General features: G+C 39.4%; 1 protein-coding gene across 1 annotated transcript; it reads right to left on the bottom strand.

Annotated features, from left to right (window-relative positions):
• Positions 1-68,816: 68,816 nt before the first annotated feature.
• LOC146001505 (uncharacterized) lies at positions 68,817-141,627 on the bottom strand. The gene is made up of 2 exons (XM_083138894.1): positions 141,411-141,627; positions 68,817-71,167 (listed from the first exon to the last, which is right to left on the bottom strand). Exons 1-2 carry the CDS (start codon positions 141,424-141,426, stop codon positions 70,392-70,394), a joined length of 792 nt encoding a protein of 263 aa, XP_082995020.1. The 5' UTR covers positions 141,427-141,627; the 3' UTR covers positions 68,817-70,391.
• Between the last annotated feature and the right edge of the window lie 2,552 nt (positions 141,628-144,179).

The following is a 144,179-nucleotide window of genomic DNA, read 5'->3' as shown; positions in this document are numbered from 1 at the left end:
GCCCATTTTTTGATGACTTTAGTCAGGGCCGGATTAAGAATAGTAGTAACTGTATAATAGTGACTGTATAATACGTAACGCTGTATCTAGGCGTCCGAAATTTGGGCTCCAAATTTCATTCTAAGATTTATTTTCAGGTTAATATGGCAAAAGAAAACTGTTCAGCTTTCGGAAAATTGTCGTCTGTTTTCATCTGGGCCTATTTCAGGAATGGGCCTAATGCTGCAGCATCAATAGCACCCACCTTAATCCTTCACTGACTTTAGTGCCTCCAATTTCCCATCTGCATGGAACACACCCGATTGCAGTGGTTGGTCACCGCCCAATATGGATAAAGAAGTCGTTACACCAACATACAATGCTCACAAAAGGCCGTGGTATTATTCCTCTGAAATCAACAATGGAGTGTCAATAGGTGCTTTCTCTTTGCAACTTGAAGTCGTCGGCACCTTTGTCTAGACAATCACAGCTGTTATGCATGCAAACAATATGTGTTATTCTGCTGATTATCTGAATAGCATTACTTCTGAGAAGATGGTGGGCGGAGAGTTGCTGGCAAAGAAACGTTTGCATAGTTTTGCACACCCTATGGATAGTGATTGATTGATTCAGTTGGTTTATTTTACTTCGCATTTCTGCCACTTTCTAATCGCGAAGATGAGGATGAGTATGATGAAATTGATGAAGAGACACTCAACAATAGGCATAGTTTCATCCGTCCACTTGGGGGGGGGGGGGTAAATGAAGCTAATATTTTCCGTGTTTTTATCCATTACGAAAATCATCATGGTCATTCTCCTTGGGAGACAGGTGATCCAAATATCATCTTATCCAAAAGAGATGAAATTGTGTTTATGTCGAGTGTTACCTTTATGAAAGGAATAGACTATTACAGATAGTTGCAAATTTATTAAAGAACATACTGCTTCTTTAGTATAAAGAAAGTATATTTTTAGTCTGTTATTGTTGGATAACCCAGTGTTCATGGTAATGAACAAATTATAATGCTGTATAAGCAAAATGAGAAGCACTTGCGAATGCGATTAGTTCAGAATTGCTTTCGATCCGCTACAATTTCCCTTTCTATGTTCAATGTTTCCCTTTCCTTAATTATTTTGTTTATATGCCGCATGTGTTTGGGAGGGGCTAATGTCAGGCTCGGGGGGGGGGGGCTAAGCCCTCCTAGCCACTACCTCACTACGCCAATGCATTCAACGAAGAACACCTATGCCCTGTGCGCAAGCACCCCCTCATACCTCCACAGGGGTCGTCTACGACTACGATTTACTGCAACATTGTGTCCTGTATTTTGATTAACTGAGTGATAACCTGAGTGTGCGAATTAACGAGGGGGGGGGGATTCCGAGGATCCCCTACACACACACACAAAAATATCGCCTGCAAAAGAAAATTATTGTCATCCATAGGCGTAGCTACGGGGTGTGCCGGGTGTGCCTAGGCACACCCTAATGGCCTGCTTTATCAAAGAGAATTAAATACAGATATTTCAATAAGAGAGAAAATAAGCGGCATTTTATAAGAAGTTGAAAATGTCATTACTTGGTACAAACGTGTGCATTATCGCTGATGAAACCAGTGTCTATAGATTTTCGATTTTTTGATGTCATTGGAGAAAGAAGATATTTACTGCATTCTACTCTGTACTGCACCGCCTTCCTTCTATACCTGTCACAAGCTGCACGTGTGAGAGAGAGTTTTCTCCAAGCTTACTTAAGTTAAAACTAAATTAAGAGCAACTCAGAAGCAGGATAGATTGGAAGCCCTGCTCTTGCTATTTGTGGAACAGGAAAAAGCTTAGTCTATTGATGTAAATAAAGTTACTGATGAGTTTAAGAACATTGTACCTTTTGACAGACGTCTCTTGTTATAGATGACGTGTATTTTGATGTATTTGTTTGTAACATTTATGAACATTTTGTGTGTGTGTAATTTCTATGCAATTTGATTTTTTTCTACTACATATATGCAGAAATTTTCAACACCATTTAGTAAATTTATATTCCTCTACAAACATCAGTGCAGTTAAAGAGCCAAGTGATTGTGTTGCAAAATATGCTATTAAAAAGGTACAAGACCTCATTTTTTTTCATTGTGCACACCCAAATATAAAGTTCTAGCTACGCTTATGTTGTCATCCCTGTATAACAAACAACGAAAAATCATTCGTGTCCAGTGATCAAACATTTGACTGCCGAAAAGTATGCAGCCTTGTGGATTAAGCAAGAACACCATTCTGAAACGGATCAACTTAACAGAGCCGAGACAGCAGCAGGCTGTTTTTTACTTACGTTTTCATGACATGGTGCTCATTTTTTACAATATTAAAGTGTTTACAAGAAACGTTAAGTTTAAATTTGACAATAAAAGTTCGGTCAAGTTGTCTGTGTTATTAGTTCGATAGCTCTTTTTGTGTATGAGTTTGGGTTTCCTTAGGATGTAAATATTGTATGTGTTTATAGATTACATGTAAATGCTGTTATAAGATTTGATGACCAATATTCTAAGCTACTTAGACAATGCTTTAGTTTACTGCTGGTAACATATACACAAATTTTCAATGTCAAAGAAAAAACCTATCTTCCAAAATTAAATCACAAAACGCCACTGAGTGACCCCCCCCCCCCCAGCAAAAAGCTTAATTCGCACAGTGGGTAACCCTACCAGTAGTTCACCTTTAAAGGGCCCTTTAGCTGTTGCTCAAGCAGAGGCCTGCGATGCTTCTTAATTACAAGGAATGCATGGAGTTCACCGAGGCTGTTGCGGCTTTTTCCTTTCTTTTATTTTCCATTGTGAATCTCAATCCACGTGCTAGTTGGCGAGCCTCTTCAGTCAAATGCATAAGTGGCTCCACCGCAGCTGCAACTCTTATGTTAAAGACCTCTGCGCCCCTTGATCTTGACGTACCACCGTAGCTAAGTGTTATGAAGGCAGAAACGTTACGATGTGCGCTGATTTGTTGCTCAGGAACCTTCTCTTAATCTCACCAAGGTTTATGGCCGATCCGCTCACATTATATCGCACTTGCATGATCTGTTAGCACTGGCAGCGGGAACTGATGGGGCTATAGCCCCTGCAGAAATTTTGAGAAAATTAAAATTTTCAAGTGAAAGCAGTAAAGAACTCTGGGAAAACCAAAATGATAACTACCACCTCAAAATAACCTTCGATTATTATTTTCTTCTTTGAACAATTTTTAAAACTAAGGTTAAAAATGGTAATTGTGAAATATTTTATTGTGTATTCTGTCGCTCCCCCAAGATGGCAGTTATATGTAATATTCATCTTTACAATTCGAGCACCCTCCGGTATAAAACCCTGGAATCCTGGGTTTCAATCACTGATAGGGCATGGATATTTGTGATTGTTATGTAGGTCACTGTAACCATAATTCATCTGATCTTGCAGTTTATGGGGAAACATTAAAATAAAAATGTATAAAACAAATTGGGTCCGAATACGAAGAGACCACGATTAATCACTTTATTGTCACCCGTTTGTCACTCAATCACTGATGTTTACCCATAAAAGCCCAAAATTATCTTAAAGCTGCCCCTGCCAAGAATTCCCACAACACCTACTAAGTTTTTCATAAATGCTCGATTTATGGTAATTTGATGTGAAATTTACATTGCGCACCACTATTATAACATCGTTCGTACACCCTTCAAGATTGAACATTCTGGTTAAATCCACTCAACAATCTTCAATAAACAACAATTAGTAGAACTCCTAATAGAATTTAGAATGCTGATGTGTTAGCAGTGTCGTATTTAAGAATTTCCAATGGTAGTTGGATAGATATTCGAGTAGTAAGCAACAGGTTATATTGATAAAGAGCGCTTCTTTCCTAAGGAAAAAAATAGAGGTACTCTTTCGTGCTTGACTTACTATACAAATGTGGTGTTTTTAAAAGTTACGAAAATTAACATAATCACAATTACTATACCTCATAGCAACTTCTAAATTGTTATTTCTGTAGTATTTTTTAAAACTTTTGTTGACAGAATATGTCTACCTTTCATAAATCAGGCCAGTTCTATTTAAATACGTATTTGATTTCATGGTGTCCCTGACATAATATATATATATATATATATATATTCGGGAAAGTTAGTGCAAACGAGAAAGACTGGTGCTCACTGAAACTAACGAGAACAAATAAGGTGCCAAAAATTAAAATAAATTAATCATCATAAAAACTGATATTTCTCAATTCATCTTTTAAAAAATTAATCAAGTTCACGTTTTCTTCGCTCGTGTCAGTGAAGTTCGGAAAGGTACGGGTCTCCTGCATAAAAAGATTAATTAATATGGGCATCAACTTGAACGTTGTTTGGTATACAGATATTAGTTTATAATTGATCACTGAGGTACACTTGCATTCTCTACTCAAGTTTAAAAAGAGTTTTCTTGTTTTCTCACAAATTATCTCAATATAACATACCCTTCTTTAAAAAATAATAAGATTCATTTATAAAACGTGAAGTCATCAGAAGTCAGATAGTATGGAATTATGTACAGTCATGAATTATGATTTCGATGGGAAATGAATGTTCATAAAGAAAAGTGACGGAAATAAAATACATTCATTATAAAATTTCAAGCGCACATTATGATGAAATGATTTGATATTAAAATCATTCAAAGTAACAAACAAAATAATAACATATCCTCCTCAGAAAATTCTGCTGAATAAAGAATGTGGAAATATAAGGAAAATGCAGTGAAAACAGGAACGTGCGATTCAGACACTACAAAATAACGCAGGCCACAGCAAGTGCACGAAGATTTCAACTCGCGCCCTTCTTACACCATTTCTCTAATCTCAAAACAACGTCAAATGATGCCCCAAATCATAGGTCATCATCATCACTGCTCACCGCCGTGTTAAGAAACCATTTTTTGTTCGTTCTTTCAGGCAGAGCTTAATCTGTGACATTCTGAATGGAAATATCAGCTCTATTGCAAGATTTGACCTCATGAACTTTCAACCCTTCGGATAGCATAAGGTCTTCGGATGAAGACACGTAAATCTACTTCGTCGGGCCTAAAACAAAACAAACAAATATAACTATAACTCTCTCTCTCTCTCTCTCTCTCTCTCTCTCTCTCTCTCTCTCTCTCTATGTAAGTATTGCATAACAACTAGCAGAATTCGTAATTAGGTTAAGTTTTGCCACTGTAAAGTAATTACCATGATATACGCTCTTTTATCGCATCAAATTTTGTAGAACTTTGGTTCGGAAACGTCGTCTTCTTTGTTCATCCTGCAACTTTTAAGCCAACTTGTGGTTCGTGTCACTTCCTGTAGCTCTTAATTCTGTCATGGGGCACCTTATCAGAGGTTCATGTTGACTTTCATTTAGGTTATCTAGCATGTAATCTGCTGGCGTGCTCCGATTTTTGACACCAGAGAAGGGGGAAAGATAGTAATGTGGACAGCGATAAGTTGGAAAGTTAAGACATTCTAACACATGAGACACGAAACAGAACTTTAAAATCTCAATGGAAATTAATGTTTATTCATAAGTACAGGTCCAATGTGCGATGTTTCGATTTTACATTAATGGAGTGTTCTATTTTCGTTTTTAACGATAAGAACTTGCATAGTGATCTGTATAAAATTGTATAATTGCTAGCATATGCACGTGATTCATATACCATAAAAAAATTACTATTTACCCCTCACATTGGCAACACGAATCTTGAGTATTTTCTTTGATTGATTTGCTTTATTTTACTTCCCTTTTTGTGCCACTTTTGGTTAATTTGCGAAGATGGGGATGAGTGATGATATGATGAAATTCATGAAAGGACACTCACAAACATCCATACCCAGGCCGGGATTCGAATCCGAGACCCCTGGCGTCATAGATATTTTATTCAAAAGTGTTTGTGTCTTTAAGCATCTTATTAGGAAGATGTATGGACGATCATAGAGAGTAAATGTAAGTGCATATGAACCAAACTATGTGTAAAATTAATTGATTTATTGATTGATTTGTCCTTTCAAGTCTACTTAATACTCAGAAAGGCTAATCGGGACTGGGCCTACAGTTTAAAGTGGGATCCGAACCACTCTGTGCCTTCACCGGGTATCGAACACGGGACCCCTTGATTACAAGACGACGACGTTTCCACTACGCCATTGGCACACACTAGGCCCGTGTGAAAACAACTTCGGCACAATAGCTCGCTTGAGGGGCAAGGGCTGCCAAGTGATTCGGGTTCTATCGACGCTCTGTTCGGACTTTCGAGGTGTGAATTCCCTACCATTGTTTTGAAGCAGCTCCCCAATAGTCCTCACGATGCTGTGGGTGGTCACTGAAATTGTGGAGCTTTCACCAGGGATAGTGCTAAAGTGGACTAAAAAACAAAAACTCGAACAAACAAACTCGGGATGCCGTGAATTATTCTCCAGACGGTTCCGTAACAAATATAGCTTCTTCGTGGTAACCTCGGAGGGTAAACGTTGATGATACTGATCACACCGCTTCAGTGGCGCAGGAACGTTTTTCATTTGGGGGGGTACAAAATTCAGCCTCCCATATATATACTTCACAGGTTATTAATTCCTAGGTATAATGTGAAGGCATGGGAAATATTTCATTATGGAAAACCATACGCTCGAAAGTTTCTTTCTTTTCAATCTTTGGTGGACAATATGAAGAGCCAGCCAAGGTTTCTATTCGTATGTAGTGGCATTAAATGTAGATACATGTGTGTGTTTTATGGTGACAAGTTAATTCCTCGTCCTCCGTGGCGGAGTGGTTAGCATAGCGCTCTACGATGACATAGGTCCCGGATTTGAATCCCGGCCTGGGCATGGGCATTATTTGTGAGTGTCCCTTCATCAATATCATCATATCATCACTTATCCTCATCTTCGCGATTAGCCCAAAGTGGCAGAAATGCGAAGTAAAATGAACTAAATCAATCAGTCGAGCATTCCCATCTCACTCCAAAGATCTTGTGAATTCAATCCAAAATCTACCAATATCTACAATTGAATGTGAAAGCGGGTTGAATGCAATAAACCTAACCTTCACTGATTAGAGAAATAATTTAGAAGTTTTAAACCTACTTTTTCTTTCAATAAATAGACCCCCAGTGCATTGTTTCCATGCAGAAAAATTTGCAAGAAATTGGATTAAGTATAAACATCACAGTGCTCTTCACAAGTCAACTGGCAAACCATAGAACCTGTAGAGAATCTCATTTATATCGTGCATTCATCTGATTTTCTTACAGTTTGAATTAAGGGTTTAACTTAAAATGGCGTTGTGTTTTTGTTTCATTCGATATGAAATTAGATTTTAAGCAATTAGTGTCTTAATTCTAAGTATACCTAATACATAGGTAAAAATAAGTTCTCCTCCCTCTGATAAAATCACAAATCGCACTCTGTTTTAATGACTAGGAAACATTTCATTTCACCTAGGAATGATATTGTGACGAGACGAGTCGAGAATTGTCACAGCCTCATATAGTCTCCTGTGTGGTGAAGTCCTTCTCGTTCTTGTTTGTGCTTATTCTTGTCTCGGTTTCGGATCAGAAGTTTTTAAAACTTTTTCTAAATTCACTTCATGCTCAGATAGGTTAATCGGACTCGATCTACAGTTTAAAGTGGAATCCAAAGCACTGTGCATGTGGGACCCCTCAATTACAAGGTGAGATATCTTGTCCTGATTGATTGATTGATTTGCTTTATTTTACTTCGCTTTTGTGCCACTTTTGGCTAATTTTGCAAAGATGTGGATGAGTGATGATATGATGAAACTGATAAATGGACACTCACTAACATCATGCCCAGGCCGTGATTCGAACCCGGGAACCTGGCGTCGTAGCGCGATGTGCTAACCACTCCACCACGGAGGCGGCATATCTCGTCCTGACCCACGAAATGTTTAGTATAAACAACATGTACATTGTGTCACCACTCTCACAACGTACAACATGTAATTAAAGCAAAAACTTTTATTAATAACGTTTGTCTGCTTTTCATCTTGTTTCGACACTGCGAACCGTCGAAATACGGAATTTTATCCTGAATAGATGAAATCGGGCAGTACAGGCTCGTAATTGTCACTACTGGATGTACTTTGCAATTACAATAAATAAAATATGCGGCTAATTTGAAAAGTCAATCAGATATATACTTGATATGTCTGAATAAGACATAGTATTTTAAATTTATTTTAAGCAATTTCTTCAAATATGATAACCAGAGTTTCCAACGAGATCGTCTCGAACATGAAGTATCGTCTCGCTTTGATTTTACAAAGATTTATTTCATTCTCGTCTTGAAATTTAAGAGGAGATACTTTTCTTGTCTTAGTAACATATCTATTTTCAACAAATCTCTTAATATAGCCTATAGGTTTAAGTATAGTTTTCCGAGGTGTATATTGTACTCCCCTCCCCCCCCCCAAGTTGGTCTGTCGTGTCTAGTCTCGTTTGCGTAAGTATTTCGTTTCGGAAAATTCAATTTGAAAAATTGAAAAGAAAAGGTCAGTCATATACTCTTCCGACGAAGATTTGTATCTTATCTTCGAATCGACGCGCGACCGTGTCTTAAGAAATGTGTACCCCCTTACGCGAAAGAGCATTCGCCTGAAGAATGATTTTCTGAGAGTAGACTAAACTTTACCTGATTCCACTGTTCTACACACATGTTGAACAATTGTCATTTCCTTAAAGAAGTTTCCAAGACACAGGTCAATGAACTAAATCGTAGCAAGCACAATATTGTAAAATACGATTACAACGGTTTGAATTTCTGTGGTAAGGAAGATGGCGCTTATTAGTTATAAACAATTTAAACTTTTTTATTGAGCTAATTGAAAAGAGGTTATTTTAACAGTAGCATCTTGCATCTGTCAAATTATCTAAGGGGGGGTACAGGGGGTACAATTAGATTTACGGATTTAGGGGGTACAATTAGATTTACGGATTTAGGGGTGTACAGTACCCCCTTCAAAAATTTGGGGGGGTACAATGTACCCCCCCGTTCCTGCGCCACTGCACCGCTTCCATCTCGGCCGAAATCAGAGATTCGTGTAATGACTAATGACATGTGCAGGGGTGATTTAAAAATCGTATAAACAGTCAAAATCTGTAATATGTGCTCGTTGTTTTGTTGGAGTTAGTGTAAAGGCAGTAGCTAGCTAGACGAGAAGTTTACTAGACAAAGATAGTCTCATGATCAATTAATATAAAATAACTGATGCAATATCACTTTGTAGTGTAGTTATTTTGCGTTTAAGCACATGCATAATTTTCCCAATGTCTTTCTAATAAAAATAATATTAACGGATTTCTGTATGGTGTACAACACTTTTGGGTTGTAACAAACCCACTGATTTTCAATGGAATCCCTACAACCTAGAAGTGTCGGTGACTGTACATAAAGTTGACTGAAGAAATTATGTTCTAAGGCAACTTTCAGACCAAAGCGACAAGCAAAACGGGGGTTTCACACAGATGAAACAAGCGACACGGGTATCTTCAGTATGTGCCTTGTAATCAAGGGGTCCCGGGTTCGATACCCGGTGGAGGCACATAGTGGTTCGGATTCCACTTTAAACTGTAGTCCAGTCTCGATTAGCCTTACTGTACATAAAGTGGACTCAAAACACCAAATCAATCAATCAATCAACTCTTCAGTATGTAGGCAAGCATCAGCCAACCGCGCATGCGCGAACAACAGACTGAGGCGACACCATGCTCGGTATTGAGAAAACCGCACGGTCCAAGTGACACGTGCAGCTTGTGTTGCTTTGGTTCGAAAGGTTGCATTGATTACAGAGTGTCAGCTTCCAAGAGACATGTGAGTGTCGCTTCGATAGCTTTCTTATGTGTTTAAACCTTGTATGCAACGCTACGGCGTAGGTACTGGCACCCTTATTTTAGGTGATCATCTATGAACATACCATAATGTTTTGATAGTTCTTAATTAATGTATGCGCCTGTGTTCACGTCACAAACATTTCCGTACATGGAGCAGGGCATGCCGAAATCGGTGCAATGGAGATCGAATTCTAAATCTCGCGGCAGTCGTAATGAAATCTCTAGCAATGGCTCTGAACGAACAACAAACAATCTTAAAACTGGTGAAAACTCCAACCTTGCGTCCGTCGTCGAAAACAAGCACTTGGCTTTAAAGTGGCCAATAATAATGATAAGATGTGCCGCTGAACTTTGACACTGAGATATGAAATCAGCAGCAGAAGGGCAATTATCAAATTGCTTATTTAATTTTCGTACTTAAAACTTGAAGGCCGTATTTCTGTTTCTACAAATACATGCATGAGTTGCTTTATGCATGGAACCGTATTCAGAAAGACTTAAGCTGTGTTTCTCTGACTAGATTCTTATTATACTGTTTTTGTTTTGTTTTGTTTTGTTTGTTTCTTTGGCCTTGAGGGAGGATACCAAATGTCAGGGAAAATTTTTATTTCCTATTTCTACTAACTTAACTAATATGTTATAACTACCGTGTTACTGATGATTCTCGCATGCCTTTTGTATAATGTTGTGCTATTTCCGCTCTAAATGAATACCTACAAATACGAGTACAAAAGCTCTTTTTTATACTTTCACCTCCCCTCCACCCGCATGTACACACACATGCATACATACTTGTAAGTATAGTCGCCGGCAATAAAAATGTGGCACCTAAATCCTGAAATACTCGCTTCCTTGCAAGGTGTTGTTATTGTATTGCCTTACTAATTGAGTTCGTGGGGAAAGGGGTAGGAGCGGATCAACGATGCAGAAGTTCTAGCTTAGCTGTAGCGGTTTCTCCCTCTGAATCACATTAAAAGCGAAGTTGTGACTTACCATCGGCGGTGAATGAAACGGGGAAGAAAGCACGTGACTGCTTACGCAGCTGTTGAAAGCTGCCTGTCATTGGACTAGGCTAGCCGACAGCAGAAATAGTCAGGCAAGTTTTTACGACTTAATTCAGTCTTTTCGACGTTCTATCCCTTCTACACTCATTGCTGCCGATAAATCGCTGAAGTACGTACATCTTATTCAAGATTTGAATGAAGCACAATTAGTTTCACAGCTGCATCGTTGATGTACAGGACAGGAAGGATAGAAGTTTTATCTTGAGCATTAAGGTTGAGAGCAATCAGCATAATTGTGTACTGGACTGATAATGAAAAGGATCAAGAAGGAAGGGCCGAAGTGCGTTTAGAATCATATATAATGTCAACGAGTAGACCTTGTAAGCAAGGAAACGACGGTGGATGCACGTTATTAAATGTATTTGACCGTGATCCTTCCTGCTGTCACTTGTAGCGATAAGCACTTCTCAATGTTACTTGCATCTGGCAAATCAGCTACGGTGTCGAAGGAAGAAGAAGCTGCTATTGTAACCAACTTGTATGAGGAGCTGAGATAATTCGCCTTCACGCTATGCTCGCAGATACTTCCCGTGTGTTACATAATGCTGAGTACTCGCTCTTCCTTGTTATCCTTTAGCGTACTCGCACTTGACAAGTAGCGACCTCCGAAGGCGCTATGGTGGCAGTTCGGGCTCCGGAAGATGCTGAAAACGGAAGACGTCTTACGTGTCTTATTTTCTGACACTAAACTTGAACCTTGGCGCCTCGTAAGAATCATGTGATAGTGAGTGGGTTACTAAAAGGGACGATGTTCACAATCTTTGCACTATATATGAACTGTTTGCGAGTTTATTTTCCATTCAGATAATGCCTTTCGATTCTCAAGACTGAAAGCCGACCTCACTAAGATTTCTGGAAAGAGTTAATGTAATTCGAATGGTGAAATTGTAGAGATATTTTATAACAAAAACGATTGTTTTCTGTGACTTACAGGCCGTAAGTTACAGCAACTATTATTAATACTATTTGAAATCACGGACCTTGATTTGAAATAGGGTTACATTTAGGCTTACAATCTATATTACTCTGATTATTATGTAACTATAAAAAAAACACCTTTTGTCCTACATGAATTAATGTTAAGTTACAGTTAGCAAATTGTATATAGATATTCAGAATTTGCAAATTACAAATGCATGGAATTGAAAATAAAACATAAGTATTAGTAGTAATAGTAATGTAATAATAATAAAAGTTTCTGCGACTCTGCCCCCCCCGAGAAAAAATCCTGCGGGCGTCCTTGTGTAGTATGTTCATTATGATTGTCCCTTCATAATGTCATCTAATCATCACTCATCCTCATCTTCGCGATTAGCCAAGTGGCCGAAAAGAGAATTAAAATAAACCAAATCAATCAATCAAAATTTTAAGATATCTTTAGCTTAATATAAATACAAAAATAGTTTACGAAAACAAGATATTTCCATAAAACCTGACAAGGGTACCATGGTACCCTCTGATCCATTAATAACGTCTCGTGTATTGTTTGTCGAAAAATCACACTGTTGTTATATCACTTACGATCGTGGGCTTCCGGAAAGGCGAGGGGGTCGAATCGGTCCGTCAACAGCCCCTCCCCTTGGAAATCGGCATAGCTCAAGTTATAAAAAAAGCTGAAAACTTGTTAGTTTTATTGTTAATAACATAAATAAAGATAAGTTAGTTTGGATTCGAACAGAATAACCAAAGTGAAAACAGCGTTAGCATGTTTTTTTCTTATTCTGTACCATTTAATCTATGAATACACAGTTTTCAAAATTCCAAAAACTGTTTCAATGTTAGAGGTCAAACAACATTAACTTTAATACTGAAAATTTCCCCCTAACATTTAAAGCTTTTTCCTGAACGAGGTACGTAAAAATTAATAACAATACAGAATAACTATGCATTTCATACACTAACTGCATGAAATGTAAGACGATAATGGATAATCAGTCATTTGATGCATCTAGTAGAAAAGTCTCCCCACTAATAGTAAACTTAGAATAAAATTGGATTATTTTTATTAGATTACAGTAGTATTTATATAATAGTAATAACTATAACCATGATGATAATAATAATTATTTTGTTATTATTTCTACTATCAAGTTTTATCAATAGCCTGGTAACCCCTTACAATTATTTTTGGCGATGGCAATGTTCACGATCTTATGTCTGTTAAAATTCAAAGTTACTATATGCGTAATACAATTATCAATACGGGCATGGATGCCGATACAAAAATAAAAAATAAAAAAAATCCAAATTTAGGGAGAGATCAAAATCGAAAAAATTGTGTCTTTAAGTAGAATATGTTGACATCATGTTTACGTACGGTATAGTCAGAAGAAAGGAAGACAAAGAAGAGATGAGAGAGAAGGGATAGGGAGCGAGAGATGAGATTAACGAGGAGAAATAAAAAGTCAGACAGTGGAGACGGTATATATCGAGAACGAGACGGTTTGGTTTGAGTTGCTGTTTTAAGTCCACTTTATGCACAGTAAGGCTAATCGGGACTGGACCTACAGTTTAAAGTGGGATCCGAACCACTTGTGGCTCCACCGGAACCCGAGACCCCTTGATTACAAGGCAATGACGCTACCACTGCGCCATGGGGGAGGCCCTAAGAGAACGAGACGGGATTAAGAACATGAAATGGAGACGATACCAAGATTTTGGTGGACGGAAGTCTCTCCCGCGTGAAGCTTTGCCTCTGCGGATGGGAACTCAGAGGGAAAGAAAGGACATTTTAAAACTTCGCTCGTTAATAACAGTAACAATGTACATGTTGTTTTGTAATATGACGTATTAATTAAGGTGGTTTCGATCTAAACTAGTCGTCCTGATCGCCACAATTTGGGTGGTATCGTTCGAAACCGGCCTTCCGCTAAAGGTTACACTCAAATAGAGCACCGGATGGATGGCATTCCTCAAAGGAAAAAATAATTAATTCTCACACTGTCCTTGAGCAAGATAAAGTTATTTCAGTCTAGCAAACGATCTTTAAAAAATAGAAAATCAATTCTTTGCTGATCATTCACGGAATATCTAATGAATGCCGCTCAGAATGGGTAAAGCTTAGTCGACATAACCAACAGCTCCACGCATATCTCTCTTAAGTAGTTCATATGGTACACTCATTTTGCAAGCGATAAAGATAGAAACTCGTTGGTTGTGTCCGACAAAGAATAGCGCGAACATAAAATATGTTGCATGCGTGTGCTGATAGATATACTGAGCAAGCCTTTATAACTTCATTTTTCTTTCATATTGCTTCTTTTATGCCACATTGTGGCTAATCGGGGCGAGATGAGGATGATTAAATGGAGAAAGAAAGATCACAGGCCGGGACTCGAAGCTGGAATCATCTGTATAGTGGGATGCAGAACTCAACGCACCATGCCTATCAAGAATAGAAGAAAACTTGAAAGATTTGAAATTGTACCTCTACGCTATCAACGAAAAATTTGACAGCAATTTCACACTTTACTGAAAGGTTGGTAGTGTGCATGGCATGAAAAGAAACAAATACGTAGATTACCGTAACAAAAATAATAATTTTCTTTCCAAAGGAAGATGTACCGTATATCAGAAATGTAATCTGAGACACGAGAGAAATTGTGTGATCACAATGAGAATGACGTAAAATCATTTCACAAAATATCATCTCTACAGATATATAGGTAGTTGTTTTTCAGTTTGTTTACTTAAACTAAAATTTAAGATCAACACAGAAATATTTATCGTATTTGACGGTTGGTTCTCGAATATAATTTATTAGTACATTACTGGCGTATCATTGCGAATAGATAAATAAAAATAAGAATATTCCACTGCTCGATGATCAAGCATGTGTGTGAGTCGCCTAGGATCTTTATGACTTAAAAATCACAAAAATATGCAAAATAAAATATGCTCTTATGACCTAGAATTTGAAAAATATGCCCTTATAACTGGACAGTTTCAAACATCAATATCTAACATATGCTAAAATATTTTCACAGACGTACATACTATTTTTAGTTTACTTTATGAGCCCTGAGTTGCAATGCACAATGAATACTTTATGCAAATTTTCAAATAAAAATTTTAAAAAAATTTGCTGCAGTAAAAAAAAAAAAACCTCGAGTGAACATGGGAGTAAGAACGATTCGACTTTGAAAATGACTGTATATTTCTTGAGAAAGTGAAAATATGCTGAATATGACCGAAAATCCATCAAAATATGCTCTATCACGTAGAAATGACCAAATATGCCAAAATATGCCCTTCAAAAGCACTTTAATGTAATTAGTTTCTTCTTAATATGAATTTCTATATGTTTAGGGAAAACATCACCCTTACAAAAAAAAATATATATGCTAAGTCTTGATAATCCTAGCCCTACTGATAATGCTCAAAGAACCGATCAGCTTATTCAAACAGTATATACTGTGACTAGTATTGCTCAGCAACTGAAAAAAAAATAACCACACTATTATCCAACATTCTTCACCGAAAATAAATAAAGTCACTAATAACCTCCAAGAAAAGAAACGACAGAGATCTGTTCGTTTCCTGCATGAAACGCCCCCCTCCCGAAACCACTGCATTAACATTGGCTACTTTCAGAAAAGTGCCTCATCCTGCATATAGTCCCGACTCGGCAAAGAAAAAAATTGCATATTACATTATTGGTATTTATGTTTCTCCTTTCATGTGGTGGTCTTTAAGGGAACAAAAGTATAGGCACACAGACAGAAGAGGACACACACCCGCGCACACACACAGACATGCACACTCATACAGAAAGTGAGAAAGAGATCGTGGCACTTTCTGGAAATACAGCTCTGATCATACTGGATACTCTCTAGCTAATATGTCTTCGTTAAAAATATCAGCACATTCTTAGAGTCTCAAATTACACCAACATCTTGTAAAAATATTGCAGAATACGCTTTTTCTGAGCAGATTTCTCACAGTCAGAACGCATGGTCTACGCGTGCTTTACCATTTGGAATTGTTTTCCGTCCTGAAGCAATGTTTTTATTTTTATAATGCGAGAACTCTCTTTCTTTTCCCCCTGGTTACCTACATTATGTGCAAATACCCTGCAATTACGGCCTCCTGGACGAAACAAAATTGTATGCTCACGTGTTTTACCGTTGCTCAAGACAAGCGCACAGTGTTGCTAACTGTGAATGCATAATTTATCTCTTCCAGGTGCAAAATTTCCCTTATTTGTCCACTTTTTCCCTCGTTTTAAGAAATTTAAATATGGGACCACGAAATAACTATTATTATTAATTCCGCCAACCTCCGTCGCGAAGTGTTTAACGTAGTCCTTGATTGGATTCTTGCCTAAGGCATGGAAGTTTCGATAGAGAGAGAGAGAGAAAAGTACCAAAACAACTAAAATATAAATTTTGTTATTATTGATTATTTCCGCTTCGCCATGTTCATGGGCGACGAGAGAAAAAATTAAGGGTGGAAGTATAGCACATGGGGGGGGGGGGCAGGCACGTATCCAGGAATTCCTTTCGGGGGGGCTGAACACAATTTTTTTAAGGGGTATAGATAGAACTTCACAATTATATGTTTAAGGTCAGTGGTGGCAATTTGGTTCCAAAACCGGGGGGGGGAGGGGGAGGGTGCAAGGAAAGTTTACTTTCTCTTGTTAGACTGGGCTTAGGATTAAGACGTCATAGTATGGAGGCAAAAAAATGGGGAGCAACGATCCTCTAAATCGTCCCCACTGTTTAAGGCTGTAATTTTAATCAGAACGTGAAATCGGAACATTTTTTTACCACTCGACTCCTCAGTTTCCATTAACCTTGTGTGCCGGAACCATCTTAGTATGTATGATCGTCCATTTCTTCTCATCAGACATCAAAACATCTGTGTACCAGGTAACCAAAAGTGTTTTTACGAAGCTGTTACACATACACGGGATGGACAATCAATCCACTCGACAACACGAGATTCAAACTGTGTGCTGCGAACTGGACGCAGACAGTTCTCCAATATTTCTCTGCCGCTCTTAAGAAGCCGAAACCCACCAAATTGTTCATATTCAGGCCTAAGCACTCGCAAGTGTTCAAATTGTCTGTCACAGCTTCCGCAGTCTTGTCATATATCGGCACGAAACAAAGGAAGTCCTCTATTATAGAATACAGCTGGATCGCGAAATAATTATTGCACAGTGAAAACCCTTCCGTTCCCAACACATCTAATGTTTCTTCTCCCAATATGATCAAATACTTTCTCATTTAGGTATCTCCAGTGACGTGCCCAAGGGAGGGTTGGTGGGGTCATAACCCCATTTGACACAGTCCTTAAAAAAAGAACGTCAAAAACTGGAAAATATGGCAAAATGAGGACTGACCACCAAAAATAGTATGCGTAACCCTTCTCCCTGCCGAAAATCGTTGGCACGCCACTCTTTATCTCGGACACATTTTTAAAAATCAACTCACCAGAAGTTTTTATAATTTCGTATTATAGACTGAAGTAAAGCACCTTTAACACGATCAAATAAATCATGAACAAGTCCTTGAATTGAACGCTTAAAAGGAAATGATGTCAGAGACAAGGCCATTTTTCTCATTGGATCCAAGGTTCGGTCAAAGAATTTCTATTTAGGAATGGTTCTAATTAACGCGTATTTATATCCTCAGTATATTCTAGAACGTTGCGCAGATAAACGATTTATAAATATTGCCAGTAGTTCGACTACACTTATTCAAGAACATTCCCTATCGCGCCTTCCAGAGATTAAAAATTACAACGAATCGCTCAACGTGTGGCGATACCTTTGCTGTGCAGCTTCCAAATGCTGACAAGTCTTTACATAGTGCTCAAGTTTGCTGCAACAATACTGAAAGCTCAAGTAAAGTTTACGTGCAATATTATCAACAACAGGGTTATAGAACATTCTCCATCTTGCCTTGATAAGTATTTCTACCCTTAAATTATCGTCACATTTTTCAAAAAGCAAAAATTCTAATTTTATCTAATGTAAACACAAATATTTCCTGAAGGTGTGTGTGTTTGGGAGGGGGGGGGGCGAGCACCCTTATTCCCACTTTGGATACGCACTAGTAAAATAACAGGGTTATAGAACATTCTCCGTCTTTTCTTGATAATTATTTCTCTCAAATTATCATCACATTATTCAAGAAGCCAAAATCCTAATTTTATTTAATGTAAACAGAAAAATTTCCTGAAAAGGGGGGGGAGGGCTAGAGCCCCCTGATTCCCACCTTGGATACGCGCTATTAATAATAAGAGGGTTATAGAACATTCTTCGTCTTGCCTCGACAATAATTTCTCCTTAAATTATCGTCATATTATTCAAAAAGACAAATAACTAATTTTATCTAGTGTAAACTTAAACATTTCCTGAAATGGGGGGGGGGGGAGGGTCGAGCCACATGATCCCCACCTTGGATACGCGCTAGTAACAATAATAGGGTTATAGAACATTCTCCGTCTTTCCTCGAAAATTATTTCTCTCAAATTATCATCACATTATTCAAGAAGTCTAAATCCTAATTTTATGTAGTGTAAACAGAAAAAAATCCTAAGGGGGAGGGGGTTCGAGCCCCCTGATTACCACCTTGGATACACACTATTAACAATAACAAGGATACAGAACATTCTCCGTATTGCCTCGATAATTATATCTCTCCTTAAATTATCGTCACATTATCTTATGTCACACCACAAGAAAACAAAAACCTCATTTTATCTAGTGTAAACCGAAAACTTTCGGGGGGGCTCGAGTACCCTAAGCTCCCTCCTTGGATACGTGCCTTGGGGGGCACAACAATTTTCAGAAGTTCAAAAGTTAATACAAAATAATGCGTATAATAATAATTACTGACACGAAAATTTTCATGATAAAACTTAAGTAATTAATATTTTAATGTCTGTCTTATTAAATTAATCCAGAGCCCTGCCGGTGGTGCAGTGGTAACGTCGTCGCCTTGTAATTAAGTGGCCCCGAGTTCGATACCCAGTGGAGGAACGTATAGTGCTTCGGATCTCATTTTAAACTGTTTACTTGAGTCCCGATTAGCCTATCTGTGCATAAACTGGACTTAAGCAACTCAACTAAATTAATTCTAAAAGTTCGACAGTTGTAAATTATAATTGCTGAAGTGAAAATTATAATTAATATTTGTTCGTAACTTAAAACACAGTTGATAATTAATTTCGTCACGATTGGGAGTGTATCAATGAAAGACTTGAAAAATCATTTTTATGCTTTCTTGTTATCTTAAGACTTTCCTGCAATTTTGATATTTTTCATTTTAAAAAATCCCTTTTCCCTCAAAATTCTAACCACATTTCTCTGAGCCGAGAGAAATTTCCCTTAACGTGGTAACACTGCATGTACAAACGATGACGTTGCGTAAAGTGGAAAACGTACAGAGATGGAAGCACCAGCGCTGAATTACGTAACAACACATCCGGTCTCAAGCGCATTCCACTACTGCTCTGCCTAACTTCGGTAGAGTAGGCACGAATGCATAGCGAGTGTATACCGAAAAGTTCACGTTCGCTTCGGGCGAGAGAAAGACACCGAAACAATGAATGAAACTTCAGAGGAGAGGATGTTACAACACTAATTTTGACGGCAGGGGTGTAAGGGGTAAGGGATAACCCTTTGTAAAGACAATCAGATATCAACCTCTCTTCCACGTGATACACCCTGGACTGCGTTTGACTGACTAACTAGGCTCTGGCGCCTCAATCTGTAGCGAGGGTAATCCTCGGGGAATTATCTTGTGTCGTCCATATGTGTTCGTCCCTGTCCTTCATCTTTCTCATCATAACTCCATCGTCGCGATTAGCCAAAAGTGGCAGAGAAGCAACATAAAATAATCTAATTCAATCTATCAATCAATCAATCAAAGAACGGAGGAGAGCAGTTACGCCCCAAACCACTTCCAAACTTATATGTGCTTATTTCCCCCACCTTTCCACGAAGCCAAACGTTATTGTGTTTGTTGTTGCTGTTTAGCTATGCTATCGAGACGAGATTTGACAGTGTTTCGATCTGAAAATGTCTCGTTCTCGGTGTCGAGTCTCGAAATGTATAGTATAGGCAACTCACTTTCTAGTAACAGTTAAAAAATGTATAATACTGTAATTACTTTGTACAGTATGTTATACATGAAAGTTAACATGTCAAATATATAAAAAAGAGTTATATTTGTCATGTACAGGGTTTACTAATTTGAACGTCAGAACTTTGAAAGATTGTTGTGGCAACACTGGCTGAAATGACGAGATTGGACTGTGACATCTGCGTGCAGTAGTCTGTGGCAAGTTATCATGGGGAGATACACAATGCAATAACGCATAGAAATTATTCGAATTTATTATCAAAGTTCGTGTTCAGTTCGACAGACATTGCGTGCATTGACAGAACGCCATATTAACTGTAGGATTTGGGCAGATGAAAATCAGCAAGCAATTCTGGACGTACAGTGGGATCCATGAGTAATACCGTGTAAATTGTCCATGACTATTTTCATTAATTTTTCACTCATCCTGTTTGTTTTTAAGGGGTGGATTTTTATGTATGCTGATGCAGAAGTTGTCAACAGCTTGTTTTGAGTTTTCTTTTAATTCTTGAAGCTCTTATTGGGTCAAATAAAGTGCACGGTGATGGACAATTTGCACGGTAATACTCATGGATCCCACTGTACACCTTCATCCTGAGAAAGTGACTGTGTAGTGTGGTTTTTGGGCCAATGGCGTGATGGGCCTTATTTCTTTCAGGACCAACATGGATATCACGTTACTGTCAATGGGGAGCGATACAGGAATATGGTGGTGCAGTTTTTGTGGCCTAAACTGGCAAATCTTGAATCAACAATGTGTTTTTTTTCAACAGGACGGTGCAACTTGCCACACAGCTCGCCAAACAATGGAATTATTGCAGGAAAAGTTCCCCGGACGAGTTCTATCCAGAAAGGGATTATGTGAAATGGCCACCAAGATTATGTGACCTAACCCCCCTGGATTTTCTATGGGGTTATGTCAAATCTAAGGTCTATGAGACTAAGCCGCGCACAGTTCGTGACCTGAAACGGAACATCGAACGAACAGAACCACTGAGGCTATACCGCTCGATGTGTGTGCAGACGTGCTGGAAAATTGGATACTCAGAATCCATTCCACCCACCGAAGCAGAGGAGGACATTTGAACCACATATGTTCAAAACTTAATGCCAGTGTTTTCTCTTCAAAATAATAAAAAAATATATGTTATTATCACTTGTGGTTTTCATTCTATCTAATTTTAAAATTCTGAAGTTGAAATTGGTAGACCCTTTATTTTTTGTCTTTCAAAAGTACAGTTTGTGTGCTTGACTTCCATTATTAGCTAATGCAGGGGTTCCCATCGTTTCACGACGCCCACTGTTTTAAGATTTTTCCGCAGCTCCCAAGTTCGAATGTAGGGCTATCTAACTCTTGGAACGTTCAGTTAGTGCGGTTAGGTTGCTTGCCTTAAGTTAAAAAATGAACACATATTTCAAAGTCAGAAACGTTTTATGTGTAAAATGTACTAAATAGGCACATATTTGGAACAATCATATCTAAAGCATTGTGTAGACTAACAAGTAAGTGTCCTCAGTAAAAATATTGGAACATTTCACGGCTCCCAGGGCGCCGCGGCGTCCACCCCAGTAGTGGTATTGATACTACGGACAGCGCCGGAAAGTACGAGCCCCCCTCAAGCAGCTTTGCTACACTTAAAACAGGCTCAACATGTCCATATGAGCTTTTTGAGCAAGTGTGGAGCTCTTATAATCCAAGATTTTTGTAAAAATGCCCTCTTCAGAAAGTACGAGCTCTTCAGATTGATTTGCACACACTTACAAAAGTTGCATCAGCCAGATTTTTGTCTATAAACTTGTCAATTTTTGACCATACCTGAAATTAAGCTTATCTGTCAAAATTCCTGGGATTTTGAATTGATATCTATTGGGTTCTGAGACCGAGTGGAGTGTGGTGTATTGCCTTGTAATCAAAAAGGTTCGGGTTTGAGTCCTCATAAAATCTGATGGCAAAATGTTAATATTGTTGTTTTGTAAATACGGGGCTTTGGGTTCGAGTCCTGAGAGATGTGGTATTCCATACGTGAGATTTTGCCCTGTTGATAGCTCCCAGATCTTAAATTTGGTAAAAAATTCTCTATTCTCTATTAAGAATCGCCAGAGTTTTGTTATCTGGGAGCTCAACAATATGGGGCAAAACTGCATAATCAATACATTAGAATGGAGGTCAGGTAAACATTGCATGCTTTTTCTAATCTTTTGATCAATCCCATGTTTCGGCCAACAATAAATTATTGCATGCCCGTGAGTTGTATGCCAACAGATATAATCTATACTGCGTCTTTTCAGAGAGTTATTTATTATTAAAGAGTAATTGCCTTCTTTCTGTATGCCTGAGTGATTATATCTGTTGGTATTACCTCTATTGTGTCTTTTCCGAGGGAAATTACATGTCATTTGTCATGGAACTCAAAGAGAAATTCTTATCTATACTATGTACTCTTTCAGGGGCCATCCATCATATTGAGGAATTGTCTTCTGGATATTGTCATTGCAAACTGAATTGCATTTAGGCTTGGTCTTGTTGTACATAAGTCTGTAACTTATAGAATATTTCTGTATTTCTTTTGTATTTTGGATAGGTATCTGCTACGAACAGAGGTGGTATAAAATGGGTAGGTAACTGACGGTAAAGTATTGTTTTATATCCAAAGGGTTTCTGTGTTTAAATCGTGTTTCTAGTTCGAGTTGCTGTTTTAAGTCTATTTTATGCACAGTAAGACTAATCGGGACTGGCCCTACAGTTTTAAAGTGGGATCCAAACTACTTGTGCCTCTACCGGGTATCGAACCCGGGACCTCTTGATTACGAGGCATGGGGGAAGCCATGGGGGAAGCCCTGAATCGTGCTTCTAGAACTGCTCTGTGACTCTCTCATTTCTCACATCATAAATATATGATTTTTCACCTATGAGAATGACACTGCATATGGTGTCTTCAGGTAATGCCTCGTGGAATTCACAGATAATTTTAATGTTTGTTCTGTCATTAACCACAACTTGTTTTCTTTTTGAAGTGTTGATGACAAACATGGGTCTCTGTGTTTTGAATTCATCTGGTGTGTAGTACAGGTCAGTATTGCCAGTAGTGACGCGCTTGAAGGAAGAAAAAGCTTCATATAATTTAAGAAAATCATCCTTGGAAATGTCTAAATTGTAATTTTCTCTAGGAAAGACCTCATTTCTACCATTTTTAAGATATATGTTCTTGATGTTGCAGTTATCAAATCTACTTGAATTTTTTTCCTGATTATTGTGTCTCCCGGTCTGAAACAGTACCACTACAAAATCGGGCATGTCAAATTGAATACTGGAGAATGAATTTGTTGCATCAAATTCATAATATGTGCCAGATGCGGGCTTCTGTACGCATTGATATGTGTAAAATTGCAGAGGAATCTGTGGATTTTTTACTATATCTGCTTTGTGTTTAAGAGCATAGCTGGCCTCATATTCAACAACAGGAATTCTTAGCTCCATAGTCTGAATAAGGCACTTGCCTGCATCAGGTAAGGTATTAGGCAAAGCTTCCCCTGTAGAGTTTAATGTGCTGTACCTCATCAAAGCATTATTATCATTTGCAGCTCTTCTAAATGTAATTCTTAACCCGCCTTTCCACATAATATCTTTGTAATCCGAGAAGAATCCTGGCAACAGGCGCATGGGGAACAGTACAGTGTGGCTCTTGGTTAATATCTTATCACCAGCCTCAAATCCACCTATTTTGTAGTAAGAAGCCTCGGTTTTGGATAATTTTAGAGTGGCCAAAGCCGTGGAGGTAATGCCGGGATAATCTATTCTGTTTATAACAACGCCATGCTTTCTGATCTCAATTTCAGAGAACAGATGCGGTACAAAATTGTCTACAAGTCTTATATTTGAATTTGCCGGATAATCTGTTCCATCGAGCTTTACAACATCAAACTTGATGTATAGATCTGCTCTGTGAGGGTGTATAAATCCATCCCCTACATCAAGATCAACCTCAATCTCTGTGTTGGGTTGATTTAAATTTGCAAATGTCCTCCTGTTTGGGGGGAATGATTGTAGCTCATAACTCTCAATATTTTCCATTGTATGTATTTTTATTTAAATGTTAATCTCTATGATAGCAGTTGTTGTGGCTCCAGCAAAATCAACTAATTCTTCTTTTTCATTAGTGACCATCAATTCAATGTAATCTATTCTGTTATGGCACACAGGAAAATATAATGTTGGGGATGGATTGTAGATGATTGGCTCCATGAATTCGGAATTAGGTTTGAATGTTGCAATGATGCCAGTTTGTTTGTGAGTGCCTATGCCATTTGATTTGGTGATCATACCCTCGGCCACATTACAGTGAATATTCAGAGTTTCTATGGCTAAGAATTTGGGTATATTCATAGCAGTGTGTTTGATGGCCGCTTCAAGTTTTGTGTTGTTCTCAAAGCCTAACAGCTCTCCTATAGTACCCAGATCCACTGTTTCTGTAGCAGATACAATCTCTACTCTGTGAGTGACAGAATTTTGACTTAACACTACACCTCTGGGTAATTGAGCATTTAGAGTTGACAGATTATATTGCCCTGGAGTGATGACAATTTTTTGATCCCCTACTGCAATTTTGTTGTTGTGGTGTGTAATATTAGGGATCAGGTACATGCCGTAAAATGCTCTGAGAGCTATTGTTTTGGGATACACTATGTCATCATGCAATTTGAGTTTCAATATTGAATTTTGGCTGGTGAGATGGAATACCCCCATGATGTTTCAGATACCACAAGGCCTTTTGAAAATCTTCAATTGATGGTTTATTTATTTGAGACATATATCTAAGAACAAATAGACACAGATGTCCGCAATTAACATCTTTGAAGTTTTGAAGACGGGCATTATTGTAATAAAGATTAGCTGATTTTAGATATTGTACTAAATTTTCAGGTGGATCACCTCCAAATGAATCAAACACAAATGCCTTATTTTTTAAATATTTAAGATAACAGATCCAGTGAGTGCCCTGATTTTTGTACTCATCCAAATTAACAATGCCACACTCTTTGTTGAGTGGTTGTTCCGGTAAAGAATCAGACATGTACACACCTCTAAAATGTTTGATGCCCAGTGGCTTGATTAAAGCTTCAATATCTTGGTTTGTAAGCGGCTCTTGTTTTTTTTAAACTTATTCATGGCTCTCTTAACACCTTTGCCTTTTTTCTCCATTGCCAGGTTATGGCGCTTCTGCTCATCTAATTCTGCCCTATTTTTCTTGGCATCTATTACTGTTTTTGCTATGGCAGCTGATCCCCCGGCCAAGCTCCCAACAGCCCCGAGAGCAGCTAAGATGGCAGGGATGGTAAATATGAAACCCCCCACATGTGATTTTTTTCTTGATTGCTGTAATTTTTTTAATTGGGGGGTACTAAGCAACAATTTCATACCATGTCCCTTGGCAATACAAGAGCTTTTTTTCTTGCGCTGCTTTTTGGTTAAAAGACTGTCAATAGTTTTAAGAGATTTGAGACCTGCATAAGGTATTTGATACATAACACCCTTGGCCTTCATTGTAGGTTTATTATTTACAGCCCCCACCCCAGTTTTTGTTTGGTGCTCATAGCTATGGTGGTTCCCAATGCTGATATTCTCTCACTTAAAGAAGCATCTTTGCTTACAAATCTGCCAAATGCAGCCTCTTCTAATTTCTTGTCTGCAACATGTCTCTTGTCAAGATCAGAATGTGTGTTGTATGCTATGTCATGGTCTCTACAAGCAGCATCTAAAGGATTTACACCAGGATCACCTCTGTTTAATCTATGATCCAATTTTGTGCCTGGACCACAATACTGATAGCCTGGAATGTGTAGTTCAAATGGCAACTTGTTTATAATATCATTAACCAAGCCCCGACCCTCAGAAATATTCCAAAATTTAGGTGGTAGAGTATTAATAATTTTTATGAGATATCCAATCCCTTTAGGGTCATTCACTATAAAATTAGACAATTTTGTGCTTATCATGTCCATAATTCCAACCTTTTCATTGTAAAAATTGTGGTTCCCAGCATTTTCCTCCCCAGCTATCACCAGCAACCTATCTACAAGTTTCCTGACATCATCAACCCAGACAAATTCTTTAGGCAGGGTGTTGTATTGTTTGATTCCACTACCTGTCTTGATTTGTGACCATATGGGCTTGATTAAATTATTGTATTTTGCTCCACTGCTCGACTTGACTCTTTTTTGTGTGGGATCATTGTTTTGGTATAGAGCATCTGATTTTATTAATATTTCTTTGTAGTGTTCATAATCTTGATCTGTATAGCTGCCAGGCCTTTTCCTAGTCATCAGTTCCCACAATCCAGGTGTTCCGGGGTACTTAACAAAACCACCTTTTTCTCCGAGACGAGATTCTGAATATACAATTATATCATCTCCCATAAATGTTACTCTGAAATTGCCAATTCTATGAATAATGCTGCCGTCAAGCTCTGTATCGGCATATAAGCCAAAAACCTCATCTTTGTTGTCTTTAGGTGTGGTTAAATATTTTTGAGCAAGAAGACCCAATTCAATAGGATCCTGAGTAGCTTCAATTCTTCTAGGAGCAACAGGACTAGGTGTATGAATACTGGAAAGTGGGGTGAATGGATAATCTAATATGTTCCTTGCAGCTACAGGTACGAGCTCTGTGATCAAATCTTGATTTTGCTCTGTAACAGTTTTGATATTCTTACCTAAATTATTAATAGCATCAATTACAGGCTGTTCTGTTTGTTTGTGTTTTTCATAAATTCCTCGGTTCTCTGATTTCCATCCCTTAAATCTTTTTACAAGATAATCTCTTAACTTAAGATCATCAATGATTGGCCTTTTCATGGTTATTTATATACGTCTCTACGTCTAGAAAATCGTTGATTTTATTTCTGTATTTGCCGCTACTGGGTTTTCTTGTCATATCAATTGTGACAAACCCATAACTGTCCTGGTTCCAGCACTTGCTGCAAAACTTGGAAAAATCATTGTAGCTCAAGTCCCCACCTACATATTCATCATGTATGTGTTTGAGGTTGGTATGATCTTGATGAAACACACATATAAAATTGCTGTTGTCTCGGATCAGCTGCTTCGGTATTTTAGAAAAAGTCTGTGCCAGGTAGAAGCAATCAATGTTTTTGTGCCGCCCCTGTGTAAAGAAATTTCTAACCTTGTTTTGATTATCCAGTATAACATCATCAAACACAACAACAGAATTATCGAGACATTCATGAAGTGGCTTAACATCTGGTTCAAAAGTAGCAATATCCAATCCATCATAAAGCTTCATCAGCTGCTGATATTTTAATTGTTCCAAGCTCTTAGAGAAGATATACAAGTGCCTGTTTTTCCAGTCTAACCAGTTGGGTGCCAATAAAAAATTATCAACTACTAGTGTAGTTTTGCCACAAGCAGATGGCCCAACAATAAGACACCTAATATTATCAGGCAGCAAGTTGCCATTTCTCTTATTATGCTGTTCAGGTTCTGGCAGCCTTTTTATAACATCCCAGGTGCTCATATTATCACTTTGTCTGCATCGATCCAGCTGTTTTCCGGATGACCCAGCCATTTGACAAATAACTTGTTGCCTTTTCTGCGGATGATTTTTTCTATGAGATATGTGTCAGGCTGCTTAGTTTTGCTGAGTTCTTGTTCATAGAACCTGCCTTTGAGAATTTCTCCTCGGTGATCTTTTATTATATATGTGTTAAGGGTCCCGGGTTTAACTTGAACTACTGTAAATAATTCAGTACTCCAGTTTCTTGTAAAGCCTCTTTTGAATAAGTGCTTATATTTGCTGATTCTTACTTGATCACCCACCCTGTATTTGGCCCTTCTTGTTGTTGGCTGGTATCTAGGATAATAAACAGTCCTGATCAATTTTTGCTCATCAGATGAAGTTACTTCAGAGGGTTTCATGTTGATTGTGGAATGGACAGAGTTGTTATATTTATGTAGAAGTTCTGGAAGGATTGTAAGCCATTTATAATTACCTTGAAGTGTAAATTGTTTATACATAAGATTTTTTAAGGTTCTGTTGAATCTCTCTACAATTGAGGCTTTGAGGTCACTGTAACTCGAATAATGTTTTATTGCCTGGCTTTTAATAAATTGTTGAAACACTGAATTATAAAATTCTTTGCCATTATCTGTTTGCAAATAGCGCGGTGATCTTCCTGAATGATTGATGATTGTCCTGAAGGCTTCTGTAACACATTTTCCAGTCTTGGATTTGAGTGGCACAGCCCAGGCAAATTTTGAAAATGTGTCTATTACAGTAAGTAGATACTTGTAGCCCTTGTTGATTTTGTCTAAGTTTTTCAACTGTCCAGTTGCCATTTCAATCAAGTCGCTCTGCCATAAATCATCTATGCCTTTTGTGACTACTGGGAGTCTCTTATAATTATGTCGGGCTTGTCTGTGTAATTCATCAACAATAATTTGTCTAGACATAATATGTAAACAAGAATATTGCAACTATGGGGTATTCAGCAGCTGAGACTGCAGGATTTTCTAAATATAATTTGTCCCCTATTTGTATTTTAAATTCCAGAGAGCCATCATCTTCAACATAAGATGTTTCTAATGTATTGGGGTCTGTAAAATCCTCTAACTCTACACTGGTGATTTTCACTTTGTTCTCAGCATTTGTTATTGATAAGGTGGGGTAGTGGTGTGCCTGTGGCTGATGCCAATATTTGATCTTGATTGGTCTCAATGTGCCCCCAACAAAAAACTGGTAATAAAATTGTGCAGGGGACAGCATATATATTTTGCCACCTGGTGTAAATGGTGAATCATATTCTTTGTTGGGGATGCTGTACAATTCAAGAATTACTGAATGTTTTGGATTCTCGATTATGCCTGTTATTTCTTTTTCTGCTGTAAGCAATCTGCTTGTTACAGATTCAAGGTGCTCATTGATGGTCCTAACAACATCATCATGGCCTGGCTTGATCTTTATGTCTACAGCAAGTCTCTTGTATTGTTGCACAATCTCTTGAAGCTGGGTGGCAAAAACAGACAGAGCATTTGCTTGATTGGATTCCATGGTCCCTAGCTGTTGCTTGATATTAGCTACAATTTGTTGCAAATTTTCAACAACTGCCAATTTTGAATTTTGAGCAGTAAGATCATGGACCTGTCTTCTGATATCCTCAAATAGGGCATGCAGTTCATTAATATGTTGATTGGTTGGAAGAGTGGCCACTGTCTGAGTGAGTTGTTTGATCTCTGTCTGGATATTCTTGATATCTTCTGATTTCAATATCCTATTCACTGCTCTCTTAATATTTTTAAGTTCCTGTGATGTGGGAAGATTTGATACTGTATTTTGCAAAGATTCAAGTGCCAATTTCACATTGTTTAATTCAGATGCATCAGCCACATTTTGCATAGCATTTTGGAGCAGGGCTATATCTGCCTGAGAGGGTGTGGATTGTTGTAAAATTTCAAGCTTTGTTTGGATATCATCGATCAAGTGATGAAAATGTGACAGCTCAGATTCAGTGTTGAGGTTTTCAAGCTTTGTGATTTGTTGCTGGACACTGACAAGTGTATCTACAATACCGGGCAGGCGAGTTTCTTGTACATTTGCCAAATCACTTTGCACTGCTGCTATGGTACCTTCAAGATGAGTTATGGTACTTTGAATTTTTCCAAAATCTTCATATGTTTCGAGTTGCAGCTTAATGTTTGCTACACTCCGAGTTATTGCATTCAAAGCATCAGAAGATGGCAAGTTGTTCATAAAATTTTCAAGTGTCTCAATTTTTTCTTTAACCTCGGCTATGGCATTGTGTAGAGGATCCAGGTTAGGTATCTGGAGTGATTGAATCTGTTCTTTCAGAGTGGAAATGACTAGATCAAAATCTTCTTCTGATTTTATGCTCTTGACAATTGTTTGGAGCTGTGTCTGGACATTATTTATTTGCTCTTCCAATTGCTGTTTCAATTGCTCGGAATTGGTGGCCTGGGTCTTAAATTTGGCTTGAAGAGCTGCTACAGCTTCTTCTAAACTTTGAAAATTATCTAATGTTGCCAAATCAGTATATTTCTGAAGCAGCACTTTGAGTTCAGAATCAATTTTGAGAAGAGGGTCCATGCATTGTGATTGTAAATTTGTAATTTCCAATTGAAGACTGGCATTGAGTGTGGTTTGTAAAGCTTGTAAATCACTTCTTAATTTCTTGACTCTGACATCAAGCATCAGAATCTCATCACTGTGATCTTCATGTCTTGTATGGCCAAATATATCATTAGGCATTTTGTTTTAGTGGTTATTTATTATAGAGTATCTGATTCTTAATTCTATAAAAAAAGGTATAAGCTTGTCATATGATCCAGGGACCTCAATATATAAGCAGTCACCAGCAGAAACAGTATAAACAGTGCCAGAAATCATGTTTGAGTGCTTAATTCTATAAATATTTCTCCCTACTGAAATCTTGACATCACCCTCAGGGGTTGTAATAAATTGCAATTGCCCACCTACAGGTAATTGGTAATGATTTAAATTATTGTTAAATATGTACAATGTTTTGCCTGTTTCTTCATCAACATCTGTAAATATGCTGTTCAGATGAATAATTAACAAGCCACTCAGTTTAGACATTACAGATTGTAAATCAGGAGAGGGTTGTGGTGTGGGCAGGTCCATAATTTTGAACCCAAATAAGTTCATAGGCATGTTTATTTATTTCAAATCATGCTCTGTAATTGGGCATTGATTCCCATTTTTCAAATCACAATGCCCCCAAGGTAAAGTATGCATGCCGCATGATAAAATGCATCTCTTGTCATCATGTGGGTCCAGAGCCACTTTTGTTACAATATTGCTAGTCAGCAAGTGATTCTCACTCTGAATTCTATTTTCTGATGTTCTAATTGAATTCTGTGATTTGATGCAATTTTTATAATCTTCAAATTCAAGATCTTTTTCCACAGTAACTCTGCCAATGCCCTTGGCCTTTTTGACAACAGCACTACATGTTTTAAAACTGTACATCTTGGCACTTAACCCAGCAAATTCCACAATAACATCGCCAAGTGTCTCATCTTTTAACTTGCCAGGCACCTTTTTGTTGTGGGGTTGAACTAATGTATGTTCACTGGTATCAAAGTATTGAAACAATTCAGGCTGTGACATATCTTGATAAACATCTTCTGTTTGAATTTCAAGAATAAAACTATCCGTGTCCATGTACAATAATTTTACACGATCACCATAAAAAGGTTTCAGCACATCATAATACAATATTAACATATGTAATTTGGACGATTCCAATATCACAGCCCCTTCATAAATAGGTTTATCAAACTTGATCTTTGTTTTCATCATGTTGAAAAGTGCCATGTGCTCATCATAAATTCTTCTGTAATTGAAGTTGGGCTTTGCAACCAATTTTTTGCTCCGGCTGGGGTCAGTAATTATTTTAACATCGGTATGTTTCCTGACATTTTCAATTGTTTTGCCATACACTGAATTCACCATCAATTTAAACAAGCTCTTATCAAATTGGCTCTTTGCAGATGTTCGAAGCTCCGTGTTTGTATCAATGTATGGTTTCAACCATTCTGAGTGCCTGAACCTCAAAACTTTGCCAACTTTGGTCACTTGAACACCATGTTTCATCAGGAACTGGAGGTTTTTGTAATATATGACATAACCTTCTTTTGGCTCCAGGGTCATCATGAGCTTCTTCTGTTTAGAGCCAGGTGGGCACCTAACCTCGGGAATTGGGGGCAGATCAGAAAATTTGTTGTGCAAATGATCTGGAATTATCAGACCAGCCTCTAAGAAGAGGCCATATTCACTGTCATCAAAATTCTGAAGATCTTCAATTTTGAAATCTTCAACCCACTCAAGCTCTGCATATGGCAGTTTTTGCTTCATGGCGTGACCATAGAGGTTGTTTGCATCCACATAAAGTATATAATTTGATGGCCGTGCTGGATCATAATCAGGCATATGCTTGTTATTTGCTCTGGCATATCTCTGGGAACATTGCACCATCCCTCCTCTTATACATTCCTCCATAAACAGATACTTATCTTGATCGTGGATCAGATCCAATTGCATTTTGGTATTCAAAAACGTTGCAGCCCATGCTAGACCAGGGGCACTGTAAAAATACACTGGGTCCAGTCCATAATTTTGCATGGAAGATTTTCTGAATGTTTGCAATATATCAACTGAGAGAGTGACATCAAGTTTCAAATAAGCCATGTGATAATCACCAAATGTCTTGCATTTAAAACTTTTCCACATCAATTTGGCATGGTGATAATCTTCATCAGTAATTCCAGATCCTCTGATTTTGCTATAAAATGCTTCTTGTGGTGGCAGGGAACACTCATCAAATTTAGAAAAATCTGTGACATAGTCGTATGGATATACACCCTTCCGCCTAATTAATTTCAGGTCCTGATCTGGAAACAAGGCACGTGTGATTTTCAAGTCATCATCAGATAATTGAGAGGCCAGTGTAGCCAGGCCAGCAGATAAAAATCTGTAAGAATCAAGAAATCTTAATTGAATAGAAACACCATCAACTTTAATTATCTTGCTAATAGATATATATTTCTCATCATTTTCAGCTAAAATATTTAAATTCTGCTTCTCAAACCCCTCGTACCTGATCAGATGATGGAAATCATAATTGGATGCTCCATGGCAAAATATGGGGATAAATCTTGGTCTCTTGATCTTAATATTACAGCTATTACACAGGGCCTGTTTATATCGACCATCTGTATGAGAATGGTGATGTACCTTGATATTTGTATCTGAAAATTCAGAATCACATACCGGGCATTTTTCTGGATTGTTGAAATCCTCAATCTGTTCCTCTGTTAAAGGCAACATAGGTTTTGATATTAATAAGATGTTAGATGCTATGTCACGGCACACATTTTCTATTCTATGTGCAAATATTTTGATGGCATTTGGTCCCATGTATGAATATTCTTTAATAACAACACCATCCCGTAAAACCACAAAACAAAAACTGGAAGGTTCATGTAGCTGGTATGGTGTACTTGAAGATTCTTCTGGATCTGGGCTACAGAATGCAAGAGATTTGAGATTCGATTCAAAATCATAGACAATAAATGCTGGGTGTTCCAACAAGGCTTCAAACTTTTTGAATTTTGCTTTTTCACTTGGATTAGGCATCACCATATGAACAGGTTTATGGTTGCCACAGTATTTCAGATGCTCAATTAACTTGTTTTTAGCAATTTCTGCATTTTTTTCACGAACCCCATTTACCATTTTTTGACCATCAAATACAGTTAAGCATCTTCTACACAACTTGAATATTGTATGAGTTTTGTCTAGTTGCGTTCTCACTAAAGCTTCAAGATTATGTATTAGAGTGTAATGGTGTGTATCATCCCCTTCAATTAAGAGCAGATCAATCGGAATTGCAGCTTCATCATCAAGTATACTGATTCTGAGAGGTGCTATCGGGCAATTGCCAGTGGAACAAGTAAATACATTAATAGATAATTGTTTGCCATTGATGTGCCTGGCCCTTTTTTCAAATTTATCAATATTCGGAATAGACATTGGATATTCTAAACCCTCCATTGCTTCGTCAAAAAGATGTTCATGGTGTTTGTAATAAGTTATTCTCTGAGGATCCCTTGAAACTGGATACAAAGCAGCTAATATACACCACAAAAAGCATTTCTGGTCGGCGTTTTTTATATTGACCACGGCTCTTTTGTTTTTGATATTAGCAGGCAATGGCACATAAGTGGATCCTTGTAATGGAGTGAATTCAGAAATATTAACATAGAGCTTGTGTGATGAACCGCACAGGCTCCATCCTGACTCTTTTGCCGCAAATTCAGAGTGTTTGATATTTAATTGATCTATCAAATTGCCTATTATTGTGTCTGAATTTGAATTTGAATATACAGGTACAGTTTCTGTTATGTGGGGCTGTGTAAATTTTGTGCCGTTTGGTTTCTTATATTGTACAAACAATTTGAGGGATAGCTTATAAGAGCCATTTTGTGCATTAAGAATTGCCTGCAGATCAGAATTTATACTGTTCAAGAAATTCTCAATGCCACATCTTGGCTCTGATACAAACCGGTGATCTCTTAATTGGCCGTTAAAACTGCTACGGATAGGTTCATGACGTAGCTGTTTTGCTGCTCTGGCATTAACAGGTGCTTCGTGCCTTCTTTTCAGACCAGATGTAGATGGTTGTACAGAGCAAGTATCTTTATGTGTATATGTGAAGTATTGCATGCTGTATTTTCTATTGCATTTGGGGCAAGTTATTGTGGGAGTTTTGTATTTGTCTGGATTACAAATTTTTTGATGCTTAGCCCAATTAGAGCTGGATATATTCTTATTGCACTTATTACAATATTTTTGATTCGGCATTTTTGTTGTTGTTTATTATATACAATTTCCTGGGCTTCAATTCAAAACTTTATACTGGATAAAAAATATCAGTTGGGTTCAGCTGTGTGATTTGTATGTGTATATGTGTGTATGTGTGTATACACTTAATATTTTTGGTTTTGGTATTTATATAAAATTTCTTGGGTTTTAAATGTAATTTCTATGGATTAATATTATTAATATTAATCTTATGACAGGTTGTAAAGCCAATAGCCCACAAGTGGAAAATCATTCACACTGACCCAGCGCAAATGCCTGCACGAACATGCATATCTTGAATAGCAATAACCTTGTTATATATAACAGGCTGGGACAAATATAAGCTTGACTCTAAATATGAGTGGATTACAACAAATAACAGATTTTATATTGTTCAATATGAATTTAAACCAGTAAGTATGAGAAGCACTGTATCAACACGTCTGTTCCCCTCAGTCACTCCCACATAACTAGCTGATGCAATAATCGGGAATTTCTGTAAATACTGAGGAAAAAAATCAATACTACCGTCTCGGGAATTCCACACACTGACGCAGAGGAGAAACATGCAAACACGAAGCAATTCTAGAGGTAGGCTCTGCATATTACATTGTTTTAATATTAGATAAGCAAATTGAATAGTATCCAATTAAACTTAAACCTGAAGTAAATATGTATAGGTGGGTATGGATACAAGTTTATAGACTGGCTGATGCAATTTTGTAAATCTGCTTGAGGGGGGTTTGATCTCGAACCCAAAGCCCCGTATTTACAAAACAACAATATTAACATTTTGCCATCAGATTTTATGAGGACTCAAACCCGAGCCTTTTGATTACAAGGCAATACACCACACTCCACTCGGTCTCAGAACCCAATAGATATCAATTCAAAATTCCTGGGATTTTGACAGATAAGCTTAATTTCTGGTATAGTCAAAAATTGACAAGTTTATAGACAAAAATCTGGCTGATGCAACTTTTGTAAGTATGTGCAAATCAATCTGAAGAGCTCGTACTTTCTGAAGGGGCATTTTTACAAAAATCTTGGATTATAAGAGCTCCACACTTGCTCAAAAAGCTCATATGGACATGTTGAGCCTGTTTTAAGTGTAGCAAAGCTGCTTGAGGGGGGCTCGTACTTTCCGGCGCTGTCCGTAGTACAGGGGAGCTCTTTTTTTCTCAGGGGAGCTCGTACTTTCTGAGGGGAGCTCGTACTTTCTGAAAAATTACCGAGGGCATTTTTACAAAAATCTTGGATTATGCAAGAGCTCCACACTTGCTCAAAAAGCTCATATGGACATGTTAAGCCTGTTTTAAGTGTAGCAAAGCTGCTTGAGGGGGGCTCGTACTTTCCGGCGCTGTCCGTAGTATCAATACCACTACTCACCCCCTTCTTGCGTGATTTACGAGGATAATAACGTCTTTGATACTACTACTACTACTACTATTATTATTATTATTATTATTGGCACGTTTATCCTGGCACTTGCCCCTCCCCCCAGACAAAAATTCGTGGTTGCGTCTCTGCTCCAAAATATTAGCCTTGAGAAATGAAATCGTAAATGTGACACTGCTCTCGCGTTTTCATTCTTTGATTTCATTTCACATTAACGTTTCAGAGGGTTACAAGAAGAGGAGAAAAGACAGCCAGAGAAAATAATAGATAAAGGTACTACAAACAACTATAAATATTTTCTTATGAGACAACCACATGCTACACAAATGCTATTACTTGCAGCAAGGAGCTAAGAATGTCTGGTTCAATATTGCCCCTAGACCTTTGAAGAAGCCTCCAGACTTTGTGAATATTCATGATTTTCAACACCGGGTTTCATAATCCGTATGCGCGCTAGGTGGCAGCCCAGTCGCAACAATGGATTGTGGTTTAATTTAACGGAGGTTATTTCGCAAGAGTATTTTTTACTTCTCCTGCCCTTGACTCTGGTTATTATTCCGAAATAAGATGCGAAGCAGGGAGGAAAATAACAAAATAAAAAAGCATTCGCTATTATTCAATTTGAATTCCTCAACTTCTTGTTGCAACCATCCACGATGTATCTACAGGCATTTGTGCCACATGAATCACTTGGCATGTCGTTCCCTGTGTTTTAGATATACATAATTATATTTATTGATATCTCTCATCGCTATTGTTCCCTGCATGCACTAGCGTACGCAGATTTTTTTTCGGAAGGGGCTGGAATTGTATTATATAGCCGCGTTCTAAGGAATGGGCGTTGCACACTATAAAATATTTCGAGATTACCGTTTCAAATCTTCGATTTAAAAGACGTGCAATGACAAAAATGGTAAGCGCGGTAATTTAAATGTGGATTTGCATTTACCACTTCGGTTTTTCCCCGAGTTCTTTACTGTTTTCATCTGAACATTTTTTTATTTTCTCAAAATTTCGGGAGGGGCTATAGCTCCTTCAGCTCCCCCTGCTAACGACAGTGCCTACATGCACATTACAACAAGCCATGAAGGCTCATATGGGTGTGTGGAGGGAAGGGCTCCAAGCATTCATGATCTCCGCTATGGTAAAGATGTGATCAGCACCACGCAAAGAGACAACCGTATTTCTGTGGGGCATGGCTCTGTCAGACCCCACTTTAATGTCACCACCGATTAATTCCAATAGAATCTATCAAGAGACGCGATCTTCATACCACTTTAAATACACAAAATAATTTTTCCTTGGTGATGATATTTTACATAGGATTCAAAGAAGAAAATTACCACTCTTTCCCACCCCACTCTCTGCGCCGGGAAGTGAAACAACAGCCTCATGATTACGAGGCGATTGTCAGGAAGGTTGGATAAATTATACGTATTTCTTGGCCACCCACTGTATACACACTGTCGATTCTTCCCCCCCCCCCCCCCCAAGCTCGCCCTGATGTAACCTTCGTGCAACAAGCCATTGTAAAATGTCACATGTTGCGAACTCTCTGATGTTGCATGATAATTTAATACAAAATTGCACGAGCAGAGAACTCTTTGTTCCGACAGGGATAGAATCCAGTTGTCTTGACTTCTATTAAGTTGCTTGAGACGTAACCAAATTGCATCAGATTGCTGACCTTTCTCTGTGGCATATATTCGTAGACTCAATATTTATCGAGTTCTCGTCTCAACTCGGCGATAATTTAAATGCTCTTGTCACCGACTTTCATTTTCGTTGGTTAAAAACTGATAAGTTCATTGTGACTATGAACATTCACTAGAAAGGTCTGTGGAATACCTCATTGTTCTTATTTTGTATGTATTTGTATTCCACTTCCCCCTTTGAGTTTGTTTCTACACGTTTTCCCTTCTTTCGTCTGAGAATGTGTATGTATTTTCCTTTTCAGTTCCCTGACTCGTTTTCTCTTTTATTCTCTTTCACTTCTCTCGAGCTTCTATTTCTTTCCCTCGTTGTCGTTTGCCTTGTTCTTTTATTTCTCTCTTCCTTCCTCCTTTCTTCTTTCTTTCATTTCCCCCCTTCCCTTCTTCTATTCTCTCTCTCTCTCTCTCTCTCTCTCTCTTTCTTTCTCTCCTAATTACCTTCCTTCTATCTTTGGTTCATTCTTTCTTCTTTTGTTCATTCTTTATCTTCTTTATTTTTCCTTCTTTCTTTCTTTTCCTTCCTTCTTTCTCTTTTACACTCACTCTCTTCTATTTCTGTTCCTTGCTCTCACACTGGTTCTTTTATCTCTCGCGCTCTCTGCTTCTCTCTTTCAAAAATTCTATATCATGATAAAAACCGGGCATCAATCAAGTACTAATACTGCTGTTAGTAACCAAGTTTGCTTTTTAAGTCCACTTTATGCCGAGATATGCTAATCGAGACTGGATCCACAGTTTAAACTTGAATTCCAACCATTGTTCGAAGTACCTGAAATAATTCCAGTCACCTGATCCTGCAACCAATTTCTGGAGACTGAATTTCAACGAGGAACTTTACACAACTCGGCAGCTGCAGTGCACATCCCACTTCGTTAGCGTTCCTTTTGGCTTAACAGATGCATTATGAATGTTTCATCAAGCTGTCGTAACGAGCAGCTAATTACCGCTAGAATTTGCACGTCGAACCAGGCGACTGTTTGCGTCATTCCTAAGGCTTAAGGTGCACTTACGTGAATGCAGTTATTTGTTCAAATGAGTACCCGTTTCTCTAGCACCGGATAACAGGATGATTGAGTGGTGCAAAGAGACTGCAAGTGTGTTTCCTGATTCAACTTAGCCTATGATACGCTTGAAAATCGCTACCAATTATATGCACAACTATTGATAAAACTTGAATAGTAGAAATAATAATTATTATTATCACTATGATTATTATTTTAAAATAATAATTATTGTAGACTAATAAAAATACTCAGTCCACCAGATGAGTGCATATCCAGCACAACGGTTTTCCATATTTCTTTAAAAAAATCATACAGTTTAGTTGTATTGATATGCATACTTATTCCATTTTGTTATTAACTTTTGCACACCCTGTTCAACAAAATGATTTAAAAGGGGAAAATGTTAGTCATAAGGTTTACGTTGTATGGCCTCTCACATAACAATCTTAATTTTTTGATTTTTTAAAAAATGTGGGTTTAAACGGTGGAATATAATAAAAACATAACCAGGTGTCCTGGTTCCTGCAATTTACACAATTATTTTACATCTAACGCATTGCTTACTTTGGTTATTCTGCTCGCATGCTAACTTAACTTTATTCTGTTATTAACAATAAAAAGAACAATCTTGCAGGTTTTTCTAAGGGGGTCGGCCCGGTAGTTGTCTCCGCTGCACGGTGCAGTCTGTGTACCTTAGTCTCCACATGCTCATAGTCTCAAAAGTTATAATTTATGATTTAGCAAGCATGAATTTGTGTGCCAGTGAGTTGATTTGATCGAGCGCCGCAGACTAGCTCGAAGACTAGCAGAAATAATGACGAATAGTTGAAACAAAAATACAGTATCTTATCCGGGACTCGAAACTTGTTTTAGCATCGTGAAATGCTAGCCCGGGCACCACCCCGATCGGCCCCAGAAATTTAGTTTGACGATGTGAGTCAAAATACCTCCATATTCCAAGTCCCTTTTCCCCAGGAAATTTTAGGCCAACAAGGATAGAGTTTTGATTGAGCAACAGAGACTTCTTGAAAATATGGTTATACTAATCGGAAGAACGTGAATGAAAGATTAGGCTATAAATACATAAAATCTAGGTACATAAAGGAAGATTTAATCGTAGGTGGAATTGGAATCCTGTACCTCTGATTCCACAAGTTTTTTTTCGCTGATACAGTTGTACTCGTAGATCATATCAGTGAATTGTATATGCAATTCACTTGGACACACAAAACATTCGAAATTTTTATGTGAAGTGCACACGTAATCATCACCATGGACGTTTTTATGAATAACCAAAAGATATCTGATATTTATCTACATCATAGAAGGATTATATGAATACGGTAGATTCAATTGAGGCATAATTATATAATATTAACAAGTATTTGTGATAGGAATATACAAAAATATCGATAGCATGATGAGATCGGGATATCTGCATTCTTGGATTCAATATGCTGACCAAGGCAGAAATTTATTTTATTTTAAAACATAAACTAAACGTAACGTTTCAACCTTCTAGCAAGGTCTTCCTCAGACTCTGTACCAAGTACAAAATGTATCTCCATCATAGATAATGGTGTTATATCTTGGATTATGTTATGGAATATTCATTTATAACTGATTTGATTTATATTTTACCTTGCGTTTTTGCCATTTTTGGCTAATCGTGAAGATGAGAATGAGTGGTGATAAATACCTCGGATATTAGGTTTTTAACCTATTTTATCCTTTACAGGTATGTAAGAAATAAATCAAGCCTCTCTTAGGTTTTTATATATTTTTAAAGGTTTTACAGGATTTTTATGTCACACAGAGGCATTTGCTTTGTTTGGTCACGAAAAAATTCAATGAGGAACGTGTTTGAAACGTACTCTCTGTCGATTTCCCTTCCTCCAAGTCCATGGTGATTTTTCAAAGCTCTAAACAAAGCAAAATATCTGGTGCCGCTGTTACTTGTAATACAATCCAAAGTGGTCTGAGCTATGTGGTCTTGCTCACATTCGCGTCACTTTGGCGCTTTGTGGCATTCACGCCTTGCAAACTAACATTTCAGCATTGAAGTTTGCACCACTGACTATGTTTTTGTTGAAAAATTATTTTCAGCATATAAGATGATCCTCGCAGACAAAATTGCTGATTTTTACTGTGGATAACATGAAAAGAGATTTTTGCCTTACTGTACGACGAAGAATGGTAAGTTCTGCCATCGCCGTAGGGTTAGGCAACACACATAACGTTATGCAAGATAGTGCGTATTTCAGGATATAAGTGTCCTATTTCATTGCCGGTTACTATGCCTAATCAGCATTTTTCAGGGACTTTCAAGTATTACAAGTTTTTTGAACCTACTTCAGGATTTTTCGAGCCTAACTTAATATTTTTAAAACCTATTTTAGGATTATTAGAACCTACTTTAGGGTTTTTCGAACCTATTTTAGGATTTTTAGAGCCTATTTTTAGGAACCTAAAAGCAGACTTTTTAGAACCTAAAAATCCGTGGTATAGTGATAATTGGATTCATTTGGTGTTTTAAGTCCACTTTATGAACATTAAGGCTAATCGGGCCTGGACCTACAATTTAAAGTGGGATCCGAGCAACTATGCATGTGGATCCACTGGGAATCGAACCCGAGACCCCTGAGGTCTAGTGATAAGAGGAGATAAATGAAGGGTAAATAATACTGCTGTTTATTATTATTATCACTTATAGACCTAGATTTGATAAAATACAGGGTGTACCAAAAGTACCATTACCCCCCCCCCCTTTGAATTGTAGACAAACCTGCAAAATATTATTTTAACAGCATGCGCATGATGGGAGCATGGTATACCATTAAATCAGACAAATGACCACCATTTACTCCAGAGGATCTGTGTGCACACCACCATTTTCATGGCACATGTATTCTCTTACACGTATTGCGAAGTGCACTTTCACCCCATCCTGTTGGAATCAGATTCGACCTAGAAGACCCAAACGTTCCAATTCCGGTATGTACCTCAATGATGTGTTCAGAGACAAATGGATTGGACGAGGATCGCCAAATTTGGCAGCACCTCTGAAATGGCCACCCCGAAGTCCAGATCTGACATCATGTGATAAGGCGCTATGGGGGCACATCAAACAGAAAGTCGCCCATAATCGTTATCAGACAACTGAGGCACTTCACGAAACTGTTCGCTGTGCGTTTGCTTCCCTCACGCCAGCCATGTTACGGAGGATTTCACATTGCACCTGGAGGCGAATAATACTGTGCCATGAAAATTGAGGTGTGCACACAGATCCTCTGGAGTAAATGGTGGTTATTTGTGTGATTTAATGGTATACCATCCTCTCATCATACACATGCTGTTAAAATAACATTATGCAGCTTTGTCTACAATTCAAAAGGGGGTAATGGGACTTTTGGTACACCCTGTATATCATTAGTAGATATTATTATTACATGTATACACTTGATTAGCGGGCGAAGACCCCTCCTGAAATACATTTCTAAGATACGTGTCTGAGATGGACCTAAAGGAAATCGGTAAGGATGGAAGTGATTGGATTGATCTTGCCCAGGATAAGGACAGATGGGGCTTACGTTGCTGCAACCATGAACCTTCGGATTTAAGACTGGAGAGTTAGAAGTGCGCGTCAAATCTACTGCATATGGCGACAGCCAATAGCAGCGCACTGCAGCGGTGCCATATCGAAATCTCACACGGAAAAGAGACAGCGTGGTTGAGCGAGGTGAAACAGGTTCTGAACTAGGCAACGCCGCACGTCTGTGATTCGCTCTTGCTGTTCGGCCGTTCAAGGCCATATGCAGGAGATTTGACGCGCACTATAGTTAGATAGATAGATAGATACGTGTCTGAATATAGGCAATTGAGACAATTTTGATTGAGAATAAGGAACACTACCCAAGCCTTAAGAAGTGGCTTCATCTACAGTGATATCGTGAATTTTTCAACCAACTAATCGAGCTCAGAACGCAACAGAGCGAACTTTGTATCACCGGACTCTAATCTCCGGAGGACAAAATTTGCTCTGTCAAGATAAATGACTTTGCGTTTACTGCAGCGCAGAAGCATTTAATGTGTTTACACGGGATTCCGCAAGCGAAGGCATGTCTGTAATGGGTATATTTCGTTTACAGAAAAAAGTAATAATTCTCCGTGAATACGAAAATCATCCTCAACCCAAGGAAAAGTCCTTCGTTCAACACTTACAGTAATTGCATGGACCTTCTGTTTCGTTTCGATTACATGTTGAAAGAAGGAACAGGCAGCTGGATTGTTGTGAAGCATATTACATAAGGAACAGGCGTGAAAGGATATTTGAGGGTAGATGGTAAAACTGCAATGAACCCGTAATTTTTTTTATTTTTTAATGTTTTGACACAGCATAGAAGAAATTGCAAAATTGAGATTTACATATTATCTAGTACACATTCTTTGGTTTCAAGTAGGGATGTGCCGAAGCCGACTACAGATGTATGAAAATCGGCAGAAATTGACATATCAGCATCTGTATCGGCATCGGCAAAAATCCGATATTTAAACCAGTACAGATTATACTAGAGTTTTACCTTCTAATAAGTTTTATATTCTAGTTTTGTAAGATTTATTGACAATTAAGTTATGATTCATCATTATTGTAGAGTTTTTGTAATAAAATTATTGCAAACTCTCATTCAGAAGATCAACCTAACTCAAAATCGGAAATAAAACAGTACACTGCTGAACCAGGATCTGCGGTTTTATTGGAAATTCAAAAATGAGTATTGAAACCTGAAGCAAGTGCTGAGAAAATACTTGGGCAAACCTCCTGCATCAGTATTCAGTGATTGAGTGTTCAGTGTTGCTGAACAGATTTGCGATAAGAAGAAGTAGGTTACTTCCTGAAGTGCTTCCAAAACTCGTGTTTCTGAAGTTGAATCTGGCAGCAGTAAATTTCCAACATTAAGAACAGGAATTAATTTTGCATTTCAAAGAACTGCTTGTGTACTAATGTTAAATCTCTTGAGAATCCATGTTCCTAAAGGTTCACATAACCACCATTTGTAGATGCAAATGTACATTCGCATCTCTTGAGAATATATATGTATATACATATGATATGCAATAGAAATGTACATAGCAAATTTATTTTTGTCATGCAGAAAATAACATCCCATTTCTGTTTAATAATCTTATGTATCGGAATCGGTTAAATATCGGCATCGGTATCGGTTCCAAAAATTATTATCGGTGAGTACATCGGCATCGGTAAATTTTCAGCTTCGTCACATCCCTAGTTTCAACCCATGTGAAGAGTTAACCAACAAACTATCACTGGTTTCTACATTGGACTTCGTCCTCCTCCGTGGCCGTGCCGTCTAAGGCGCTGTGCTGTGGACTCCGAACGCGGGGCGGCATGGGTTCGAGTCCGCCTGGGTTCAGTCTCCGGGTTCTCGGCCTGTGTACAGGACTGGTGGCAACCCACCATCGTGAGAAAATTGGGGAGCTACAAGTGAGTAGCGTAACCCGGTCTCGGAAATCTATAACGGCTGGGGGTTCGATGTGCTGACCCCCCGTAACCCCATTACCGGTTGAAGATCTTCACAGCTCTAGGTAGGATTGTGGGAGGGAGGCTGGAAGTCGGAAGATCGGCCTAGGCCCTCATTTCAACTTTAAAATAGTAATTCTTCATTTCGGAAAGTAAGCAAACAAACATCACATAGTAAACATATTCTAACTGGACACCACTTTTAATAAGTGGATTGTTTTGGTGTTATAAGTCCACTTTATGCACAGTACGGCTAATCGGGACTGGATCTACAGCTTAAAGGGAGATCCGAGCCACTATGTGTCTCCACCGGGTATCGAACCCATGGGCCCTTGATTACAAGACGACGACGCTACCGCTGCGCCATCGGGGAGGCTTTTAATAAATGGAAATATGACGATGTGTTATAAGGAAAATAACCATCAAGAGACTAAATGATCCAAGAGAAACAGAGTAATATTGTTTGTAAACAATAAAGTACGTTTATTCGTTATCATGTAAGTATGTTAGTCATACTTGAGTTTTATTTAATCATGTGTCGAAAAAATGGCATATAAATTTTACTTGTGAATTTATAAATTGTACTTTCATTTATCGCCACTTTTCAATTAGCTAACTAACCAGTTCTCTCTCTCGTACATTTATCCTGGTAGAATAGAACGAATTATTAGGTATAGAAATTAATGTAAAATAGTCTTACCTTTTAATAGGCGAAGTAATCTCCAATGGGATTCAAACACTTTGGCCATCTTTTGGGCAGCTGGCGATAGAACGATGGCGGCTTAGAGTCTATAATAGCCAACAATGCTATATTCTACCTTTTGAAATGGTGCTGCAAAGACTGAAGAGGTGGTAGTCTGAATGGTCCAGGTCAGGGGAATAAGCCGCATGAGGCAGAACTTCCCAACCAAATGAATTTATCGTGTGCGACCTGGCGTTATCATGCAGGCATATTATCTGCCTAGTCCTACTGCCGCTAAATGGTCTTTCGATTTCGTAACTCAAACGAATCAGTTGAAGTTAATTTTTGGATTTTCGTTGATCCAATTCTTCATCCTCCACTTTCTTAGGCTCTCCAGGGCGATGTTTATCCTCCAGATGAAATTCCCCTCTAGGAATCACTAAAGCCAATTTTTGCTGGTGCTGTATGCTACGGCATATCCACCCAAGGCTGAGCAAATCAATTCCTTCGTCTCACCGGCATTTTACTTCAGTTGATGTGCAAAAAATCATGCAGTGCCTGACGTGCTGCTTCTTGAACGGCATCGTGCTTACTACTTACTGCTTCTCTATGTTACGTCGTCTGCTAGTAGCGTATTTTGCCTTTGTAGGTTCGTATTGGAGTGCCCAAAGAAGGGAGGAAAATTCCAATTTGAACAATCGCAACAGCAAAGTCGTATTTAGGGTCGGTATTGCTGCTACAACCATTTTAGTCGTCTTCTTCTTCTAAGAGAACCAAACCCAACAAGCCTAACCTAATCACCACAGATTATTACTATCCCAAAAAAGCTACCAGCCAATGGCAATGCTTAAAACAGTTGTAGCAGAAATCACTACCTTAATTTAGAGGCTGAGGATTAATTTGTAAGCCTCGGTATTGTGTCTGGAACTGATGCACAGAGGACTCTATTTAGATTTTTAAATTGTATTTATTAATACAAATGAAATTTTAAATGTTATTTACAATATGTGTTATATTAGCATACATCATGTGCAATTACATGGAACTTTTCGAACGTATCTTGTATACATAGCAAGGAGGTATTGAATTCAAAGGTATGTGAACGAGGACACTGTAGACTGCATTAAAAAAGTGCAAATAGCATACAAGTGTGCTATCGACTCTTATCGCTGTTATTATTGCCTCTAGATTAGCGAAAGTTATGCAACAGGCAGAAAGAAGTAAGTGCTGGGACATACTTCACTGGCAGTAAACTCACCTCAGGGTTGGGTAACAATTGTTTCTGCGACCAAAGTCTGGATATTATCGCTCGGCACTTGTTTCCTTTGCTTCCTTGGAGAATGATACTAGGGGGACTGTTATCTGCCTCGTGGAAAGGGGTTAAACAAAGCGACCGAGAAGCACTTTCTAAATGAGAACGTAAACACGGCACGTAACAGTTTCTCCCAACGAGACAGAACAGCGGAAAAGCTGAAACCGATCGTGTTTTGTTGAGGCAAATTGCGAAGTTTTGCCTTACTGGCTCCGTCTAGTTCGCTGCAGTTTTTGACTCCAGGTGTAGAGCAGGTGTCAGGCTGGCTGTTGCAAATAGCAGGGTTAAGTTCACAAGATTCAACAAATGCCTGTTCGTTGCTTTGAGCATTTGATTAGTTAGCACGCACCACGTGACGATACACCACACTGTACACCGCTCCGGAGTGTAGTGCAAACGGCGCACACCAAATGCACCACTTGACATCGAATCAACCAAATAGACGAGTCAGTGTTGCACTTCGTAACCAACTGGACTCGTGAGTGCAGAGAGAGTCAAAATGTATAGTAAACTAGACGTCAATCGTCCAGTGGGAGTAACACCCGCTTTAGACGAGAGCATTTTCCTTAACATTTATGCCATGACCAAAATGCTACCGTGTAAAGCGAGAAATCTTATGGCATTTCAGATGCCATGGTATATTTCATGGCATTTCTCAAGGATAGGCTCGGTCCGTAGCATTTTTCGTAGCGTAACCAATCAGAGGCGAGCTCTAGGTCACGAGCGCAGTTGTAATGGCGGCCGCGTAAGATGTAAACAACGTATCACTTCACATTTTTGGAACACGATAATTATTCAACCGAGAGGAATTACGCTTCGTATTAAATGGTTCTAGGTAGAGAAGCATGGCACTGATTAAATATATACTTTACAACGTTTACTGTGCACGTATGGAATAATATTTTAGTTTTTTCAATTGTAAACACCGCGCACTCGGCATGCAACTCGACGTGCCTTTCATGCTGTATATGTTATGCAATGTAATCGCAAAAGCTAGCCGGAAAGTTACATGAAATGCTTGCGTGCAAAATACTATCTGCTGTAAGATTTTTGGAAGCTTTTACATAGCATTTATGCTAGCAAAAATGCTAAAGGAAATGCTTTCGTCTAAAGCCGGCCTAAGGGATGGTATCGAACGAAAGTTGGGAAAGTCTCGTCTTGGCTTGTGTGTCAGGAGGAGGCTTGCATTCTCGTCTCGACTTGTAAATGCCTCATTTGTTCTCGGCCTCGTCTCGATTTATAAACACCCATATCGGTTTCGAAGGGCGATTCTCAATCTTGGTTCGAACAAAATATATAAAGAACACATACCGTGTGTCACCACACGAACTTTCACACTTATGGAGGTAAACTTTTCTTAACGTTCTCTGTTTGACGCCACGATTCTAGTACATTTGAGAGCCCTTGGAAGACGGTACTTTATCCTGCATGTATGCAACCATGCTACACAAAGTCAAAGTTGGATTAACCTTTACATTTTCATAAACACAACATATCAATTACCCCTGTCTGTAAATACTTAGTAAACATCCACTTGGTATGATCTACACCTTACCCAAGTGCCGGACAGTGAGCCGAGTCTTGTCTCAATTGCATTTCTCTTTTATTGCCTCTTTCTTTGGCGATTCTGAACAAAATGTTTATATCTCACGTTGCCAGATTGATCAATTGAGTTGGTTTAGATGAGGTTACCTTAAAAAATTGACAGGTTCCGAATTTCAATTCTTCTTCTTAGTTCCGCATATCAGATTTTGGAGCTCCTCCATTCAATGATTTGGCTTATTTTACTTCGCATTTCTGCTACTTTTGGTTAATCGCGAAGATAAGAATGAGTGGCGATATGATGAATTAGATGAAGGGACACTGACACAGAATACAATGCCCAGGCTGGGATTCGAACTAGGAACCCCTAGCTTCGTAGCGTGCTGTGCTAACCACTTCACCACGGAGGTCGACTACCACTCCGACCGGTGGAGCTTCTCGAATTCGGGGCCCCATTGTGCATGTGATCAAACCTTTTTTGTTCGCCACATGTTGCTGTTTTCTCGAAAACAAATGGTCGTTTTTGTGTGTCAGATGTCAGTCAAACTTACTATCAAAAATCGTGATTCAAAACTTAGAAAATTCTATTGTTCACGAAACTTTAAAAGTATTTAATTTTTTTTTCTTTTTTTTGTCGTCCAGAAGTGTAAATTTTAATCCTTCCTGGATTCGACTAGGAGATTTCAGACTTATGGACATGCCATGCTAATATCTCCCCCCCCTTTCCCCATTCATTTCACATGCGCCGGTGTTTACCATCTCCCTTTGCACTCCTTCGAAACCACCATTTCCTATGCAAATGTCGTTTGTACACGTTCACGGCTACTATTTGCGATGGCATGCTTATTGGACACAGCGAAGAGGCACAGTTACATAAGCAACTAACTCATTCGAGCTGCTTCACCACCTACTTTCGTTTGCTCCCTTCCAAGTCCCTGTCGCCTTCGTACAAACATCCACACCATATGCTTTCTAATTTTCGATTTTAAAATTCTGTTACTCGCTGCGTTGGGGGAAATAGTTAAAAAGATAAGCTTGCGTTCGTGCAGCTAAGGGGTATAAGACCGGTGGTACGGGTGGCAGTACGTTGGCTACGGAATAAAGCAACGAGACATTTTTGTATCATTTTTCTATCTATTCGTCCAGGGGTGCCCGCAGTGAGTGTCAGTGAGGATTTGATCTTTCATGAAATAAGGAGAAATTGCTTACTTATTTTTACATTCTATTATTTGCCCCCCCCCCCTTTTCTCTATTTTTCTATTATTGCATCTCTTGTATCATCTTCTCTTCTCAGATCTAGTACCGCTCTGTTCGTACTTGTGCTCCCGAAAATGGTTAACGCTCTTGCCATTGGTGCAAGCAATTCAGGGCTCGATACCCGGTGGGAACCCCAAAATACATAATATGCACGATAAGCTGGGACACCTTATTTAGTTCATATGTTGCATATTAGCTCAAAATTTGAGCATTTTCCTCGTCAAGCATGCGTAAGTTTCGAAGTAAATTTGGTCACGATTATCTCGAAAACCAGTAGACAGGAAATTTTCAAATTTTACCTGAGCACTGAGAAAGGGTGTTTCTAGAGAATCATTTTTTGATATTTTTATTTACTCCATCAGCGTCACGATAATTAATTAATTTTTACTCTTGAAATATGGTATATTTTCAATTGTTCTTGACATAACAACCCTGCAGAGAGCCAAGGTGGGTATAAAATAATATTAAAAAAGGTTATTCTTCAAAAATGGCATTTCTATCCTGCACACACGTAAGAAAAATTGACGATTGACAGTGACAAACGCAAGCTAGGCATGTTTTTTATCCCGAAACAGTGCTTCCTCTAAAAAACAAACCGCTTGAAGTTCTTCAACTACTAACAAGAGCTCTACTTGTAGTAATACGTAAGTTATTATAATAATAATTAACACAAATTACTGTGACTGAAATGAAATATTAGCTATTATATATATATATATATATATATATATATATATACATACATACATTATATATATATATATATATATATATATATATATATATTAGGTTGACATTCACTATCCAGGAGTAGCCGTACCATTGTTCATATACTTACGACCATGGTTGGAATGATAAGAGTTTGCACATCGTATTAACGGACAGTATATGTTATTCGAAGGAAAAATAAATGAGAGTGACAACCTCAAATCTATGCTACGTGGTTTCCTTCACCCAATACAAAAATGCAGCTTCTTTGAGGTATTGCAGCATAGAAACGAGTCTCACAATGAGGGACACATTAACAATAGACGTTTTTCACTTTGGATGTCCTCAATATGTTGTGAAAGATTGTCTGTGCTGTACTGCGACACCACGTGTGTGTGTCTATTAGAGTTTGATAAGTTCTTATTTTAAAAAAGTAACAACATGTTAAATGTAAAAAATAATCTCTGTTCAACTAAAGGATATTTCGTTCTGGAAAATAAATCTTCCAGTTCTGAATTTATCAAAGTAATGCAAGTAAAATACCTAAAAGCAACGATAGTTCTCTTCAAAAAGTAACTAAGTATCCTTACAATTACTATGTAATTTCGGTAACGCGTTACGTTATTAACTCTTGTTCATATCCCCTGCGTGTGACCGAAATATCACTGCCCCACCGAATCGAGTTTGATCATTCCCTCATCAAGACTGTATGACCGGAAAAATTATCTTTTGCGTAGGATTTAATTACAAGCCGACAACTTCGCTTTGTGTATTTTTGAGTGCCATTGCTTATGCCACACACCCTAAACTTAGAAATGGACATTCACTTCTTTTCTCAATGCACGCCATCAGCGTGACTAAATATCAAACTTTGTAGATTCTAGCATACATCCATCTACAAAGCTTAAATGATTGATTTGGTGTTTTAAGTCCACTTTGTGCACAGTAAGGCTAATCGGAACTGCACCTACAGCTTAAAGTGGGATCCGAACCACCATGTGCCTCCACCTGGTACTTAAATGAATGTACATCAGGTTTTAATGTTTAAAGAGACTAATTAAGTTTCATTTCTTACATTTGTGCACGAAATAATACGAAATAACTTTTGAAATACGCCTAAAACCTACAAGTATTATATCGCGTCAGTTTTCATTCTGTGCAAATATGTGGTTTGAAGAAACACAGACTCCAACCCCCACTCCATAAAATGACACAGGCGGTCGCGTTCAATTAATGTGTTTCGCTGTAGTTAGAAATTAACAACAGAAGTTATATTTGTTGTTACAGTATACTGACTGATTGAAGTTTATGTAATCAGCATATTATCCCTTTCCAAGACGTGCCAATTAATTATCGCTGTTACATAGTTATCGCTTGAAGCGCAAATCTTTTAATTACTGATAATGTTTTTTACTCACATTAGCAAAATCGTAAATCAGTGCAAGAGTTATTTTGTAAAAATAACGTCCTAGGTTAGATTGCATTGTTATTGTCTTTATTATTCATAATCGCAATCTCTTTTGAGATCACAAGATTAAGTCACGACATAAATTACATTCGACAGAGTTAACTGAAACCATTATTATCACGAGGAAAGAAATGCTACTAGTAGTATAATGTATTCGGCGAATATCTTTTTACATATTAGATTTTTTGCCCTTCGTTTATTGCTCAATTATCTAATTTGGGTTCATTCCCTACGTTTTTCTGTCGTCAGTACTCTCGACTGTTGGCTGTAGGATTTTTCAGTCGCCCTCAGTGTCATAGTCAGGATTTTAGAAATGGGTGCGCGACTATTTTTCTCAGAGTGAGCATGTGCTTCGGGTATGTACAGTGTCTCTCAAAAGTTTTAGGACAACGACATTTTAAACTAGGCAACCCAATTTACACAAGGCGTTGGTGGGTTGCGTGTAGAGTTAGGCTCAATTTCATGGTTGCCACATGCACAATAGATATTTATAAAATACGCGAGAGAAATAAAAACAAGTATTATTGTATAAAATTATTAAAAATATCACTATTATATCGCAAGGGACAAAATTCTTTCTCAAAGAAAAAAATAGGTCCTCAAGTATTTCATCGCTGATGAATCTCCAGAAAGGAAAAGAGGTGAGATAAAACGAGAGGTGAGAGAAAACGAGAGGTGAGAAAGAACAAGAGAAAGAGAAAGCGAAAGGAGAAGAGGAAAAGTAGAGGAGAGAAGAAAGAGAGGATGGACGAGGAGAGGAGATGTAGTGAGGAGGATGGAAGAAGATTATAGGAGAGATGAAGAAAAAGGAGCAAAGAAGAGAAAAGAGGAGGAAAACGAGATGGGAGAAGAGGAGACGAGAAGAGGGGAGTGGAGAGTAGAGTAAAGGAGAGAAGAACGAAAAGAAGAGGAGAAGAGTACAGTGGAGTCGGAAATGTAAGACAGGAAAGGAGATACGAGGAGTGGAGATGAGTGGGATGGAGATAAGATGCGAGAAAAGTAGGGAAGGCGATATGAGATAAAAGCAGAGCAGAAGTCGGGGAGAGAAGAAGGAGAAGAGAAGAACAGAAGGGACTGAAGAGAATAGGTAGTTGCAAAGAATATCGTCTCAGCGTCAAGAATTGATGCATTGGTCAAATTATCGACATGAAACATTCAATAACATTTTGAAATGTATTGGAGAATGTATTAGATCGGTTCAAAATGACTTTTGGCTTAGTTCAGACCAAAATAAAATCTTCCATGTAAGATCTTTGATTTTACCTGCGATTGTATCACTAAAAATATGAATGTAATTTGAATATTTATAAGAATTATCCAATTTTTGTTCACTTCTCGGTTCGTTGAAATGGAGATTTTGTAATTTAATATTTCCCCTCCCCCCCATCGTTAATTCCAAACTGAATCATTCCGTTTCACACTGCGTGGACAATGAACACAATTGGATAGATCTAAAACTTACGAAAATTTTCTGCCACCGGGAGGGTTTGAACCTACGACCATCAGATTGACAGTCCTGAACGGTAAACACTACCCTACAAGCTTTCGCTTCTGAAAGTAAGTAGAAGGAGCTGACCAATGTGAAATGTAAATGCAACTCTCCTCCTACATGTAATGTGCAAACAATACTTGTTTGTAACAAAGAAAACGAAGGTAGTACGACTCGGCGAAAACATTTAATGGAGAATTACTCATGAAGAGAACTTTTCATTCGATATTTGCGGAGGAATCCTTGCATTAAACTCGAGTGGGAAAAGGGGTAAAATTAGTATGTCCTGAATTGCCACAAATATAAATAGTTATTTCATTTATATTTGTCAATGTCTTTGAAGCAGTACACAATTATCGTTAGAGTAACATAATTCACGATCTTATACATGGAAATATCCCTTTGAAGGTGTGTCATTTATTTGTTTATTTTTTATATATTCCATATGCAGAACAATGTAGTCACTATACACTGCTATTACAAATAATGTTACCATGCTCTTGTTTAATAGAAGGGGATTTAAAAAAAAGAAAAAAAGAACACCTAGTATGGAGGATCGAACGTGGGACCGCAACCAATGCTTTCAAGAACTCTAACCAATACACTACGCCCTTTGCTTCCCTTGGAGCAACAGTTCTTAAGTATTCTGTCGCGTCAATATTGTAAACGTTATCCTGTAAAAAGAAGTTCAATACTCTGATATAGCTCTGTACTTATAGAATTACTCTACATACACATGATACATATACATTACTCTGTATACACACGCATTTGAAATTTAACTCTGAATTTATTTCTTCGTTGTTAGTATATCTAAGCTTGTGAATATATTTTATTTGTATTTTTATAACGGTTAAATGAACATCTACGAAATAGTTCCTTATCTGTAATAACCCCCGGTTGACCAAGATGCCAAGGTTTCTTGTTTGTCAGAAATTATCACTTAAACTATTGCATGTTGAGCTAGTGCCCACCTAGCCGCCTCTGATGAAATCTATCATTCTTCAGATTCTCTTTAAAATTCGACTCTGGTCACTTGTAACTTGCTGGGTGCAGACACTATGCGTGTTTTGCGATAAGAAGCGGCCTTGAATAGCGTGAGTGAGTCACTTTGAACGCGAGCAAGCTACGCTACCAAGCTTGTGTGCCTTTCTTTTTCACCGTTTCCGAACGCGATTGCTATTGTAGAAGTATATATTCTCTCAAAAGAGCAAGAAAGGAAATTCGACCAATGTTCTCCCGTCGTCTAAAACCAAATATTATCTATTAAACGAAAAGTTCAGGATTGTCAATAAACCTATCTGAGCATAAGGTGGATTTAAATAATAAATGTAATAGAAAGATTCTTCAAAATTTCTCTCCCACTGTCTACGTCAGGCCAGTACCCAGGGGGGGGGGTATGCGGGCCATGCCCCCTCGAATCCTGAAATATTTAAATGTGAACCAATCAATAACTAAGAAAATAACATCGTCGATTTTAGAAATGTGTAAAAATTTCAATTTTGTTCTTACAAAAATTAATCTGTTTCTTGCGCAAAAGACTTCAGTCTGTAATATTGGATGGTTTTAGTTTTATAATGCAAGGCTAGCAGACGTCCGATCCACCGATTTAGTCAGGACAGTGCGTTACTTTCAATCCTTGTCCCGACTTTTTCGAACTGCAATCGTGATGCGAGAATGTCTCTTTATTATTGTTTTTTCTTAACTCACAATTAGACATGTTCTTTATTGTAATAATAATTCCTAGTATGCAACATTTAATTTATAAATATATTATTTTCTAAACATAGAATTATCATGACTTTTCAATGGCGCTTGCACTATTTGAACTATTTTGTAATATCTGTCTCTCGCTCTCTTATATATATATATAAATTTGGGTCTGGCCTCTCCCTCAAAGAAATCCTTCGTACGGGCCTGGTCTACGTCAATGACAGAAATGCAAGCAATATTTTTATTTATTTTTAACCCAAGTAAAGGAATGTGGAAGAATTTAAAAGAAATCAGAAAGAGCGGAACGACTGTTGCTCTACTTTAAAAATTGTTGTTCGTCGAGGAAGAAAAATAAGAAGGATTTAGTCCAGCACCTTAACAGTGTGTCCCACGAGTCTCTCTTGACTAATACTGTCAAATGTGACGAATAAAATTTTCCGCCTGTTTACGTCTAACGTTGCGCAGATTTGGTAGTTCGCAAATGGTGTAATTATTTCGTGTTACGTTACGCAACAGCAAATACATTTCATAAGACTGTTCTGAACACGACACTTGCGTCAGCAAACAAGCATTTCGTCTGTTGTAGTATCACAGGAGAAGAATATAGTCCTGCAATGTTCAAGCCTCTAGATATTTTTCATTAATAATGTCTAATCACAATAATAAGTTAGAAGAAATATCTCGCATTTTCACAAGTTCGTACCAAAATTCTCGTTTTTCTCATTACTTTGAAAGTAATTTCTCGAACATATCTGCTATACTACACTAAAGCAATTCAAAATTAAAGTAAAAGTTCAACTTCATGTATACCCAACGACATTTACAATATTGGAGGGACAGAATACTTAAAAATTGTTGTTTTAATCGAAGGTAAGGGCGTGGTGTAGAGGTTAGAGTTCTCGATTGGGCTGCTAGCGATCCCGGGTTCGATCCTCCATACTAGGTGTTCTTTTTTTCTTTTTTTTAAATCCCCTTCTATTAAACAAGAGCATGATAACATTATTTGTAATAGCAGTGTATAGTGACTACATTGTTCTGCATATGGAATTTATAAAAAATAAACAAATAAATGAATTGACACATCTTCAAAGGGATATTTCCATGTATAAGATCGTGAATTATGTTACTCTAACGATAATTGTGTACTGCTTCAAAGACATTGACAAATATAAATGAAATAACTATTTATATTTGTGGCAATTCAGGACATACTAATTTTACCCCTTTTCCCACTCGAGTTTAATGCAAGGATTCCTCCGCAAATATCGAATGAAAAGTTCTCTTCATGAGTAATTCTCCATTAAATGTTTTCGCCGAGTCGTACTACCTTCGTTTTCTTTGTTACAAACAAGTATTGTTTGCACATTACATGTAGGAGGAGAGTTGCATTTACATTTCACATTGGTCAGCTCCTTCTACTTACTTTCAGAAGCGAAAGCTTGTAGGGTAGTGTTTACCGTTCAGGACTGTCAATCTGATGGTCGTAGGTTCAAACCCTCTCGGTGGCAGAAAATTTTCGTAAGTTTTAGACCTATCCAATTGTGTTCATTGTCCACGCAGTGTGAAACGGAATGATTCAGTTTGGAATTAACGATGGGGGGGAGGGGAAATATTAAATTACAAAATCTCCATTTCAACGAACCGAGAAGTGAACAAAAATTGGATAATTCTTATAAATATTCAAATTACATTCATGTTTTTAGTGGTATAATCGCAGGTAAAATCAAAGATCTTACATGGAAGATTTTATTTTGGTCTGAACTAAGCCAAAAGTCATTTTGAACCGATCTAATACATTCTCCAATACATTTCAAAATGTTATTGAATGTTTCATGTCGATAATTTGACCAATGCATCAATTCTTGACGCTGAGACGATATTTTCTGCAACTACCACTTCTCTTCAGTCCCTTCTGTTCTCCTCTTCTACTTCTCCTCTCCCCTCCTTCTGCTCGCTCTGCTTTTATCTCATATCGCCTTCCCTACTTTTCTCGCATCTTATCTCCATCCCACTCATCTCAATTCCTCGTATCTCCTCTCCTGTCTTAGATTTCCGACTCCACTGTACTCTTCTCTTCTTCTTTTCGTTCTTCTCTTTTTCTCTCCTTTACTTTACTCTCCACTCCCCTCTTCTCGTCTCCTCTCCTCCTCTTCTCTCTTCTTTGCTCCATTTTCCTGATCTCTCCTAGAATCTTTTTCCATTCTCCTCACTACATCTCCTCTCCTCGTCTATCCTCTCTTTCTTCTCTCCCCTACTTTTCCTCTTCTCCTTTCGCTTTCTCCTTCTCCTCTCCTTTATCACCTTTCGTTTTGTCTCACCTCTTTTCCTTTCTGGAGACTCATCAGCGATGAAATACTAGAAAACCTATTTTCTTTTCTTTCAGAAAGAATTTTGTCATTTGCGATATAATAGTGATATTTTTAATAATTTTATACAATAATACTTGTTTTTATTCCTTTCACGTATTTTATAAATATATATTGTACATGTGGCAACCCTGAAATTGAGCCTAACTCTACACGCAACCCACCAACGCCTTGTGTAATTTGGGTTGCCTAGGTTAAAATGTCGTTGTCCTAAAACTTTTGAGAGACACTGTACACTGCAATAGGAATCAGTGATCGGTTAGTTTGTATGAATTTTCCAGCCTGATCATTTACCAGTGCGTAGTTAGAGATCGGTTAGTTCGTTGAACTCTCCAGCCTAATTATTGCCTATTTTTGTGGGAGCAGGAAAAGGTTTATTATCCATTTTGCCTTGACTCATCTCACTCAACAGGTCGCTAGGTGCCGTGGCTTGGCGCGAGTTGATAGCTTCCTGGAGATGAGGCCTTGCTCGAAAAGGTTTATTATCCGGGTATGTACATTGCCTTGCGTAGATTTTGCCCCCCCCCCCCCTTCCTACCTCAATCTACGGCCCTGGTGCTTCCATGTGGCTGAAAGATATCCTCTTCTAAATTCACTCCTTATTTTCCAGTGGAATTTCCTTCCTCTTTACCAGATCAGGGGCATGCAGCCTAACTTTGAAACCATACCTTTGGCTCTCCGACATTTTAGTCCAGGGACTCAATCCGGACTTGTGGGTTAGTGACATACTAGGTTGAATACAGAGACCTATAAGAAAACTGACATTATTTCGAACCATATTTGTCGCTAAAGCATATTGCTATGCGTAGGGGTAAAGGGTTAACGCATTCCAATATATTAAAGCTTTCTTGCAACATAGGCGTGCGCACACTTCCCGATTAGGGAGGAGGGAGGCAACAGCCTTGACGAAAATTGACGGAGAAAGTAGAAAACCTACATTCCATCACACTGTTTTGACTAGAAAATTTTTTATAACTCTATATTGGTGCGTACAAAACAAGAGAGGGTGGGTCCGGACGCCACACGTTTGCGAATTGCATGCACATACATTTTCAAATATTGGATAGCATATTAAATACTGTTGGTCCAAAATTTGAATGAACCTATGCAGTCTTATGAAAATACATTTTCCTACAATGTTAATTCAGTTGGCATAAGAGTTTTAAACACATCCACTCTGTCACTTACATAAACTTCAACACAACACACACATTAGGGGAATGGCCCTTCCCCGACCCCCGTGCGCACGCCAATCATTCAACAGAATTTTATTTCAGTTACCTGACCACTGAGAAAGGATGTTCTCGCGAATTATTGTTTGAATCAGTTACATGTGATGTATTTCCCGGATAATAATAAATATTAATCTTGAAATCGTGTATGTTTTTCTGAGCATTTCATTTACAACACCATTAAGCCTTGTTTCCATTATTATGAAAAATATAAATATGCTGACCAAGGCAGTAATTTATTTTATTATATATATAGTTTATGTTTTTAATAAAATAAATTACTGCCTTGGTCAGCATATTTATATTTTTCATTTCATTTACGCTTTTTTTTTATGTTAGGTAATATGTTTAGACTTGCCAGACGCGTCGCCACCGTGAGGGCGAGGGTGGGCTCTTGATATAGTCTCCGTCCACCCTCATAGGCAACACAAGAACTTTTCAGAATGATTTATGATACAGCAAGAATCAATCATACAGATAAATGAGAGATAGAAAAATCAGAAGCGGAAATAGAGAGGGCAAATACGAGAAAAATACATTGCAAGAGAGAAATGGAGAGAAAGAAACCAAAACTTTGGCAAAGTTTATGCAAACTAATCGATACTGAATCTACCGGGATCGAACCTGAGACTAAAAAAGAGTCAGAAAAAAAAAATAATTCAGAAAGATATAGGCAGAAAAATAGATGGACAGAAAGATAAAGAAAATGAAAAAAGCACACAGAAAAAATGAAAGAAATATAGAATGATAGATACAGAGAATAGAAGAATACAAAGGTGGAAAGAAAGGAGCAGGAAAATGATGGAAAGATGGGAATAAAATAGCATATAATGATAGAAAGGAAGACAAATAAGCAGAAGGAGAAAGGGATACGGAAAGCAGTTACGGATTGACAATCTCGCACGACTGCAAAGATTGTTTTGCCACAGTGTAAAGATAAGCTCTACAAGTTCCTCACCATAGCACACGCTGAGCAAACACATGTGCACACTTTGGCAATTACAGAATGCAAGCTAAGGCAGTTCATGTGGCAGCTTTTACAGCAGACACATGCTTGCTGCTTGGAACTCCAGCTTATTTAGAAGGCTAGCAGAAATAAATGGGAATATGCACACTTGGGTAACAACTAAACTAGTACACGACTGGATTGCAAATAGTACAAGCGAGTAGCATGCACACTTCCGGACTGCAAAGAGCCATAGCAAAATTAAGAAGTTTGTTTCAAGCTAAATTGGATTGAGCTTCTAGTTATAACAACTCTACACTGGCACCTGCTGCTATACTATAGCGTAATATAAAATTCACATATTCAAGTTTGCGATGTTGTGTGCTATTTCTATAATCTATTCGCCTCTTAGTGGGTGTGCGCTGGAGCGTATGGCAATATCAATTGCAAATTGAACAAGAGGGCGACTTAAAATAACCAAACTTGAAACAGAGAACCATTGCATAATACGATTACAATGCAGTTCCACCGAGAATCACAGTTGGTATTCCGCGATTATACGGTTACAGAGTTATCCACTACTACTCAATTTGGGATGACCCTCAGAAGGTCGTCTTGCACCAAAGACGCTAACCATTCTGCTAAGGGGTCCTAATTAATTATGTTAAAGATTATTTTAGTGGTGATCATTGCAAATGGCATTCAACAGTGCTGCAGTTCTGATGACATTCAGTTAAAGCAAATGTTAAATCTTCTTACGTTTCATTGTTCGTCATTACAGCCCAGTAGCTAGATATTTTGGCGCCTTCTCCCGGGAATATTAAGCATCGAAATTTTATGTACAGTCACAGGCAAAGATAATGGTAGGCAAATTGTCCACCACTCTTTTCATTACTTTTTAATTCTACATTCTGTGTTGTTTTAAGGAATGAAACTATGTTGGTTCTAAGCAGCCATTGTTTTCTTATTGACGTCATTATTTCAATTTATTATCATTGTGTATTACAGACCGAATGAAAATGGTGGACAATTCGCCTACTGTTTCTTTTGCCGTTGGGTGTACGTCCTTTCCTTCAATATTTTGTTCTTTTGTGTTATCTCAGAAAGAAAGTAAGGTAATTAGAATTTAACTTTTCTTGCTTTCAATAAAGCAAAATCGTCAATCATCCTATTGAAATTGACAATTTTTGTAATTTCTTTTCAAGTGACAATATTGAGAGATTATTTAAACCTCTCCCGACACACTGACGATCTCCGATAGTTATTTTGTTTTAAAAAAAAATATATATATTTGTAGCATGCTGAAATCCCTTTCACATCAAGCACTTGTGACAGATAGTGCCGAAAACTGTTTCTAAGCTACTGAAAGGGTGGGCACGCCCCGCCCCCCCCTGGAAAATGAAAGTCAACCTAAAAATATATATTTCACACATATCATTTCATTTTACCCACAATAGGTTAATTACTGCATGAATATGATAAATTCAAATTGTATGCCCCCCGCTGAAAAAAAAATACCTTGCTTGCTCCTCCCCGGAAAAATCCAGAGGACGCCCATGGGATGCCGATTTACAGTTTGTGAATCAGATTTAATAAGCCACGAGAGGTTGCTTTGGACAGACAAGAGACCCTTCTTTTTTAATAAAGACGCTCCTTGAAACTAGCTATTTCGCTCTCTATTTCAATGGGATTAGTATATATTTTCTTGCTCATTTCTTGGCTTTATTTTGTTGGCACTAAAACATTGTAATAATCTACCTGCTAGAAAACTAGTCACTTCATAACTTAAAAATCGTCAATGGGAACAAGTCGAGTAACACCTTGTGTGTTTTCCTTCTCCTCGTACCTCTGCCAAGTGTAAATTTCTCCATCGCATCACCTTGTATTTCTTTTTTTCAAAAAAGGTTTGAATGGTGCCCTCAGTTCATGGCGCCCTAAGCTTCAGCTCCCCTAGCCTCCCCCCACCCGCTACGAGCCTACGCCATTACCTATATCGTCTTCAATTCGGATTCTAATACACTTTATATATATATATATATATATATATATATATATATATATATATATATATATAATGTTATCTTATCACTCGCGAGATACTGAGTATTTACTTAGGTGTAGACCCAAAGTTATTACAGAAAAGACATACCAAACGTAATTTTTCCACAACCCTATCACAGGATGTAGTGATAAAGTACAGACAGGCGACCAACCTCCTTCACCTGTTATCCAGAAAGAAGATAAAGAGTTCGTTGCAACGGCATTTTCGTGACACGATCTTTCTGAGATATTCCTCCAAACGGGATAGACGTAAGAACCGACATGGGCGTAACTTAGGGGCGCAGAATCAAAAAGTCTTCTATCCCGTATTTTGCTAAATAACTGTTAAATTTGCGAAATCGTAATTATTACTTTGCTTTCCAGGTCCGAGGAGATTAACGAAAGTGCCATTAACTTGTAAATTTTAATTAAACCTGCAAATTTTGGGGAGCAAATGCCCCCAAGTTACGCATATGAGAACTGACAGAGTTGGAGAGTAACATAACGCAAGTAACGGATACTTCCGAGTTACCGAAATTCATGAATAATTGTAACGGTACGTCATTATTTTACGTTTCGGAGAACTGATAAGAGATTCACAAGGAGAGTGCAGCGAAAGGCAAAAATCGCACAGCCGCCATTAGGGCTCGAAAGCTGATGACTTCCAAAGCGACCTCAAAATTATTAAAAAACGATCTCCTTTCAGTGGCGGCGATTGGGTTCCAAAACTGGGAGGTAGGAGAGTTTACTGCCCCTTAGTAGATAAGGTTTGGCATAGTTCGGGAAGGGGGGGGGGGGGGCAAAAGTGACAAAAAAAGTGGGGGCCACACCCACCTAATCGCCGACACTACCTACTTTAGATATTATGTAAGCTTAGATTTTTCACAAATTACAAGACAGACGCGTACTTATGTGTCATAACACTACTTGAATATCAACACAACTCAATCTTTGGTGCTCTAAACTACTCTAGTCCAAAGCTAGGGGATGGGAGTAACAATTAGGTGCATTTTATTTTTGCAACTCTTTGCAATCTCAGTAAACTAATATAGTATTATATATATATATATATATATATATATATATATATATATTACTTATAATATAAGACAGCGAAGCTTATTATGGGACAGGATGTACAAAACAGCGATGTCCAGGCCAGGATTCGAACCCGGGACCCCTGACATCATAGCGTGCTGCCTGCAGGACATTAGTTGAGACTTTTCAGGTTTGTTTGTTGTTGAAGTCGCCAGTGTGGTGTCGTATGCGAGGGAGAGCAACTGTGAATTCGAAGTAATTAGCAGTAAAAGCGTACGAGCATGTAGCAAGTAATAAATACAGAGCCGGTTATATTTCATGAGGATTTCCCTTCCGACTAAGGCGAGCTCTTACTGTCGACAACCAATTATCTATTCTCCAGTAGTTCTTGTGCCTGTTTGCACTCTCCATTCGCAAGGGAATAGAAAAAAAAAAAAAGAGGTCGAGGCTTCGAAAACAGCCTCAAGTGGAACGAAAAATTAACACCTGACTCTCGTTCCACGTTGGCAATGAGCGACATTGTTCATTGTTGCTGTCTTCCAACTATGCTTTCTCCACCAGACGCTGTGGAAGTGCGGCAACGCCCTGGCAATGTTGTTTACCGGTGAGAAGAGTCATGGTGAGGCAAGCTGAAATGTTAGTTTAGACAGCGGAAGATGCTGGTCATGATTTCGAAGAGAATCTCTAACTTCAGCTAAAAGGGAAATTTTGGCTTTTGGAGAAAACAGGCGCATCTGACTTACTTGCTGCTACAAAATTGAGTCGTGGAGCCGTGTTGAATCCAGCCACTTTCCTCCGGAGAGACATGAAACTATAATACTAATACAACAATACTAATAGTTTTGAATTAGTCATTACTTTTGATATGTAATTAAATTAAGTTTAATTAACTACACCACACTGCATTTTGGGACAAAAATTCGGATAATTTCAAATCAATAAGTGCTTCTACGCACCAAAAAAAATATGCAAGGGAAATTTAGGTTGTTTTCAAATCAATAAGTGATTCTGGATGTATTTTGAGTGCTGATAACGGAAATGACATCGATCTTTCCCCATCACGTTAGGATTTTTCACAATTTCACAATCAAAATTCTCATATTCGCCATTTCATTACCATACTAATAACTACAGAATAAATTTAAGCAAAGTGAAATTAAGACAGTTGATATGTTGCTATTTTCTGAAAAACTAGTCGCGATGGGTAAAAATGGACTTCATTTTAGGAATCAGCATGTTGAAATTATTTAGAGGCAACAGTCATCTGCTAGTCATCCAAACCCAATCAGGGTGGTGCTATCATTTTAATACTTATGAGAATCAATAAAATTATATTATAGCATGCAATAATTGACATTTACAACAAACTCATCAATTAAACTTTGTGGGTTCCTCGTCCCCTTCGATAAACACGGACGTTGCATAAGCTTAAAGCGTATCCTGATCCATCACATTTCTTAATTTAGCAGTTATTGAAAACTGACGATAATTTAAATTCGTTCATTATTTATTACTATGCCTGTTAATCGCGGGGAAGTTTATTCAAACCAATGGTGCACATGCATCTCGTCCTTTCTACGATTTAATTACCGTGTTTGATGACAATTTCACATTTTTAGCGTTCTGTAGTATTTATACTATCCATAGCCATGTTTGACAGGGTTAGGTGATAGAACCCACCCACATTTTTTTTCAAAAGTTCAGTTGGCACCAGGTGGGGCGAGAGTTCGACCTGTAATTGATTACTACATAAAAATACAAGGTTAACTATCACCCATTTCATGTTATCACTGGTCATCCTCATGATAAGTAAAAAGTGGCAGAAAAGCGAAGTAAAATAAATCGAGTGAAAACAAGTATCTCGAAAAATTTCCATTTTGAGGAATGATCATTAACTTTATTAGAAAGATAATTCAAGTCATTCGTTGAACTGATTAAGCCTTAGTTTTGTGACCACATTATTACTGAAATCCGAAAAAAATTACAATGACGACGATAGCAATTGTTGATATTGAAATATAACCGCTAACTGCATACACACCTGATATCAAGAAAAGCATCTGGACTAGAAATTATACATTTAAAAAACATTATCTGCGAATCACATGCGTGGTTATACCAGTTTCGCTCGAATTCTTTGAAATTTCATTCCTCATATATTTTATTGCACATTTTAAGCCTTTTCATTTCAACTTTGGCAAGGAAATACTGAAAGGAGGCTGATCAGGTACTTAGCATTCGACATCGTATCGAATAGTCAAGTCCTAATGTTGAAGTGAAAGCTTGATGTGTAACAGGCTTGTAGAAGTTGAAAGGAAACTGGCGGAATCATTAAGTTGAGAAGAAAAAGGGAAATTCAGTGATGGTTCTGTAAAACTGAACACAATAATTTAGAAATCAACAACATTTGTCTCTCAATCCTCATAGATGCTTGGGAAGATTTCAAAAGTATTCTTTATTTTTACGTGTAGTATATCTGGAACTTTGAATTTCGTACAGATCAAACTTTCGATACATATATGAAATTATACACTGTTTTATAAACAATATTAAATTTATTTGCCCGGGATGAATGTATGATGATAATGGAACAGGTGAAAACGTGTCTCCGAGACACTGCAGATGCCCACAAAAATGTGAAGCTATCTACATATGATTTTAGGAGGAGTGTTGATGCCCAGTTGGAGAATCTAGCGCGACATCTTTCGTAACGGCAGTGTAAATGACAACTCCACAATAACACACACACACGTGTTCTTATTCGTTTCAGTTAATTCACACACCAGCACTACAGACAACCAATAATGTTAACATAGTCACACTTTTTTGTGCAGCAATGCTTTCAGTAGAGCATTATGCAGGTAATTCCGTCTCTCATTTATCGGACACCGACAAAGGAACCCTTTGGTTAAGCTACGTGCTACAATGCATCCATCATACGTCAAAAATAACACACCGGTAACACCAAACCTGACTAACCTACTCCCATAAGCAAGGGCAGGATTACAATACCATTTTCCCCCCACACGAAACAACGCTCAAGGACAGGACCTATAATTGAACTGTTGCTGATGAGTTTTCTCACTACGACACAAACTAAACATTAAAACAAAGCATTTGCAGAATATTCGTGTAGCCACACGATGATGTGAACAGCTATTTTGTAATGAGGTTATGCTTTTTAAAAAAATCTAAATTTGGTCTTTGTGCAGAATTTTAGGGCGTCTATCAGAACACAATTGAAGGAGAGAAGTGGATAGGATAAATCACTACTTCCAACAACCCCACTGATCAACATGCATATTATTACAAATTGTGTTATTTTAGAGGTTATTTACTGAACAAATTTAGGCTATATAAAGTGGTAAAGTAAAAAGGTAAAGTGTTCCCCTGTGCTTAGCACCACGCCATGAAGGCGTATAGGGGGTGTGGGGGTAACGCCCCACACTTTCTTGATCCGGTCGTGAGTGGGGGTGATGTGATCAGCATCACGCCCCTGACCGCCTTTACCCCCCCCCCCCCAGGGTTTCCCCCAGGTACCCATGTTATTCGACGCTGGGTGGGCGCCGGGGCCGCTTCCATCGTTAGAAAAGTTCCCGGATTTGAACCGGCCGGGGATCGAACCCGGGACCTTTAGCATGGTAGTCAGACGCGTTACCGACTGATCCACCGCGGCCAACCAAATTTAGGCTATATAGTTTACTTTAATTTACGTAAAGTAAACTCAACCAAACATTATGCATCAAAGGAAAAAGTATGACACAATTTGTGTACATGATGCACAGTTTACTATGAATATATTGAAGTACCATGCACTTACCAGTGAATAGCTTCAAAGATGTGGAAAAAAAATAAGAAAGAAGCACTCTACTTCTCGCAGCACGCTTCTTGAACAGAATCATTATGTCTGATTGTTGTGGCAAGTTCCACGCTAGCACAAACAGTCACTAGAATGAAGTATTCGCTAAAATTGACATTGTTTTTCGATAATTATTTGCGAAGACACTTCCTCGTCTTATTACATATTCAGCCAGTCCTAAGAAAACAACCACTATAAATGTCAAATCACAAACCCTGACACCTTCTGTAAACAAAACCACCTGCATGCAGAAAGCATTGCAAACTCATAGCAGTAAAATACTCCACACGAAAATCCAGCGTTGTTACAGGATTCATTAGTAAGGTAAAACAATGGCTAATTTGTAGTATGGGATACGCTGCCGCAAATGACGTCTCACTTTAAACCCAATGCTCTTTCTTTTTTTTACTTATTGCTTCACCTTTATGGTTAACTCTTTGCACCAGTAATCATTTCCCATAAATTTGGCTTCTTTCTTTGAATATATTTTACTTGCATTTTTTAGACAAAATGATATAACATGGTAATGTATATTTCTAAGGATGATATAGATAGGAGTGTATTTGAAATTTGTTTGTAGATTTTATGTAAATTGTATCTTATGTAAATAAAATATATAATGGGCATAAACAGCCATATGCATTGCTGTAAGTCCAATAAATATATTGATGATGATCAAAACAAGACAAAAAGTTCGTAAATTTATTGCGGTTGGAAACTTTGACAAGCATCCTAATAACGATTTTTGTTCCGCCAAATATAGTGCAATTCGTAAAATAATTTGGTGGCATGGCAAGGCAAGGTAAGTGTGAAGGACAGCCTTTGCAAAGGGGTGAGAAACAGATTCTACTCAATATTTATGTAACGTTCTGTCAGTAGTATCCTGAGAAACCAGTAAATGAAGTGGTTAAGTTGGTATCCCAGTGCAGTGGTGTGTCAGTGTCTGCAGTTTTAAGGGTTATGAAAGAGAGAATGACCGGGAGAGTAACAATGTATGCGGCTGCATATTCGTCTGATATTTTGAGAACGGGTTCTCACATTCAGAGGCTCTTATATAAAATGAATAGGTGCGGCGAACTATGAGTGTAACAGCAGATGATTGCGGTCATGGATCAGCTGACGCGGAGTGATACATCGAATCGGTGAGACCGTTTGTTTACAGAAGGTCTCAGGGATGGTCATTTAGACCTTAGTTAATGAATCAAAACTAAATGTCATTCACACGTAGTGCCAGTTCATGAATTTAAAAAAATCCTGCCTGCAATGTGAAATTACCTTACTAACGTATTTTCTAGTCTGGTTAACAAAGCAAAAAATTACTGAAATAGGAAAAATGAATACAAATTATTCTGAATTACAATATAAATGTTCATTCTGCTCAAGAAATGGGCACCAACGAAAATATACAAATGCCACAGGTGACATGCACAACACAAAATGGAAGCCTAAACTTGGCAACACTACAAATAAGTGGAGTAGTAGGTGACAGGCAAGTCAACTAGTAGTGAATGGACGTAAGCTGACAGCACTGACGTCGCGTAGAGGCACGAGGTGTGTGACGTACAGTGGGATGCAAACGTATTACTACCAAGCAAATTTTCCATCACCATATTTTTATCATTTTTAGCCAATGAGAGCTTCAAGAATTTCAACGAAACGCCCAAGAAGCAGCTGACAACTCTGCATCAGAGGACTTAAGTGTCCATTGCTTAAAAACGCGTAGGATGCAAGGTGAAAATTAATGAATATTGTCGTGGATAAATTGCCGAGATATACTTGTGTATCCCACTGTACATATATTCATAGCGTCTATTTGATTTCAACGAAGAGAAAAGAACTACATGTAAAATATATTTATATACAGGGTGTAAAATATATTTATACAGGGTCTCCGATAATGTATGGAGGGGTTTGGTGAGGCTATTGTGAAATATACGTTGAACGGTATACATTGGAAGTTGTTTTATTAGATTCAGAAACTCAGAAATAGATTCCGCACATGTAATGCATATTCCACAGGCAGCACCACGAGGCCGGGAAGAGAAACAATTCGAAAGAACTGCAGTCTGCATTCATTGTGCGCTCCCGTGCAGGAAGTGGCAGTGTAAATTTGATCATCGTAGTGCAATGTACACAGTACAATTGAAAGCTGTCTCTGTCCTATAGCTGACTGAACACAAATCAATGATTCTGGTGAAAAGGCAATTTTGACACCAGTATAAACAAGTTCCACCACACGAGAAGAAAACTCCGTCGATGGTTATCGCAGTTCCAAGAGAAGAGTAGTGTGGAGAAATAGAAAATCATCGAGGATATCAAATGACACGGTGGAAATAATCCTACTCTACTGCGTTCAGAGTCCACAAATATTGCTCCCACGTAGTCAACAATTGGGTTTTTCTCAATCGATTGTATGTGGCGTGATTCAGTAAAGGCAAAATGTATGTTGGTCTCTAAATCATCTGTTTGCTTATCTGAGTTGCTGCATCTAATGAAAAAACTTTCAAGGTAGACAGTTTAACGTACAATTCACAATAACCTTGACAAAACCTTTCATTCTATCTTCGAGAACCTGTACATACATTATACCATGCACCAAAATGTATCATAAGTGAACACTTAGCATGAAGACTGCAATTAATTGAAAAGTTTGTTTCTCGTATGTCCCAGACATCTTACACTAGTGAGCAAAGAGTTTAATGTCCGTTGGTTCAGACTTAGTTGTGAATCCTGGAAATAGAAACGCATCTGACTCTAACAACAGGGGTCCCGGGTTCAAATCCCCGCATGAGCATGGGTGTGTGTGTGAGTGTCCATTCATCAATTTCCTCATATCATCACTCATCCCCATATTTGGAAATTAGCCAAAAGTGGGACAAAAAGCGAAGAAAAATCAAGCAAACCAATCAATCAACAAAAGCATCTCTCTACAGTCTGTGTTTGGAGTTAGCAACTGTTCTGACAAAGTTCACAAAATTCTTCTATCAGTAGCTTACATTTGTGTTACAGGGCATGTGGTATTTCCCACCCTTTTAATCAGGTTTGTTTCAAAGAAAACAGAAAATACAAATTTCATAAGTCTTTTAATTTTCCCTATTTCATTTTGCATTACCAACTTAAAATGGTACATGCTAGATTTTTTTTACCCTTATGGCACTAAAAACGTATGTCTACTTTCTGCTATATTGGATGGAAGATGGTATTTGACTTTTCTTGACATGATTCCACGGTGCCAGTGCAAACATTCAAAAAGTTATTTTCTTTTTTTAAAAAACACCAACCAAAACACTACTATTGCACTTTCAACAGCACAAAAAAAGAAAGTTGCAACATTACTAATAGACTATATGACGTCATCACAAATATCTATAAAAATCCTGAGACAAAAATGTGATCAATTATAACAGTCTTCTTTCACAATATTTTTTTAAAATCATTTTTTGGTTATTTTATTTTTTAAAAAACAGTAACTGTAAAGTGACAACAAGCACTCGAGTTGAGGTGTCACAGCCTCGTCTCTTTGATTGCAGTATTTCACATGAACACATTTAATAAAATAAAAAAAAAAGTGTTGTTGGCTTTTGTAAAGACAGGAAGACATCAGTTCAGCGGTGCTGCGCACTGTCTCGTTTAACGATGACCTAGTTTGTACCGTTTACCCGTCGAACAACATGGAGAAACGGAATTACTCAATAAGCTTAGGACAGAGGAGGAATACTAACAGAGTGTCGCTCCCTCCATCTGCTTCCTTGGGTGCTTTTTCCCGCACAAGGTTTCATCGGTCTGCCAGAATGGAAGACCTCGTCTTACCGTTGGTTTTGGTCGATATTTCTAATTTAAAAATTGTCAACGATGCTAAAAAAAACTTTACTTTCTCACGTTTTGAGTAACAATGCTTCAGAGATATCTACCAAAGTCAACGAATTCGTAATCTTATGATAGAAATGCATCTATGCGCCATTCTTAAAATGGCGTTAGTTAGGTTGTCTTCACAACCTACTGATATGTGACGTGATATTTTGAGCGATTTGTCGTAGTAAGGCAATGAGTTGTGGTTACAGTGAACAGAGTTCATAAGGCACATCAATTATAGCGCCCACATGCTGTAAAATAAGGCGATTAAGTTAATTTCAAGTTTAAAATAGAAAAATCCATCTCGAATTAGCTACTTATGTAATTTCATAAGCCAAGATTGATTTTCCATAGTTGTGTTGGTTGCAGTTTGATTAACTTCGTAAGCAGGATTGTGTAAGACACGACGAATAGCGAAGTTAATAACTTTCAGTGCGACATAAAGTTTGGATACCACTGAGCAATCATATTCAAAACAACTCCCCCTCCGTATCCCCGGCATTTTTGTATCACCCGCGCAGGTTTTAGTGCATGGGTTCCCAGCGAATTTGTTCCGGAACAAACTCCTCTCTATCCCATACCAAACTGAATTGAGCAGATTTGGAGGTCCTCAGTCGCTCGTATTACATCTAAATAACATTTCACATGCCCACGCATGTTCACGCACGCACACCGACTACATCACACTACGACTCGACTACACTCCACGCACACGTTCTGAAATGTATCGACGGCGCATGCGTGGTCGCGACTGTCTTTTTTGGCGCGAAATATGAAACTTGACTTTTGCTATAAATGGGTCTGTCGAGCCGATAGTTCTTTGTCCCGCTGCCTGACGGCCGCCTCCACCAACAGGTAGAGCCACTTGAATTTATCGTCGTCTTCGTCGGGTGGTGTGGGAGGAGGAGTGACTTGATATGCTTCTTCCTCTTCGCTGGGCGGTTGCGTTTTGTGGGGTGGCGCAACGTCGTGATGGTGGGAAGGGGAGACTATAACGCTGGCGATGTCGCGGTGGTTCGAGGACGTTTCGCTGAGCCACTGCGTGGCCGTGTGCCGAAGAGACGATTCCGTGTCGCTAGTCTCGTACTCGGGGGTGGTCTCGTCCTCGCTCCTGCAGTTGGTCTCGTCGTAGTCATGGTCGCTCCACCTTTTCCCGTTCCACCTTCGCGACGATGCGCTGGAGCCGCGTTGCTGGAGCTTCTTTCCCCGACGAGATATTGTGTATTGCTGAGGGTCGTTTCCCTCCCGTCTGATCATTTCCGGGAGAATCCTCCTCCTGGCGTTTATGAACCAATTGCACACTTGGAGCACCGTCAGGTTGGCCTCCTGGGACAGTGCGAGCTTCTCCGCGTCGTTCGGGTAAGCGTTGTACCTGTGGTCGTACAGCCACCGCTTCAGGATTTTCACCGAATGCTTCGGTAGGTTCCCCCGTCGTTTCCTCACCGCCGAGGACCCATTGCTGCCTTTGCTTCTGACGCCTGCGGGAACGGGACTCGACCCTCGACCGAACTCTTGGTCCGATGAGGAGTGCTCGTCCGTACTGGACGACGAGAACCGCTCTCTGGCTGCAAAGAAAAAATAAACTGATTAATACATGTACATTTTAATTCTGCATAATCTTTTTGAAAAAAATATTAAAGTTGAGATAATATTGGCAAAGTTTCACATATACTTAGCAGACTTGAATTAGAAAATTATCATATTCCATTTGTTAAAGGCACGCATCACAGAAGAATAATTTAAATCTAAGTATACTAAAACTGAACACAAGATTGATTGATTGATTTTGTGTTTTGAGTGCACTCTATGCACAGTAAGGCAGATCGGGACTGGACCTACAGTTTAAAGTGGGATTCGTACCATTATGTGCATTAACCGGGTATCGAACACTAAACACAAGGAAAGTAACTCAATTCACACATACACAATGCTGACACTAAAGGGTAAAGACGTGATCAAATTCGCCAACTTTCTAGAGTTTTTTAAAAATCGTGATATTTCCCCCTTCTGTAATGCCAACCTTCGCGGAGGAGTGGTTATCACAGCCGGCTACGAAAGGGGTCCTGGGTTCTAATTCCGGTCTGAGTATGGGTGTTCTTTGTGAGCGTCCCTTCATCATATCCTCACTCATCCTCATCTTCGCGATTAACCACAAGTGGCAGAAAAGCAAAGTAAAATAAACCAAATCAATGAATTCGATCTTTAAAACTCTGTCTGGCCCATAATGTATTTAAATCCGGCGGTCTATAGAAAAAAAAAAATTTGTATTTACTTATGCTTCTAAAATCTTGTTCTGCATATAATTCAATATAATGTAATTGATAAATTCTTATTACGGAAATATAGGCCTACATAAAATATAAAGTAACATTATTTTATTGCTAAATACATGTCATTATGGCCAATCCCGATAATTTCAAGATATATGTATGTTAATATTAAAGTTATTTTCTGTATTATTTTTAATCTCACGTAAGTTGGAAATATTTAAGTTACACTACATTTTTTAAAATATGATCCCACGTAAATTGCAGGGAAATACGTATAAAACATATTTGTTGAATTTTTCCACCTTCGGCATGCCTTTTGCAACGACCATGACCAAATTTCTATCAAATAATATGTTCAATTTATTAGTAAAGATGAAATATAGTGAATAATCGCAGTGAATTACGTAAGTCTTACTCCAACAATATTCGGAGTTAAGTAATAGCAGATACGGTGGCCCCAAGTGACATTACCTTGAGTTCAAATTGACTTCCGCGACATGCTGACCGACCTCTTTTAGAAACCCTGACAAAATTACGAATTAAAGTCAACATGATATTAACTACAGCCCATTGGCTAAGTTCCAAATAAATGCAACAGACTCGAATTATGAAATTTTCATATTACATTGTTAAAAGGCATGCATCAGAGACGAATAATTTAAATCTAAGCATGATACAACTAAACACAAGAAAGAGAACTCAACACACACAATCCTGACAGTAATACGCTATGTATGTCTTAACTTTTCTATCTATATTTTCATTGAAGCTTAAACAATCTAGTATAAACTTGATAAAAGAGGGGAAAAAATGATAAAAACAAAGACCAACAAGAATATATTTTATCTTAGTTTCTGAAAATAACAATGTGTACTTCAATCTGTCATGTTGTACAGTGGGATCCATGAGTATTACCGTGCAAATTGTCCATGATTATTTTCATTAATTTTTCTCTTGCATCCTGTGTGTTTTGAAGCGATGTATTTTTATGTATGCTGGTGCAGAAGTTGTCAACAGCTTAGTTTGAGTTTTCTTTTAATTCTTGAAGCTCTTATTGGGTCAAATAAAGTGCACGAACATGGTGATGGACAATTTGCACGGTAATACTCTTGGATCCCACTGTACACTTTAAATATTGTTGTTGTTTTAAAAGCAAAGCTGTACACAGCCTAATAGTCAGCAGTGCTTCTTATAGCAAAATAAACTATATGATGGCAACCTCTATAGTTTGGAAAAATATATAAAATAAAGTGGGACAGATACGTGAGTAAAGTCTTTGTTGCACGTGACATGCACTCGCGTATCTTCTACACGGTAACTTCATTCATTGGATTCGATAAAAAATGATAATTTCCATTCCCATTCTTGAATTAAAAGAAAAAAATTGAAAAGGGAAGTACACACGGAAGCTACGCACCACAGCAGGGAATCGGAAGCGTGGAAACTCGCTGGCGGACATTTGCAATACTACAAGGTCGATGATGTAACATAGCTATCATAATCGCGTGTTAGCCAACTGAAGATAAGGTTTTAAGGACATGTGTACTCTTATGAGGCAAACGGGAGAGCGTCTGTCATAAAAAAAGATTCCGTGGAAAAATATTATGAACAAAAGTTGCTGCATGCAATGTAACTGACAAGACGATCAGATGCGGTTTGACATCAACTTTCGACTTGCAAGTATACTCTTTCCAAGACACGTGCTACGGGCAGGTACAGCACATTCATTTGATGTCACTGTCCAATGCTGAATAATAAATTATCTTCACGTGGGAAAGAGTACGGTGTATAGGCTCCGATTCAAGTCAGATCAGTTTATGCAGCAAGGTTAACCGAGATCAAACCAACAGTCGATATATGATCTGAATTATCAATTGGTTGAGACGATTAAGACTAGAGAGGGGTAAGGAAGTGGTTCTGGCCTTCGTTAAAGATACCATAGCAGCATGGAACGTAAATCTATCAAGATGGTGGCGAAGCTCATCCTGTGACCTGCAAATAGGTAAGCTTGTTCTAATATTAACATTCATCCACGTGGTCCTAATTTTTTTACATTTTAATCCTGATTTTCTTGAAAGGGCAGAGGCTCTAGTCTAAAAGTAGGATAATAGGAACGGGATTCGATATATTGACAACGTGTAACCAATGAAAAACCCACAAGGAGGACCTTGACCTTCAAAAGAGCTGTTATGCCAAATGTTCTGATATCTAACTTCCGCCTCTCAAGTGTTTGTTATTTTTAAAATTTCAAATGTTTTAGATATGCAAAAAGATGCCTATACATCTTTGTTAGTAATTGTATCAATGCAGGAAACAAAAGATGCATTCGGAGAGGTGTAAGAGATTTCATTTATCTCGGTAGCAGGTGATAAGGCAGTGATATGTCCTAAACGATAAGTGTTACAGTGCTTACGAGATGCATGATACAAAACTTACATAAGCTGGCACAATTGAATTTACGTAATCCAAAGTTCCATGTAGAAGATAAGCAAGATTATCGTGATGTATTACTGAAATAATGGTAGCCAGCACTTTATACAGACAAAAAGAATGAACGGAGCTTGGAGAGTACGTTACTGTTTCTATCACCACCAGTGAAACAAATCACATATTAATCGTCTTAATAATTCTGCCTTAATTATTGTTCATATTTTGCCCTTTCTATCGGAAAATACAACAAATAACCTATACAGTTTTAGAAGTTTATATTGTAAATAGAAGCATGCTTCTTTTGACTAATGCTGTCAGTAACATATCGTCTTTATTCAAAAATAATGTTTTATACTTATGCCAGTTCATATAAAACATGAGTTATGGCATTACTAATACAAATGCAGGTAATAAAAATAATATCAAACAGAAAGTTTGATTTTACTCTCCAAGTTTACTAATGTAATCATAACATTCTTGTCTACGATATAGACAGCCTATGCATGTTTCACCTTTTAAGTAATTATTTCTAGAAGTATATAATTTTTCATCATCTAACAAGTGAAAGGAGTTTATACTGACAGACTAAATCTAGTTCCTCAAATACTTCTAGCAGAAAAAAATAAGTGATGCTTTATTTACAAGTCTGGTAAATAAAAAACCTCTTTGGAAGCTGCTTTAAAGAAAATATAGGTGTTTTTAGACTAAAACTGGACGTTAATATATATAATTGGAATGTAACCACTGGTATTATTTCTTTTGGAACTTTATAAAGTAGGTCCAAAATTAAGACAATAACAGTGTCCAAAAAATTTGTCCTTAAGGCTAAAAATACTTTTCTATGACTCATACAGGGATGGGACGAGAATTTGCAAAAAAAAAAAAAAAAAATGAAGAAAAATAATCTTGGCAAAAGATCATTAGAGTGTCAAAAATTACTGAGCAAGGACAACGTTAAGGTTGGCAGTAAGAGAAGAGTAGAAGTAGTGAGAAATGGAAATAGGGGTGTCCAATGATCTTTAACTTCTTATTTGTTACTTTTAAGTACACCCCTACACATTCAATGAGCTCAAAATTGTGCAGTAAAAATTATACAATTTTGTTTTACAAAAACTAAATTAGTGTGGGTTCAATGACCAGTAACATTCTTTGGCTACAAGAATGTCAACATAAACCCTTACAAAACAGCGAGACGGGCTCTCATCCAAAAGTAACAGACAGCGCGTTTTTTTTCGAAAAAAAGAGGGGGCATCTCCCACGTTGGCCCCCGCCAGAGCTAAATCGCGACTACATTTGGCATATTTGTCGCCACGACGTTAGATTTCGCTGAACGGCAGACGCAATCGCTCCTAAATTGTGTGCGATCCAAGAATGACGTCAGGTGCAGCGTGGCTGACCCAAATAGTGGCGTCTCGAAATAGCCGTCTGCCAAAATAACAAGGACCACGCAGAGTTGTCAACCAGAAGCACGAGTAACACGATCAAATGCTATCCTGCAGACATTTCTGGCTACCAAGTACCTGGTGGAGCACAAAGATTACAAGGAATTTGTAACAGCTTGGCGCTACTTCTGGAGATTATAAGATTAGCGATATTTTGGACTAAATTCTTGAATGGCGATAGTCGGAAAGCAGAATCCACACGAGGTGTTCAGGATCCTTACAAGGCAAGGGTACAGAAATAGACGGGCCGATGAAGTTCAAAGTTGAACTCATTCTGTAAAGTATTTATGTTCACCCATTTGAAGGCAATGGCAACCAATGGCTGAGCGGACAAGACAAAAAGCTTGAACTTATATCGTTCATGTTGAAATGGATTATTAATTTCGAATATTAGATGGACGAGCTAAGCATTAAAGTGTTTGTATTCTACGAATCCCAGCTAAAACTGTATAAAGAGTTTCTTAAATTTATATCGAAGCAGTATCTTTGGGCACTGCCGAGACCACATGACATCTAACATACTTGTTTGTAGATTCCACCCTAAACCAAAACTAATTTAATTCGCATATTTGCACATGTAAACTCATGTATACGTATAATATCACTAAGAGTAATGGTATGTACAGTCACGGACACTTCTGGGTTGTAACACTCCCATTAACTTTCAATGTAATCATTACAACCTAGAAGTGTAGTCCGTGACTGTACAAGTAAGGCTAGGAAAATTGTCTATGACTATATCCATTAATTTTTCTCTTGCATTCTACAGGAATGGATTTTACGTATGTTTGTGCAACGGTTGTCAGCAGCTTGTTTGGAGTTTTGTTTCAATCATCGAAGCTCTCTCATTGCGTAGAAGAAAGAGAATAAACAGGGCGATGGATATATAACACTTATGCACCCCACTAGAAAAAAATATGCTCTTTGCATTTCATGGTTTCTTAATGCATTGCCTTCATTTGTAAGAGAGCATGGCAATTGTATGAAGGTATGTCATACTCAGGACGCTGTGATTAGGCTGCTTCCTTGCCTAAATAAATTTTCTCACACACTGGAAGTTTGTGCGTTCACTATACGTTTACAGTCACGCGGCTATATGCAAGTACACTGCCTGGGGCGTGCAAGACAGGCTTTATAAATAGAAGAATTCTAGAGCAGAAAATCATGAAACATGGCTCCTACTGGAAGACTGATATAGCAAATGTCCTCATATTGCACTAAACAAGAAAATAATCACGTGATTCGGTTTGTTGAACAATGCCGAGGCACTCGTTGCTGCAACAAACCAGATCTTCAAGTTTCACAAAACATGTGGCAGACCAACATAAGGCATTTCAAGATTCCAGTGAATTTTATACAGGACGCTTATGATTCATGAATGGGCCCGACCCTGTGGCCGAGTGGTTAGCACATCGCGCTGCGACGCCAAGGGTCCCGGGTTCGAATCCCGGTCGGGCTTGGTTGTTTGTGAATGTTCATTCATCAATTTCATCATTTCATCACTCATCCCCATCTTCGCAAATTAGCCAAGAGGCACAAAGCGCGAAGTAAAATAAAACTAAATCAAATCAAATCAAATCAATTCATGAATGAAGCAGTGGATGATTCAAAAAGGGGAAAGATACCAGGAAGATCAATTCATTCTTGACGTGCGTGGTTCTTCTGACCTTACTTCGCTTCGGCTGCATCTTGGCTTTGATCTTGGCGTTGCCGTGTAGCAGAAACCTGTTTTTCAGCCTCGGGGTGGAGATGGTGAATACAGGTGAAGGTCGATCAGTGGCTCGACAGGAGTTGATCAAGATAGAGGAGAGAGAGCTCGAACCGATTTAAAAACGGGAATTCCTTAAGGCTGTGAAAGGCACTACACTGTTTAAGTTTTTGTTAATGAGTTCACAATTAGTGTTATATTTTGACCGAAACTAGTTTTTCTTTGCCAGAAAATGTTGCATTAATTACTAGAACGGCAAAAACGAAAGGAGAACTAACGACAAAGCTCGAGTTTCTTGTGAAAACACACGCAGAGCAAAAGATGTGTACATAATATTATCTTGAGGGGGGGAAGGAGGTCGAATCTAGTATTGACTGATGTATGCATAGTCAATTCAAGAATGTAAGTCATGAATTAATTATGTATGAACAGAATCGTTTATATCATATTCTTGTGCTACTTCGCACGAGTGCTATGTAAATAAGTAAATGCATCTCCCGTACCCGTCGCATTCTCGGTCTCGGCCATAGCGAAGGTGATGTGTTCAGCACCACGCTCCGGACGTTTATCCCTTCCTTCCAGGAACAAACTGATTTAGAGGTAGGGTTTGGCTCTTTACCGAAATTACATGAGTAATTATAACAGTACTTTGTTATTTTACAAGTGTTACCTTCAGACCTAGAGGATTTATTTGCAAGGGCCAAACATGCACTGCAGAGAGCAGATACGATAATGTGTAAACAGTTTAATATTATTGTATGGCATGGTAACGCGTTACTTTATTCGAGTAACTTACCCTACTCTGAGGCTGGGTGGACCCTAGAGCACCTTTATGTGGGGGACACTGTCGGAAAAAATCGCACTTGAAATCACCCAGTGAGGGTATCGAACCCGGGTCTCCTGCGTGGCAGTCAGACGCGATTAGAGCATTCCAGCTTAAATTTTAAAAAGCTATTTTCGCATTTTAATTAATTAGCGTTCAGATATACTACTAGAGGCATATTCTGAAGTCCCAAGTATGTTTCGACATAGGCTTCACTTTGCACACTCAAATATAAAGAAAGACCCGCTCTTCAAAAGCAAACCGTAGAAAGTTCGGAATTCTAAGAAAACGAAATCTAACTATCCTAACATATGATGTATTTAAAACATCCAATATGCTATGGCATACATTCATGCAACAGTTACATTTTATGCACAATGGTCCGTTACGGACACGCTACAAAGATGTAGGTTTAATAATGAAAATAATATACACTTGACAGCAATATACAAGTCATGAATGATTGAAAGCAAGAAGGTTTACTCTAGGAAGAGTAATTTTAAACGTCGATACTGCAAAAAAAAAAATAATAAACAACATTCATATAGTGCATGATACTTGTATGGAGTTTAATTACGGAAGGGTCTGAGGACCCACGAACCCTTCCCTTGTGTACATCCTTAATTGAAGGGGTTGGCGGTGGAGGTGGGAACAAAATTGGCTTAAAAATATACTTAATAGGCAGCAATTTCTCGGGAAGAAATATGAGGTAAATGATTCAATTTTTTGTTAAGAAAATACTGAATGATGTTTGGTTCGTTATGCATTCATATATATTTTAGATGACTTGACATGGCTTTTCTACTTCTAGAATAATTGCGACGATGAGGATGAATGGCATTAAGAACACACACACAAAGGGTCACCGGGACTCAACCCGGAACATTCGATGGCAGGATGGTATCTGTCTGGCAAAATATCCGGCACGCCAGGGCTGTCCCTTTCAGGTGGATGGATTTCCTGGTTTGGTTATTTATAGTCATTGGTTCAACAACCGATGCTTACTGGCGTGAAAAATTGCAGCAGGGACGAAATGTATTTAAAAACGTCCGCAAAGAAGTGAAAGAAAGCAGATTGTAAATTGCATGCTACGAAAATTTGAATGCGTGTGCGTGTGTTGATGGTTTCTACGACAAGCGAGTTTACTTGGATCATTGCACATTAGAAGATAGCATGGCCGAGACAAGGATGGCGCACTTGCTTGTCTTGCTCTTCTACGGGCCACTCAGCCTCCTAGGTGCAACAGTTGAGGAATAGGTTACTGGAGTACACTTTTCCATGCACATGCCTCCGTGTATTAATTCTCTGTACTCAGAATCATAAAACTTTTACGTTTTATTATAACGACCAGGATAAAACCAGGAACAGGAGAAAAGGCAATATCTAATAAGCAAAGCAATGATCATCACGAAATACGTATTTCTGCACTCGTTCCATACTTTTTGAGTAACTGGAAGGTTTATTCTAGATAGAATCTACTCATTAATGTACAATCGTACTGGCATTACAATACCGATTTTCTGCACTTAAAAAAAGCGTATAGATCGAAAACAACCAGGGGGCATGCAGTACGTAACTATTCAATACGTATACAATATCTAGAAAATAAAAACATTATGTCATTCCATCACAAGTATACTAGCCAATTAATACCTACACTACGATCATTATGAACGTTTTTATGGATCACACAACACGGATTGCAAATGTAAAATGATTTGGTCTTATCAGTTAAAGATCTATGTGATGAAGGGCAGTTATCAAATAACTGGCATTCCACTTTATACAATATACAGTAGTGCAATACAATTACATATAGGACAAACAAACGTCTTCTTTCCTTTTCTTACACTAAAAAATGACCAACTTGCTATTCCTGTTTTCCAGGTTAGAAACCAACGATTTTCCTTGTTCATGTTGAGTTTTCCACTGCTGAATACAAATTATTCGTTTAGGTATTAGAATGTATATTTTTAAAAGTATAAACAAACCAAAGCAAACAAAATTTTACGACAATATATAAAAAATATAAAAGAAAGACCTTATACAGGAACAGGTAATTCTTCTTTCAAGATGAAAAGTTGACCGACAATGTCCCAAGGATATATATATATTTCTCTTGCCTCTAACATTTCTTTAATTACTTCAAAGTTTTCTGATGTAATATTACTGAACTCGAAAACGTGACAATGTCTGATGTTTGGATGATACCTTTAATGAAGATAATGGTTGCTTGTTTGCATTTCAATTTTCTGCTCTTTTATTCATAGTTTTTTCATAGTCACTTTTAACCTGGTGTGCAAAGCCCTCCCTCCCTAAAAACAAAAAACAAAATACACACACTTCCTATTTTGTATTCACGATTATGACAGGGTAATCCAAGAACACGTATTACACGTTTCGTTGCTCCGCAGCTGCCATCTTTCGTCAGGTATTTTGGGTGTTAATGGGAACACGACCACATTTGCACTCCCGAAAGCTGAGATTTCAACATAATGTGAAGCATGAGAATAACAGATCAATGGTTCATCATATTCCATTTTAAAATAATGTGTATTCAGAATATACGAGATAAATTACCTATTTTTTCTCCACGGACAGTAACTGGATGTTTACTTAGAAGGGCTTTGTTCTTATTTCAAAAGAAAAAAAAAGGGAGGGCGAACAAATGTGCCGTAATTTGGACGATACAAATGACAATCATGGCCACATACAGAGAAGTCAACAGCTGTGAAAGATGTTCAAATGTAGCAGACATGAGTGGATTTCAGCTGTTGCTGTTGCCGCAGATGGCAGTGGGTTTCCATGCAAATGTATTTTCTTGGAAAAAAACGTGCTCCCAAGTTCTGTACTCACAGTACCTTCTCAATTCGTCTACTCTTATGAAATAAGATAGTGTTTACGGCACAGACCTCTAATTACAGACTGGAAACGATGCGCTTTTGTTTAACGCCGCGCATCTTCGCTCGTGCATAGCTCTGGGGGTAGAAATATGGCGGAGATGCGCATTAGAGCTTATTATGTTTTCATTTTTATGAAGAAATTATTTGTACTCACTTGTGGAGTGTAATATGTAGTTATATACTTCTTAGTAAACTTTAAAATTGAAATATTGTGTGGTGCAATGACTAGCAATCTTCAAAGTAGTTGTTACAAGTGGAAATGTGAAATTATGCTCGCCGCCATGAATAGTATCCCCTGGCTTCATGCTGACGCATGTTAAAAGCTGCGCGTTTCCGGTCTAGTCTGTGGTTTACGCAAATACTTGCGAACTTCACAGGTATGTATACGGGAATAATGTAAGATTTTCTTGATAAATAAACGTACAATGGCAGTCGAAAGCAGTGTGAAATAACGGAACACCCGTTTCCACTGGCCTTGAAATCTAGGAAGCTTGCACTGATATCGGGCTTTGGACAGCAATGAAGTAGATGAGTTTCAGGTGCGCGTGCAGCGGAGTGCTACGCGTTGAATCGGTACTGAACTTCAGAAGACGCAGCGAAGGAAATGCAAGAACCTTACAGGCATGCCCTTTCACCTTCTTGTACAGTGGGATCCATGAGTATTACCGTTCAAATTGTCCATCTAAATGTTCGTGCACTTTATTTGACCCAATAAGAGCTTCAAGAATTAAAACAAAGCTCAAAACAAGCTTTTGACAACTTCAGCAACAGCATACATAAAAATCCATCGCTTAAAACACACAGGATGTAAGAGAAAAATTAATGAAAATACTCATGGACAATTTGCACGGTAATACTCATGGATCCCACTGTACAAGAACGTTGCTGAGACGAAAGAGATACCCTGATGCTACTGTCTCGACTCTCGAGGAACCAACGCCGTTGCAGACATATGCTTTCTTTCACAATCAATATACCTCTCCATTGTCAAACAAACAACGTTAATTAGGCACATTCCATGAAGCCTTGGGAGAGTCTATTTATTCTTAAGCAACGGCTGCACCTTGACCCTTAGTCTCTTCTTGCGAAGCGACCGTCATTCGCTCCGATGACGTTTCTTATTCCGCTTTCACGTTACGTAAGCAACGGAGAAAAATAACGCAACCATACGGCTGGGGAAAAAAGCAGTTCGTCCTTCAGCTAAAAAAAAATGAATAACGACTTCACTTCCGACTTAGGTACGCAATTGAGGAGGCCATGCGACGCGACAGGGAAGCGTTCTAACGGCGGGAAAAGTGAGGTGTGACAAGGCGTCATTTCTTTCTGTGTAGGAGAACTTTTGCGGCAGGCTGGGAATGGTGTCACTAGTTAGACTGAATTATAATTATAGGGTTTCCAGGAAAATTTCTCAAATTCCAAGGGTATTTTCTTTTGGTCACACAATTTCTCGTGATCTCTTTCTTGCCGAATGGTAAGCGCTCCAAAACTGTCGGTGTTCACCGGGTCTCACTAGTCGCACACCGTTTAGTGACGTCACGATAAATGTTCTCGTTGTTAGGTTAGTTTCCTTAGCATAAATAATACCTTTTTGGTCAAACCCCGAAATACTGCAGTGTATACATATAAGCTAAGGCATTCCGCGCTGACGTAAGAGGGAGCTCAAAACGGTGAGACCCGTGTTCACCGGGTCTCACTAGTCGCACACCGTTTAGTGACGTCACGATAAATGTTCTCGTTGTTAGGTTAGTTTCCTTAGCATAAATAATACCTTTTTGGTCAAACCCCGAAATACTGCAGTGTATACATATAAGCTAAGGCATTCCGCGCTGACGTAAGAGGGAGCTCAAAACGGTGAGACCCGTGTTCACCTAGCATCGTGACGTCATTTGGAAGCAATTGCAGCGGACTGCGGTCTCGAGAGCCCGCCGATGAAACTCGATGGGAAAGCAGCTTGGCACGATTTGCCCGTCTATGACTGGTTGTGTCACAATTTCTTATATCTACTATTATATATTTTTTCTTTGACGCTCATCTGATTCCTCCACCAATACTAATTTTAGCAACTCTTTCACTACCATTCACTTCAGGGTTCACAAATTTTGGGATAGTACGAGACGAGTTGTCAACCTCGTTAATGAGAAACGTGGTCTCGTTCCAGTTTTTGTATGTTTTTTTTGTTTTACGGCGCTATTCAGCTATTTTTGTCTCATCGCAATGATGAGGATCATTATACTCTGTCCCAGTGATCTCTGGAACAGGCGAACGAAAACAAGTCTCTGCGCAAATAGTGACGCGAGACAGCTCCACCAATAAACACTTGAGGGGGAATGGGATTGCGTGGGGGGGGGGGAAGGACCGACTGCAGTTACCAGCCTTCGCTGCATCGTGTACTGCTTCGCTCTGCACACCCAACCCCCCCCTTTTTTTCTGCCGGTATGCGCGACCTTGCTCCAGAGAGAGTTGGGACAGAGTATAGACGAAATTGTTGAAGGGATCCTCACAAAGAGCACCCACCCATACTCAGACGGGGACTAGAAACGGGGGAATTTAGGTATCGAGAGCCACCGAGCAGGCTGTCTCGTTCTCGTAATACAACTCAGAAAAAAACCTATTAAAACAAGAAGGGAAGTTTATGTTAACCACTTTGCAGTGTTGCCTCACCAGAAGAAACAATTTCACAACAAATGTTGAAAATGTTCTCATATTCATCTAAATTTTCCTGTTATCCAGGAAAATTGAATCTCAACTATACCAAAGGTAAATTTCGAATGGTAATTACGGTCCCGTTTGGGGGAGGGGAACGAAAGAAGGAAAAATTATTTCACACTCCAATGATCTTGATTTTAAAATGAACCGGATGTACGTACTCATTTTCCCTGTGCGGAAGGTGATTTCCATTCATGTGGCAACACTGCATGGTTCGTACCGCATGGGCGTTCGGAGGGTGGGAAGGTGCGTAAAGGCATTTGCTTCCACTGGAAAATTGGATGTCCGATTAAAATTATATATTTCACACACGTAAGGTCCCGGGTTCGATACCTGGTGGAGGCACATAGTGGACTTAAAACGCCAAATCAATCAATCAATTCACACACATAATTCGATTTCATTTTGATTTTGGTCAAATTTCGAAATTAACTCTTGTCTCGATCTCGTCTCTGGGGACGGATACTTGTTCCGGTATCCTCCATGGCATACGTAGTTGGGGAACTGAACCGCACAAGGACTCGTGTCACACTGACCCCAATCTCTGCGAAATCATATGTTCGATACGAGAGATCAAATATGTGCGTGTGACGTCATTTTCTTGATTGCAACTCTCTCGACATCCTCGACAATAGAGCAAGACAATCTCCGGGAAGGCGATGGTAAAAGTAGTTTTGTTTGTTGGGGGGGGGGGGGGTTCTCGTGAGGCATTGGCGTAACTAGCACGGAGGACGGGGTTCCTGACCCCTTCCTGGAACTTGGAATGTTAATAAAATTTGCACGTAAGAAACTGATCAACTTGGACCCCAGTTACCTTGGTCTATGTTTTAAAGAAAAGGCCCTTTTCTTTCTATTTCGTTTCCCTCTTTTTCTTTCGCTTTTCCCACTCACTTTCTCTTCCCCTTTTCCTCTTTCTTTCTCTTTTCCCACTCTCTTTCTCTTCCCCTTTCTTTCTCTTTCCATTTTCCCTATCTTCTCTTTCCCTCCTTTTCTTTCTCCTTCTCTTTATCTTTCCCCGTTCCCTCTTTTTTATTCTCATTCCCCTTTCCCTCTTTTCCTTTTCCATCTTTTCCCTTCCCTCCCTTTCCCTCTCTGATCTCTTTCTTTCTCTTTTCCTCTTTTTCATTCTCATTCCCCTTTTCCTCATCTTTCGCTTTTCCCTCTTTTTCTTCTCTTCTCTTTATTTCCCTCTCTGATCTCTTTTTATTTCTTTTTCATTATCATTCCTCTTTATTCTCTTTCCCCTCTTTTTCCCTTCGCTCCCTTTTCCCTCTCTGATCTCTTTCTCTTTTCCTGTTTTTATTTCTTTTCCCCCTCTTTCATTCTAATTCCCCTTTCCCTCTTTTTAATTCTCAATTCCTTTTCCTTCTTTCTTCCCCTCTTTTTCTTTTCTTTCCCTTTCCCCCTTCTTTCCTCTCCATACCCTGTCTTCTCTTTATATTCTTCTTTCTCTTTTCCCTCTTCTTCTTTTCTCTTTCCCTCTCTTCTCATTATGAAAAATATAAACTATATGCTTATGAATGTTTAGTTTTGGCTGTCGAGAATGAAGCCCCGTTTTCGCGTTTGTGAACACCTTCCACGTTCATTTCCCGGTCAGCAGTCCACGTACCGGAGAAACCTGTCTACAATAGACCGTCCCGCTGTAAATTACTTACACGAACTGTTCCCTCCTACAGTGACTGGCGTATTCTCCAGCTGAAAACTCGAACGATCCAAACGCGATGAATATTCGATGCCAACATGGCCGTTTCATCTCCCTCCTCCCACTCTTCGGCAAAGAACGTAGAAGTGGAACACGCACGCTCATTCGTGTGCCTCCTCGTTCGGGATTGCGGGTGAATTAATTCACAATCACACTCCTCTTTCCCTGCGTGCATGCGATGCAATTCACATGCACGTGTGTTTGGGATCGCTACCCAGGAGCGTTCTCTTCTGGCTGCATCCCTTTCAATTCCATGCTTATAATCTTCATACCATACTGAGGGAAACGGCAACATAACTTATTTAACCCTCACTACCATTACTTACGTGAAATTTAAAAGATTTCGTAATTCCGCGTTGCACAATTTAATGGTTCAATCCTATTAATTTCGAAGATCCACTGTCTTCATTCACAAAAGGGTACGGCGTTTGAAGCGGGGATGGTACCGCGTCAGTACATTGTTTGTTCCCGGGCGGCGGTGGTTGCGATTTTTCCCGTTCGGCAGCACTGGCGCGCGCATCTTGGTTTGCGTCGTCTGCTTCCTGTTGTCCGGTGGCGTTGTCGGTTGGGGGTTGGGGGGCTGGGCCGTGTTGCTCGGTAATGTGCCGTTCCTGTTCCCCGCGTGGCTGGAGGGGGGTCGAGTATGTGCATAGCATCTTTTCTTTTTCAGGTCGGGGATCTTTCTGAGGACAGGGTGCCAAGTTGGGTGTGCTTGTCCATTGTCCAGGTTTAGTGCTGGTTTCTGCTGGATGATAGCATGGGTTTCTTTGATGGTGTTTTCTATGACAGAGCCGGTTGGGTGAAGTATGGATATGGAGGAGATGGTGTGGTTAGTGGAGTGGAGGTGTTGGGAGAGGCCTGATTTAGGTGTGTCGTTTTTGGAATCTTTTACATGTTCGTTACGACAACCGACAACGCCACCGGACAACAGGAAGCAGACGACGCAAACCAAGATGCGCGCGCCAGTGCTGCCGAACGGGAAAAATCGCAACCACCGCCGCCCGGGAACAAACAATGTACTGACGCGGTACCATCCCCGCTTCAAACGCCGTACCCTTTTGTGAATGAAGACAGTGGATCTTCGAAATTAATAGGATTGAACCATTAAATTGTGCAACGCGGAATTACGAAATCTTTTAAATTTCACGTAAGTAATCTTAAACCGTGTTTACCGCAACCACCATGAACCTCACTACCATGTTCAGAATAAGTTACATCCGGAAAGAAGTACGTCGACCTACAATAAGCAAACCAGGACAGCCCACTAAATTCTGGTTTGGCTTAGTCCTGGATTCGATTTCCGGTTAGGGCAGTGACTCCAAACTGATTCGACTGATTTGGTTTCTTCTACTTCGCTTTTCTGCCACTTTTGGCTAATTGCGAAGATGAGGATGAATGGCAATATGATGAAATTGATGAAGAGACATTCACAATGAGCACCCGGTGTACGAATCCGAGACCCGTGGGGTCGTGCTAACAACTCCGCCACGGAAGTTCTGCTAAGATTCCAAACCACGTCTACATAAAGGAAAAAATAACATTGTATATTCTCTTGATTTATTAAATCGAGAGTTTTATGAATAAACAAATGATAACGTTTTGATGAATAGCAAATATATACCTAGGTACAAAAAGAGTTGCATGAAGTAAACTAATATCATTATTAGTGTTGAAATATCAGCTCCATAACAGATAACACTAGTTAAATAATTTAATATCTAGAATTTTGGGGTGGAAATGGACAGGGTTTTATCCAGAATTTTTCATCTGGGGATGCATAAATGTAAAGTGAAAATGGCCATAAACTTGGCCGTTGTGAGAACTTTTAGGGGGTGTTGGAAGTGTGAGGATAAATCACTACTGGGAATATAGTTTAAGCAGTTCACCAATTTACATTTAATGTAATGCAAAAGAAATGATACTACTATGTTTGAACAAAACAATTTGCACGTTTACTTTGAACTTTTTATCGGCAAGAACGAAATTACAAGAATAGACAAAAAAACATAACTTACATGTTGATAACACAGAATACAAATCACAATTATTTTTCACAGAAAACTGAGAATTGTCGTTTTTACTTTTCCCCTCCCTTTACAATGCATACGAATTTAGTAGCAGGATGTAATTGTAAATCCGTACAAATAACATATCTAGTGGGTCAACTCACCTCGTATTTACACAGAACGTTTCCGGTCAACGCCCACTGGTTGTGAAAACTAAATCTTTCCAAAAAGGTACAATACTTTCGCATATAAAGTACACAATTCGTGATGATTTTCTGATTTCTTCTTACACGATCTATTTAAACACTACATTTCTTACTTACTGATTGGAGGCTAAATTTCTGTGCAGTAATGTTACGTACTGATATAGCTACTACTAATATGTAATGGCATTTTGAAATGACCACAAAATGTTTAATAAAAATTGGATATTTGAATAACCAGAAATATTAGAAATAAGTACTTATCTGGCATAAAACAGACCTTCGTGGAGAAGTGGTTAGCACAGAGCGCTACGACGTCAGGGTTCCGGGTTCGAATCGCGTCCTGGGCATGGGTGTTCTTTGTGAGTGTCCCTTCATCAATTTTATATCATTCATCCTCATCTTCGCGATTAGTAATGGGCTTACAATGATAAATATGTAAGAAAACCGAGACAATATTTTAAGATGCATAATTCAGAAATATCCACCTGTATTAATGTAACGTAATAGTGGTTTAGCCTAGAAATACAGTAGTCGTAAACTATTAAAAACTAAAATTGAAAAAATATCCAATCATTCCTGCTTTTTCGACAAGTATAAGCAGAGCAGTTTGACTGCTTATCGGGTTATCACTGTGCTTTTGTATCGTCACGTTAACCGCCAGACCGCGAATTACAATGAAATCTAAAGCGAACTGGAAATTTATATTGTCGAAATGGCCAATGTCTTATGTAAGGTCACCTAATCGCACTTTCACTCAAACAAAAATGCACGCTTCGAAGAATTCAAACGGTATACGCTCATATGCATTACGATATAAGAAGCTGAGAAAGAAAGAAAAAGTTGCACCTCGAACACCTTTCCCACAAACTTTCCTCTGCCTGTCAACTTTGGCCTCGCAGGTCAGATGTCAAGAAACGTGCGGAAATGGAATAATCCCTTGGAAGGAGGGTGACCCGGCAACGACAAGCAACCTGCCACGACGGAGCACAGGTGGAGGAATGGAATATAATAACGAAGCACAATAATCTGCTTGCATCAGCATTCATTGCTAGGAAGCGAAGGCTATTGGCACGGGATGTTCATGCTTCAGTTGTTACCACCTTATGAACTTTGCTCCTTCTGGTGACATTCTCGACACGCTCTGTAAATAGCTGCTTTGTTTCTCTACGCCACTAGTGTGCTGGAATACATTAATGCATCATTATTTGAGGCTCAAATACAAACAAATACCTCATTAAGTTGACAATTTCCTACACTACGAATTATCCCCAACCTTAACTTTAAAAAACTCCAAATCGAACAGTGCAATTATACACTCACCCCTTACACGCCCTAAAATTTTCCACGAATGCCTAATTTATAGTCATTTTGGCTCTAAATTTACCCTTACACAACTTAGATGGAAAATTTTGGATAAACCCCTGCAGTACGAATGCAGGAAATGAGGGTAATGTCTGGATTTCTAAGCATTAAAACCTATTTAAATACTGTAGAATATTGTATGTACAGGTAATGACAAGCCTAAAATTTAAATAAAAATCCCACATCCACATGACATTATCAACTGTAATTCCATAATATAGGCAGAATACTGTTTACGTTTTGCATTAACAGCGGCTTACGAAACAGATGTAAGACATTCAGTGCTGTATAGCCTTTTGAAATAGAAGAGTTTTAGTTACAATTGCTCCAAGCAACTCTGCAATTATGATTTTCCACCAGAGATACGTATTTATATATTTAAAAAAAACTTGCTTCGCAAAATCCAATATCTGGATACGTTAGTTCAATTGCACTTAAAAATCTAAGTCATAACTAACTAACTAACTCTCTAGCCTTCTTGAACCCGAAGGTTCATGGCTGCAGCAAAACAGGCCTTCCATCTGTCCCTATCCTGAGCAAGATCTATATACTCTTTTCCATCTCTACCAATTTCCTTTAGATCCATCTCAACATTATCCCTCCATCTTCGTCTTCCTACTGGTCTCTTACCATCAGGTTTCCCAACAAGAATCCCTATGTCATTCTCATAATTTTCACCTTGAAAATAATTTAAATTATCACTTTCTTCTACGTAGAAGCGAGATTCCCTGACGTCAACGAAATACATATTATGGGATAGATCCGCCATGATTGCGAACCTGCTAGGTAAACAAACGTGACCTAACATTGGGGCGGGGGAGATTTTAAACATGAAGGTTCATTATGCAATGATCGAGTGTTCAAATAGAAGCTCCCGCTTGCCATTTAATTATTTGAAAATGACAAGTACCCTCTTCCTGCATACCAACGATTGATTAAAACTGGATGTACGAGGACTCAGGAATAATTGACAAGAAAGCACTCGCTGTGGCTCGCGAGAATACACCGGTAAAGAAACAAAATGTGTGCAGTGTCTGGGGTAACTACAATTTTCACGAATTTCTCTGTATGTTCGAGTGCAAGTGCATATTAAAGGATTCAAAAAAAATGTTAACGGGTTTATTTTTTTATAGCGAAGAAGTGATAATTCCATGTTAGCATCGCCCGGCTTGGTAATTTTTGGCTTCAAGTTGACCGGTGCAAAAAAGACCCCCCCCCTTTCCCAGTCTGGTTAACTCGAGGTCTGTGTGCAACAACTGACCCCCGGGACCTTCTGATCTTGCCACAACATTCCTGAAATTTTTAACAATTTGCAGGAAAACTTTTTTTTTTACAGTTTTTAAACTGCATTCCGTAAGAATGTACAGTGTCTCTCAAAAGTTTTAGGACAACGACATTTTAAACTAGGCAACCCAATTTACACAAGCCGTTGTTGGGTTGCGTGCAGAGTTAGGCTCAATTTCAGGGTTGCCACATGCACAATAGATATTTATAAAACACGCGAAAGAAATATAAACAAGTATTATTGTATAAAATTATTAAAAATATCACTATTATATCGCAAATGACAAAATTCTTTCTGAAAGAAAAAAATAGGTTTTCTAGTTTTTCATCGCTCCTGTGGGGCATGTTCCTGGGTAAACAAAAAATAATCGATCAGACAATTCGATTATCGAAGGCGATAAAATAACCTCCGGTTGACCAAGTTGCCAATATAAATAAATGGAATACAGATCGTCTTCGAGCTTACATTGTTAAAAAAGAGCGGATACACGTATTATTATCCCAATAATTATTCAATACGGTTTTTTTTTGTCAGGAATTATCACTTAAACTATTGCATGTTGAGCTGGTGCCTACCAAGCCGCCTCTGATGAAATCTACCATTCTTCAGATTCTCTTTAAAATTCGACTCTGGTCACTTGTAACGTGCTGGGTGCGATAAGAAGCGGCCTTGAATAGCGTGAGTGAGTCACTTTGATCGCGAGCAAGCTAGACTACCAAGCTTGTCTGCCTTTGAAAACCAAGTCATTTTATCACGGTTTCCGAACGCGATTGCTATTGTAGAAGTATATATTCTCTCAAAAGAGCAAGAAAGGAAATTCGACCAATGTTCTCCCGTCGTTTAAAACCAAATATTATCTATTAAACGAAAAGTTCACGATTGTCAATAAACGGTTTAACCTATCTGAGCATAAGGTGAATGTAAATACTAAATTTAATAGAAAGGTTCTCAAAAAATTCTCTTCCACTGTCTACGTAAGGTCAGTACCCAGGGGAGGGGCCATGTGGGCCATGCTTCCCCCTCGAACCCTAAAATATTTAACTGTGAACCTATAAATAAATAAATACGAAAATAACATCGTCGATTTTTGAAATGTGTAAAAATTTCAATTTTGCTCTTGTATAAATGAATCTGGTTCTTGCGAAAAAGTCTTCAAGCTGCAATATTGGGTGGTTTTAGTTTTATAATCATTGATGCAAGGCTACCAGACGTCCGATTCAGCGATTTAGTCAGGATAGTGCGTTACTTTCAATCCCTGTCCAGACTTTTTCGAACTGCAATCGTGATGCAAAAATGTCTCTTTATTATTATTTTTTTTTGTTAACTCACAATTAGACATGTTCTTTATTGTATGAATAATTCTAAGTACGCAACATAGAATTATCATGACTTTTTAATGGCGTTCGCACTATTTGAACTATTTTGTAATATCTGTCTGTCTGTCTGTCTCTCTCTCTGGTCTACGTCAATGACAGAAATGCAAGCAATATTCTTATTTATTTTTAACCCAATTAAAGGAAAGTGTAAGCATTTAAAAGAAATAAGAAAGATCATCACTGTTGCTCTTCCTTAGAAATTGTTGTTCTTCGAGGAAGAAAAATTAGAAGGATTTAGTCCAGCACCTTAACACAGTGTCCCACGAGTCTCTCTTGACTAACACTGTCAAATGTGAAGTGATTTTATGAATAAAATTTTCCGCCTGTTTACGTATAACGTTACACAGATTTGGTAGTTCGCAAACGGTGTAATTATTTCGTGTTATCTTGCGCAACAGCAAATACATTTCATAAGACTGTTCTGGACACAAGACTTGCATCAGTAAACAAGCATTTTGTCTGTTAGAGTATCACAGGAAAAGAACATCGTCCTGTAATATTCAAGCCTCTAGATATTTTCCATTAGTAATGCCTAATCACAATAATAAGTTAGAAGAAATAACTCGCATTTTCACAACTACCAATATTCTCGTTTTTAATTACTTCGAAAATTATTTCTCGAAGATATCGGTTATACTACAAGAAAGCAAATCAAAATTAAAGTAAAAGTTCAACTACACGTATACCAAACGACATTTACAATATTGGAGGGACAGAATACTTAAAAAAAAATATTGTTTCATTCGAAGGTAAAGGCGTAGTGTAGTGGTTCTTCTACCTGGTTTAAGGAGCTAAAGGTTGTAGGGTAGTGGTTACCGTTCAGGATTGTCAATCTAATGGCCGTAGGTTCAAACCCTTCCGCTGGCAGAAAATTTTCGTAAGTTTTAGACATATCCCATTGTGTTCATTGTCCACGCCGTGTGAATCGGAATGATTCAGTTTGGAATTAACGATGGGGGAGGGGAAATATTGAATTACAAAATCTCCATTTCAACGAACCGAGAAGTGGAGAAAAGTTGAATAATTCTTATAAATATTAAAAATTACGTTCATTTTTTTAGTGGTGTAATCGCAGGTAAAATCAAAGATCTTACATGGAAGATTTTAATTTGCTCTGAACTCAGCCAAAAGGCATTTCACACCGATCTAATATATTCTCCAACAGTGGCGTCTCCTGACCCTGAACTTCAGGCGTTGGCAAAGAAGGAATGTTAACCCCTCCCCCTCTCATTTCTGTGAACCAATATTACAAATTTTCTCCGTACCTTTTTGGTGTAATTTTATAAATATTTAGAAAAACATTAAATTACATAAATTATTTTAAATGAAGTAAATACTTCATTTAAAGTATTAATATATTTGAAGGGTAAGGAGAAAATTAATATACTATGTTCAATACTTCGCCATACAATCAATTTTTAAAGCACGAGTTTGCAACCAGAGGGTTTGGTGGAACTCCTACCTACTACCCCTAAAAAAAAAACACCGTGGACATAAGAATGACCCGTTCATTGAAAAATCGCTAAAATGCACATTTCCGGTTTTTCCCCTTACCCTTCATATATCCTTCCAAAAAGTAAATTTTGAAAAATCAACTGCTCATTACTTATAGTTACTTGAATTCCAGTCTATTCTTCTTTCTTTAGAGAGAAATGCGCTGATCACCGCCTCATAAAATTTCGATTTATCCCCTTCTCGCAGCTTAGAAAGTAATTCTTTCTGGATGGAGATAAGACTTAAATTCGTCATCCGGTTCTGAGTTTGAGTAGATCGGCAGAATGTGTGGATCCTCTTCAGTGATGTGAACGATCTCTCGACAGATGACGTCGTGGAAGGAATTGTTGCGATCAACATTGCTAATTTATACATTTCTGTAAACTCGCCCACTAGATTCGTGCCCAGTAGATAATTTACAATCTCAATTGGTGTTTTCTCTGATCCTTCAGTGGAAGCATACCAAACATAAAGTTCATTCTTCTGCAGTTTGGTTAAATTAAACACACTGCCATAAATTACCTGCAATTTATGTACGAGATGGTAAGGAAAGTTTTCTCTTTTATTCAAGTAGTAGCCCCGTTTGATGGGATTTAGTAAATCAAAATTTTGCAATTTTTCAAATGATGCGAATCTAATTGTTATCTGGTTGCTGATATTATCAATAATTTCAAAGTAAAGCCTCCGGCAGTGGTCTTTCTGTGATTCGTTGTTCAGTCGCCTTCTTTTCATTTCAACAGCCTCTTCCTCTTCTACTGCAGCAGTTATAGAATTCCATAGTGTTTCGAAATTCTCACTTTCCTTTTTCAGCTGTTGTTGAAATTCAGTTATTTTATTACTGCAGTACAAAATATCAACATTTTTAGACTGCAATATACTGAATAATACGTCTGAAAAGGCAAGCAAGTTGGATAAAGCCTTTTTAAAAATATATTTTCGAAATCCTTCAGGAATCTAGAAAATCCTCTTGGAGTCATTGCAGTCAAATGATCGAAGTCTCCACTTTCATTAACATGCTCAAAAAACATAAGCAGTGCTTCTCTGTTGTCATTGACTGTCCACACTGGCCTAGAGGTAAAATTTCATCTGGTAGGAGCTAATGACGGGAGGTTTCTGGACATGAAAGCAGAAAGTTCGTGTAACCTCTTTGGAGAATGAGGTTTAAGTGATTTAAGACCACAAAATAACATCTTAAGCTCTTTGTTACATTCTAACGATTGTTGCAGCACCAAGTTCATGACATGAACATAACAATGCATAAAAAAAGCTTTCGGATAATTTTCCAAAACTTTACTTTGAAGGCCATTCAAATGACCACTCATTACAGAATATCCATCGTATGTCTGGACAATTAATTTATCCCCACACTTATATTTATCCATTATTTCAGTCACGTGACTAAAAAAGAGCTCCTGCAGTTTCATCGGCGATCATGTCATGAAATCCAAGAAATCTTTCAATGACTTTTTTCTGTGAGGCCGAAAAAAAACGTAACACTGTTGACACCTGAGATTTTTTGCTAATGGCTGATGTTTCATCGACCATGATAGCCACAAAGTCTGTGTTTTGAATTTCATTGTAGATTTCATCTCTCAGAACATCCGAAACTGAATTTATTAAATCATTTTGAATGCCTGCCGAAGTACCGCGAAAAACTGTAGAATTTAATAAATGTTCTTTTAATGAGGGATCGAACTCGGAACTTGCAATAAGGAATTCAATGTAATTGCCCTTATTTAGAGAGGCTGCATTTTCATCATGGCCTCGGAATGGCAGTTCTTGCTTTGCTAAATAGCAGACGGCGTTAATCAACCTCTTTAATATTTCCCTGTTCTCTTTTACTTTTCCATTGTGTAGCTCTATTTCAGCTTTTCGTTGAGTATCCAAAAGAACGTCAATTCTAGTAGGGGTGGCAACAAAACTACTAAATTTAAAGAAACTACAAAGATGCAATTCACACTCGATGTGTTTTCTCACTGCAGTATTGAGATGATTCAAATCCGCATACCCTTGATGATTTCCAACACCTTTTTTAGTCTAGAATAATAAACATGTCTCACACCCGCAAAGCCAGTCTCAAATTTCATAGAGTTCTTTTCGAAAATGTCTCAAAATCTTTTCCAGCACCACTTTTTCCTTTAACACATGTTGACATCGTGAGATTCGGACATGGTCGACCATTGTCAATCACTTGTTCTTCTCTGAATACGAAAGCCAAGAAAATGAATTATTTAAATATTTTTGCACAACACTTTCACTATTCTCCATCTTAAAATAATCACATCACTTCACACCACACGTTAAAAAAATAATGCACAACAACCACGAGCAAAACAACGCGGAACGCGGGATGAATGAAAGCCAAAGCGTTGGAAACAAATACAACGCCTTGAGAAGCTAACCATGGTGGTGGGTGGCAGGGTGCGCATGCGCGGTCATCCTATGTTTTGGCAGTGGTAAGACGTTGTATTCCTCTCCAACGCCCTGGCAGTGCGGGACCGATCTGCCTGCCTGACAACCACTGCGCGCTGCGCCGCGTTCGAAAACTACGGGGCGCTCGAGACTGACAATTGAAGAAAAACGCTCAAAATCATAATTTATAAAAGTACAGATACTTTCTTCTTTATTTCATTTTCCTTTGGCCGTTGACACACGACTTACACACCCAGAGAAATCGACACTGTTCTCCAATACATTTCAAAATGTCATTGAATGTTTCATGTCGATAATTTGACCAATGCATCCATTCTTGACGCTCAGACGGTATTTTCTGCAACTACCTCTTCTCTCCACTTCCTTCTCCTTCTTCTCTCCTCTCTTTCCGTTCTGCTTTGATCTCATGTCGCCTTCCCTACTTTTCTCGCATCTTATCTCCATCCCACTCTTCTCCACTCGTCTTATCTCCTTTCCTGTCTTAGATTTTCGACTCCACTGCACTATTCTCTTTTTTCGTTCTTCTCTTTTTCTCTCCTTTACTCTACTCTCCACTTCCCTCTTCTCGTCTCCTCCTCTCCTCTCCTCTCGTTTTCCTCCTCTTTTCTCTTCTTTGTTCTTTTTTCCTCATCTCTCCTCGAATCTTTTTCCATTCTCCTCACTACATCTCCTCTCCTCGTCTATCCTATCTTTCTTCTCTCCTCTACTTTTCCTCTTCTCCTTTCGCTTTCTCTTTCTCCTCTCCTTTGTGACCTTTCGTTTCCTCTCACCTCTTTTCCTTACTGTAGACTCATCAGCGATGAAATACTAGAAAACCTATTTTTTTCTTTCAGAAAGAATTTTGTCATTTGCGTTATAATAGTGATGTTTTAAATAATTTTATACAATAATACTTGTTTATATTTCTTTCGCGTGTTTTATAAATATCTATTGTGCATGTGGCAACCCTGAAATTGAGCCTAACTCTGCACGCAACCCAACAACGGCTTGTGTAAATTGGGTTGCCTAGTTTAAAATGTCGTTGTCCTAAAACTTTTGAGAGACACTGTACACGTTCATGGAGTGGTATCACCGATCCGTTACGTGTGTGCTGCTTTATCTTGCAAGGATCCGGGCCTTCTAGTGCGTTTTGATAAAGCTTTCAACGTGGATACAACGTGTCATTGAAAACGAAACGTGGTTGCCAATAGGGCAGCTTGCTGTGACGTTCTTTCCACGCTTCGCTTCGTTCGTATTTGTAATTTAGCTGATGTGGCGACCTATGAAAGAACAGATTCGTCTTGAATCATTTCCAAGTATCTTTGGATTCCTTGTTTTCGATTAAGAATGAAAATAAAACTGCCTGCTTCTGTTTAAACAAAAAGTAATGAATATTATGAATTAAGAATGACAAAAAATACAACGCTACAGATATGGTGCGGTCAACACCACTCCACCGAGTTTTGTTAGGTAATGGAGACTGTCAAGTCAATTGGGCGTCTACAACCAACAGTCCATGTTTTCTTTACTTCCGAGTCTGCAAGGATGTGTAAATGACCTGATACTGTTCTTTAAAACCCAGCCTTACACAGATGACGCTACTTGATAACCTGACAAGCAAACGAACATTCTACAGAGAACCGAGTCTGCATACTTCACAATGGATGTCAGTCGACTTTCGCAGGTAGGGAGTCTTTCTTCTGTTACCGCAGGTGCGTCATTTCGACAACACATGGTGCAGCTGTCACATACTGCCTGGCATCAGAAGACTGACAGCATTTCTTCCCCGATAATCCTCAACTAAACATAGAACGCTCGCGAAAATTAACCACGCATTCTTAGCTATAGTTTTACGATAAGAATATCACTCCGAAACTCTTTGACATTTTTATTTGTAGCTTGACTATTGCTCTGTACGTATCGCTTTCAAGATCTTACTTATTGTTCTTTATCGCAGCACATAGTGTGTTTTATTAAACTGGAAAACAAACAAGTAATGTGGAAAAAATAATGAATAGGTGATAAAAACACAATTGACAAGGCTGGATATACAGATAAATACAGGAGAGGTGCATCCATGCTCCCATTAATATTGCCTTCGATATATAATTTAAAAGATGAAGGGGCAGCTGAGTTTCTTGTGAACAAGGAAGTTTGTTTATTTTGAAGAAAATTAGCAGCTATTTACATGTTTTCGAAGCACCAAAATGCCTTTTTAATATAACGAAACCGTAGAACCTAGAGTACGTTACCACCACATTATAAAAATGGCCATGTATATAGGAACAACCTACAGGTAGAGAATATTCATTGAATTATGTTGCCAATAATTACGGTTTCGTTTATGTTGGTTCAGTCAATAGATACCTTGTTCAATTTCTAATTTGACACGTGAAATTAAATGAAATTTTTTACTGCTTCATCACAGTAATGCTCTATGGAGTAGCACAATATTTTTAGTTTTTGCTGTGAGACTATTACATATCATTGCTAAGATAATCATGAAAAATACTGAGCAAATACTAACATATATCCCATCACACAATACTTATAATCACTATCACTCCTCACAGTTCATTCAGACAAAAATCTTAAATGGCATGCTTAAGATATTTTTAGATCATCATCTTTAAGTAAAAGTTAAAATAATTATCTGCAATTTGGGATAAATGTAAAGCCGAAAAGTATTACAATGACACATTTAACGAATTACTTGCTTCCAATCAATGTAGTACCAGGAGTTTTTCTTACTTAAAAACTTACCAAGCTTACTTACTTAGCTTGCAAAAGAAGGACGCCATTGCAAATGGACTAAATCGATTAGCGCGCGGTACAAGAGGGAACATATTTGAATGAATAAAAGAAATAGGAAACAAGGTGAATGGAGTTGAAAGCAATGTGCGTGCAATTGTTCCAAATCCATGCATCAACCCTGGCTGATCTGGGAAGCCTCATACGATCCCCAGATATAGCGTGGTGGAATAAATGAGGACACACACTCATCGATCATTTATCCTGGATTCGAACTCGCGAAAACACATCGCGGCGAGATACAGCAACCACTACAGCACAAGACCCTGGCGTGCCCAGGAATGCTTATAGGGGAGGGATCGTTGTTTCATTTTGATTTGCTTCATCTTCGATGATCATTTCTTTTGAAACATATAGATGAGGGAGGGCATAATCATATCATATCTCACTCACTCCCTCCCTTTCGCGGGTAAAAGTGGCGCGTGATTAATAAACTATTTTAACACTTGAACAAACTCCGTATATAAGGTGTGAAAACATTTCCAAAGAGCTTCGGAAGGGGCAATAGGATGCCAAGGAAATACGAGCGTATTGTTACCAGTACTAGCCAATTGGAAGGCATTTTTGTGCTGATGTGCATTGTTCAAAGAGTGCGTTTTCAGAAGGTCTCTGAACGGAGGGTAATAAAACCATTAACGGCACCTCCTGCCTTTCAATCTGTTTTGGACAGGAAAGGAATGTCTTGCTTTGTTGTCCATACCATAGGAAAATTTGAAGACCATCCTCCACGCTTGGATGTTTGAGAGGCAACCTCCCCTCCTCACGACGCTTCTGAACATAGGGTCGAAATCGAACATGAACTATCCCGAGTTGGATGTCAGAAAATACTTCGAGTGTGGTGTTGTGTCTGTCCTTGAAAGCATGGGCCTTGTGTTGTCAGGTGTCGCGGCGACAACTCAGGGGCAACTAGCGAATTAAAGAGACATTACAATAACTGCAGGCGCCGGAGCTATTACCATGCGCAAGTCGCAAGTGACGTTTGTGACAATCATTCTCTATTTTCTGCGCGAAGGGTGCAGATAAGAAGTACTTTCGTAATTTACGGCACTGTTATCAGGGAAGGGTTTGCCAACACTGCCGAGGAAAACACGTGACATCACTTCGGTACGGCGTGGCTTCCTTCCGAGGACAAAAAACTCGAATTTACAGAAACATGTCCCCATTCTGAATGTTTCTCTTCCATGAGCATTGTTCTTCTGGAACTTAAAGCGTTTTGTTTTAAATTTCTTGCAAGAACAAAACGCGATAGCAATAGAGTATTCAAAACGCTTCTGCATGTTTTTCAATATCAACTTCCTGGCTGCACATGTTTCAGACTCGTGCATAATGTTCATGCTTTCAAACTGGTGCAAGTTTCAAACGTCTGCCACCGCTGTGCTGTCTAGCACTGAAATTATTGCTGTCATAACAACATGCAAGATGTGATAAAAGTTTGATTGATTAGCTTTATTCTACTTCGCTTTTCTTCTGATTTTGGTTAATCGCGAAGATAAAAATGAATGATAAAGTGAAATTAATGGAAGTTATGGTGTACTACATGAAAGAGAGGTTGACATTTGAGTGTCTTCAGAAAGTGCCACCCCATGCAATGTGAAAATAGCACGACTACTACTTTTTAAAACGCGGATATAAACAAAATAGGTTGAAATTATTTTACTAAAGCCATCCACAATCAAGAAACTATCGTTCTTTGCACTTGGGTACAGATCCACACCACCATATTTGAAACAGCCTTAGCGGCTTGAAAATAAATGCTAACAGCACCAAAACCTGACCTGCCTAACCTATCCACTTATGCATATAATAGCTTAAATAAATAAAACTAAACCTTCCTATACGACGCACGGTTTTAGAAGCAATATCGGGCGAGTTACGGAGAGCGTGTCCTTGGCGACCAGCCAATAGCAGGAGTGCAACGTTGTACAGTTAGGAAACTGCGGCGAGCAAGTTAAGCGCAGTGTTCTGTAATTTTTTTTTGCGCGCAAGAAGTTCTTTATAAAACTCGTCACTTTAAGGTTCATCATTGCATGGGACACGACATTATGAACCTGACTGTCCAAGTCCCATGCATTTCCGTCGCCTACAGCCGGAGATATCGTTTCTCGAAAAAACAAGGGAAACAGCACGTCTCCACACACACACACACACACACACACACACACACACACAAAATATGACCCACCCTTCGTTTCCCTTCAGTGTTCCGTCTGCTTTTTATTTTTTTATTTGTTTTATTTGCCACCTTGTTAACCCCGCTGAGTTGTGTCTTGGTAAAGCTATGGGTGTCAAATTCGGGTGAATATGAACAATGGCTCTTCATTGTCGTGGGCGTTTACGAACATTGCGAGTCTGAGTCACATTCTGTTCAGCGTTTTCGTAACAAGGGCGGTGTAAGATAATTGTACTCTTACGCCACGAAGAACAGTTGTGAGACTATTCAATATGGCCCTTATTGATTGATTAAATGTTGGTTTATTTTACTTCGCTTTTCTGCTACCTTTGGCTAATCGCAAAGATGAGGATGGATGATGATATGATGAAATTGATGAAGAGACACTTACAAACACCTATGCCCGGGCCGGGATTCGAACCCGGGACTCCTGACGTCGTAGCGCACTGTGAAGTCCAGCCCTTATGTTCGATAGTTATGCAATAGTGTGTGTTCCGCGAGTGTCACTTAATAATTTCGCGCCGGCCCCCATGGTGGAATGGTTAGCATATCGCACTACGACGCCAGGGATCCCGGGTTCAAATCCCGGCCTGGACATGGATTTTGTGAATGTCCATCCATCAATTTCATCATATCATCACTCATTCCCATCTTCGCAATTAGCCAAAAGTGACAGAAAAGTTAAATAAAATAAAGTAAATCAAATCAAATTAACAATGTCGCTCTCGAAACCTATTACAAGTAGTACAGGCACCAAGGGTAAAATATTACGTTCACAAGACAGAAATCTAGTGTATTCTTGCATCAAGGAATCGGCGTCGGAAGAAGTGCGTGCTAAAACAGTGTTTTCTCAGAGTCGAGAACTTACGGCTAAAGCGTGTGGTGTCTGTGTGCATACTGTATTGCGTATTATAAAACAGGGTAACGTATCTACCACAGAAATCGGTGAACCCCTTTTCAAATCTTCTGGGAAACATGCCAGAAAACAGAAAGGAGAGTGATGGTGATGGTCTTACAGTTCCTCTATAATAAATACCTTCAAACTTCTTTCAGGTACGAGTTTCTCTTATATGCTGCACTGATATGATATAATCCTGTGTAGAATTATTTACTATATATTTCAAATATCAAGTGCATGCATTATATATAAAAAGCTGAATATTGGACACGGCGAAATCTCTGCGTTTCGTTTCCGCTAGCAGTTGGTTTGGCAGCAGCGCGACAGCACTGGCTGCGTATTGGCTGAACTCATGTTCCTTCTAAAAACGTACGCCTTATAACTTACTTGCATGCTTATTTCTGCTATTATAGTTATGCCTACGCTGATAGGTTAGGCACGTCAGGTTTGGTGCTGTTAGCATACGAGGTGCGGCAATTAAATAACGAGACTGTGCACCTCCTGTCGCGTAGGATAGTGGGGGGAGGTAGCTATTGATGTGTTGTTGATATTGAACCTTCATGCGCACCCACTGCTTGTTTCATGATTCTGAAAGCTTTTCTTTTCTTTGCAGGCTTGCTTGAAGAGGACAGTGTTCTGTAGTAGTGCCGGAATCATGGTGGACAATAAAGTTGAGCAGCGCATTAACATCAAATTTCTGATGAAATTTAAAAAAACACCGACGGAATGTTGTGCAATGTTAAAAGAGGTGTATGGTGATAATGCTATGTCACGTGCGCGAGTGTTCGAATGGCACAAACGATTTTCAGAAGGGAGGGAGGAGGTTGAAGATGATGAACGTCCCGGCCGCCCTGTGAGTTCAAGAAAGGACGACAATGTTCAAAAAATTCATGAACTTGTGCGGAAAGACAGACATCTGAGCATTCGGATGCTCGCAGACATGATGAACATTAACAAAGAGACAGTAAGACAAATTTTGCATGAGAATTTAAACATGACAAAAGTGTGTGCAAAAATTGTTCCGAAAAACCTCTCTCAGGACCAAAAAGACAATCGAAAGACCATTTGCTGTGACATCATGGAACGACTCAAAGCAGACCCAGAATTGCTAACACGTGTCATCACATGTGATGAAACATGGATTTTCCAATATGATCCCGAGACCAAGCGTCAATCCATGCACTGGAAGACTCCCACATCGCCAAGAATGAAAAAAGCACGAATGAGCAAGTCGAAACTGAAGGCAATGCACATCGTTTTTTTCGATATCAGGGGTATCATCATGACTGAATGGGTGCCTCAGGGTCAAACGGTGAATCAGACCTACTACAAAGAAGTCCTAAGCAAACTGAGGGAGATAATAAGGAAGAAGAGACCAGATTTGTGGAAGAACGATGCATGGATCCTCCACCAGGACAATGCACCTGCCCATAATGCCCTTTCTGTGAAGCAGTTTTTAGCCGCCAAGCGCATTCCTGTGCTCGACCATCCTCCGTATTCCCCAGACCTGGCCCCCTGTGACTTTTATCTCTTCCCAAAAGTGAAAAGTGCATTGAAGGGAACACATTTTCACTCCGTGGAAGAGGTGAAACGAAAAACGGCAGAGTTGTTGAACAGTGTGACATCTGATGACCTACAGCATTGCTTTGAACAATGGAAGACACATATGAAGCGGTGTATTGATAGGGGAGGGGAGTATATTGAAGGGGATACCAGTCAATTGTAACTTTCTTGCAATACATCACAGTTATGACACCAGTCTCGTTATTTAATTGCCACACCTCGTATATCTACCAATATAAGTCTGCCACTAGCCGCTCGCGATAATATACCAGTGATAGAAATGAAGGTCCGTCCGACCACCCAGTTTTAAGGCGGGCTCCCTCCACTGGAGCTTTGGTTCGAATCCTGGGGAAGCTGCGATAACATCGGCTAACATTAATCCTCATTGTCCCAACTGATCCGACACACACTAGGGATGGCCAAACGGATCCGGATCCGAAAAATCCGGATCCAAAAGTTATGGATCTGGATCCGGATCCGAAAGTTTCGGATCTAGATCCGGATCCCAGAGTTCCGGGTCCGAAAGTTTCGGATCCGAGAGTTTCGTATCTCAATCCCATTATAATATTACCACACCTTAAAAGGTATTATGATCTTCGATTACAAAGAAATTTTTCGTTAGTCCTACAAGAATTTTTTTCAAGCGTTGTTCCTAAAATACTTTGCTACGCATCGGCTAACACACTCGTGCACAAATGTCCGAGGTGATTTTGTAAATGCCATTGAAACGAATATGTATTCATTCGAATGTATTGGAAATGAAAACACACATAAATGTGAGACATTCCATTCCAGGATGAAACATTTAACACGTATAACAAGATAGAAATGTTATACAAAAATTATACAATTGTTCTACAGTTACAGTTTTACAAATTAAAATAAAACATTATAATATATGCAGTGTTAAATAATTACAAAATGTAAGACTAACAAGGGAGGTTATCTAAGTGTACCCCTCCGATTTCCATGAAACTTGGCAGTATAGTGGGGCCCAAAGGAAGAATTACGTGTTTTTTTGTTTCAGCTAAAAAACGGTTTTAGGGGGCAAAACCCCCTCAAATGTCAAGATGAGGACAAATTGAAGTGGGCATTTGTTTTATGTGTCCCCCTCAGATTTCCATGAAACTTGGCAGGTGTATAGTGGGGCCCAAAGGAAGAAATACGTTTTTTTTTTTTGCTTCAGCTAAAAAACTGTTTTCAGGGCGAAACCCACTGAATTGTCAAGATGAGGACTAATTGAAGTGGGGATCTGACCCCTGTGTTCCCCTCCGATTTCCATGAAACTTTGTAGGTGTGTGTATAAACGGGCCCAAATGAAGTAATACGTGTTTTTTTTTGTTTCAGCTAAAAAACGGTTTTAGGGGGCAAAACCACCTCAAATGTCAAGATGAGGACAAATTGAAGTGGGCATTTGTTTTATGTGTCCCCCCTCCGATTTCCATGAAACTTGGCAGGTGTATAGTGGGGCCCAAAGGAAGAAATACGTTTTTTTTTTTTGCTTCAGCTAAAAAACTGTTTTACAGGGCGAAACCCACTGAATTGTCAAGATGAGGACAAATTGAAGTGGGGATCTGACCCCTGTGTTCCCCTCCGATTTCCATGAAACTTGGCAGGTGTATAGAGGTGCCCGAAGGAAGAATTACGTGTTTTTTTTGTTTCAGCTAAAAACTGTTTCAGGGGGCAAAATCCCCTCAAATGTCAAGATGAGGACAAATTGAAGTAAGGATCTGACCCCTGTGTTCCCCTCCGATTTTCATGAAACTTGGCAGGTGTATAGAGGGGCCCAAAGGAAGAAATACGTGTTTTTTTTTGTTTCGGCTAAAAGACTGTTTTAGGGGGCAAAACCCGCTTCAAATGTCAAGATGAGGACAAATTGACGTGGGAATCATCTGACCCCTGTCTCCTCCTCCGATTCCCATGAAATTTGACAGGTGTATAGAGAGGCCCTATGCCCCCTGTTTCTTCCTATGCCATATTTACATGGTTTCGGGGTCAGATCCCCACTTCAATTTCTCGTCATCTTCACATTTGAGGAGGGGGCCTCTATACACCTGCCAAGTTTCATGGAAATCGGAGGGGGAGACTTAGACCTCCCTAGTAAGTGTATTAATTAATTACAAATCGCGCACGTGCGCACACACACTATATATATATGTGTGTATGTATATTATATATATGTATATTAGCAGGTAACAATATGTTATAAGCACATTCTTACTTTCCAAAGAAGCGCATGTGGGATGGCAAAACGGATCCGGATCCGAAAATTCCGGATCCGGATCTGAAAGTACCGGATCCGAAAGTTTTGTATCCGCGGATCCGGATCTGAAAGTTCTGGATCCGGATCCGAAAGTTCTCGATCCGGATCCGGATCGGAAAATTCCGGATCCGAAAAATTTTAGGATCCGGAACCAACCGGATCCGGATTTCGGATCCGCTAGGATCCGGATCTGGCCATCCCACACACACGAAGTGGATGCAAAAACAGGAAAAAATAAAGGAGAAAGTTGATGTTGAACATGAAAGAATGCCGTACATTCGCGACTTGGCACGGATGTAGCCCGATCTGTGATTGAAGTCTAATGCATCCTTTCGATAACAACCTTACAGAACTGATTAACAAACTAAGTTTTTCCAATACAATCAAATAATTTTTAAACTATGTTATCAACACAATATGTGATAATCTTCTACTCTTGTATATGTCTTGTAGGACCGCTATTCTTATAAAGGTGCTAATAGCCTTCTTAAATTCAATCGTATCGTGTTTCTTTAACAATGAGTCAAGTCAATCCATGAAGAAGTCTTCCATAGTTTCCACCTTGTTTCTTTAAAACGTTAGTTACTAAACGGTATCATTTTCCCAGTCAAAGAAAAATAAGGTTCTTACAGTTAATCTTTGACGAGTTTTGAAATGTAGCAACTTCTACGAATTTAAGACGAAAGAGTCTCACAATTATCAATTACTTTCTTCCGGAACACGGATCAGTCAGTGCCACGGAGAGAGAAAGCAGGTAACAAGCAGGCGTCGATGCATATTTTAACACGTGCCAGCAGGCAGTCAACCGTCCAAGAAAACGTTACGTTCTCTAACTACCGGTTTTATAATGCTTCCAGTGAAACATCTCTCGCCCATCTGTTTCTGACGAGGGCTTTTTCGATTCGGAAATCACTAGAAACTTGTACTCGCCCTTACACAGTGTTGCCATATGAAGGGAAATTTCAGCGAAAAGGGAAATTCGATAAAAATACCAAAATTTCAGGGAACTTTGAAGACATCAGACTAAGTTCCAGTTTCACATTTTTTTTGCCGCCACTTGTTATTTCCACTCCTCTAGGTATATGTTTATTCACATTTCTACTTTATTTTACGTTACGAACAAGGATGAATGGTCAACTTATAAAATGGGTTATGGAACAAACAGAATGGTTCATTCATGCCTGACCAGGATTCGAATCTTGGACATCTGGCCCTATAACGATTTCTATATGATACTTTAATATTTTTTCATATATACGAACATGTAATAACGAAAATATTACTACTATTACTAATACTGCCACTAATAATTATTATCATTATTTTTGTTTATTTAGGTGAAGGGAAAAGTTGGGCGGAAAAGGGAAATTGTTCTCTCAGATTGTGGCAACACCGTCTCACTATTCCCCCTCCCCCAGTGTAAAGAGGTGCGCACTCCCCTTTCCGGTTTTTAGCATCAGCATCCACGAATAACACGCTCTGGCAGCAATAGTGTTTCATTTTCAAGCATGGCTTCAATTTCATTTATGCAATTTTCTTCACAATCTTATGGACTTATGCATATACATATTGACATATTTTGAGAAATAATTCTTATAATTGAAAATTAAAAGTTCGATAAATAAATATTATATATAAGAAAATAGTTGAGTAATAAGAAATGAAATTCAAAATGTAATATTTAGATTCGCAGTATTTACAATTGTTACTTTAAACTATATAAGCTTGTTAATGATAACACTAATATTACTGCAAGGCAATGGAAGATCTTGTTACGACAGTATTAACATATGAAGATATTTCTCGAGTATCGACCAGGTGGGTTCGTAAAAAAAAAATTGACTTTCGGCAGCAAACGTACACTTTTCTGGATGGTAGGTGTCAAGTCAGTGGCGTGTAGATTCTTCTATGCAGTCCGCGCTTTTCATTACACTTCAGTACATTAGAGTCATGTTGGCACACGAAAACCTATCAGCACATTAGCTGGTCGATATATTCGCTCCAGAAAAGTTTCAAGACGTGTTTCTATTGTGCGAAGGTAAGTCCCCCTATAAAATAGTAGGTTTTCGGAAAACATTTAATATGGATAAATATTTTAAAAATTACACTATTGCTTCAAAAGCAAGTAACAAATAATAAATGCCAGAACTACATTTTAAAACCAGTGGTATTTATTATTCAAGTTGAGTTTCATTCATTTTTCTTGTTTTCGAAATGCATAAACCTCGCTGCACACACACTTGTGGTCAACGGTTTTGATCCTGATTGAGTTTCACAGATCGCTCATAAGGGTTCACCATTCGTAGTCAACGCCACCAAATCTCAAGTCCCAAATATGATAGACTTCACAAGAAAACATAACGGCGGAAAGGGGAGGAGGATACACGTTGTAAAATGTAAACAAAGAAACTGTTCATGTTCACACAGCACGGCGGGAAAACTACGTTTTGTACCTAGAACAAACTATCGAGATGTCAGTCTCACACAGGTACATGTACGATAATATTTAGCTGCTATTTTAGTTTAATCGTATCAGACATGCAGACAAACGGACCAGAGAATTTAATGAGAGGGAGAGACTACGCATTCCACCAAAAGCAAAACGCAGATGCGTGTCAGTTGCTGTCCTTGAAAATGAAACCGGACACAAATATGCAGGTCACGTTAACTTTGTGGACAAAACCTCTCCTGGAAATTGAATTCTTCAGTTATCATACTTCGACACGGAAGGCAATCGAAAGAGCCTACAGGGCGAAACAGAAGTGGCCAATATTGCGCATTACGGAGAGGAAACTCTTGTTCAGTCTCTAAACTATACGTAGATCGCAATCGCAAAAAATACAGGGTGATTTTTTAAAAAATGTCATAACATACTATGTATGAAAAGAAGGAAAAACTTTCAAAGTTTCATTGCAAGGTCACAGACAATGGAAGGTTTGGTGAAACCAAGTCCAAATGATGAGGGGTTTATCCAGAATTATCAGTCTTGAGGATGGGGTAAGGGCATATTTGGAGTCAAAATGACCATAAATTGGACCTTTGCGAAAACGTTTAGGGAGGTGTTGAGGATATTTTGTGTGTGTGAATAAATCTGCAAATGATATACTCATTCATTCAAAGAGTTACCAACTCAGTCCCAATTGGACGTAGTCGGACGCGGGTGGGGACAGATAAAAAGGTCTTGTTGAAACGTCCAGTCAACTCCCTCACTGTCCATCCTTTGCAAGTTAGCTACGATTCGACCACAACCCGTACTGGACCGCCAAAGGTGCAACGAGTACCACAAGAACGCCAGCTCAAGTTAGTTTCAAAACGGGTATTGATTTACACCAAGACTAAACCGAACGTGCACGCGCGTATATATAGACAAGACATGCGAAGAGGTATGGATCCAAGTTAGGACAGCGCGCGCCACGGTCTCCTCTTTGCACAGTAATTGCGAAGATATTTCTGGAACGATGGCAACACTGGCTTCCTTTTTGCGTGTGGAGGTTCAACGGAAGGAGACGATCTTCCTGCGGCGGTCCGTTGCTCGCTCATTCCCACCTGTGGCAGCTGTCCAAGTAACCCAACGAACGATGGCTATTGATAGTGAGAGGAGAGCGCGCCTCGGTCCGCGAGACTGCCCCCTCCCCTCCTCACTCCCTTGAGTCACGGTGCAATGTGGTCGGACAGAAATTAAAGCAGACTGAAAAAAACTTCTTCGCATACGGAATTTTCATTTTACAAACGAATAAGAAAGTCCAAGGTCGTTAGCAGGATTCTCTCTGCAAATTCAACTCTCCTCGAAAACTTTACCAGTTCTTTAAAACTAATACAAAGGTAAAGAATCCATAAGATAAAACCCCGTGCTGCTTAAGACTGGCGATTATCTCCAATTGGCAAATAGTTAACAAAGATTAATTGGACAGTGGCCCTGGGGGAGGGGGACATTGAAATACCGACGCTAAATACATCTGGAAATATTACACAAACATACAAAATATGTAATGGAAACACACATGACTCCTACTTTCCCTTTAACTTACAGTAAACATTTGACATGATTGACGAATCTTTTTTGTTTCCATGTTGAGCCTAAATAGCCGACTATTCTTTCATATAACTCTTGATGCGCGTTTGTGCAATAAAATGACAAAAAACTTTTGTGAACTTTCATTAATGGATTCTCTTCCCTTTATATATTTCGAATCGGCTTTAAAAACATTTTGGGGGGGAATGTTCAGCGTCAAATACTCCGTAACCCCCCCCCCCTCATGTTTCAAATAGCCTTGTGTACGTCATTATCAGTTCCCAATATTAAGTAACACTATATAACCGTCAATTAAAGAAAACTAATACTTTTAGTTAAGAATTTAATTAAACATTCGTTATATTCAAATCTCTTTCTTTTTATACTTTATATAGTTTTATATATTGTTTCAGTTACAAAACCCGAAAATATGGTCAGGATAAGTATTGCATCTTGTTGTCTTCGATCTGTAGCGTAAAAAAGAAAAAAAAGTGAGAAATGTCAGATCATCCCATAAAACAAATTAAGTTCCAATTTACGTACAGTATATTCACAAGCGTGGAAATAATAATATATTGAAACTGACTGACTGGACATGTGATTTCCACGGTGTACGTGTGGGAGGGAACCGCCCCCATCCAGCATATTCACCCCTAAGAGCACCTGCAGAAGTCAAGGGTGCAACCCACGTTTCTTGACACGTGGGTGGCAAGCGTCGAAAAGGTTAAATGAGCACGCTAACTGTCTCAGCCAATCACAGTTTGTGCTGGAGATTTGTTCCAAACCAATGCTTATAATGCTTACCGATCCTGCTGCTGCCATTCTAGACAATTAACATTAAAGTCCACTTTATATGCAGGGATTCAACCGTGATGGGAGACGTCCGTTTTGAAGGTCTTTTTCTAGATTTACATTTAAGTTATTTTGCGTCGTTTTTCTACCTCCACAAATTACGATAACTCAGTATAATAACGTATCGAGAAACCCAAAGTCATCTCGCTCGAGATCCGAATCCAGAACACCTATCTTTGCAGTTGTTGCCTTCTTCATCACTACAAGAACGAAGTTAAATGTCAACAAAACCACGTGACTTGTAAGAAATGAGGGTGAATGATGAAGGGGCATGCCTTTCCGAACCTGGGACCTCTGGTATTGTAGCACGTTGCGTTGTCCATCCCACCAAGGACTGAAACGGCTGTTCGGACATTTGTTTGCTCGGAATTCAAGTCAAGGTTGAATTCCACAGGACGAATTGGAATTCCCAATAGTTTTGCAGTAAGAGATAGGGCATGCCATCTAATCTAGATTATTGTGAATTTTAGAAATTGACAGATCAGTGTGTATTTGGAAGGTCAAAGAACTCATGATGGGACTCTTGTGGGGTACGAATCAAGGAAGTGTGATCTGAGGTACACAACTGTCGACAAGATGAATCGAGTTTAGAGAAATACCCTGTGGTTCTTAACATTTCGTTTAAATAACCCAAACGATGGATTGGTTGATTCATACCATTCGGTTAGTCGCAACAGGGTGAGAAGGTCACGCAAGGAAAGGTACGCCCAACGACAAAAGAAACAGTAGGATAAATGTTCATCATCATTTTCATTCTGTCTGTATTGCACAATGTGATGATATACGCGTAATTGAAACAAAGACGTCAGTAAGCAGAGGGCAATACGTGCTTCGAACCAACATAATTTCATTCCTTAAAACAACACAGGATGTAGAATAAAACGGAGTTTCGTTGGGGTGGACGAAATATTTTCAGGTGAACTCTCCTGAGTCTTTCTCTTTCCATACTTTTCCATCTTTCTTTCACTCCCCCCCCCCCTCGTTTGTCACTTGTTTTTCTATCTCTCCTCCCTTTGTTTCTCTATTCTTGTCTACTTATCTCTTTCCATCTTTCTTCCTCCACTTTTCTATCCCTATTTCTAACTCTACTCCAAATTATTATGAGAATTTCTTAAGGTAAGCTACATGTGTGGACAGGAGGAGGATGGACTAAGACTGTTTCACGGTGGGCTAGAGCCCTCTTTGGAAAGTAATTTCAAAATCTAACTCCATGTTCAGATAGGTTGATCGGAACTGGTGTGCGAAATACCTTCATCGAGAAACAACCTAGGACCTCTTTAATACAAACCTACAGTGTCAGCCACTACGATATCCAGGAGGGCATGCAAAAAAATGTAACTAACCGATAATAAATAGTGTGTTGCCTTGTTTATACCCAGAATGCAGGTTTAAATCCCCAAAAGGTACAAAAACACACTTCAAGAAGGCGATGTCCCAATGTACACCACAAAGAGATAACTGTAGATAAAGATAATAAACTAACAATGTAACACAAGGATTACATTATATTGCTTCGAGCTGCTTGATACGTAACACGTAACGTGACGTAAGAAATAATATCCTCCAACAAGGAAGCTTGCAACCTGCCTATACCCACGAATAAAAAAGCAGATTATGTAACTGACTTTTCAACGAGACTGTCGAGAATAAAGCAGTAGTGAACTGTACATACCGACTTCATTCATGTAAAAGATGAGCCATTCCGTTGGCGAGTCTTTCTCTAAATATCACCTTCGTGAATCCTAGTCCAACAACATGAGATCTATTACTCAACATTTCAGCCCCCTCTACGCCGCAACATAAGAGGAATCCATACGTAACATGACCTTCAGCTGTTTAACACTTTCTGAACAAACAGGAGCTCCAACCATATGCCAGCTCCTCAAAGCACTCGATCTTCAACCTGGCAATCAAATTTTCGTACCTGTCGTAGGTCCCGTATTTAAATTATGCGCCGAGGATTCAAAACTAATATCAGAATCGCCAATTACAGGCTTGTGCTTCATCGATGAGATGCGCGTCGTTTGATGAATTCTAAATTCATGTTCTTTCTTCACTGCGAGGTTTACATTGAACTTTTATTATTTTAGGTCGTTCTTTTCTCTGCCATATTTGGCCGTGACTGAAACAGGGGGGGGGGGGGTCGTACGACGAAGCGGTTGATGTGTTTGTGATGACCTGAAGTATTAGGGATGTGTAAATACAAGATTTGGCAGAATATCTATCTCTTCTCGTTTCAGTTTCGTCTAGAAATATGTAGGTTTTAACAACATACACAACGTGTCAACGCACAAATATTCACAGCGTATAAAAGTCGTTGAGGAAATTTCTTAATAAAGTTTTACCATTGGATGCCTTATTTCGACTCTAGGAGCCTCGAAAAATTGTAATTTATCTTAAATATAAGCAACCACGCAACACACAACTGCAACTTTGTAATTATTATAAACGCGCAGTAGAGTTGCTTTAGGTAACGTTTTTAAATATCATATCAAAATCTCGAGTTCACAAAAGACTGCCTCAACTTTTGAAAGCCGTCTCGGTCTCGGTAGCATTTCTAGGAATTACACGTAAATATTCATCCGATAACGGGATAGAACTGTCACTACCAATTACTTCACAGTAACAGTGTGTCTATGCAGAATTACTACAACTTGGATGTGAATATACTACACGGACGAGAGTTATTTTATCAAAGTATCCATAAATTCCCAGACTACACCCTTGAAATGACAGAAATAACATTTCCGGTTAAGTTGACGATTTGGCACAACCATATTTATTGTCCCAGACATGATATAAACCTAGAGATACTGCATTATACACTCTGTAAAAAAAAATTAGCATCACTGTATTCTTGTTACGGATGTTGAAAATTTTGAGTTTCGCATGCATGCATCTTTCCTGCACAACTTGAAATCAATTGATTGAAGCATTGGTCTGGTATCACTGCGTAGTGTGGTGTTATTCTTTTGTTGATTTAGAGTTTGGAGTGTCCGCTAGAGGGTGTTGCAATCAGTTACTGCTGCAAGGCTTTGTAATCAATTGTCAGGAATCTGTAAAACGATTGGTAGTAGTGCAACTTTTGATGTGTTTTATGTTGAAAACTACATGTTCACTATTGACAGTTTGGATACATTATCATGTTTGTGAAGTGTTCTGGTGGTGTGTAGTGTATTTGAGCATGTTTTCTCGAAAAAAAAATGGGCAGAAAATGTGACATTTCACCACGTAAGCAAGGAATGGTTCTTGCTTTGCATATGGATGGTCATTCTCAGAGAGAAATTGGTCGACAACTTCAAATGCATCAATCCACAGTTAGCTGATGCCTGCAAAAGCAACAAGAACATGGAAAATCATCACTGAGAAGTCACTGTGGCAGAAAGAAAAAGACATCACCTCGACTCGATCGTTGATAAAGGGCATGGCACTGAAGAACAGAGGAATGAGTTCACGCCAAATTGCACATAAACTTTGAAATGAGGTAGGAATCAATGTTACTCATGCTACTGTAGTATCCCAACTAAAGAAACAGGGTGTTTCTAGACACGTCCCACGTAAAAAACCCAGACTAACTAACGCACATGCAAAAGCTAGACGTCAGTTTGTCACACGTTATGGCGCATGGAATCATACAGATTGGGAACATGTGATATTTTCTGATGAAAAACGATTTAAAATGCTGGGGAATGACAGCTCAGTTAAACTGTGGATGCGGAAGGGAGAAGAACTTGCAAAATCTTGTATTTTAGACACTCAAAAGTTTTGTGGCAGTGTTATGATTTGGGCATGTTTCTCTGCAAAAGGGATTGGCAGGATGCATATTTGCACAGGTGCCGTTAAGGCTGATCAATAACTGGAAATCCTGAATCGGAAAGTTCTACAAACTGAAGGAGATCATTTTCTGGACAGAATTTGGACTACTATACGATAATGTAACCTCTCACCGTGCTCAGGTGGTGAATAACTGGTTTCATGATACGAATATTGAAAGATTTTGGTGGCCACCCAACTCTCCAGACATGAATCCTATAGAAAACCTGTGGGCTATGATGTGCAAAAAACTTGGTAATCAGACGTACATGTCAAAAGAGGAACTTATGGCAGCAATTGTACATGTTTGGAATGAAATCGAGGTCGAATATTGTCAAAATCTCATTCATAGCATGCCTCGAAGGTTGGAAGCACTTAGGAAGGCCAGGGGTGGCCACACTAAGTACTAGTCAATGTATTTACTTACTATCATTACAAATTAACATATCATGATGCATTTAAAACCTTTGTTCCATCTTTTTACTTGTAAAAATTGTCTTTGTGCGAAAACGTTCCACAAGTTATATTTGCAATAATTTTGTTATTAGTTCTGTCAGGTGGATTATGTACGTTACTATGACTTAAATAATAATAATATATTGTACAGATATAGTGTTTTATATAATTGTTAGGAAAACAAATCGACAAGTCGAATTAAATCAATAAAACTACTGATAATTCACGAGCGAAATGCTGATGACCAAAAATAATGAAGTGATGCTAATTTTTTTTTTACAGAGTATAACAGTTTAGCACGTCTAGCTCGACATATTAGTTTAATCCATGCAACTTACAAGAATTACGTTGGGTAAATGTTGCGATATCAGTTAACATTAAATTCACGGCATTGAACTGTACAAAACCTTAGATAAGGTGGATTCGAATTTAAAATTCGGGAATAGAATCTTAATGAATTGAAGTAATCCAGTATTCGATTCACAAGCACGAATCCTATTTCCGGTCTAAATATTGAGCAGCTGACGTCAACATAAAAGCAGCAGCTTCGTTTGTGCCCTCTTATATCAGAACATCTGGTCTAGTTTCGTCTCGTATCATCATGATCATTATCAACTCATCCAAAGATTAATACTGAGCATAGGAAAGAGGACTTGGATATAGTACGGTAAACTTATTTGTATATTTGATTCAACCACATTTTTACATATGCTTGTTTCATTATTGAAAATGCAATTGTTTTCACCTTTCTCGGGCTTCTCAAAAACAATTTTCAGTGAAAATTTATGTGCAGCAATGAAATAGATGTTAAGACCTCGCAGCATATTACGCTAACTACAACATCGTGGAATGAGAGAGGGATGGCTGTAATAAAGATGTTCAATACCGCTTCGGTGGTTACAAACACGCCACCGAAGGATTCAGCTTGGAGTCCTGGTCTAGCCACGTGGTTATTTTGTGAATGTCCATTAACTTCAGCTCTGATTTATCCACACATTTCCAACAACCCCTTAAACCTCCTTAACCCCCTCCTAATCAAAACGTATTTTCGTCTCCAAAATTAAAAATCCTGTATAAGGCATTGTACTCGTGGTCGCGATTAGCTTAAAGAGGAAGAAAAGCGACGAAAATAAGACAACTACAAGCGCACAGAAACTAACTGCAAGTAATGAACAAATCTACGCGTAGAAGGGTCAAAAACAAACCGAACATCGAATCAGAGCTTGTTGTCACGCTGTGAACCGAATGACTTCTGTCTCTGTTTCTCCCACCTTAAAGACACGCGAGTCATTGAATCAAGGACGCTTCAAAGTAGCTCTTCCCGTTGCCAGCTTGTCAGTGCAAATTAAACGCCGCGGCCGGAGACGAAACGGACTTGCTTTGACGTTGCTTCAGTTGGTCATTCAACGCTGTTGCCTGGTGCGACGGCTAGCGAGGGGACGAAGAGGCTGCAGGAAGTCGAACCCGGAATCTTTTGTTTGGTGACCCAATGTGACAAATTTTGCTCGTGAGCACGCGATTTCAAGCCTCAATTACGGACCCCCCCCCCAAGATATCCTGGAGAATGTCGAGATTGTTCCTTTAACTACGGACACGAATATTGATTTCTCATTCTATTCATCCATCAGTTAATCTGACAATACAAATAAGCGACGTTGAATGCATCAACAAGACAAATAACTCGCTTGAGTCACGAACTCGCGTAGCACATTTCGAACCCTCCCCAGAAAACAGCATTTTTGCCTGTCATACAATACTGGGATAAGCCCCTTAACCAGAAAAAAACTGATGAGGGGGCCTTAAGAAAATATGTCTGTTTAAAACTTCCTAAATCAACTGCTAAAACTAATAATATCGCAAGACTACTAACAACAACTAAAACTATGCTGCCTGTGAGGAAATCTCCATACCGTAGTTAAAAAGAATGTCATAAAGCGGCACTCAGCACACACAAGGACAACACACAAACCTACAGATGATTATAATGGCTGTTGTTGAAGGCGCCAGAGCCTCGTTGGCCTTCAAGAAGCAGTTACCGGGGTGAACTACGTGGGAAGTCAGGTTGGCATTTGGTAAGGTTCTAGACTTGAAATTGGATCAAAATATTCATAATGAACAGATTTCATAGAATTTTGAATCACTTTATGGTGTCTGCTAACAACTGAAAGACAATTGGTTATGATGGAATAGCTTGAATGCACGAAAGCGTTAACGAAAATGTATTACGTGTCTGACGTTTTAAAAATGTAGCAAAATTTGAACATTATATGCATTTACAAACATTTAAACCTTAATGCAACTAAACAATAATTTCCCGATTAATTCATGTTGTTATTTACATGTAGTACGACCACTTTTCGAGGAATGTTGTGTGCATGCGGTAACATAGTCTATTTGTACATATTACAAGATACAGAGACACCAGCACCATTCCTTTTCTTGGACATATATATTTGTTGTGTTCTTTCCGCAAGTACGAGTGCATACTTTTTATTTTGTTGAACATTAATGTCTTAATTTATTATCTGTTTTAGAGTCCCTAACAAACAAACTACCTAACGATATTCTTCAACGAATCCCATGTGCTTCTTGTCGTTTGACCACTCCGCCATAATGAAAACAAAGCAACACACGATGTTGCACGAAGCTCCCCGAGCAGGATGGACGACAGACTGCAGCGTGTACGAATGCAAAATGTTCATGCTGTCCCGTGCGTGCAGATTTTACGCATGCCCGACCTAGCGTCTCTGCATGCGTTTGCTGGCTTTATGTAATACACGCACGCACAGATGTAGACGAATGGGGATGCTACTAACATAATATGCTGGCTATGATCCAGGTACGAACCCTCGACCATAGTTCTTAAATCGTTTCTAGGGGACGGGCGAAGCACAAACAAAAATGGGCATATGTGTCTACACGGCCGACGACAAATAATTTCCACAGGGAATTCAGTGTTAAGTAGTGTCTTAATCTCATACTGAAAATGTCATCCTGATGGGTCATCTTGCTTGCATGCGTGCGTCATTCTTACTGATAAGATTTGTTTTATTTCTTCGGTCGGTTCTTTCTGTACACACTGAATACAAACAGAATGGGTTTCACTAGCATATAATTTGACAATCGAGAACACCGATCACCACTGGAAGTATTCTAAATTTGGGGGGGAAATGTAGGAAAGTATAATTTCAAAGCTCACAAGGCTATTTTTATTTAGACACAACTATTGTACTAACCGAAATAAAGTCTGACTCACTCTAAAACACTCTTGCATCATTTCCAGTACTTTTTTCTCTGGTAAATAGGTTCCGTTACTTCCCATAATGATTTGTTATTGCGTTCACTATAAGAGCTGCTCAAAAAATTGTGGTATGGTTATAAATGATCGGATATCCATGTAGTTACACACACATCATTACATACATACACACAATCACTACACTGGTGATTTCTAATATGAAAATATGGTCTGCAGGCCGCTATGTTCATGGGAACTTTTCAATTTGGAATTTACATTTTACTATCTAAAAATCAGTTTTCTAAATTTAGTATGTTTTCAAGGTTGATTGACTATACGTAGAATCCTTATACTCAAACATAATTGTAGCATATCAGGGTTCCACTCACTTTGCCAAACCCAAATTTCCGAACTTTTCAAGGTAATTTCAAAAACTTTTAAGACTATTTTATAATATATACATTTTTAATGAAATTAATTAAGCTTATTTAACACTATGGGGTACAAGTTTGTCTCTATTCCGGGCATACAATAGTATTTACCCTAGAATTCACCAAAACTGATTAACAAAGGAAACGCCAGCAGTTTCCCAATTTGGGACTAATAACCTGTTCCTTATCATCTGCTTGATTACTGCTTCATGTCAACCTATCAACAAACGATCTCAGCCCGACCTCAATCGAATTCCAGGCTTATAGTTCCAGCATTTGGGTTCATATAATGAAAATCAAATTCATCAGCACTAACACTGGCATAACCTAAATAGTGTGAATACTGATTTTTCATCTGAAAATATTAGGGAAAATCGAACTATAAGGACATTCGTCAAATAGATTGTCTACCTACCACCATTGCAATACTACTACAAGTGAGCTGTAATAATATGCTTTCAACTAAAGATTATCACCATGACTAGGGCAATCTTTTGAACCGGTTTCTTCATTACGTAACATGCATTGGTTGAGTTGGGTGTTAAGTCAACTTTATGCACAGAAAGTCTAATTGGGACTGGGTTTACAGTTTAAAGTGGGATCCGAATTCCGAATCACTATGTGCCTCCACCGGGTTCCCTAGATTACAAGGCGACGACGCTACCATCGGGGAGGCCCGATCTTGATGACGGTACTACGAGTTTTGAACCGACGATCCCAAACGAATTTCATCAAACACAAACAAACACAAGTTATCATCATCCTCGCCACCCCGCGGCAAACATCGAAACGCCCTCCTATTGTATTTCAGGCAGTTCTCCACCTGCGTAAGGGATGGTGGCTGGGAGACTGTGGGCAGTGGTCAAAGAGGGAAGTCTGGAAATATCCACATGATCCTCTGACTACTATTCTTAGCCGCTCGCTCAGTCGGCCGGGCAAATGACATTTTGAGGATGGCTCCCATCCCAAGCTTCGAGTGGTGAGCAACAAAACACAGCCGGAAGACATCGTTTTGCAGCCTCAAAGCACGTTGATGGCCATAGCAGCGGTATCGAGTCATTATCATTGGCCATACATGAACTATCTTATTAATGACGGCTCACATAACTTTTCTCAAATCGTCAGGCAAGGAAAGTTAATTGATCCTCCATTCTCATCTATTCTGAATGGAAAAAAAACTGATCAGTTTACACACGCGCGCGCGCACGCACTCAACGAAACTCACCCCCCCCTCCCAAAGAGCTTTCGTAAATCAACACTGCAAAAATCTTACAAAAAATCCTCTTTCATCTTTATATGCATTAGTAATTATAATGAAATTGTTAAAATACATTGTAGCGTTTACATCACTGCGGCGATAGAAGTAGCAGCAATCAATATAAGAGGAAGCATAAAGAAATATGGAAATTAATTCTGAAACAACTATTTCAGGTTGTGAAACAGGATTAAGAGCTTTTGTTTTGTGCATGTCTTGAATTATAAAGTCAATTTTGGCGCTTATACAATTACGATATTTTGTGATATAGTAGAAAATTTGTAAATAGCCGGGGGGGGGGGATATTGCTTCAACAATCAATCATTGTTTTCATATTATTTTCCATGTCCTAGTCGGACGTATTTCATTTTATATTAAAATCAATTTGAATTTATTTCCCCGGCCGGCTCGGTGATGGACTTTGGGACTCACCACAGAAGTTCCCGTGTTCGAGTCCCGGCTTCCTTGCGAGCGTCCCATCGATTATTGCTTCAACAATCAATCATTGTTTTCATATTATTTTCCATGTCCTAGTCGGACGTATTTCATTTTATATTAAAATCAATTTGAATTTATTTCCCCGGCCGGCTCGGTGATGGACTTTGGGACTCACCACAGAAGTTCCCGTGTTCTAGTCCCGGCTTCCTTGCGAGCGTCCCATCGATTCCATCCCATATCGTCGAGATTAGCCAAAAGTGGCAGAAAAGCGACGCTGAAGCCACTTCTTCAAAGCATGCGTACTTCTTTCTTTTCGAACTGACGAATATTTATTATCGTATAATGAAAATTTAATATTGTACATTTTTAGTTTCCCTTTAAATACAAAAGACGGTTAAATATGGAACGGATTGCTAAAAAAGAGGGGAGCGCACCTTCTCCTCTTACGAAACTTCTGAGCTCGCGACTACTGCAAAATGAATGTAAAGACGAAATGAACAGCTGGGATGTTAATACATCAAACAAATTCCCTCCACTTCACCCTTGTTTAAGGCGAACAAGCCCAGTGTTTAAGAGAGAAGAATTGTCGATTTGCAAACTGGAGAAGTTTGCAGCAGCTCTACTAATATATGCAGCCGAGTGGAAATGAATGCATGACAAATAAACTTTCAGAAACGGGGCTTGGAGAGATGAGTCACGGAAATACCTTGTCGAAGCAGAGGGATATGGCAAATGTTCCGGCTGAGATTTACTTTTCCAGAAACACCTGCTTGGGATACTGGCGTCCAGACATCCTATTATATGAGAAGGACGTCAAGATAAGGAGCTTGTGATGTTTCGTTTGATGTATACAGTGGCAGGGATAGAATCGAGGTCTGTCTTGCTCTCGTCTCGAAATACACATATAATAACAGGGGTATAAAAAACAAATTCTTTCAGGCACCAGCACCTTTTTATCAGGAACCAGTTTTTTCGGCAAATATGATCTAAGAAATCCATGTATCCAACTAAGATAAAGCTACATGTTTTGAGGTATGATCTTAAAACATTTAATTTATTAAATAATACAAGATTGGATTTAAAATAATTCTTGCCCCAGAGTGGCAACAGGGGGGAAAAATTATATTGGCATGCTTATTATTCTCATTTAATGATACAAGCGATGCAGAAATTTTCACAAGCGAACTCGAAATATTATAAAAATATTTCTTTAGCATTGAATTTGAAAATTCAGGCGCCGACATTGTGTCAGCGCGAATGAGATACAACACAGTTTTTCTCTTTGGAACACTAGCTAAGGAAAGTCAACTGTTTTAAAATAGTATATCCTTAACCTGTAGCGGCGATTGGGCACCAAAACTGGAGGGTGGGTGGGTGCAAGGACGGTTTACTTTCTCTAGGTACACAAAGCTTAACATTAAGAAGCAGAGTAGGTGAAACCCAACGTTCTGGAGCGGTCTTTTGACCTACTTTTCGCCTTACGACATTTTACTATAAGGCTGTCTCCCCTTACGATATTTTTCTGTAAGGCTAGACCGGTCCTTTGACCTACTTTTCGCCTTACGACATTTTACTATAAGGCTGTCTCCCCTTACGATATTTTTCTGTAAGCTCAGTTCTAGAGCGGTTCTTTGACCTACTTTTTGAGTAGGTGGAACCGCCGATCCTAGGCCCATCTTTTGACCTACTTTTCGCGCGCAGTGTTACCAACTCCTCACTCGAAAAATCACCAAGGTTTTTGTTTTTGGGTATAACCTAACCTAAAGCAAGGAGGTGGCAACCTTGCTTGAGGTATTTTCTCGCAGTGTTGCCAACTCCTCACTCGAAAAAATCACCAAGGTTTTTTTTTTTGGGTCTAACCTAGCCTAAAGCAAGGAGCTGACAACCTTGCTTGAGGCTTGCCTTACAGTGCATAAAGCAAGGTTGCCAACCCACTGGTACTTTTGCCATAGCCTTTTACAAGAAAAAAAAGAGAAAGGGAAGAGTTAAACAACCGACAGCTTACCCACAGCCTTTTTTGCTCTAACCTAACCTAAAGCAAGAAGCTGGCAACTTTGCTTGTGCAATCAACCCCGGTTGACCACCCCTCAAGTAAAAAATCAGCGTTGCCAACTCCTCACTCGAAAAAAAACCACCAAGATTTTTTTTGGTCTAACCTAACCTAAAGCAAGGAGCTGGCAATTTTGCTTGTGCAATCAATCCGGTTGACCCCCCCTCAAGTAAAGATCAGCGTTGCCAACCTACATATACTAAACAAGGAGAGCCGGCACTGCCGTAAAAGAGAGAGAGATGGGTGGATGGCAACGCAGTATGTGTGTGCGTGTGTGTGCGTATAATATGTAGCATTATTAACTAGAGTGTGTTGGCAATTTACTTGCAACTAAAAAAAAAAATAGAGATGCCAACGTTGGTGTAAGATGAAGAGAGAGAGAGAGAGTGAGATTTATGGCTGGCAACGGTAACGAGCGAATGCGCCATATCGTAATTTTCCAACTCCGTATATCGCGACCTTTGTAAACCTCTCTCGGGGGAACGACGTGTGCCACACACACGCGCGCGCGCGCCTGTATTGTGACGCAAACAAACAAATAATAATTGTTGTTTTTTTAGGATACCTGGCCCCTATAACCTCGCGAGGGTGCGTGGTGCCCAACACGGTTCTAATGGCCGCGGCTAACAAAGTCGTGCCTCTGTAGAGTTTCACGTGTTTTTTTTTAACCCCCCCATAACTCCCTACAGAGGACCTCCGTGTGTAATGTGTGTGTTTTATGATTGAAGAGAAGAAAAAATTTAGGTTAAGAATAGAAAGTGTAAGAAGTAAAAAAGTTTCCGTAGGGTGCTGCATCTGAAAGAAAAAAAAATATCCTCAAAATAGTGTACATAATATGATAGAAAAATATAAAAAAAAATGTGAATGCAAAAATTAGTGTGAATGATTGTTTTTTTAAAAAAAAACGATAGAAAAATATAAAAAAAGTGTGAATGATTGTTTTTCTTTAAAAAAAATGATAGAAAAATATAAAAAAAAAAGTGTGAATGCAAAAATTAGTGTGAATGATTGTTTTTTTTAAGAAAAAAAGTGGTGCAAGAAATAATACGTACTTTTTTGATGCAGAAGTCTAATGGTGCGAGCAGGTTTCTTCCTCGTCATGGCATCCCCATTCTCGGGTGTGGATGTTGCAGTCCAGCAACCTCAATTTGGTGTCGTCGGGATCAAGCGCCACTTTGTTGATTGCGGATGTATGCAACTGGTCGATGGTGCTCGTGATCCGATGTTCGGTCATGCGTTTGATTTTTTTGTCGAACAAGCACGACTTGTAATCTTCTACGGTCAGTTTGTTTGTGCTCGAACGCCCCACCCCTTTTGCTTTTTTTATTTCGGTCTCGTCCTGAATTTTCACGGCGTACATTTTCGCTCGAAGACCCGCAAACTCTGCGATGATGCGGCCGTTGACTTCATCCTTCATCTTCCCGATCGTCATTTTCTGGCTGTCGTCGAAGAGAGCGTGATCTTTGGGATAGTTCGAGAAGTCGAAATGGTGGCTCATGCTTTTTAGATCTTCGTATAGATCGTCGGTGTGGATGTTGTACACGAAGCTGTCCGTGTCGGTGTACGCCACTTCGATCGCCTCTCCATAGCGTGGTTTCATGATGTCGTAGTGAAACTTGTACATGGCCAGCTTCGACAACTCGAGGATCGCGACTCCCACGGCGATTGGTTTGTCGAATGTTATGTTTCTGAGAGCACGTTCGATCAATACCAACGTGTCGCTCAGTATCGTGAAGTTCTTGTACGTGGGCTGAGCGACGAGCTTGTTTATTTTCTTCGGGTCGGAGACCAAGTTGATATTTCTTCTTTTCCTCGCATCTTCCATGCTCTTGCCGTAGATGCTGTTGTTCATCAACTTGTATAGGTCTTTGTCTGCGGAAGAAGAAGCTGATGCTCGACGTTGAGTGTTGCCGTCGATATAGGGTGCTAGCCACCTGGTCTGTCTAAACTTCAATCCCGAGTGCACGCGCTTCAAAACCAATCCATGCTGGAGGTAGAATTGTAGGAGGCGATAATGCACCACGTAATTCTCTTTGCTCTTGAAGGTGAGCATTAGCTTCTTCTCCGGAGTCGATTCCATCACAGGTGCCATCGCAAATCCATGGTGTTCTCGATGAAGCGATGCAGGATATTCCAAATCTACTTTCAGGAAACATCCATTTTCATGATCTTCGCCCCATTCCAAACAATCTTGAAGTTCCTGCTCGCTCATCCATTCGTATTCTCCGATGGGCAGAGTCTCGGACATGGCATAACCATACAGGTTGTTCATGTCCCAGTATGCCAAGAAGTTTGTCGGTTTCCCTGCATCGAAATCGGCAACATATGGATTGTTGGCTTTGACGTATCGAAGGGGACACTGGACGATTCCACCACGTTTTGCCTCTTCGACAAACAAAAGTTGATTGACGTTCTTGATGAGTTCTATCTTCACCTTCGTGGATTTTAACATCGCCTGCCAAGAATAACCCGGTGTGGTGTAGCTGAAAGCGGGGTCCAAACCATATGCTGCCATTCCTCTCGAGCGATGGAGATGAAAACGGTCGCTCAATAGCGTAACATCCAGCTTCAGATACAGATCGTGATAGTCACCCATGGTTTGACAAGAGAATGTAGACCACACGAGCTGAGCATGATGGTAGTCCTCTTCGCTGCAACGGGTGTTGCTAAGACGACTGTAGAATGCTTCTCTCGGTGGTAATGACGTTTCTGAGAATTTGGAAGCATCCGTCATGTATTCGTACGGGTAAACACCCTTGCGTCTCAACAGTGCTAAATGTTGGTCGCCGAAACATTTCCTGGTGGCGATCAAATCATCGTCGGTGAGTTGAGACGCGAGTGTCGCCAAACTCGAAGACAGAAAGTTGTAGGAGTCCAAGAAGCGAATTTCTACGCGATTGCCATTTCCAACGTCCACCTTCTTGCTGAATGAAATGAATTTCTCGTTGGTGCGAGCTATGACGCTAATGGGTTGAGCGTCGCATCCCATCTCCTTTATGAAGATTTTGGCGTCGTAGCCCTCCAAATTGTGAATGAATACAGGAATAAATTTCGGTTTTTTGATTTGTAGATTACAGTTGTTACACAGGGGGGCCACATATTTTCCCGTGTGATGATTGTGGTGGCGAACTTTGACATTTTCGAGGGTGAAGTTACATTCGCACGCATCACACTGAGAGGCAAGGTCGTATGCTTCCTTCTCTTCCTGGGTAAGAGGCTCCATTGCTTTGTCTTCTCTTAGTAGAGGAGCTAATCGTATGGCCATCTGTTTCAAGGTTTGAACGAATTTTTGTGGAGCATCATTGCCACGATGTAAAATAACATTGCCTGTGTTGTTGACCATCAATCCAAAAGCGCAGGCTTCGTGATGTAGAATTTCGGTAGTGCTCGATACGCTGGGATTCGGTTCGCATGTGGCGAGTGGAAGTTGGAAACTTTCAAAGTCGGCGCATATCACCACGGGATGCCAGAGCAATGCGGTGTAATTGGAAAATGTCATGTCTCGAGAAGGCATTTTGATAGTCGTAGCCGAATGTTTACTACACATTTCATGATGATCTCGGAGTTCTTCATCGGCATTCTTTTTTCCTTGACCGTAGAATATACTCAGGCATCTGTCGCATACTCCAATTTTATGGTGATCTGTGGTAATTTGACTTCTTGTTAATTTTGGAAGATTCTGAATTAGACAGTAATGATAATTATCATCATCTTCGATCAGGAGTAATCTGATGACACGATTACTTTTAATGTTGCTGTGTCTGAGAACGTAGATGGTGTTGTTTTTGTCTAATCCGAAGATGTGTACTGCTATATTTTCGTTTTTATCTGTCTTGTACTGTGCCTCAAATTTACTAATGTCTCGTAGATTTACGGGGTAATTAATGCCAGCCATAGGTTTTTCAAATTCTGAGAGATATTCCGGCTTGTTGTAGTGGTATAAACGATGTTTATCATCATTGGCTGGGTGATGATCGGCAATGATGCACCACAAAAAGCATCTGTTATCCTCATTTTGAATGTTGATGATGGCTTTCTTACTGGCTATTTCCGGGGGCAAATTGATGTAGCTGGATGCTCCCATCGGGTTGTATCGTGCCACCTTCAAAATTAAAGTGTGAGACGAACCGCAAAGTGTCCAACCCGATCCACGTTTTTGGAAAGTCTCGTGCTTGTTCAACAAAGCGTCAATCATCTGGTTGCAAATGGCAACCACCTCATCGACGTCGGCGGCGTGGAGGCTCTTTACACCAGTGTAATGATGGAAAGTTTCTCGCTCTTTTTTTACGTTTTCGTAAATGGCGGAAACGATGAGGTGGATTTTCAACGAGCATTGCAACAAAGCTTCGGTGATAGACGAAATTAACTTGCTTTTGACCGAGCGAAAAAAGTTGTTTAGATCAGATGTTTCTTCAGATCGGAAAGTCTCCTCGGTTAAAATATTTCGAATACTTTCGCCGGCACTCTTCTGCTTCTTTCGTGGCGCTTGATCGTCAACATCGAGCTCTCTCTTACTTGATCCTTTGCCATGCACATCCTTCCGATGTCTTCTCAAGTTAGAAATGGATATATATTTCCCACATTGGTCGCATGCACGTTTTGCTTCCTTCTTCTCCATTCTTTTGCTAAGAAAAAAAGATGGTTACTAAATTGCACACATTTTTTTTGTGGTGTTATTTATATTAGATACGTTCTCAATTTTTTCTTAAATAACCAACATGAATCTTTTTGGTTTCCGAAAGCAAACAATGGAGACTGTACACCCCACGACGACAGATCATGAATTTCTACCTTCCGTATTAACTAAACTCAACGGTCTGTTGATCATTCACCTCAACAGCATTTGGACGAAATTGGATGAGGACGTGGGCAAGATATTTTATGTTTTTAATAACAATTTACATTTTTACGAAATTCCGATCGACGGGAAACTTCAAATCACCGTGAATCCGGAAAACGCAGGCGAAATCAAAATATCTACCGGCAAGAACATTTTTCGAATCAAGCACGACAAGATGCTTTCTAACATTACGTACGATGTGTCCGCAGGAGATTATCTTTACATGGAACTCCTCGGAGATTACGACAAACTCATTCCTCTCTTCGTAGAATTACGAATCGTCTATCCTATTATAAATAACCGTTAACAAAATGCCTAACGACATTTTCGGCAACACCAAGCGTGTAGACCACGCAGAAGAGATTCTCATGTTGGACATTCGAGTTAAGAAGTTGAGGACCGATTTGATCGCTTTGCAGGAAACCTTAAACAAAAGTTTAGAGTCGGAAATCGCCACGCTCCAAACGCAATGTCTCGACCCCATTCTGAAAATCGATTCCGAACTGAAAACGCTCATAAAAAATTATGTCGACGTACCTTCTTACGACAGCGTTCAAAATATACAGTTGAGCGTGGATTCGCTTCAAAATGATTTGGCCAAATTACAGCAATTTCAATCGAAAAATGAAGATTTGGAAAAATTGAAACTCGAAATCGAAGAACGAACTTCCGCAATAGAAAAGAATTTCTCTGAACTTCAAACCGTCGTGAACGATATAGACGCAGAACGCTTGCACGTCGTCGTTTCCAAATTACAAGAAGAATTCACCAGCACGTTGGAAGAAATTAAATCCAAGTTGCAGACTTTGGAAGATACAATGACGAACCTACCATCGTCGGACGAATTGCAGGTCATCGGTAAAAGCGTCGCGAACATAAAAATTCAATTGGAGGCCTATCAAGATTTCGAACACATTCAAACCACCATCGCTACGCTTCAGGCGTCCTTGGAATTGATCAACGAAGAAATTAAAAATATTCACGCTGAAGCGAGAGCGTTGACGAGCATTCAAGACACGTTGAGCACGGTTCAGCAGAAGATCGATTATTTAGAAAATTTGAACGTCGAAACGAATCTCGCTCATTTTCATCACGTACTCGACAACATACAGGGTGACTTGGAATCGTTACGGACGAGCGTGCCTTCGAGCGAAGATTTGGAAAAATTGAAAACGGCGGTGACGGCACTATCCGATTCGAGCGACATCAAAAGTTCATTGAGCGATCTCGAGAGTAAAGTGGCCAATCTCCCCACCTCCAAAGAATTGCACGCTTTGAAAAGAAACATATCACGTATGCTGAAACGACTGGAAACGGAAACGGCGAACGTGGAACAGATTCGAGACGAAATTACTTCGCTGGTGTCGACGCTGCCCACTTCGCAGAGCGTCGCCGACCTTCACATGCAGTTTACAGAGATGCGAAGCATCGTGAACGATCTTACCGAGAAGAGCTCGAAATTGAATCAAGTCGAGAACCTTCAGAACATCGTCGTCAACATCAGAGATCAAGTTGGAGTGCTGGAATCCACGCAGGAATCGACGCTGACCTCTTTCGGTGCCAAGTTGCAAGAACTCAACGAAAACTACAAGCAGTTGAACGTGGAAGTGAAAATCAAACCGTCGTTTTCTGCCGTAACGGATACCATAGTCGAGCATCTGCTGCCCATCGAAAATAAACTCGGACAAGTTCACAGTAATCTGCTCGGCGTCGACACTAAATTCGCTAAACTGCATTCTCTGCAAGCCATCGAAATCAACAGCGTACCCAATCAACAGAGAATCTCCACGTTCGTCGAAGGTAACAAACTGTACATGTTGCATCCTTATCATCCGTACTACAAGTTTCTCCTCGATGGCACGATTCAGATAAACGAATTTTCGTACTGGTCTCACGGCAGAAAAGCTAGCGTTCCCACCATGACCTTGATATCGAATCGTGGTGTCCAGAAAGCTGGAAACATTCCTCTGGCACGTTGGAACGAAACGCGCAACATATATGAAATACACGAAGACGAAGATCTCACCGTTTTCGACGTGAGTGCCGGCGATAAGCTGATCATTCAAAACACGAGCGAAGTGCCACCCTCTTTGAATCCCATCACGCTTGTGCTTCTTTTGAAACGTAATCTCTAAAAAAATGTCTAGGCAAGCCATCGTCGAAGAATTGCATAAACCTGCACGCCGCAACTACGAACGTTTGGCTGTGGTAACCAAGGGCATCGACGACCTCTGGCAAAGTGACCTCGTGGAGATGAGTAGCGGCAATTTGAAAAACGTACATAAATTGAACAAGGGCAACAAGTACCTCCTCACCGTCATAGACACGTTTTCGAAATTCGCATGGGCTCTACCTTTGAAGGCGAAAACAGGAACGTGCGTCACGGAAGCATTCAAATTAATTTTTCGCGAAAGCGGCGGCAGACGACCACGGTTTCTGCAAACGGACAACGGTAAAGAATTTTACAACGCCGTATTCCAAAAGTTTATTCAAAAACACAAGATTCGACATTATTCGAGCTTCAGTCACATCAAAGCCAGCATCGTGGAAAGATTCAATCGAACCTTGAAAACACACATGTGGAAACGATTCACGCTTCGGGGAAATTACAAATGGGTCGACATCCTGCCGGAACTCGTCGACACCTATAATAATACGGTACACAGAACGATAGGCATGAAGCCAGCCGACGTTACCAAGTCCGACGAGCAGCGTTTAATTTCTACAGTTTACTGTCCAAAGTACACACCCACGACAAAAAAAGCTAAATACAAAATTAGAGACCAGGTGAGGATCAGCAAATTCAAACGCACCTTCGAGAAGGGATTCACAAAAAATTGGAGCACGGAACTCTTTACGGTGGTTCGAGTTCTACCCGGAAACCGACACACGTATATAATAAAAGATAGTAGCGGCGAGATTTTGAAAGGAAGATTTTACGAAGAGGAACTCTCTAAAACGAAACACCCCGACACGTACCTCATCGAGAAAGTATTGCGTAGGAAAGGTGACAAACTGTTTGTCAAATGGCTGGGACTTCCGGAAAAGAGTTGGATCGACGCGGACGAAGTGATCTTGTGAGTACGTGGAACGTGGTGAAGCGTCTACCGGATCCGGAAAATCAAACAAAGAAAAAGAACGGCGAGTTGCTTCCCGACAGCATCCGCTGTCTGATCGTAGGTCCTTCGGGGTGTGGGAAAACGACACTGCTCGTGGACAATTTTCTCCTCGCACCGAATTGGTTAGATTGGAAGAACAGGCACCTGTACGTGTTCTCGAAAAGTTTGGAGCAATCCAAATACCAGCAACTGATGAAACTGTACGATGGTCTGGACATTGCAACGTTCGCCTCGGAAATAAAACCACTTGACGATTGTCGTGAAAATTCAGTTGTTGTGTTCGACGACGCCATCCTGGAAAATCAAAATGAAATTCGCAACTTTTTCACGCAAGGTCGTCACAAAGGAATGGATTGTTTTTACCTAGCTCAAACCTTTTCCAAAATTCCAAAACAGTTAGTGCGCGACAACGCTAATTTCATATGTTTGTTTCGTCAAGATCACACCAACCTCAAGCACGCGTACGATGACTACGTAGGCGGAGACATGAACTACAATCAATTTTCGGAAGGCTGCTCTACTTGCTGGAACGCTGACGATTTCGGATTCGCGACGATCGACATGACGAGGAAACCCAACGACGGAAAATACAGAAACAAAATCAACGACTTTCTAAACGTTGCAACGTTGTGAGAAACGACGTATATAAATAACGTCATGACGAAACGAAAAATCGAAGACGAAAATCTCAAGCTTCGCGATTACCTCGCGAAACGCTTCAAAGGTTGGAAATCCGAGAATCGCGGATTCTACGAAGAGAAGAAACGTCAGGATCAACCCGTGATCGATGCCATCAGCGGTCTAGGTAAAGAAATTAAAAGTGTCACGGAACAAAATAAAAATTTGATCAACGAACTCGTACCGCTCGCAGCTAAAAGTTACGCTGTACCCACGCCCATTTCGAGCATTCCTTCGACGCCGTTCGAACTGAAGGATGCACCGGCACGACGTCGAGCCATTGGTAGCACGTCGTCTTCGGATAAGATCGAGTTGGGGCCTTTGGCACGAGACTACCTGAGTACGGGGAAATTCGACAAGGATGAAGTGTTCGGTTTGTATCCTAGCATGGAAACCAACGAAGGCGGTGGTGTGGTGTGGAAGATTGGGAAATCGAAGGTGACCTTCGAAGGCAACGACATTAAAGTTAATTTAGGCGACAAGGATAGTTGGAACAGGTATCCGGGTACGGTTGGACTGTGGGAACTCGTCGCCAAAAAGCAGCCGAAAGATTACACCGACGAAGATTACCAGAGTTACAAGGAAATTCTGATCATGACGGATGCCTTGTACCAGAACAACGACGCCTCGCAGAATAGGGTGAAATCGAGCAGCGGCGAGAAGTACAGGAATCTCATCAAACCGATTTGGAACCAGGTCAAAACAGGCAGCGGCGTCAAACGCTACAACACGCTACCCAAAGAATTCGTTTGGGTGAACGACGTTAGGAAACTCGTGGACCGATTGTTGGTAATAGCCGGCGAAGAGAATGCAGGCAACCGTAATTTCTACAACGAGAAGGTTGGCATCGTGGACATGATCAGCACGAAACTTTCCAACTTCATCGTGAACGACGACAAGGGCATAGGTTACCTGATCAAAATCATCAACACGCTGCCTCCGAAATTCTGGAACGTGGCCGAAGGAAAGGGGCTCGTGAACGACATCATCAACAAGTTACCTTTCGAGATGCATCTACCTGGCTACCAGTACTGCGGACCGGGTACCAAACTCGAGAAAAGATTGGAGAGAGGAGACAAGGGTGTGAATCCGTTGGATGCCGCATGCAAAGATCATGACATCGCCTACAACACCACGCAGACGGATCTGAATGCACGTCACGAAGCAGACAGAAAGTTAGAGCACGCAGCTTTCGAAAGGTTCGTGAGTAGAGACGCATCGTTGGGTGAACGGGTCGCCGCACTGGGTACCACCATCGCCATGAACACGAAACAAAAATTGGGGTGGGGTATATAAATAACATACAGTAAAAAAAAAACAACATGGCTTGCATAACTGATTTGCCACCCGAGCTACTATCTAAAATATTCAAAAAGGTAGTTAACGGAGATGTTAATAAACTTGTAATCATGGCAAAAACAATGCCGGAATTTCGCATCCCTTGTGAAATGGTTCTCAAGGACCTTCTTCGGGAGATCAGCGGCCTGAGGTGCGGTGATCTCAACATTCTGCTTTCGGCCGCAGGGGAGAAATTGGACGATAGGTCGGACGAACTGAACGAGGCGATGCAGGGAAGAAGACAGTATACTGATGATTGGTACAAGTCTGAGCAGGAGAAGAAAAATATCATTACGCACATCATCGCGTTTTCCGAAGCACGGACTTTCTTCCTCTGTTAAAAAAATAATAATATATATACGTGTCAAAAAAACTTGATATATAAATAACACACATCATAAAAAATAATCTTCGGTATATATAAATAACACACATAGTGAAAAACAATTAAATTTCTCTAACACACACACTGAAAATTTCTCTTCTTCGAAATGACAACTGAAAAAATGAGTGAGCTCCAAGCATTAAAACAAATGCTAAATTTGTCATTCGAGTATGTAAAAATTCGGGAATTGGAAGTCGACAAATCTTACACGATAACTTCCGGTTCAATCGTTTCTACCCAGTATGGTCCCAAGGTACGCCTGTTGCTCAACGCACAATACAGTCTATTTTTACCAGATCGATACGCTAACATGTTATCGGACGAGAAGCTATCTATTTTAATCGAGAACAAAACTCGAATCGTGTACAAGGGGACAAAGGAACTTCTTGGCAAGAAAACGAAGCACGTAATAGAATTTGTGTAACGACAGCGAGGCCTTGAAAATATATAAATAACATACCGTAAAAAACTACACAAGAAAAAATCTCAGAATATATATATAAATAACATACCGTGAAAATAACACATAGAGCATCAACATGAAGCCCAAGGGTGTCGTGTACCAGATACCATACTCCAATCTAAAAAATCTAGGTGCTCTCGATGGGTTACTCACCAAGAAACAACGCGAGAAGAAACGTTCTTGCTTGTCAAAAGGACACGGAATGAAATTGCTGCTCAGCACACCTCAATTGAGACGGTTGCAGCGTTCGCGGAAACAGCAAAAGATCGGAGGTTTCATATTCAGCATCCCGGCCATCCTGGCAGCATTGGGGGCCGTGGGAAGTTTGGCCGGCGGAAGTGCCGCCATCGCGAAAACCGTCATCGACTCGAAGAAGAACAAGGCGGAATTGGAAGAACAGAAACGTCACAACCTGGCCATGGAGAAGAAGGGGAAGGGCGTGATGAAAAAGTTTAAAAAAAAGAAACAGAAGCACTCACCAACCGAGACATTGAATCTCTGATCGGACCGTTACGAATCAAACACTTCAGAGGAGTTTTCATGTCCGACTCGTTACCTTCAACCGTTAAAAAAAGAGAATGCGGAGTAGTCAACTTGGACGGTCAAGAAAATCCAGGCACGCATTGGATATGTTACCACAAAAATGATGATAAAGCATTCGTTTTCGATTCTTTCGGAGGTGTTCCACCTACAAATTTAATTCATTATCTGAAAACGAACAAAACCTCCATATACTACAACGACGAACGCATTCAAAATTTCGGAGACGTGAACTGCGGCCATCTCTGCCTTTCCGTACTCACGTTTCTCTCTAAAATAAATAACCCTACGATCGAGGATTTCCAGAAAGCATTGTGGAACCTCAAACAGCATCACTAGGATGGGTGTGTTCCATCTCACGAGCGAATCTTCAATCTTGAAACTCACGCTGCACGACGACATCGTCTATCCTAAATCCGTGGCTCTGCGTGCATTCTACAGCATGTACCTCATACCCAACGTCACGCAGCACAACAACAAAATTAGCGTCGGAAGCGAACACATCGTCGTCACGCCAGGACAATACAATCTTTCCACTTTGCAAGCTCAATTACCCAAAGGCACATACCTTTCTCAAAATTCGGTCACGCACAGAGTGGAAATCCTATCCGCGACGGAGACCGTGGACCTGGGCACCATGGGAGAACTTTTAGGTTTCGAGAACAACACCAAACTCGAAGCTGGTATCAAGCACGTAGCAACCAACATTCCTAAATTCTTGGCCATAGAGACTCTGAACGTACACTGTAACGTGGCCGAAGGTATGATCACGAAATCTTCGGACGGATTGTTAGGAAGTCATAAGCAGACGGGAATCATAGCCACTTTCAAACCAAGTTCCGAGTTCATGGAACCGATCATCTACACGCCCTCTTCGCCGATCTATTTTCCGGTATGTCGCAACCGCATAGACGACATAGAGTTGGTGGTGACGAACGAGAAAGGAGACGTGGTGGATTTCGCAGGTGCCACTACGACGGCCATCGTGGAGATCAACGTATAATAAATAACCATACATGTAAAATGGAGCAAATCGAAAGTTACGAATTGCAATCTTTCCCTCCCAACCGTCGCACGTTTGCCAATCTGAACGAGGCGAACAGGGAGATCGAATACGACGTGGACGTAGGGGATGGGTTCATTCATCCTCACAGAGCGGACCTCTACCTTCAATTCGACGTGGTGAAGAAAGAAAGCGGAGACGCGTTTCCTGCAGCAGCAAACTTGATACTCGTGGACAACTTCGTGACTCACCTGTTCTCGCAGGTGGAGGTGAGGAAACACAACACCGTCATCGACAGAATAGACTATCCAGGCATCACGTCGACGGCAGTGGGAACGTTGAAATTATCCAAAACGGACGCAGCGTACTATCAAGCGGGAGGATTCGAAGCCGGGACCAAAATATCGACGAAAAGTCACACGGTGCTCTTTCCCATGCGTCTGCTGCCTGGTTTCTTCTCGGACTACAAGGAGATCATGTGGAAGGGAGGACTGCGCGTTACGTTTCGAAGAGCGGCCAACGACAACGACGCACTAATGCGATACGCTACTTTGGGTCCGGACGGCACCACGCCGATAGCCAACACTCTACCCGAAGCAGCGAAATGCGTCATCCGGAGCATGGAATTGAGAATGCCGGTGGTGGAATACGAAACAAACTACGCCCTCAAGTACAAAGCGGAGATCTTGAAAAGTCCGCAGATGGCGATTCACTTTCACAGTTACCAGTGCGTACAGAAGGTGGCATCGGGAAGTCACATGGAATTCGACGTGACGACGCAGTTCAACAACATACAGTTCGACATGCCAGATTTCGTCGTAGTGCTCTTTCAGACCGGGCGCAATAACAATCAGGAAAAAGATTCCAGTAAATTCGACGACTGCAAGATCAAGAATGTTTATCTCAAAAATGGACGCAACGAAGTGTTCCCGCGCGAGAATTACAACCTCGACGTGACCAAAAACGATTACCTCAAACTTTACGAAGCGTTTTCGGCTTACAAACGCGTGACCGAGGGGAGCGTGGACATGTACTACACGCCCAGCGAGTTCAAAGCACGGAGACCCATGACCGTCATCAACACATCTAAGAGAAAGAAGGTTGTGGTCAACGATCGAACCAACATCAAGGTCGTCTGCGAGTTCCACGATGCCTTGCCCGAGGATACCCTATGCAGTGTCATCCTGATTGCAGAGAAGTCCTTCGCCTACGACGTGAAAAACGAGAGGGTCACAGAGCAGTTTTAAAAAATATCGCCAACAAGCAAGAATAGCTTTTCTACATTCCCAAATTACAAAATTTTTAATCTAAAAACACATCCAAAGCACTCCAATAGGATGCAGAGTGTTTTTTAGGATCAAATCGAATTTCTTAAACAAATTGAGGGGGTGGGAGGAAAAAAAAAAGAACCCATGAAACTCTACAAAGGCATGGCTTTGTTAGCCGCGGCCATTAGAACTGCGTTGGGCACCACGCACCCTCGCGAGGTTATAGGGGGCCAGGTATCCTAAAAGACAACATTTATTATTTTGTTTGTTTGTTTGCGTCACAATACAGGCGCGCGCGCGCGTGTGTATAACACATCGTGTTTCCCCCGAGAGAGAGGTTTACAAAAATCACGATATACGGAGTTGGAAAATTACGATATGGCGCATTCGCTCGTTACTGTTGCCAGCCATAAATCTCTCTCTCTCTCTCTCTCTCTCTCTTCATCTTACACCAACGTTGGCATCTCTATTTTTTTAGTTGCAAGTAAATTGCCAACACACTCTAGTTAATAATGCTACATATTATACGCACACACGCACACACATACTATATTACCATCCACCCATCTCTCTCTCTCTTTTACGGCAGTGCCGGCTCTCCTTGTTTAGTATATGTAGGTTGGCAACGCTGATCTTTACTTGAGGGCGGTCAACCGGGTTGATTGCACAAGCAAAATTGCCACCTCCTTGCTTTAGGTTAGGTTAGACCAAAAAAACCTTGGTGATTTTTTTTTTCGAGTGAGGAGTTGGCAACGCTTATCTCCACTTGAGGGCGGTCGACCGGGTTGATTGCACAAGCAAAGTTGCCAGCTCCTTGCTTTAGGTTAGGTTAGAGCAAAAAAGGCTGTGGGTAAGCTGTCGGTTGTTTAACTCTTCCCTTTCTCTTTTTTTTTCTTGTAAAAGGCTATGGCAAAAGTACCAGTGGGTTGGCAACCTTGCTTTATGCACTGTAAGGCAAGCCTCAAGCAAAATTGCCACCTCCTTGCTTTAGGTTACGTTAGACCAAGAAAAAAAACCTTGGTGATTTTTTTCGAGTGAGGAGTTGGCAACACTGCGAGAAAATACCTCAAGCAAGGTTGCCACCTCCTTGCTTTAGGTTAGGTTATACCCAAAAACAAAAACCCTGGTGATTTTTTCGAGTGAGGAGTTGGTAACACTGCGAGAAAATGGAGCTCATGCCTTACAAGAGCAAACCATTAAGGCGAGCTCCACCGAGCTCCATTTTCGGGCGTTGAATTCTCTATTTGGGTCTACACGAAAAGTAGGTCAAAGAACCGCTCTAGAACTGAGCTTACAGAAAAATATCGTAAGGGGAGACAGCCTTATAGTAAAATGTCGTAAGGCGAAAAGTAGGTCAAAGGACCGGTCTAGCCTTACAGAAAAATATCGTAAGGGGAGACAGCCTTATAGTAAAATGTCGTAAGGCGAAAAGTAGGTCAAAAGACCGCTCCAGAACGTTGGGTTTCACCTACTAAGCAGTGGCGGTTAATAGGGGGGCAGTTCCTCCCGAACCTTTTGCCCCCGCACTATGTTAAACCTTATATGCCAAGGGAAAGTAAACTGTCCTTGCACACACACCCCTCCCCCTCCAGTTTTGGAACTCAATCGCCGCCACAGTGAGAAGCCATATTGCAGGGGCAAAAAATTGGGGAGGGCAAATGTCCCCTCCCACGCCGCCACTGTCTTTAACCGTTAAGTTAACACTGTTGATGACAGTGAAGGATTTCCCTTAGAACTCATATTTACAAATGGCAAGTTAATCCTAACGATAAGAATGGAGAAGTAGACAATGACAACACAAACATCCATCCATATATGCCTTATCAGAGATTCGAGTCTGGGACATCCAGTTACGCAGTGTGTAGTCAATCACAGAAGTCAGAAGTTAACTGTTGAAATTAGGACAACTACCCACCCTCTAACCTGAGACTACGGTCCGATTGTGATATAACCGCAGACCAAAAACAAAGACGGAGAAGATAGATATCTGTTGACTTTGTGAGGGAGAAAAGCTCCAAAGCCCTAGTATGAGCGATCAAAGGATATGTGCTGCAGAGCCATCGGACCACCAAGAAACCACGCCTCATGATTGAATATGTTTATCATTCAGCTTTCTTCTGGATTGTCCGAATTTTCAAACTAGGGATGGTATTGACAGGAGACTTGGTAGTGTCTGTCTCGAAATATATAGTATAAACAACATATACAGGGTGTCACGGCACAAGCTTCTCTTTGACGCTACAAATCCTCGAAAAACTTAATGCTATATTGAACGTATACGCAAGCACACAGCACAGGCTCACAATTGCCATTATCGGATTGACCTTGCACTTACTATAAACAAAATATACAATTTTAATTTACTTATAAACAATCGTTGAAATATCCGCTTGATATCTTGCAAGAAGTGGCTTTGTTTGTCTGTTTGTTTTGTTGTTTCAAGTCCACTTTATGCACAGATAGGCTAATCGGGACTGAAACTACAGTTTAAAGTCACGACTTCGCCATACCCGAAGTGGCCTTGTAAAGTAGTTAAATATTCCAATATAATTTCAAACGGAATAGTCGGTAATTTAAAATCCACACATCCTTCACCCCACCCCCCTCCGGATGCTATTTGATAATTTAGAACCAGTTTACCTCTGCAAAATTTTCATGGAAACGTGGAAGGGGAAAAAGTCGAAAAATCTTTATGCAAGGATTGACGCGAAACTCAATTATCGTCGTGAAATGGGTCGCCTAGGTCGAAGGCCTATTACGACGCACAGCACAGACTACGAACGAAAAGTGTGTCACTTGTCCCTTGACAACAGCATCAATGAAAAGTAAAAGCGCCTCGGAACCGCAGCACAAGCACTAAAAAGTGCTGACTGAACACCACGGTGCGTTTCAAGGTTTTAACTCTTTACACCTGCCTTCCCCTACATTTATGCTAAAGTGGCGCCGTTGCGGTTGCAAACCGCAAGTAATTTATGCAGGGAACTTAGCATATTCCTAGCTTTAGTGAATCCTACTCCTTAGTCCTGACGGGACTGTCAATCCCGTTGCATCTTGGGATGCACAAGCTTTTTGTCTTCATGTGAAAATATAAATGCAAATGAAGTTAATATATGTGTTTAGTACCAAGCAATAGTCTAAACTCATGCTCCTGGCCAAAGATGAGAAATTGTCATATACTCATTGACGGTACAGTGGAATCCATAAGTATTACCAAGCAAATTAACCATAACCACGTTTACTTCCTTTGTTTTATGCAATGAGAGCGTCAAGAACTGACACAAAACACCAAACAATCTGCTTACAACCTCTGAACCAGTATACGTAATACAGTCATTAAAAATACGAAGGATGAAGATTTTTTAAAAAACGAAAATAGTAGTGGACAATTTGCTGAGCAATACTTATGGATCCCACTGTACAACATGAAACCACACAAACAGAGCGTCTTGAAAATCATGTTTAATATTATTAGCGAGTATTTCATTCCAATTATAAGCAACAACTTACCACAGTTTTGCCTGTTGATAACTACCTGTTATGTAGTTTTTCACATAATATTTGTACAAAATCAATGGAAACTTCCAGGATAATTAAGACTCCGTGAAAGTGACGCAATTAATTTTTCCTAATTTTTCCTAACACCGAAATGTTGATTTTCTAAAAATTTCGCGTGAAATTATAGCCCCTTCATAGTCCCCTCCCCCACTGCGTACGTCAGTGATTAATCAGCCGAAGCACGATTCCACAGCATTGAGCCTACCCGAACGTAATTCTTTGGTGACGCCACCAAGAAAGTGGATTGCAAACTATCTCACCACTCGAGGGGCTTAGGGGCAATAACCCTTGCCCTTATTATAAGCAACAACTTCACCATGGGCAAGACAAACCACGTGGAGAACTCCACGTCAACTTCCAGACAACATGTCTTATCAGTACGATAAGGAAGTCGATTCTGTAATACCAGCAGAGTTAGTTCAGTTTCGCCCTTCACGTGGATAAGTCGATGGGGAAATCATAACGCTCTACACCCCTTCCCCTTTTGTTAACACGGAGAATTATGAAATAACGTATCCTCCTCTCCCCCATCCAAAAACCAAATAAAGTAGAAGGATGATTTGCTGCCAAGTTATTTACGATTGTTCGATCATGCTAGACAGCCAATATTCGATAATGATGGATCATCCTGTAGACTCGCTCTGTTGCTCCGTCCTACGTCCTGGAAACTATGAAGAAGGCGAACCGGTTTTGCAAAGCTATCTAGCAGTTGATTAAATAAAAATGCAAAAACGAGGAAACTAAACGATCAGATTTCCAATGAAACAACATCGAGATTCTGGCTTCGATTCTCCGACAACTAAGCACCACTACAGGCTGGTTTTGAAGGGAATAAAAGGAAAAATTGACACGAAGCAAATCTGACCAGGAAACGTGCCGAACTGGTTTCAGTGACTTTACGGCAGGAGATAAGAAACTCGTTCAAAGCAACCAACAGTTGCAGCTTGCCCGTGGGGTTGCCTCCGTGAAACAGACTTGAGTTTCTAAAGCGCTGCATTTCCTTCATGTCCAACCAAACGCACCACTAACAAAACTACACAATTAGCTTTCCCAATCAAAACCAGTTTGGCAGAAGCTGTCAGTGTGACGTGAAAAATCTACGTTCATCTGAACTTGTGAGATAGAAACTTATATATCTTTACGTTCCAGCAGTGTGGCTTTAACCGTGCATCTCTTCTAACTGTCAGAATGTCATACTGTTAAGCTTTAGTCAAAATGTACATGACGAAAATATGAATTGATTCATTACTTGTTTCTGAATTCAATCACTGTTCGGTTTCGAATTTTATGCACAGCTAATGTAGTGAAAGTTTTGCATACACTAGCAGACATGCAGTGGTGTCCCGAAGAATTTCGTACGAGAGAGTGTTTCAGTAAAGTGCAATATTTTTACCACTTTTACACGTATCTGAAACACTTTTCTCGGGGGGGGGGGTTACGCCACTGCAAATATGTCGAAGTCTCGTAACTGGCTAAAAATAAATGTCTCACCCTCCAAAATTATGAAAAACTACTTCTAAACACAAATGAATTGAAAAGTCTCGAAAAATAAAGGATGGACAATTGTATCATTAACCCGGGGAATTATTATCGACTGTTAGCGTCTTACATAATCGTTCGAGGTGATACAAAGATTTCCCAGCGTTTAGTATAAATACACGGCACAATTACATCCTCTTAAAACGCAAATGTTGAAAGACGTTTAGTTGAAAATGCCTAGTCAGTACCAGCAAGGTATTTTGGGACGAGTGAAAACCTGTCAACGGCGAATGGAGGAGCTTGACATTGGTGACAGTTGCTGGCAAATGTCACAATCGCCAAGATTTGATTCGACCACATCCGGCCCTCAAACGGTTTCTAAAATATGAACGAACTGTAATTAGGATCGTGGCCTACAGCTTCGCAGAAATAAACACTGCATGAAAAGCACTTACTTTGGGCAACGTAAAGAAACTTCATGACGCTTGGCTTATCTTGCCAACACGCGCTTTCCTGCAGTCATCCGGCCACATGGTCGGATCGCGTTACACGCTCTTCCATATGTGTACACGTTGAACTTACTTTAGAACGCTCCTGCATTCCTACGATATGTCGCACAGTGGAGTGTTCAAACAGTCACCCAACATCAACACCCTCACTAATGCACATGTATCTATATCCATTCATTTGATAAATAGCACACACACACTTCCTCAACGGAACACGTTGCCACACACTACATCTACAAGCAGAACACGTGCTTACCTCGTTTGAATTTCATCTGAGCTGCTTTCGTCAGCAAACCAATTCCTACTAACTTTCGAGTCTCCAGTTTTCCCAGTTTGAAAAATATGCTGTCACTATCTGTTCATGAAACCACGTTTTTCTTGCACGACGAAAGCACAAACACCACAAACACGAGCCTCGTGCTCAAACACCGAAATGACATTCCCTCTCGACAGGTGATGGCGTACACCAGCGCGATCTCTCGGCAGAACGCCACAAACAAATCCTTAGCAGTGTTTCCAACTGCAAACAGCGGAATATTTATAGAACGTTAATGCGGGTTTGCACGTTTCACACTTCGATAACTGCTGCTGAACGCAAAGCAGGTTGGTGACGAGTTGACTATTGTTCACGCAGGCTGCAGCTAAGGCCTCGGCATAAAAGCGTTTCAATTTAATAACAGCCTGGCCTGCTTGGCGGAGGGAGTGGTTATCACACCGCGCTACGAGCAAAGGGTTCTGGGTTCGAATCCCGGCCTGGGCAAGGGTGTTTGTGAGTGTCCATTCAATTTAATCGTATCATTTCTCATCCTCCATCTTCGCAATAAAGAACCCAGAGAGAGAGAGAGAGTGAGGAAGAAAACAGAGAGAAAAGGAAAGGGAAGAAAATAAAGAATTAGAAGCAGAAGAAGCAAAAAAAATAAAGGGGATATAGATAGAAAGATAGAGAGAGAGAGAGAGAAGTGACGGATGGAAAGAAGAGAGGGAAAGAAAAATAAAGAAGCGTGCGAGAGAGAGAGAGAGAGAAGAAAAGAGGGGGAGAAAAGAGGATATATAACTTAGATAGAAAGAGAAATAACAGAAGATTAAGATCCCGAAGAGGAACAAAATACAATAAAAGGGAAAACAGAAAAGAGTGACATTAAAAGAGCGAAGGATTACTAAGCAAGCAGCAGCTTTTCTTTACTCTATCGTGTCACCCCCTCCCCTTCGACTCTCCATGTGGGTACCCATGAGTGTCGCTAATTCATCCACCATGATTATTCAAGACTTAGGCTGCAGTTAGTTTCAGACATTTCGGAGCGAGACGAACGCTCTTTTCTTTAGAGTAGGTAATGGCATTTGCACTTACGTTAATTATAAGTCCCGATTTCTAGCTGAGTTGAGAGCAAGGCGCCCGCAGGGAGAGATTTCTAGAAAGAGTTAATGTAACTCGAGAGGTGAAACTGTAGCAATATTTTATAACAAAAATATTGTTTTCTATGACTTACAGGCCATAAGTTACAGCAACTATTACTATTATTATTATTTTACAGCACGTAAAAACATGGAGCAGGGGTACCATGAATGACATTAGATTTAGTGGTATTTGGCTCTTGATTGATATCTGTGCATTGTGAAAAAGTACAAAAAGAAAAATAACTGTACAACAAAGTGATAGGCTAGATGCTTATTGAAAGGAAGAAAGGCGAATCTACTTTCTATCTAAATAATAGACTCGAGTCTGAACTCGTATACAACGCCAAAGTATTTTCAATTCAATTTGAATTTTACCAGTTGTAAAGTAGTAGTAGTAACTAATAATAATAATAATAATAATAAAACGTTTCTATAACCCTCACTCGAGTCTTGCTTTTTAAAAAACTCATGTGTGAGTGTGATACCTTTCTGCTGAAAACACTACAAATATGGTGGGGTTATATGACTTTTATCCAAAATTGTGAAAAAATAGGGGATGATGATGTAGAAAATTTTGAGATGTGTGGACAATGACTGAAGACTAGTTTTAAAGAGTATGGTACTGTATTTGAAAGATTTCCAGTGGGTGGAAATTTAAGCATCGGTATATAATATATTATATAAATTATATATATAATTTCACCACCAAGTGCCAAAAAATAGCATCTAGAATGGGGATGCAGAAACCGGATGGAGGGACACACTCTCCCCAGTCCCCTCTTTTTAGTAGTACCCTGTACGACCTCAAACTTCAAAATGGCGAGTTCATTATCGTCATTATTATTGTCATCATGTCGATATAATGATCATGATATGAATTCTGTAGGCTCTAAACGACTTGTTGATTCGTTCATGCTTTAAAAATAAACTGCTCGTCTCGTCATCACCATCCGCAAGCATCCCAAGTAGCAATCGATAAAAAGAAGACATTTCTCAAATTACCTAAACTGTGGATCCCTTGAAGTAAACATTTTAAATATTTGCTTTTATTTGAAACCTTAAATTGGAAATCACAATCATGTTTATAAAAACACATGGTTATAGCTATGATTAGATTAGATTCCTAATTGCGGTAACGGTGCTTTAAAGCTCGATTAACTTTGAAGATGTTTTTTTCTTCATTGGACTTTTTTTTTAGATTAGATTAGAATTTAAAATTTTGGGTGCGTCAGCACTAAGGCTATTTTGCACCCGTCACATTATACGGGGTCCAGCCCCTTATCGTTACACATAACAACTCTAACGTTGCAGGACTAAAATCATAAAATATTAAAATCTTCTGACTTTCGTTAAAAGCTGAGGCTGTAAAGGAGCACTCAGCACGAATAAGGACAAAAAACAGGACAACACAAACAAAATTATACTGACCATGGGGCAAGTCGCCAGAGCCTCGTTAGTCGGCAGTCCAGGGTGTACTACGTGGAAGTGAGGTTGACTATTGGGTGTACTACGTGGAAAGAGCACCCCTTACACCCCTCATCATTGGAATACTGAACTCAAAGCTATGCGGCATTTTTAATTCCCATGTACAAACGTCATTATTCAACAATATAATGGTGCAAATGAATTG

The sequence above is a fragment of the Lepisma saccharinum genome, chromosome 17, assembly GCF_977018435.1.
Source record: "Lepisma saccharinum chromosome 17, izLepSacc3.1, whole genome shotgun sequence".
Taxonomy (NCBI): Eukaryota; Metazoa; Arthropoda; class Insecta; order Zygentoma; family Lepismatidae; genus Lepisma; species Lepisma saccharinum.
The sequence above is the reverse complement of the archived record's forward strand: the minus strand, read 5'-3'. Positions and strand labels throughout refer to the sequence as shown.